The sequence below is a fragment of the Eleutherodactylus coqui genome, chromosome 4, assembly GCF_035609145.1.
Source record: "Eleutherodactylus coqui strain aEleCoq1 chromosome 4, aEleCoq1.hap1, whole genome shotgun sequence".
NCBI classification, from domain to species: domain Eukaryota; kingdom Metazoa; phylum Chordata; class Amphibia; order Anura; family Eleutherodactylidae; genus Eleutherodactylus; species Eleutherodactylus coqui.
Genome location: NC_089840.1, coordinates 193,273,036 through 193,401,102, shown reverse-complemented (window position 1 = coordinate 193,401,102; position 128,067 = coordinate 193,273,036). Strand labels below are relative to the sequence as shown.

Sequence of the window (128,067 nt, the reverse complement as noted above, 5' to 3'; positions counted from 1 at the left end):
TCCTTAAATACACCTCGGAATCTCCTTTTGCACAGAGTAAGGTAATATCTGCACTTGTAGATTGATATAACTCCCCCCACACTTTTCATAAAGCAAGATCTGAGATGAGTGTATTGTTTTGAAACATTTCAGACACGGAACTGTGTAATGTATGCTGCAGCTGCTGAATAACTGCTTTGCTTCGCAGTAAGAAAGTCTGGCACAAGAAAAGGAACAACTTATGTCTTTACTATTGTCAGGTGCCAACATCAGAACACCAGGATTGTACAATTATTATTTACTCCACTCTTTAGCTCCACTGATTGCAACATTGCTTACAAATAACATGCAAATAGGAAGATGGAACAATGTCTCTACAGCGCCACCTATTGGAAGGTAGCATTCCTGCAAGTCAACTTCAGGCCTTTTAACAAAGGCATGCAGATATGAAAAGATACCCTTCCTGGTCCACGTCTATAGGCCTCTCAATACCCAAGCCAGAAACCTACTGCACACTGATGAGGGGCAATCACCCCAAAACAGCTGTCTGTGTATGGTTGCCTTAAAGGGGTTGTCCCGCGAAAGCAAGTGGGGTTCAGCACTTCTGTATGGCCATATTAATGCACTTTGTAATGTACATTGTGCATTAATTATGAGCCATACAGAAGTTATTCACTTACCTGCTCTGTTGCTAGCGTCCCCGTCGCCATGGTGCCGTCTAATTTCAGCGTCTAATCGCCCGATTAGACGCGCTTGCGCAGTCCGGTCTTCTCCCTGGTGAATGGGGCCGCTCGTACCGGAGAGCTGGTCCTCGTAGCTCCGCCCCATCACGTGTGCCGATTCCAGCCAATCAGGAGGCTGGAATCGGCAATGGACCGCACAGAGCCCACGGTGCACCATTAGGAAACAGCAGAATTCTGGGTGTGAATGGTGAAGAAAACATATAAATCAATACATGTATTAAAAATACAAAAAGTATCTAAAAAGTAACTCTTCTTCCTATATAGATTTCTCTTGTATCTTGCATTGTTCATACAAGAAATCTAACGCTGGTCTGTACGACTAGTGGACATTAATATTTATTACGGACTGTCTTTATATATTTTTTAACTTTATTCCTTCCCCCTCCCGAAGTGGAGGTTTCGTTTTACTTATGATTAGGGTTAATGTGCCACCTACTGGCAGAAGTTTAAAAGTACAGCTCCGTGATAGCTATGGTTCACTAGAACACTGTTATGGTTGAAGCATATTAGGTAAGATTTACCAAGCAAAATACGCAAAAGCTCTGTTCTAATTTGCAACAGGAAGCTGGAGTACACGCCCGGCCCCAGATGTATTATGATGTTAGACACTTTTTGCGCCTTCGTTTTAAAAAAATATCTAGAAATGGGAACATGGCTAAAACGGAATTTTAAAATACTCCAGCTCTAATAGCATGCGCTACAATTTTGGCATAATATACCAGCCAGTGTTAGGCCGGCTTCACACGACTAGGTCGGATTCTGCATACAGGATCCCGTAGCGGATTCTGGCTGAGACTCCGACCGGCGACCCTGCGTACCCATCATTCCTGCATTGCGGATGACCGTGGCGGTTCACCTTCGATCATGCACAGTACACATTTTTTCCCCCAATATTTGTATTTCCTGCACTGTTGCTTAGTGATCACGTGGGTGCGTTTGGGCTGCAGGTCAGACGGCCTCCATTGCCTTCAATGGAGGCTGTCCACGCGGAGTCTGCAGCAAAATAGAGCATGCTGTGATTTTTCATCCGCTCGTAGAATATGCAATTTGTATCCGCAAGTGTGATTAAAAAAAAACAAAAAAACAAAAACAAAAGTACATACCTTTTAATGCAACAGTTTGCTGCAGATCCTCTGCACAGACGCGGTTCTGCAGTAGGAGTCTGGTTGGGTGCAGCCGGCCTGAGGTGGAGTAAAGAAAAGTGTCTAACCTATCAGGCTAACTTCACTCCATTGTTTTCAATCCAAGACCTTGCATCGTGTGCACCTAGTACATGGCGCTGCTGTCACATTGAAAACAATGTGGCTGTGATGCGAGAGCACACAGAAAGATAGAACGTGACGCGATTTGTTTCCTGCATAGCATCACATCACGGTGCCATACAGGAAAACATCGCTCATGTGTATGACCACATTCAAAAGAATGGGGTTCATATTTGTCCAAGATTTACGCATCTTACAGCACACAAATCTCACACGATTTTCTTGCCCATTTAAAGGCAGCCTCAAGCTTCATTCATATGAGCGCATATACGGCGCATTTTTATGGGCGACTGATATACACAACCATCTGAAGCACTGGTTTCCAATACATTCGTTCCCATGGGCGAATATATGGCGCGTAAATGAAAAATGGAAAATATGCAATATAAATATGAGCTGGCAATTATACGGTGGGCAAAAAGATAGTGCTGGTTCTATTTTTTAAGCGAGATACGATGGCGTCTCCCATAGACTCCTATGGGAGCTGAAAAAAAAAAAAAGAGGAGGAGGCAGTTTAGCAGCATACAACACTGAGAAAAGCTTACAGGTGGCGCTATATAGGCATTTTAAGGCATCCTGAGCATTTATGCCAAGTGAGGGTTTTCCAAGGTGCGAAGTATTTTTTTCACCAAAATGTCGCTCACGGTCATGTGAATGGATAAGAAAACACTAATCTCTGGCTGTGATCGTGGAAAATCGTCCCTTCATGCGAATTTACGGCGCAAACGAGAAAACGTAAAAAAGTATTTGGTCATGTGAAAGAGCCTTCAGGGTGAGAAATCTATCACGCAGCATGTATCATTGCGACAAATCTGCTGCATCTTCTGCCTGTTTGGAGTCCAATTTAACTCTTTCCAATCCACTGTCTGACGTCTTCCTACATTCTGATCGAAGCTTGTACAGCTCCAATGTCAGAAGACGTCCGGCAGGGTATTCTTTCTGTCTATTGCCAGCCACTCTGCTATTGAAGCCTCTCTGGCGCACACACACTGGCTTTAGCCAGCAGATGGCACCATTGTAGAACAGCAAAAAGAGAAAGCCTTTTAGGAAACCCGGAATCCAAAATTGGATTGGAAAGGGTTAAAGGCTGTAATAGTAAATCTCTCCCGTTGTGCCCTTTGCTGGCTTCTTATAAAGGGAGAGGTTTTTTTTGCTTAATCAAAGGAGGTAAATAAAATGCAGAGAAATGCTTTAGCAACATTAATGGTTTTCATTGCATTGTTGCTGAACCAATTATCTTCCTCCTATAATGGAGCACTGTATATCCATATAATACAAATTACCATTAGAACATGAAATCTAATAGAGAGGTAAGCCAAAGTGTGCTGTGAAGCTCTTGGGTCTCAGTGAAAGCACTTTACCCAATACCGACAGTGATTTCATACCTCTCTGCTACATTACGTATCTCCATGGAATCCCCAACACAGGAGTGAAACCCCGATTTATAGATTTCTTCACAAATGTTCTTAGTTGTGTGCCCATACGCCCACTTGTGATAGGTAACTGCATGGCTACCATGTAACAGCTTCTCTTTGCTTTTAATATTTGAATTCATCTCAAATACTGTGTGTCTTGTTGCATGGAGAGGAAAACTATGTAACAAACTTCTGCATAGCTTAAAAATAAGGTGGTGGTCTCGACCGTCTAGCAGCAGATGGACCTTAAATTTCACCCATGACTATAATGGGTAGTTTGATAAACCAAGTGTAACAGCTTTTTTTTACGAAGGCCTCATGCCCAAGGCCGTCGCGGATTTCTGCCACGGAAGTACCGTGGTCGTAAACAAAACTCGGGCCGCTGGTGATCACGGAAAAACGCATGTTTTTCCTTGGTCTCCATTAATACTAAGTTAAATGGGACCTCCCACGGCATAAATCCGCGGGAAATAGAAAATGCTGCGAGTTGTTTCCAGAAAGCGGTAAAATTCCGTGTGTCAGCATTGGCAGGTTAGGTTCAATGGAACCTAATTGCTGCGGGAACTGCGGTGAAAATCCAGTTGTGGGCATTAGCCTTAAATCTGTTAGGTTTACTTGCTGCAGGCCAATAACAATTGTGTGTGCATGGACCCCGACACAGGCAGAATCCCCACTAGTCTGAATTATGGACATCATGCCATGCGCTGCAGCATTGTCGCCTCCCATAGAAGCTGCAGCTCTAGTTCTCGTTTTCTCAAGGGGGCCTTCAGATTTCAACCAGCCCTAACTGACCAGTCACAAGTCTGAGGCAAATGTTTACAGGTTTTGCTGTCCGTCTGCCCCATTTCTCCCCCCCCCCTCTCAAATATATATTGAAGCCAGCCTGTCTAAGACACCTTTTATAACAAGGTGGGTTTAGATACAGAAGGTCAGTTCTATGCATGATAGTATGTATAACAGTCACCATATAATAGATACTAGTTCTACAGTGACAGAGATTACAGTGTAATTACCTCCAGTGAGCACAGGTGATGCAGTCTCAGATTGTAGTCACTTGCAGACTCTCTTCTCTATCCAGGCCCAGACCACCATGAAAACTTCTTCCAGACCATGACATCTCTACACACTCTCCCAATCCTGCTGCTTTCCTTTACCTAGTAACAATGGCCACTGTGTGCTCCTACAAATAATACCCCTCTGCACCCCCACAAAATAATACTATGACTGTGTCCCTTGAAGGTCATAGCTTCCACAAAACTCCAGAAAGCCATGAAAAACTTTAGGAGGCTGCTGCTTGACACAGAGCAGATGTGGAGAGGAGTTGGTCTAATCATGCTACAGTGCTGGATCAGGCAGCAGCAGGAGTTGATGTTTTTTAAAACGTGTCCAAGTACAATGTACTGCAAGTAACTTCTCTTCCTTTATTTAAGAAACACACTCCAATACCTTTGTCTTCTCTTCGAGACTCACATAGACTTGCACAATGTTCAACTTCTAACTCACACACATCACATGCTGTGGGATTGGAGTAGTCAGTGCAGCGCCAACGTGAGCTACACAGAGGGGACTAGAGCTTCTCAAATAGAGGAACTGGTAAAGAAAAGTTCTTGGAAGTACATTTCAATTACTCGGGGTCACAAGCAAGGGCAGGAAAAAACCCCACACCAGCAGAGGCAAGGATACGTTATTAACGGTGTTACTCCCTCGTCTATGCCCCTGCCTCTAGAAGAGAATATGGCTAGGGCCAAGTGGAACTTTTGTAGTGTTACTGATTGAATTGATGTATGGAGCCATAGTCTAAAATAATACATTGAACTGCATGCAGCCTTGTGGACTGTAGCGGTGATTTGATAGTTAGAAGCTTTTAGAAAGTGCAGTTACACTTTGACGTGTCAAAAGTTTTGATAGCTAAGGATCCGGCCGATGAGACTCCCACCACTTGCCAGAACAAGCTAGTATTTTGCCCCTTTTTTTTTCTTCAACTGTTGACCTGTTCTCTGACGAACAGGGGTCCCGAGCAGCAGCATCCCGCCCACTTTTAGTACAACAAGGCCGATGCCATCAGTGGACAGGGGAGAAAGTGGCAGCGCTGCACTTCTATTGCACTTCCTACTCCCCATTATTGATAGGACGTCCGAAAAAGGAAAACCCTTCTTTGTATATGGTTATCTGTTCACCAGCACCTTTCACGTGAGCTAGGCTGTCATGCAGTAAATTGGATTACTCCAACCTTTTAACATTGCAATTAGCTGATGGGACTTTTATTGCCGCAGTTTATAGAAACGTTACACACAACTGACCTGGGATTGCCTGCCGTCCACGTGAGGTTATGATGAAGAGTAGACGTTTCAGCAACGAGTTGAGAATGTAAATGGCGCTAGTAATCCAGTGACTGATGTTATTAGCAATCACCTTACAGCACATAGAGAGCAAGACCGTTTAATACGATTGCATATAAAAAACCTTTACACATGACACAAACTGGTCATACTGTATATGCTTTCTAGTGTTTGTGTAGACCTTGTGAGCTGTAGAGGCACATGGGCTGTGTGGGACCTGCCCTAGCACACAACCCATATAAAAGGCTGACGCTATAATCTTGTACAACCTCTTAATTACAAATATAAATAGTTTGGAATTAATGAATGTATGATGGACCAGCCCCAATACATATTGTAGGCTGCTTATCTATAAAAGACAACTCTTATAAACACTGTGGGCTAAAGGCCCATTTAGACGATGCCCGACACTCGCTCGCCCGCACCTCTCCATTGACTTAACATAGCAGACATTCAGTACTGAACGGCCGCTATGTTAAGTCAATGGAGAGCTGACCGATCAGCTCATCATCCATTTTTATGCTGCATATCCTGCAGCCTCCCCCGCTCCCTGCTGGCCACTCTGTGAGCGAGCCAGCGCTACTAGCGAGGACACACAGGAACGAGTGTCGGGCATAGTTTGTCCTGTCTAAATGGACCCTTAGATACAGCAGCTAATCTGTCTACCTCCCCGCCACCCTCCGGATGATATTCCGTGTGCGACATAATCGTTGCACTCAGCTGTGTGAACAGGCGTAGTTTCAGCATCAGTTCATGAGAGTTATGGCCGCGCTGTGGCTGTGCAACGGCCACAAATTTTCTCACCCGTGTGAAAGAGGCCTGAAACTCAAGCAGCAGCCTCCTAAAATTTTTCACGTTTGAGAGGCTGTAAGGGCATAATCCCTGAGCTGCAGCGACTCCATCATGACTGTGGTGTATGGATGCATTCACATTAACGTTAAATACACAAAACACATTTACCACAGAAACAACTTCTTTAATAGTCATAAGTTCTTTAATAGTTTTCAGACAAAAAAATGTACATATTTTCCGAGCTATAGAAAGAAATAAAAAACCAGGGCAGATTCGGATTAATAGAACTATTTTATATATTTATTTGAAAAATACTTACAAAAGCAAATGTTTTGACACTAAAATATTTAATTTATCCTCTAGCTGTTAACATCAGTGGGTTTAAGCATGCAGTGATAACAGTCATCTGTTATGAACTTGCTACAATTACTGGAGAGAAGGAAAAAGGGGTGGGCAGGGCATTCTTCAACAACCGTGGCGTTGCCCCCCCTCCTCTCCCACCTCCCTTACAGTAGTCAAGATTTGTGCTTAACTATCTGCATGGTTAATGCTGGGTTTGCTTTTCAACTAATACTTCCAGTCCCGACTGCACGCTGGTTTATTGTACAGAGCGCCACTGGAAGACCGACCGCCTGAGGCGAGGGTCTTCCGAATTTTCTTTTTTCTCCGCCAGTGGCTAACAGGTCCTCTTCTGGCAGCAAAAAGCTATTAAGGTAAAATTTAAAAGGAAGGACCAACTATACTATACACCCTGTAAAATTGCAGTGCATGGGTAACTTAAACGGATATGGTCCTTTGGTCGCATAGACGCCAAAAGGAATCCAACACATAACAAAAAACGGTTAGTTTATTCTAAGTATCACCACTGCAACATATAACTATTGCTAACTGAAGCAGGGTCTGAAAGAGCAAAGGCAATGGTTTTCCAAAATACTTAGGTTGTACTCCTTGACTGAGTAGTTGATAAACACCCTGTACACATTAAACGCTCTATTTTTAAGCATATTATTGCTAAACGAGCACCATACTGACAAAAGTAGGAAAATCAGCAAATTGTTCTCACGGTTTGGAGTGGAAGAATGATTTGTCAGCAATTCACACACCTGAAGGAGCTGTGAGCCTGTAGAGTATGGACGTCTTCTAGCTCCGATGTTATTTCATTGCAAAGCCCTCCTACACCAGTTGGGCAACCTAAAATAGTAATTACGATTCCAAATCTTGACCAAACATCTAGCACAAAAGGGACTTTCCACAGGCTTAAAGGTGTTAAGACAAGACTGGCAATCACACTACAAACAAATAACCTCTGCATTACAAGGCTTGGGTCAAAGGTGTAAGATGCAAATCTGGCAGCTTCTTCAAGCAGGCATTCTGGACAGCTATACAAATACGTTTACCTCCCGTTTCTAGGTAAGGCAGAAGTACCCCTCCAGCTGGTTGTACCGTACATGTCAGAGGCAGATGAATAGGTCCGATTTGGGGAAAATGCTGGATGTGGTCTCCAGCCCCCCATCTGAGGGGCAAAACTGTTCTGTCTCCAGTCTTCCTCAGGCGGGATGTCTACTCTCCTAGGACCCTGGACTCTAGGCTGTGGAGTAAAAGCTTTCGCCGACACATCTCCTCTACCCATGGAGGAACATGGCATACTTAAGGTGCAGTACTCTGTAGATGGTGAAGGTCTGCGATTCATCTTATAGGTCTCATAGCCCCGGTAATTTGATTCTTGTTGAAACAAACCATTTTGTATTCTTCTGCCCGGTGAGCTAGAATTTACCATGTTTTGGTCGGGGCTATTTGCCTGCACCGTTTGACTTGACCTCTGGTGGTAGATTGGAATATTATGTTCCACAGCTCCAGGTTGTTGCCAAGAGTCAGGCGAAGACCTCTGTGTCGAGTATAAATTGGGACCGATCTTGGATGCCCTTGGGAGAGTTCCATAGCTCACTGCCATATCTGAGCGTTCGGTAACCCTGATACTTTCACTCCGGTCAGGCAAAGCCAAAAGCTTTTGGACAGCTGGGTCTCCTTAAGTTAAAAGGGAGAGAACATGCAAACCATTATTTCTCTATGCTAAAGTACCGTACATTTTATCAATTTAATCAATATTGCATTAGTTCAATTAAAACATAGTACATCAATCACTAAGGCTCTAGATTCAAGCTTTAAAAGGGTATTCCAATCTCGGGAATCCTACATCAATGTGTTTGACGCTGTAAAACAATGCCCTCACCCAGGGACGTAACTGTAGAGGATGCGGTTGCATCCGGGCCCAGGAGCCTTAGGGGGCCCATAAGGCCTCCCTTCTCCATATAGGGAGCTTAGGGCTATGAATAAAGCATTATAGTCGGGGGGCCCAGAAGCTTCAAATTACGCCTCTGCCCTCACCCATAAGATGTTTATTTACAAAATGCTCTGTTCTCCACATATCAATTCCACTGTCCTCTGTTTACAGCTCGTTACCAGGGAAACAGACCACTGCTTCTATGGAAAGAACCAGCTGTGCAGGCAGCTCTTGCGCACTCTTATCTAAACCTGATGGCCGGGATCTCAGGAGAGCATGCGCGCCAGCTTTCAGCCTGGCCACCTGCTACCGTTTTGCTCTGCCACTTCTTTCCATAGAAGAGGTGGTGCCAACAAGCAGTAAACAACCAGAGGAATCAGTATCTGGAGAAAGGAGCACTTTGGAAATAAACATCTTATGGATGAGGGCATGGTTTTGGAATTTCGAACCCCCTGACATAGGATTTCTCGATATGGGAATACCCCTTTAAAGCTTAAGAGGTTATCCAGCATTTAATCCATCAGAAACCAATTTTTATTTGAGTTATTAGTAGCATATAATCGGAAAGTTACATAGTTTCTCCAGTCACTAACATCGCCACAAGACTGTGCCCTTGCTGTCTTTCTAGATCATTGATATTCCATATTCTGAACATGTGGTGGTTTCGCAGCATTCACTGCTTCAAGATGATGTGCAGCAGACTACAGGGAGGTGAAAAAGTTGAAGAGTGGCAGAGAAGTTTGCTACACTGCTGGACTACGGCACCACGTTGGAGCACAAGATGAGAACAACTGAGCAAAACAACTAAAATACAATATAGGAACAGCACTCAGGTGAACCTTCATAGTACAGAAAGAAGTATACACTGTGGGAAAAACACAAAACTTGCATAAAAAGGGGCATTCATCTGAAGCACATGGTCTATCCCAAGTGTAAGGGTTGACTGCTGCACCCTATATACGCCCCCTGTTGCCAGACAAGAGTCAGATTTCTTTAGGCTGCCTACCCAACGGCGATGATCCACGGGCGATAAATCGCCCACGGATCATGCTCTGCAAAGCTTTCCATAGCGTTGCTATGGAGAGCGCAGCACCGGCGTCCACGAGCAGAGAATCATAGCAATTCTCCGCTCACAAGATTTAAATCGCAGCATGCTGCAATTTAGATAGGCTCACCAGTGAGACCTGTCAGCTCTCCTCCCCCGCGGCAGAAGATTGCTAGCGATATTCCGCTCCCTTCAAACCAACGTAGTGGTCAGCTGCTGGAGCTTTCACCAAATAGGTTAACAATAGAAAAAAAAATGTATTTAAAAAAAAAGAGATCCTGCACGGACGGGAGCTCCCCATGACGTCTTTTTTTGGCAATTACAAAGCTCAAGTATTGGTCTTTGAGGGGTCTCCACGGAGGGGACCTCCTACACAAGTCAGTCACTTGTATTGAGATTCCTCTAAGTATTTTGTTCATTGCTCCCCCAAGAAGTGCAGGATCTATTTATAAGCATTTTACCAATATCCAACTGAAAAGGACTCAGAAGGGCTCAATAAGTATGTTTTCATGCAAACAGACTTTTTGGATAACCCCTTTAAAACTTGAAGTTAACATTTGAATAAAGTAAAAATGCAATAAATTACTGAAATATTGTATAATATATTAGTGTATAGAAGAGCAGAGATATATAAACTGCTACAAAAGTGAAAAAATCTGCAGGGGGGTACACATAACCCATATCATATGGCTCATTTTTAGAATGCTGTGCGTCAGAATACATGCTTATAATAGTGTCTTACTTAAAGAGACAGTCGCCTACTTTTAGCCCTATGAGCTAAGCATTATGGGCTAGAAGCAGGTGACCCACTGAGTCCGGGATGTAAGTGTTATACTTGGCTTCCCTGTCGTTCCCCGTGTCAGCACTGGAAGCTGCTGCTCAGTCTGCCCATTATAAAATCAGAATGGGAGGACTTCTTAGCAGCGCCGCTCAATGTAGTGCTAACACTGGGGAATTAGGACGGGAAAATGTGGGACGGGGAAGGGGGAGAGTATAACGTTTACATCCCCGGACTTAGTGTGTCATCTGCTTTTAGCCCATAAGCTTAACTTATTGGGCTTTAAAGACAGACTGCATTTGATACTTCATATTACAGCCACCAGGTGGCGCATATCTATTATTATATCTTCATAGAAGGGGAGCAGTTCTCGGTAGCTGTAGTATGGTTGCATAATATGCAATGTAGTTTGTAAAAAAAAAAAACAAACAAAAAAAAACAAACATAAAAGTAAAACATAAATGGGCTGCAGCACCGGGTAAGGATTTGCCCAGAGAGCACCAATCTTAAACCAAGCACCCTATAGGGAATAAAAATGTCATCTTTTTGTGGGGGTTACAGCTGTCAGTAGCTCACAGACAATACATTAATGGCACATACTAGTGACAAAATATTGCTTGAATCCCATTAGGGCTCAGGCTGCTAACTCCACATTGCAATTGGCCATTCATTAAGCAGTCAGTATGGTATAGATGGCTTTCTAATGGCAAGCAGAATTCTGATTGCAGCTCTGGATACGTATGGTGCAGAAGACATTTTACTTCCCTGGTACCGATCCCAAGTTGGAACAAAGTATGTACATAGTTACTAAAAGCATGCTGTATAGGAAATCTACTTGTTCCATTAGTACGGCTTCAACTTAAAGGGGTAATCCCAGCTCAGCCTTCCATGGCTAAGAAACTCGCAGTTATCTCTCAACCACCTTGCTGGGTGATACAGAAACATTGGAGGCGGCAGCCTTACGCCATTTCCCTAATGCTCACTGAACACAAGGCGTCTTAGCTGTTTCCGTAACACCCAGAGAGGAGTGGGGAAATAGTCAGGGTTTTCTCATCTTGCACGTGCGAAGCAGCCCTTTCAAACAGTTGATAGATGGGGCGCTGTGGGTCAGATAAGTTATATTAGCTGTTCTCTGCTTCTTGCCATGTTAGAATAAAGGAAGTGGTATATGGATGACAGTAACATGTCTACAGGGTCAGCCTACACAGGACTGGTTTATAATCTGCAACAATAGGGTAGGATTTATTTAAAAGAGTTGTCCAACTTCTAGCTGTTTAGCTGTAAAAAGCAGACATCTCCGTACATTGCATGGTGGCCCAGGTTGGTACTGCATTCCGAGTACTATTGAAGTGAATAGTACTCAGCCTGCAGTACCAACCCAAGCCACTATGCAATGTACGGAGCTGGATACTTCATGCGGCCAGAAGTGGTACAACCCTTTTAAATCAAAACCATTTGCAGAGTTGCGTCATTTTTTCTAGATACATGTACACAGCCTGAGAATTGTGGAGGCAGTATAGTGTTATCAAACCATCCAAGCATACTTCGTTATATACAAGGAAATTCAGAAAAAGCAGAACTAAAAACACAGCCAATTCAAGACAGCACAAAGGAAATAGGGGGATAAGAGAATGGCTTTCAATGAAGTCTACCAATAGCATACATGAGATAAATAAACCATGCAGGAGGGTTGTGTGCAGTTACCTGGTGGTCTGTGTGCCTCACCCACCATGCTGGGCGCCAGTACCTCATGAGATGGGTGTTGCATCTGGGATGGGTAGTGCTGGGGTTCATAGGATAAGACAGAAGGATTGTGGGTATAAGGGTAGGAGGAGGAGCTGTGAGAGCGATGACTGCTGTCCACAAGCGGTTTCCTCTCATTGGATGCCTCCTTTTAACAAATGAAACAGAAAAAAAATAAATACACCCAATAAACGAGATGGTTAATGTGAAACAGGATAACATTTCGTCAGAGAACAAATACTTGCTTGGGACAACATGTGGCTAAACATCAGGAACAAAAACTAGTACTAACTCATCCAAAGCCATCTTACAAGCAGGGGCAGACAACTTGCAGGCCATAAGACATGGCCACATTGGTCAGACACCCAGTACCGGGATGCAATGCAATTATATGGAACACTTAGCTAGATCAGCATTTGAGAAGTGATTATTTAGGAGGAGGCAATTATAAAAACATTTAGCGATTCAGAAACAAAAGCAAACTTATCACACTGAAAATATTACCTATCCACAGAATACATGAGAAATGTGTGATTGATGGGGTATGACTACACAACAGTGCCCCCCCGAGCCCCTCTAGTGAATGGAGCGGCAGGGCACATGCATGACCACCTTTTCATCCACTTCCATGAGAAGCTCAGCTGTCTCCATATACCGTGAAGGTAGCAGTGGTCACACATGTGCACCGCCACTAGGGGTACACCATTCTAGTGATCCCTGGGGGTCCCACAGTCGGGTCCCCAGCAATCATACATTTATCACCTATCCACAGGATAGGTAATAAGTGTTTTTTGGTAGACTAAAGCCTTTAAAACAGAGACTGTTGGGATATAAAAGGCAGAATTTCAACACCGCTTGTAATAGTCTCCCACAGCCGTGACGTAGCCCAATGTAGTACGGTGCGAAGTGGTTAGCATTGCTGCTTGCAGCTCGAATGTGATCATTAGCAACATAACATCTACAGAGGAGTTTTTAATGTTCTGCCTGTGTTTGTGGGTCTCCTCAAACATTCCAGACACACATAAAGGGTTAATTGGTGTCAAATGAAATTTGCGATTTTCAGATATTGGGTTGTGTGCCCCTTTGGAAACATGGGCTGATATGAATAAGGACAATCTCTGTACAGCACTGTGGAGTATGCTGGCTCTATAGAAGCAACAGGTAACAGTGTGCCAAGATGCAATAGTCATGATGTGACACGACAACGGGCAAACAGGTTTGGCAACAATGTCTAATATACAAAAGAAAGAAGCAGAAAAAAAAAATTGCCAAGTGTTTCAACTGAGCAAATAAGGAGAGGATAAGTGTCTGGTGGTAAGAGAAGCAGAAGAAATTAGTATCGCCATTAGTTCAATCCATGATTTTTACACGGCACCACATTTTAAGAGCTGTTTATGTACCGATGTCTGTAAACTGATGGGGAAATACTGCGCCTGATTCAATGTTGTCAAACACGTCAGTCAAGTTGTTACTACTTACAAAACTGTGAGAAGAGACCAGAGTTTCTTCTCTGCTAGAGATGACAGTCCCACTGAGGCTCCTTGCCAGCCGCCGGAAGTTCTCTGCACTGTACAGCTCATCGTCCTCAGACTCCCTGCTCTGGTCCCTGCCATGCATCACCTGCGGGTGCACACACAGGTTGGCTCATACAGCACCGGGCACCCCTTCCTAACCCAGCTAGTTCCCCTCATCTCTCAGAGTAGATCAGATATATACATACACACTGATAGGAGGACACCAGGGCCTACATTTGCTAAAAAGTAACTAATCTCCAACATCTGTTTTATTAATTAGTAAAAAGGTCAAAAAGGAAGAACGCGGGAACAAAAGGAAAATTTTGTCCCATCACATCCATGGAAAGTCCTGGTCTGTCTTTTTCTTTATATATTAGATATGAAACTTAGGTCAACAATCTTAAAAAAGTATTTGATCCCTTCCTGATTCGTTCTATTTTTGCACATTTGTCACACTTTAAAGAAGTTATCCAGGGTTAGAAATAGCGCCAGTACTGCAGCTCATCCTTATTCAAGTGAATGGGGATAACTGCAGTACCAGACACCATGGACAGACACGGCTGCATTTCTGGGACTTGAAGCCGCTCTCGTTCGCCGCATATACTGTACAATGCTTTGGAATACTTAGTGTTCCAACGCATTATTGCCTGACAATGTATCACTGACAGGCTATTTAGACATGCCTTTAAAATTAAGTCAATGCAACCCTTTATTAGAATTCTCCTAATTCAACGTTTATGGAAAATGAAGCAGCCTTAAAAAATGGCTAAAAAATAAAAACATCTAGTTCTGAATAGGAGCTAGTGAGACAAAACTAAAAAGGACGTTTTCAGTTTCTTCATTTTCCCCAGTAGATACATTGGGATAATCCAAGACTAAAACTTTCCAAAAGGCGGAAATAGCATATATTATATATATATATATATTTTTTTTTTTTTTTTTTTTTTTTTTTTACTATAGTATTGCATCACCAAGAATGTATATAAGCCTTCTTACTGAACGGTCTCTATTTCTACTGATTGCGCCTTAATGTGCTGCTTTAGAGCCCATCTGCTGTTATCCCATTGATTTACCTGGTCTTTGTGTAACGTGACTTTGTTGCCTTTAAGTCATTTAGTGTGACAAGCAAGCAATAACAGGGGCATCTGGAAGGCGGTAAACACTTTTTTTTCAGAGAACTGTATAAACTTTAATATATAAAGTAATCTTCTAGCTATCAGCTTGTATTATACGCAGTTACTTCGTAGCAAATGTGGTAGATCATGGAATGGAGGTTAGTATTTTATGCTAAGTACAAGAACAGATTTGTACAGTATAGAGAGGCAAATGTGTTCTCTGTACTCAATATACAAAGGAGTGCATGGAGAAGAAAAGCATCTGGAAGACAACCAGCAGTACATGTCATATCTATAGTTGACCTGATGTACTTACACCTGACTTACCAGACGTCTCATTGTCCACATCATACAATACTTATTGGAAGACGGTCTACGGTGTTGGTGCCCAAGTCCATGCACACACTGGGCAAGCCTGCTATTAATGTGGTCACTACAGTAACCCAGATTTTCATTGCATCAATTATGCTGACCAGTAGAATGATTGGTTGAACTAAACACAATAACCCGATGTTGTGCTTGCCTACAATATGGCTCTCATAAAGCCATTTTCCCCATAAACAAACAGTCTCAAAAAAGCTGAGCATGAACGTTTATTACAACAGGGAGAACGTAGTAAACCCTTGCCTGACCCCTCTAGCAGCACTTATCTCCATGGGGAGCCAGAAAAATATTGGGCATGCTCAAATCCATCATTATTTATTCCTTTTCAGTAGAAACCAGGGGACGGTTGAACTGTCCCCACACACATTAGATAGTGGCTCGTTATTGCTAACAATTATCTGATGTGTATGGTTGGCTTTAGCTTTGAATATGTTAAAAAAAATTAAATAAGGATATTTAAGGATAAGGAATTGGATAACTACACTCCAACACCCTGATATGCCTTATAGTAGCTGCTTGTATACGGGATCTGCACAAATTCACAGCAGCCCATCAATGGGCTAAGGAGCCAGAAGAAATGTAATAGAAGGCATCGCTCTCATTGGTTTCAATGGAAGTGAAGCAGACTTATTTCATTTCTGGAGCTAACCAGCGAGTTGAATGTCCAGCCCGCTGCACTGATCGGCTGACCGTCAGGGATCCCAAGCTGCGGACACCCACTGATCAACTATTCATGATCTATCCTGAAGATAGGTCATCACTAGTTAAAAGTCTTGGAATACCCCTTTAAACCCCTTGGATTTCATCTGCCCGATCCTTCTGATGCAGGAGACAATACCAGAGGTGTCTGCCAGCAGCATTCTCCTCTCACTACACGCAAAACACATGTACAGTTGAGTGTGCATGTGCATGGGGGGGAGGGGTGATTAATTGGTAGAGACAACCAACAGCTCTCACGTGTAGGGACAGCCTAACTTTAGACTACTATAAAAAGCATTCTATAAATCAAGCTGAAGGGCTCCGAAGAAACCAGAATTAATTGGATTGTGCAGTAAAGCTACATAGAATTATAAAGAAGGTAATTTTGAGTTTGAACATGTGACCTCTCTTATAACACCACTACTGAGCCCAACAATACTGGTGCAGTAAATCAGCACACGGAGGAGCAAATTTGCCATTTGTGCAATTTAATATATATATATATAAAAAAATTTTTAATGCAGCAAATGCCATGACCTGATCGCACTGTGCTAATAAGCCCAGTGAGGTGCCAGCCAAAAGCATGTAGGATCCCGCAGTGGAATCAGACTCTGTGCCCAGCCGGTATCCGTGCGTACCAGTCTTTTCTATACTGCAGATGGTCTGCACAGTGAGCCGTCAGACATGCACAGTACAGTTTTTTTGTTTTTAAACCCCTGCTTTTCAATAGCATTCTATGGAAGGCATTTGCTGCGGAATCCGGAGGTGGACGCCCGCTCTGGATTCTGCAATGCAAATATGCCCGTGAGCAGCCAGCCAAAAGCTCTAACAAGAATAAAATGTTCAGTGATGCTCAACACTTGGCAGCAGCGGATGTATCCAGCCACTGTAAGCCTAACATTAAAGAACTGGTTCCGGCCATCCAATAATCAAGCAATACCTTAGACACAGGTGAGTGTGTGGTTCCACAGAGACTGCGTTCTAGCTCAGCTGTTGGTGTTCTTGACAGACCTCTACCAGCAGCATGCTGCATTTTTCTTGTAGATGTATTGTCCCCAACTGTTGAGCAAAAAAGAAAATGAATACATTAATAAAAGCAAACTAGTCATGATCACACATACTTAGAGCACTAAATTGTGAATTCTGGTGTGTTTTCGAGGCCAAATATGCTTAAAATGTATTCTACTTCAATATCAAACTAATTTTCCTTTATAAGGCCACATATAACAATTTTGGTAAAATGCTCAGGAGGGTCAATTGACGCACACAAAACTCCTCACAATTGTTTTATGCCTTTCATAGATTAAAAAGACATTAATACTTACATGGTTTTCCGAATGTCTGTCTGGAGTTCTCAGATCTCCATTGCAGATTCCTGTTGCCTGGACAAGTCTGAAGGCTGGTGTTATATAAGGTATCCAACTCTGAAACACGCTCAGAATCCTGCTTCCACACCTGCCGCAGATCAATCGAGCTCTTTGACAAACCATACCTTACAGACTTCCTACTAGTTGAAAAACTTGGATGGGCATGGTGTTCCATATTAGCGTCATCCACTCGGGCATTATAATATCTGCTAACACTATCAACCCACTGGTTTGTGGGCACAGAGGCTGGCAAATGCACTGTGCTTCCAAATTTCACCTTTTTCTCAGCTTTGTAGTAATACTTGCCATGGTTAACACTGTCAGTCATGTCTCCCGGTAGCACTTCATTAAGAGACAGGGCACTATGGCCATTTAGATGGTTTATGCTGGATCCATTTATATTACATGAGCTATCCTCAGAATCTGGAGAGGTACTTGCTTGATCCGTATAGACAGATTTATTCTCTTGCATGAGCTGTGGACTAGATTCGGTTTCCAAAAGGTTCAATGAATCATGTATTTGCCCTCCTGGTGAAGACTTCTGTTCAGGGCTGTCTATTCCAGTAAAATTCACACCAAAACTGCTTCTCTTTGGTGAGCCCCCTTGTAGCCTCTGGAACTGTTCTGCGAGAGAACGCACCAACCCTTTAGTTTTAGGTGCCTCAACTTTGGTAGTCTCGAAGCTATTCAATTCGCATTGCTTATCTAGGAAGTTGTCCTGACCGTTTGCTTTTGTGGAGACGTTAGTTGGATGAACATTGAAACTATTTGTAACAGTTGGAGAGACTGGTGAGACCATGCCAGAGCCAACCTTCTCTTCACTGGTATGAACTTCTGTACTAACAGATTTGTTACAATGGCTAGGTTGGTGGTTCTTATCTGGAGACTGAGTTTGTCCTCGACGTGCCCAGGGAAATAACAAGGATGGTAAAGAACCAGATTTAATGCCATTGAGTTTCATCTTCCGCAGAGGACCATCTTTAGCTTCAGGTTCGTCAGTCGCCTTACCATTATTAGGGCTTCCATTGGCAGCTCGCTCACTTTTTGAGCTTTTGAGTTGTAGGTCTGGACTACAATCGTCCACTCTTAAAATTTTATCAACCGTGTTCTGTGTAGGAGTTGAGGCACTCTCTGGGGAATTAGGACCTGAAGGAGCACGGTAGTTAGAAAAGGTTTTGCTACATGGGCAATGTTCAGAAGCTGACAAGTTGGAAGACTCAGCAGACGATGGAAGCAACTCATGGCTAGAAGCAAACGGGTGTGGAAATGGAGTGGATGTGAAGTCCTCCTTTGTGGTGTTCTCTGCCATTACCTGATGGTTCACTGAAACTTTGTCCGAGATAGCCTGGTCACTGCAAGGAGGTGAGATATTATTTGCCATTTTATTTGAAAATAAATTAAAAAGGGAATCAAGACTAATTATGAAAAATATATATATTACAAACATCTACCAACTCTGCAAAAAATTCCAACTTTTGGAGCCTGAAAATTAGATTTGGTAGATCATTCAAGAATAAAATATGCGCACATTAAATTAACGCCACAGTTCGTATAGGTGCTAAAAAAGTTGGCAGGATGTAAGAAAAACGCCTGAAAAAATATATATTTTTCATATTTTAGACTGGTAAACCGTGCGTTTGACTGAAAGAGCCAAGTAGAACATGACAGAACATCACAGATGTGAAATTAGTTAAGCACTTACAAAATCAACAAATGCAGAGAACAGTAAAATGACTAAGCTGCAATGGAATTAATGCAGAAGAACAAATATGAACTTCTTCAATGTATTAGCTTGGAAGGATTGTGGTCTCTTTTAGCAATAATCACCCTCTATACATGAGCTTATTTCAGTACTTCTAAAGCTAATTAACACGGCTAACGAGATGGTTTAGTTCATGTACGGAGTTCTAGCTTGTGCTGCAAAGTATCACCTGTTTTTCTGTCCAACCAAAATGTTTCCATTCAAAGGATACTATATCTCCAGAACGAAATAAAGTACTCTGGATGAATAATGATCAGTGCGGCAGGAAGAAATTGAAACAGTCTTTATCGGTATATGCAAAAGGATTTTTAAGTGATATGTCTAACCTTCTCGACCAAATTTTTTTTCTTACTATCCCAGCACATCAAACATAGAAAAATTTGCACAGTTGCCTTTTTTTTCTATGATCTACAATTCCTATGTAAACTTATGTGCTTTCATGCCAAACCCTGTAAACTTTGATCCTGCAGCCATACTCTGTTCTGTCTGTCCTCTACTCATTGTTGACATACAAAAGTAGATTAGAAAGAAGCGGAGGACGAATGGAACAAAGAATGATTGCAAGATCACACTGCTTAAGGTTGGATAGGTCTGCACTTCAGATGTAGACTCAGAAGGGTAGGAATACTTTTCCCTTTGTAAAGTGGCCTCACCAGGTAGCCCCTTCCCCCACAGTCCACTGCCTTGATCTTCCCAATTTAAATCAGCAATTGCACATAAGGCTGAGTCCATACATAGCATATCCGCATTCAAGTGCGGTACAATTGAGGTGAATGAGGTTTCAAAAATCACCATCACATGAAATCGCGAGTAATCTGCAGAATTTTGCAGTGTATTTCCCCCCATTGTAAGGTCTCTGCAGAATTACAGACAAGTTGCACTGCAGATTATTTTTGTTGTGTGCTAACCCAGCCTATCTTAGTCATAAGAGGCTCATCTTTGGCGTATTGCCCCACTGCTTTTGAACTACACAGTTGACAGCAGGCAGTGAGACCCCCATCTTGATCAATATACAGTCAGCTTTTATTTTCTGTAGAGTACTCCTTTAAATGATTTCTAAGCCACGTTAAGAGCTCATGTTAACAATTCTCTAGTTCATTCCTAGTTAAGGAAGTTTCATGGCAGCTACCTTGTAGATTGGTTTATAGCTCCCCCCTGTGGAGAGGGGTAAGCTGGTGGCAGCAGTTGAGGAATTGTCGGCAGCAGCATGCGGTCCTGAAGAGTCCGTGCCTTTCGTAAACACATTTGCAACTTCTTATCTGCTAGGGTTCTGCAGTGTGTGCTAGATCTGGCATCATGCATGGCAAGTCTGAATTTAGCTAAAATGCAAAAGAAAACATAGCAGAAACAAATGCACGCACACAAACCAAAATAATAAAATAGGATGCCAAAAAGAGCATGACATGGAATCATGCAATACAGGGGGGAAACAAAACAGAATGCATCCTAAGAGTTATTAACAATGCACAAGTACTGTATGTAAGCAATGCACCCTGAGCATGTTAATTGAGCCAACAGAACTGATGTGGAAAGACTGGCAGCAGAAACAGGCTCATCTTTAACTACATACCTTCCAAAGCAATACTCTGCTCCATTTCCAAACATTCCTTACAATACGAATTACCTGAAGAGATATGTGTAGGATTAGTACTTATGGTTTGTTATCAATCTAGGATTGCACACCGTACAATCTGGACATGTAGTGGTAATGTGAGGAGCTGGAGCAGATCATTATCAGAGGGTGCAATCATGGAGAATTAGACAATTTTATTGGAATGCATAATGGAATCCGCTAACTTTGCTTATAGGGATTAGATTATGCATATTTAGTTTGGATTCTGTTGACTTTAATTAAGTGTGTTTATTAAGGTGGTCATACATATCAGACGAACATTGGTCGAACAGGCTGATGCATTGGGAAGGGGTGACCCGACTCTCCCAATGGCTAATGTATATTTCTAACAGTGGATGATTCCTCTATTGGCTATCTAACACATATGATAACCTTTATTGTGACTGCTTTAATGGCAAGTGTGATAACTGGAATATTTCGGGATTTTTATAAGGATAGTGACCTAAAAATATACACCTTAAAAAAAAAGACTGATTTAAGTATATTTCAATGAGAAAAGAACACATTTTTTGTGTCACAAATAGGATATACAGCATGTTGCATTTCTTGCGGAAAAGAAGGTTTAATAGAAAAAAATAAAATAAAAACATGATAAGATCCTGAAAAGGATCCTCAGGTGGTACTTCAGTTTTTTTTTCCATTTGTTACTGAATTATAAAATCACTTACTGGACTTTAACACAGTTCTGGGACATCTATTGTATGCGAGTCCTGATAGATTAAACACTATTTTCCAGAAGGAGGAAATACGTCTCATTGGACCACAGTACAGCAGCAACAATCTCCATTTATGAAGCTGGTCATACATACACAGAGAAAAATTTGTCCAAACCTGCCTACTGACTTCTGTGCATTGAGGCCTCTCGGGACTTCCAACAGCAGATGTCAAGGGAAAAATATCAGGCATGTTTGATTTCAACATGCCCAACTCCTTGTTCCTGTGGGAGTTAAGCTACCGAGTCTTTACAGCAGCGTATTCCCTACTCCCCAATGACATATACATGTATGTTCAAAAAGAACAGTGTTTCTATATGTTCTAGTAATCTAGAAGGATTGACAGAGGACATTGAGGTCATAGAGGAGTGCACACTTTGGATGAATTTGGCCAAGAGCCTTTATAATGCATACCCATCAACTGGGAAGATAGAATTAAAGGGACTGTTCTGCTGCATACTACACTCAGATGAAAGTCTTGTTCTACTTGTCAAGTGAAACATAATTGGAACCAAGAAGAGCACTGTTTCCACACTGCAAAGTCTCTTTTGTAGAAATGCGGGCAAAGCAACAAAAGGTGAAATAAAAGCAATGACGTATTTTTTTTTTATTTGAGTTAACAGCAAATTTGCAAGATTCTGTTGAAATAGAGAGACAAAAGTCACCTTCCACAGCCAATAGCTGAGCCACAAAATGTTAAGCATGCCATGTTAAACAATACAGAATTGAAAGCAGAGTTAAGCATTGGTTATGGGGTTACTTACAAATAGCTTCATTACACAGTGCCAAAGCTGTAGTGTAATCTCCTTTTTGCTCCATCCTCAGTGATTGCTCAAAGACAGAGTCTGCCTCCTGTATAGATCGCTCAAAGCTGTCATTCCTCCCTGTAATAGCCACACAATTCTACATTTTTTAATTGCTTCTTGTATATAAAAAACAAAAACAAAAAAAAATAACCTTACATCAAAAACTATATATTGGATCAGTTTCTTTACAGTTGCTATGGCAGCGTGGGGGCTTGGAAAAGCCACCCATACTGCCAAGTAAAACCAATGTTTTCAGAGGACCTTGTGCCAGTCACAATAGATTAAACCAGCTGCCAAGTAGCAGTGACACCCGTCATTGTGGTGTTAACATTTAGAAAACAAATGATTGCAGTGAATGTGGCTTAGAATGCCAAGAACATCCCCTGCCCGTATCTCAGAAGACCGGCTTCATCTAGGGCAAATAAACTTGAAGGGGGAACAAGGTTGTCATGTACCATATTTCAAGATGGAACAGTTTCCAAAAGCGGAATATTAAATGGGTGATGTGTGAGGTTTTCTATCATTGGTATTTTTTGTAGAAAGTGTTGTACACCGGCATATAACAAAATCAGACTTCTATCCTCATAATATTGGGTCTCTTGGCTAAGATCCACTACATATTTGCTGAGAATTAACATGTTCCGAATATATTTCACACAGTGGTGGAGAGTTAGTAAGCAAAATGTGTTAGCCTCCTGTTAGTAGGTTTCACTCATCCATTTACTTTAATTTTTTCTTTTTTTGCGGCGCTTGAGATTTTTTTTATAACTACTTTGATTGTATTGATAGAAAAAAAAGGGTGTTCGTTTGTGAAGTTGGTGTAGTGAAAGAAGAGACACTGATAATTCTCACAAACTGAGTCTTAAAATTTCGTTGTGCAATGCTGCCAAAAATACCAACACTGTGTCTTGTTTGAAAGCAGAGTCTTGGCTATCAAACAAGACCAAAACCACAGCTGTAGCCCCATTGTAGGCAAGAATACAGCAGGAGTAGGAGCTGCATGTACTAAGCTTACAGCTGTCACTTCAGGCCCTACAGTGTAGAGGGGGAGCTAGCGGGGATAAGCAGCGAGAGTAAGCGGTCAGTACCCAGTCTCCTCTGTAAAGATACTTTCACACAAGCAGATGGTCGCCTGAATAAAAGCTCAAAAGAGCAATAACAGGTGACTGTTGTCTCATGTAATCACAGGACTCGATTGGACAAGTCAGTGAGAAGTCGCTTGGTTTTTAGCTCACTTAGCGACTGTCGGCCCATTTAAATAGGCAGTCGTTCACCTATGAACAATTGTCTGTTTACTCTGAATGGAGGTGGGGAGGTTAAGCGCTCTGAGTGAACAAGACAAAATAAAAAAAATTCCACAACCACTCGGAAACAAATTCCTAAAAAGTGCAAAAGAAATATAGAAGTTTGAAAAAAAAAATACTGAAGTGTACCCTGGCTCTGTAGCTCATCTAAATCCAAGAACCGCCGAGGCCGTGGGTTGAACCCCATGGCTGCCTCAATCTCTTTTTCACGCTTCCAGCGTATCTCCTGCTCCCTCGCTCTTCTTGCAACTTCCTCTTGAAGTTCATCCAATTCACTCTTCAAGGGTCCTGGACTTTCTGCTGCTACAATTATAAGACAAAGGCTGAGCAACCACAGACCGGTCTACATCAATAAACACAGTTTTGTCATGTCAAACCTGGATTAATTGAAAATGAACCAGATAGGGCAAAAACTGAAATAGAGCGGCTTCACATAGGATAGACAGGAAGTCAGGCAGTGATGCAAGACTAGCTCACCAACATGAGAGGGATGGACCTTCACCCAGACACTGGAGGCCGAATCTGCCATATCTAACGCACTGCTGCTCTGAGACTTTGGGATGTTTCGCCAGGTAGGAGCTGGGGCCGTACCAGGACTTTTCCTTGAGTGATATTCCCTGAAAGAAAATCAGAATAACACCGTAAAATAAGACGATAGGAAGGTAATACTGTACTGCGCAAGCAGGTGTTGTCTACACATAGAGACATCATTTTGTGGCATACTAATGCGACGTGTCTGGGCGACCCCACGGGCATGCTCACAGGATTTTTTTTTGTGTGTGGCAGATCCAAGTCACTGTCTACCAATGTGGATCCGCCACAAAAATTTACGGCAGAAATATAAGACCGAGTGTTGGTGTTCTGCGCCATTGGAGGGGGGTGTGGAGGGATAACCCCATTGGGGGAGGGGGAAACCCAAGGCTAACTGAGAAACTATATTACATAGCGCACAGCTGCAGAGAGACACTGAAAATTAGGGGCACATACAAAAATATGGGCTTGGGGTGCACGGCCTGAGCATACATAAGGGGGAAAAAAAATGACAAAAAATGCTTTGCACAGTGACGAGTGTGTTAGCACTGGGAATCCCCTCATATAATCAGCTCATGCGGTGTATTTGTGCATTATAATTGCGGGTTTTATTTTGTACGTATGTGGTTGTTTAATGTTTTACCTTGAAACGTTCTACTATGTAACAGATCTGCTCAAGTAATAATCATAAAGACAGTATTTACCGAAAAGCACTGCAATTCTCTGATAAAGGCAAGTCCATGCTGATGGGACTATTGCTGTTCCGTTCACTACTTTCATAGCCAGACTCCATCCTCTGGATAAGACGGGGCTGCTGCTGATCCACCAGGTGAGGTGGGGTACCACGGCCGACACCCCAACTCCTATATTTCACGCACGGATGCTTCTCCTTTGTATCAGGAATGGCCGTTTCCCTCCGATCATTGACAGAAAGCTCCTTGGCTTTTATAAAAGAGATAAAAATTGGTTTCCTCGTGACATTTTACATTACTTTAATCATAGTTAACTCTATAAATCCTCTGGAGACGCGCTTTATGGTTATGAAGAGTCGTAAGTCTCTTGACTAACATGCATCTATAGGTCCATCTATAAAGCCAACTTGCAGCTTTACATGTGCGCTGGATAAATGGACGTAACATTACAAGGATGGGATGTCAGATCTCACAACCATTGATATGAAGGCAAGGGAAACCATGCCACAACAGTATAGCCATCAGGCAGCCTACTTGGTCTTTACCTAATCCAGGGCCATGATCTCTATGGAGATCCCAGCAAGCCCATCTCAGTAGTACTACTATTAAATAAGTGGAGTTTAACCCAACTGACATGACGCTGCAAGATGCAGTATTTATAGCCACTAATGCTGACACACATTTAAGCTAAATTGGACAAAAAAAACAAAAAACATGACAAGGCCTTCGGATACACACGGTAAAACCTAATCTTTATAGGAATACTAGAAGAGAGTCGGTCACCAATATGACAGAGCTAGGTAGGAGCCAATGTCAGATGTTTAATAGCACCACCATTTATAATTTTTCTCATCAGCACTGTGAAAAAATCCTTTATTCCCTTAGGCCTCATGTCCACGGGGGAAAATCAGGCCCGCTACGGACTCTCCATGGAGAATCCGTAGCGGGTCCCTCCTGCCCCGCGGACATGAGGGCTGAAAATAAGAATAAACTTACCTCTCGCCCGCTCCGAATCCTTCCTTCGCCACGGCGTCATCTTCTCTCTTCGGCCCGGTGGATGCGCAGGATGACATCGGTGACGTGCCCCGCGCATGCGCCGGCCCGAAGAAAAAAGATCCGTCCGCGACGGAGAGAAGATGGAGCCGCGGCGAAGGGAAGAACCGGAGCGGGTGAGTAAATTCCGATTTTTGTCTCCCGCGGATCCGGACGTCTTCCATAGGCTTCAATAGAAGCCTGCGGGAGCCGTCCCCGCGGGAGACCCGCACGAAAATGGAGCATGGTCCAGATTTTTTCATGCTCCATTTTAAAAAAAAAAAATCACTTTTATTGACCATCCGCGGGTATTTATCTACCCGCGGGTGGTCAATGCATCCCTATGGGGTGCGGATCCGCGGGCAGGAGAAGAGTTAAAATCCGCTGCGGATTTTAATTCTTCTTTTGCCCGTGGACATGAGGCCTTAAGGACAAGGGGGGGGTTCTAGTCCTAAAAGGACCAGACACCTTTTGGGGGGATTTTACAGCCCTAGCTTTTTTTCTTCAGCTACCAAAATTATTTTTGTTTATTTTTTCCCCCTGCAACATACAGGGCTATTTTAATTATATCTGTTTTTTCTCACTTTAATTTTTCCAGGGGTAAAAAGATTTAAAAAAATAAATAAATATTTACATTTATAGTTCATTTTTAAAATTTGTATATTTACACTTAACAGGATCGTGTTTCTTATTTTGCAGATGGTTTATTATATAATTTGAGTAGTTTTATGATTGCAGGGCCAACACTGCGATGGTTTTGGTTGGTGTCAGGTCATTTTCTCTATGTATTTTTATTTTATTTTTTTTAATTTTATTCTGCAATTTTTAAAAACTTTTGTACTTTTTTTTTCTTCAAATATCCATTTCCCATGACGTCATATGACCTCTGGGGTCATTCACATTGTCTTTTTTTTTAATGAATTTCACACTGTAGCTAGGGCATCTATAGGAGCCCCAGTTAAGGTCCTTTTATGTGCAATAATTATCGCTCAAAAATAGTCCAAATGGCCGAAAATGAGCGATACTTGTTACATGTAAACACAAGCATCGTGCGCTTTTCATTTGAAGGATGGATTTTGGTTCACTTAAAATCCATTGTTCAGCCACTGAAAGACTGAGCAAATGTATTCCATTCGAATGTATTTCGCTCATCTTTCAATAGACTGCAGGATGTTCTCCTCGCGGCATGTTTACACTAGCCGCAAGGAGAACAATAGAATGTCCTGGCTGCTGTTTACACATCTGGATGTGTGTTTAAACACAAGCTGGACTCTGCAAACTCCTCCTAGAGGTCTTTTTACATACAAATGATGATAAAGTGTTAATGGCCATTACCACTTTATGCAAATACATCACTAAATCTTTCAATCTTTCATTCGTTTGAAAGATTATCGTTGTGTGTAAAAGGGCCTTTACAGGGGAAAACATCCCCCTGTAGTGACAGTCACGAACAGAGCTGATCTGGATCTGAAAGGACCCTGCAGCTTTGACGTGCCAGGGAGCACGAAATCGGATGCAACTCACACAAGGAGATTGTCCATGTTAATACGGCCTACTGCTGATGGAGGAACAATGACAAGCAGTTATCTAAGTATAAGACGACGTAAAGCTAAGAGGACAATTGAGTGCAACTGGAGCAAAAAGACATCCCCTTACCAGAGTCTTCTGAGAAGGGGCTGAGTGGACTGTATCCTGTGTTTTTCCGCTTTTCAGTTCTGAAGATACTATCAACATTTAATGGCTCACGTGTTGGGCGCCAGGTAGGCCGATACCTGCCGGATAACCCACACTTCATCTCGTTGCTGTTATTTTCCATGTCCCAGTCCCGGGGTCTTACTGCCAAGCTTGAGGGTGGCTTGATCTCTGCCTGATCCACTGCGCTTCCAACATGATGTATGCTTGGCGTGGTTTGTGAGGCTTGTGATGGTCTACTGTGAATCATATTGCTAACAGTGGTTTTAAAGTCTCTCAACCTACTGGAACTGCTAGACAGCTTCAGACCCGCTCTTGGAGCTTGCTTCTCCTTTAATGTTTCACCTAATATACCGGACAAGCAATTGAAGAAAAAAGCCACAGATTAAAAAACAATTTGGCAAAACTAAGGAAAAAACTGATATCAAGCAGGACCACTGGTAAAAGTGTAGGTCAGACCTTCACTGTGATAACCTGAAGATTGGGACTCATCTCCTTTTCTCCGAGGTCGACTGGAACTTCGTTTTCGGTCAGTTAAGGGTCCCTTCCTTGAAAAAGGTCTCTGACTACACTCACTATCTGTCAGGTGTCCTGTATACAAGAAATTACACCATAAAACCCTATGAAATGAGGAAACTAAAACCTCAATATAATAATTCTTATCATGGAAACCACAAAATACCTAATGCGATATCACATGTTGGCTTTCTTCAGAGTAAATGAGGCATAAACTCTCACAAAACTGGGACTCAGGACAATATTATTATTAGCGGATCACTGAATAAGTTGGCGCACAATACAATAATGTTAGTAATAATCTTTTGGTTATGGCTCTATTGGTTACAAAAGGAGAAAGAATATGTACATTCATGCTAAATAAATTAAACCAATCAAGACACCTTTAACCCCTTTAAAGGGGTTTTCCAAGTTTTTTTTTGACTAGCCCAATTTAACCCTCATCCTGGCTCCAGGACATCTCCAAATAACACACCATACCCCAAATGTGCTGCTTCTCTGGGTTTCCACAGCATCAGTGGTGTCCCATAAACATGTCACTGTAGTCCCACCCATGTCTATGGGATGCCACTGTTGATTTGCCTAGTTTCGTGGTAGTCTTTGATCTGCAGTGACCGCACATACACAATCCTCTCTTCCAGCATCAGGACCGCGCATGCGTCATTGCCCGTCTCTCAGCTGCCAAAGGCTTTAGCTGACAGCGCTGGCACCGGTCGTCTCAGGTCTTGTCAGCTTCAAAGGAATTCTCCGCACTGGCAGTTCTACTAATCAATTCAATTGGTTATTGCATACCAGCAATACACAGGATGCACTGTAGTTGAAAAAGGCTTGTGTATTGATAATATGCAATAAAAAATTTAAGTCAGCAGTAAAACTGCCAGTGCCGAAAAAGCCTTTGAAAATTGTATTTGCCTGTCTGCAAGCCTGACAAGAAGAAGTCAGAAGAGCCTTCCACATTTCCCCTGAACCTTGATCTGTATCAGAACTGAAAGAAATATATAAAAAATCAGGACACTCATCATGGTGGAGATGGGATGTGTGTCTGTATTGTAGTTTAGACTTGAAGGTAGTTAGAGATGTGCGGCTGCGATCATCTGGCGGTTCTATTGTGTGAATGGAGCTCAGCGCAGGAGGTTATAAGCAGCAGACCTGGGAGCAGTGCCTGGGGAAGGGGCTGCACACAGCCTGCACAATGAACAGACAAGCCCCTCAGATCCACAGCATAAACAGTAACAAAGGGCCCTCCTAGGATCACAAGAGCCAGGATTGTTTTCTCCACTTCAATGGGCTGATCAGGTGTGCCCATGTTATTTTTTTTCCTGATCAGCTCAGAAAATCCCTTTAACTTACACGTATGTTGGATGCGCTAACGTCATGAGATCGCAGGTTCATACTTTATGGCAGACTGGGGACTTGAAAAGGCTACCCCAAAGACTGCTTTGTTTTTCTGCCTGTTAGGTCTATGGCAGGGCTAATAGACTGCCCGCAGAAATACAATCTACTGTAATACTGAACTACCGCTGTATATTGTATAGGAGATCAAACAAAAATCACAACCTCAAGTTCCCTATGGGAATTAAACAAAACAAAAATAGCACCAATAGAAACTACACGTCATCCTGCAAGAGACAAGCCTTCAAATAACACTAATCGATGAAAAAGTTAATATAAAAAAAGTTTTTAAAAGTTGTGCCGGAAAAAAAAAAAAGTAAAATATATATATTTTTACACACACACACAAATGTACATTTATTGATTTATCTATTTTGTTTTCAGCACTTTATATAGAACTACTGAAAAATGCAACTCATTTTTGAAAAAAAAAAACAAAAAAAAACGACAAGCCTTCATCCAGCTCTGCTGACAGAAAATAAAATAAAAAATTACACACACATTTTATAATTTTAATATATATATATATATATATATATATATATATTTATTTATTAATTAATTAAAAACATATACTTCTGCTTCTCATACACAGAACTGCTGTAGTTCTGTAGGACCTCGTAGTTAACATATGCAGGGAAGGCCTGAGCAGAAGGGTTGGCCCGACAGCACAAAGCAGTATTATGCAATCAGGCTCCCTAGTAAATGAATAGCTTTATACACTTCTAGATCCATTTGATTGACTTTAAGGGAAAGTGTTATTATAGACATCTTATTTTAACTATACCTGGTGGGCTTGAATGAAGAACGAACAGATTTTGAAACTAGATGTCCCAAGTAGCAGTTACCTGTATCTCTACTGCTCTGTGAGGCTGCATCGTTCTCCAGGTTGTAGATGACCGTGCCTTGGGAGTCCGAGGAGAAGTGGCTCACCACAGACTCATGATGTGAATGCTTGTAGTGATAGCTGTCCGTGGAGGAATCTGTCCTGGTGTCACTGGAGATGGACGGCTCCCGGCCTAAAAGGTACAATTTCACAAGTGTGACCAACCCGGCTTAAAGATAAGAAAGTAGTATAAAACAAAGACACAGTAATTTATCAATTCAAACCTCCTGCATATACTTTATTTAATCCTTATACAATAGTTAGTGCGCTATGTTTAGGACATACACACACAAAAAAAAAAAAAAAAAAAAAAGAATAGCCAAATTCTAGATTACAAAGTGTGAAATAATTACCAGAGTCTTCACTATCATAGCATGTTCTGCTATACTGCCGAATATCCATCTGAGACAAGACATCTGGAACAGATACCGGAGTACCTCTGGGATCAGCATACAAGAGTAGTAATGGCTGATAGTGCCCCTTTATGCATTTTGTTACTACATCTTTCCATTTTGGGCCAATCTAGAATAAAAGAAAAATATACATAACCTTCGAGAGATGGATACACATGTTTCTTCTTGTCATTGTCACATGATTGTACTTTTCTGAAAAGTTGCACTATGGCAAAAACAGACAAAGTCACCGACTTTCATACTTAGAGGTGGAAGACAGAACAGCATATTTCATTTTACAATGCACTTGTGTTAGCAGAGGAAAAGTTATGTAAGCCAGTGCAATAATGGGGGTGTTGTGAAGAATACCCACTGAAAGACCTTTGGTGAAAACATTCCTCAGCAGAAATGGTCACAAAGCAAAGTAAGAACATTTTAAAGTCTGTGAATCATTTTCCATCTAAACATATAATTACAGGATGCTTCTACACATAGGGGAAGCGGAATGTATAATTTGCTGAAAAATTGTTCAATAGAGTTAAGACTTTAAAGCGCCTTATCCTTCGCAGTCAATTATCAGAGTAAGAACACCACCCGTATCCAAAAACTCAAACACGAAAGGCATTTGAAGCACAAATCCTTACATGATCGGTTTCTGGTCAATCATGGTGATCCTTGCACCAACTGCAGCCACACTGCATCCAATGTTATATGCATATTATGCAACATGCTATTTAAGCATGGATCATGGATATAGCAATTCCCAAAATAACTGGCAACTCTGAACTCAGAAGTGCAAAACCAATATGACTTGCATGAACATAAAATAGTGTATACTGCCAAACACAAATACGGTTTGCTGTGAATCATGTTACGACAGATGCGTGTACAGATCCAAGAACTTGTTTAAAAAAGGCCCAAAGTGGACATGATGGAATCGATATTTCAGATTTGAAATCTGCAGCAGTTTAATTAGACTCCTGAAGAATCAGAACTTTAAAGACCTGCTTAGGGCGATTTTACATCGGTGTCGGAACCATGTAGCTACAAGCAGTGCTTTTTTTCTGCCCCAGCTGGGTTGAATGCGGGCAGACCCCATTATAGTCAATGGGTCCTCCCAGTGCTTATGGTTCAGTCCAGAGACAGAGCCCTTCGGCTGTGGGGATTCCACTTCTCTGCTCCACGAATGGAGCAGGAAAGCAGAATCTAAAGTACAAGTGTGAAACCACCCTTATTTTTAGGCAAATTATTTGGATTACCTCTTTTACATGAGCATCATCAAAATACATCCACTTGCGTATTTTGGTTTGAAAGAAGAAGGTGGAGTAATGCTTGCCATAGTAACATATCATCCCAACCAAATAGAGCTCGGAGTGCTTCGCTCGGTCGTCTGTAACCCTATAAAATAACTGAGAAGAAAATGTCCTTTAAGCAGATTAATCTAAACGCCCGGGTTAATACAAAAGCCCAAGGTGGACTACAATAGAATATTATTCATTTATAATGGCATTAGAAACATAAATCATGACAGCAATTTCCATAACTACATAAAATGTCACTTCCTAACGCCATGAACATTTGGTTATGGCAAAGAGCAAATTACTAAAGCAAGGCTGTATGCAACAAGGACATTAAATGGAACAGCGATTGTGATTAGTGACTTGGATGATGCATATACTACCATTATTGGACACCACTTAATATTAGTCTATTATTGGACACTACTTGAACGCTAAAAAGGCCAAAATATGAGGCATATAGCGACAGGATACTTACATCTCCGAGCTTCAGGCAAGTTCCAAGACTGTGAATAACATCCTCAGCCAGATCCGAGTGATCGGAGTCCCAAACCAGTCCTATCGTTATTATCTGTGGGGCGTTCATAAGCACTCGACGGATGCGAATTTTCTCACCACAATTGCTCTGCAAATGCAATGGAGTTTATATTGCACTACAATAGGGTACAGAGCCTAAAAGTTACAGTATACAATACAAACAGAGAAAGAAAAAGGGCATTTGCAATTGCATAAGGTTTGAAAAATTAGAAGGAAAAAAAAACAAAAAAACACCACTTAATATTGAGTACTCACAGGACAGTTCCTCAAGTCTCCCATAGTACTAGCCTTTTGCAGCAATTCTCCAAACATATCAGGGGTTGGTTTTTCTCTCCTTTCCAACATACATATTGCCTGGTTGCTACGGTGTAAGCAGAACAGTAGAGGGATTAGAGCATGGACCGATATTCTACTACTAAAGCGCACTGTCAATTCTCTAAAGTAGTACGACATAACGTAAGGCCTGCAGCTACTTGTTCAGGGCTTCTATCACAAATTACTGCAGGTTATTCAGAATAATGTTTAAAACTACTCAAAAGATTCTTACATATATCTAGTCATCAGCTACCGGTGAAAATTATGCGGGTTCCAATCAATCAGTTCACACCAGATAAAAATATACCACAGTCTTGGAATCTATAACAGACCGATGCAAAAAAGTATGCATAGACCTAAACCACAAAGTTAGCTGTTCAGCACCATATTTACTTAAAGGGGTTTTCCCCATTAACCCCTTCATGACATGGCCTATTTTGGGCTTAAGGACGCAACAATTTTTGGCGGATTTTCTTCTCCGTTTATCAAAAGTCATAACTTTTTTATTTTTCCGTCGACGCAGCCATATAACGGCTTGTTTTTTGCGTGGCAAACTGTAGTTTTTATCGGTGCCACTTTTGGGGTACATAGACTATATTGTAAAATTTTTTAATTTTTTTTTTTATGATAGCAGGGAGAGAAAACGCATCAATTCTGCCATAGATTTTTTTATTTCTTTTTTACAGCGTTAATCATGCAGCATAAATGAGACATTCCATTTTTTCTGCGGGTCGGTACGGTTACAATGATACCAAAATTCTTACCTTTTTTTTAGGTTTTCCCACTTTTCTGCAATAAAACCCCTTTTTTTTGGAAATCTTTTTTCTATTCTAAATTGCTGCATTCAAAGTCCTGTAACTTTTTTATTTTTTGATGTACGGAGCTCTATGAGGGCTTATTTTTTGCGAGACGAGCTGTAGTTTTTACTGGTACCATTTTGGGGTACATATGGCTTTTTTGATCGCTTTTATTGCGTTTTTAGTGAGGCAAAATGCTAAAAATTAGCATTTTGCCTCCGTTTTTTAGCGTTTTTTCCCGTGCACAGTCAAAAGCATGTGCAACTTATTGTACGCGTCGTTACGAACGCGACAATACCAAATATGTGGGGTTTTATTTTTTTTTTACCTTTTTTTAGGCTAATCTGAGAAAAAGCATAAAAAAAATGGGTTTTTTACTCTTTTTTTACATTTTTTTTCATTCATTTTTTTAACCTTAGTTTTTTTTACACTATTTGAGTCCCTCTGAGGGACTTTAACCACTGCCCTGATAATCGCTGTCATAAGGCATGGCAGAGCTACTGCTCTGCCATGCCTTATCGCTTATACAGCGATCCCAGGCACTGGTAACACAGGACGCCAGTGTCTGGCGTCCTGTTACCATGGCGACAGGCCGGGCTCTCACGATGTTATCGCAATGAACGGCCGCAGACACAGAGGGAGTGCGCTCCCTCTGTGAACTCTTTCCCTGCCACGATCTACTTAGATCGCGGCAGGGAAGGGGTTAACAGCGGGCGGTGCATCTCCGATGCCCCCCAGCTGTTGCAGCGGGACGCCGGCTGTGACTGACAGCCGGCTCTCGCTGCGGGATAGCGCGGGATCATATGTGATCCCGCGCTATCTCCAGGACGTAAGTTTACGTCCAGTTGCGGGAAGCACCAGGCTGCCAGGACGTAAACTTACGCCCTGCAGCGGGAAGGGGTTAATATAGATTCCCTTAATAAAACTCTTATGTACAACGTAACAACTTTCTAATGCACACCTTTAACAAAAAAAAAGGCAGCAAGGGGTCAGAAGCGGGAAGTAGCAAGTGTATCAAATGTTTGTGCTGCTTTACAGGTCAAAGTATGCACACCAGCTTCCTCTTTTCGTAGTCGAAGCAGCGCAATTATTTTCGATGGAGCCCACAGAAGTGTATGGATGCACATTGCTCAGACGGGAGACAGAGGAAGCAAATGCGCATACTCTATCTTTGAAACAGGACGAAGCGGTTCTACGCCCGCTACTCCCTGCTTCTGACCCTGGAGAGAAGGTAATTGCACAGAGCTCAGGAATGTTGCATAATTTGTTAAAGCTGTACAATAGAAAGTTAAGTTTCTACACGGGAGTTTTATTATGAGAATTTAGGTAAATGGGGTATTCGTGTATCTTGACGCCACCAGGAAGCTAGGGGTTTGACAGGAAGAACACCCCTCTCACACCCCTAACTGCTGATAGGGCCAAGGCTGGCAGGTCCTAGCTGCACACAGTGGTTACATTACTGCGTTGTCTGCAGGCTTACGCTCAGGGTAACGTGTTATTAGCCTTACATTATTACCTGTAAATGCTGCCATGTTACCGCTGTAACATGGCAGCATTAACATGTAATAATGTAAGTCTAATAACACGTTAGCCTGACCCTAAGGTCCCCCGCTCACATTTGCCGGCCTCAGCACTTGTGCTCCGCTGCGTGGATCATCAGCTCGGTGTCGGACGCTCGCAGCTGCGGCGCTCATGGTTACTGCACTGCCATCGTGACTGTGAGGTCCCTGGACGCCCCTTCCCCGCTGAGATGTCGCTTCTTCTCCAGCGCCGCGACAGTGAGATGTGTGCCAGCCGCTTCCCCACTGACAGCTGCCGGGCTGAGTGGTTATGCTACGCCACTGGGAAAAGCCGCATCAGGTGTGTGTGTGGGGAAGGGGAAGCCGGCGGCGTGTGCTCCTGCACCGGGCGGCCGCCCGATAACACTGTCTCCCCCCAGCCATATCGCCTCCTTGCTGCTGGCGGTATGTGTAACTAACTTTGGTTGTGGGTGGGGGTGCCTGTTGTGCAGTGCTGCCGGCTGTAGTGCCCTTCCAGGACCTATGTGGCAGGCTGCTGTGCAGCCAATCAGGTACAGGGGGTATAAACCCCCTGTCAATCTTGAGTCCATCAGGACTTTTTGGTGGAGTCAAGATACACTAATACCGGTTAATGGTAATCTCCTTAAAAAATTAACAACAGGAAAATAAGTCCTCAATAAATTTAAAATGACAGGATCAATAGCGATCATTTGAGCAACATTACAAATGGTAATGATAGTTCCTTATCTGCCATCATGTTAACACCGTAGGTCATAGTGCAATGTCTGCATTTGGGGCTCCCCTCTGAGTCAGAGCAGACATGGTCTGGCTAACTGGGCCCACCAACCGCTATGAAAGGCTACTCTTTTGCTTCCCAAGCAACAGCCGATCACCTGAGATCCGATACACCAGGACAAGCTTTCTCATTCACTGAAAAAGCTTTTGGCTTTTTCAGTGAATGTGTTTGTTTTTTTTTTCTTTTTCCTCACCTCTGTGATTTTATGTAATTTATCGTGAGTTAGCGTAGGTACTGGCGGAAGCGGTGTGACCTCGACGCGGTCCGTCAGCCTATGCGTTTTGGCCAAAATGCAGTACTAACACCCGCATTTTATCAGTATGCATTAGTACTTTTGTATGTAGTTTGCTAGTTGGTGGGGGAGCCCAAGATGTCAGCCAGTGTGGCCCACCTTGGAGATACAGGGCAACCCGCTGTCATATCAGCCAGGGTTGATATCCTGTATGGTGGGTCACCACCTATCTATGGCTGACATCTTTGGTATCGTTCACATGTGCAGGCTTTTAGTATATGCAGTCACTCCTCCCCATTCTGGGCTGGGCTGAGTGGGTGATTGCATATTAGCTTGCCAGGAACAAGTTGCTCCTCCACACATTATTGTCTGGCTGACTACATATCCTCAGGGCTTAAGGCCATTGCGCCTGCCCTACGGCGATTGTGCCGGTGGCGATTGTGCCTGCCTTATGGCGATCGTGCCTATGGCGACCGTGTCTGCTTTGCAGACCTTCAGGTATTTTTGGCTTTTTCAGTGAATAGGACAAGCTTTCTATTTAACACCACACTCAGCACATACGTAGACGCAGGAGATTTCCCTGTCTGCACATGCACCGAAAGCACTCCATTACTGTTTAGTACCCATGCAGATGGAGCAGGCAGAGACCGCCAATAAAGCGGGGGCGGGGGTAAATCATGTGTGGCATCCTATGGAATAGGAAAATATGGCTCTACAGCGTTTACATATTCCATACTTGGTCAACAGGGGCCTTCTACTGAGCAGATGGGTAATGTATGAGGACACTTACAGACTCGCGTGTCACAATACAGTGTACATGCAGTTAGGAGTCTATCAAATTCATAGGCAAGAGTTCACCCCCCCCCCCCTTGTCCCAATGCTACGCTCAACAGTGATTGATAGACATATGGCAGCTGTCATTCACCAGGGAGGGTAGAAAGAAGGGAAAATGCCCCTGTAATGAAAACAGCGGACTCCTAACTCGGTGCCCACTGTATTCTATTACAGCTGTGCTTAGCCAAAACCATACAATATTTGCATCCATTTGGAAGGAAGTGTGAGATAACTTAGAAGGCCATCCATCAATATGCAAATAGGAAAATTGAGCGATATCTCTGCAGCGCCACCTATTGAAAGGCAGCATTCCTACAAGTCAGGGTTAGGCTGGCTGTCCACGGGTAAAGTGTCATTGTGAGATCTGCAGCGATAAATCACATGCGGAGCTCACATGACACGCCTTCCATAGGATAGCCTACTGCAGACGAGCGGAAATTCTTACAGTGATTCACCGCTATTATTACTATAGGTTCATCGCAGAGACCTTTTAGTGCTCCCCTCTCAGGGCAGTATATCGCTAACGATATTCCTTCGCGGCCGTGGACAAGTCTTGTAACAATGACTGGCAATTGTAAGCCAAAACAAAAAAAAAAAAACACAGAAGACCGATGGCAAAAAAAGACGACGTGGTCCATCTAGTCTGCTCTAATATTTGCATTAGTCAGCTGACTGTCTAATTTAAGAGATAGCAGGTTGTGTGGAAATGCAATAAATAATTTCCCCTTACCAGAGAGCAGTAGTAGAGATATAATGCACCATCTGAATGAAGGGCAGAGGGTCTGATGTGGCACCACAGCTGGTACAGACACACTGAAAAAACAGATTATATAGATTTTTAATACCATAAACAGATAACACAAGTAGGTGCAGACGACACCCCAGACAAGCAGATAGAGCTATGACAAAATCAGTTTTAAATGGATAGTAGCCAACCCCAATGTACACCACTGACTTTAATGGTGGTAGCAGTTCTGGTATTGCATGACAAAAATGGCATTGTACACTGTGCTATTCTTGCTTCCAATGATACCAACTATGACAAGAATTAGAGGTTCGTAATACTACTAGAGATGAGCGAGCATACTCGCTAAGGGCAATTACTCGAGCGAGCATTGCCCTTAGCGAGTACCTGCCCGCTCGGAAGAAAAGGTTCGGCTGCCGGCGCGGGGGAGCGGTGAGTTGCGGGAGTGAGCAGGAGGGAGCGGGGGAGAGAGAGATCTCCCCTCGGTTCCCCCACCCCCACGGCACCCGAATATTTACTTCCGAGCGGGCAATGCTCGCTCGAGTAATTGCCCTTAGCAAGTATGCTCACTCATCTCTAAATACTACCCATAAAACCATAAGGTATTAAAAAGGATGATGCTGTGTCACTTACTTTGAAGTACATAACACAACACTGTCATTTTTAATACCTTATGGTTTTATTATGAACCTCTAATTGTCTTATGAGTGCAAGGTTTTTTTACATGCAGTTTTCTCCTTTTACACCAAAACAAATTTGGAGCTTTTTGGATCTTCTTTGCGGATCTCCACAATCTCTTCCCCCTGGATGCCCCACCTGGCATAGGAGGATTATATCAAGCAAGCTATGGTTCTGATTATATCACGCAAGGTGTGACAGCGGGCCCCTCCCCTTTGGGTCCAGGTCTTCACACCAGATGAGGCCAGCTACACATTTTTATTTTCAGTCTTTTATCTTGCACGATTCCCTGAGGAGCGGCTTGTTTTACTTTTATTACAAAATATGAGGAAACAGAATAAATGTAGACATTAACAGAATTCTCAACATGTTCAGTAAAAGGCAAATACAGGGTCTAGTCACCCGCTAATATTCAGAGTGACCACCGTGTGCCGCATGGACAGCAGCTAGACTGGCTGGGGGTGACTCCATAAAGGTGCTGGTAGGTGGTCTCGGGTATCAGGAACCATGCTGACAGCAGTACATCCCACAGCTGCTGGAGGGTACATGGGGGAGGACCCATAGAGCAAAACATAATGATCAAGGTGCCTAATTGGATTTAAGTCTGGGTAATTAAGGTGCCAGGGGAGTACATGGAAGTCTTAGTCATGCTCTTCCAACCACTGTTGGACATTTCTGGCCATGTGACATGTCGCATTGTCTTGCCGGGAGATCCCATCTGCCCCAAGGAAGACAAATAGCATGAAAGGGTGGATGTGATCTGCAAGAATAGATTCATAACCAAAATCGATTGAGTGCCATTCACATAGATGAACACCATAAAACAATTTCTCAGATCACCGGATTGTGTTCTTCCAGTTATGGTTGCAGGGTGTTTGTTCTGAGGTTTTCTATCTAAAACTCCAACGTCCATCCACTAGATGAAGCAGAAAAGGAGATTGGCAAAGGCAAATATCAGTGGTCCAATTCTGAACCTGCAGTCCAATTTGAAGCATTTTCTTCTGTTGCACTTTTGTTAGCAGTGACCATCCGTCTACTTCGGAGCCCAATACACAGTAGGGTTGTTTTCGTTTTAGACACACGTCTGGTACCTCCTTGGTTCATTTTCACAGTGAGCGTCTCCAATGTGGCGTATCGGTTGGCCCTTGACCACCTTTGTAGCTCTCACATCAACGGCACACCGTGCTCCACAGCTTCCATATCGGTTATTACCAATGGTGCCATTTGTCCACTTACAATATACTTTCCCCAGAGCAGCATGCAAACAATTTACCAACTGCGCCGTTTCAGAAATACCTCCACTCTTGGGCCCATCTGTATCATCTATTTTGCAACTCTGATAAAATTGCCCTTTTCACTCATGACAACAAGGATTGATGTGCGAGTCGAAGGTGGCCATAATAATGTGACTCGGCTGTATAGAACACAGAAATCAAAAACTTCTGGAGACTTAAATGCTGGGAAGTATCCTCTTCACAACAGGTACCCTACAGAAATCTGTATCCAATATGGGAAAACCAAGGTTAGGTCATAGAAGAGAGCAGTGGCCCGAAAGCCTTCTCGCCCATCCTCCATATACATGGAGTGAGAGGCAGCAGGCTGCAGAGTGGGGTGCAAGTAGAGACTCCTTGGAGCTCCTAAGAGCAGCAAGCTCTACAAGCCAACAAAAACAGCCAAAACAGCCGACTAAATTACTTTTCAACATAGGCGTTTAATAAGCATGCCATACCTCCACTCGTATTTACCAACCTTTATGTGATTCAAGCTAAAAACGGCAGACAACTGAGCTGAAGCGAAGAATGAAGTCACAATCAACTAAAATACCTGTTCAAACAGGGTCATTGCAAATTTCTGATGAGAAATACAGTGCTGGGCAGTGCAGATATCTTCTTTGGATTCATCTGCGATGTGAATGTGAAGCCGAATCAGAAGATTCTCCTGCAAAATATAATAAAATATTTCTAACATGTAGAGTAGATTCTGGAGAGAAAGCAGGTTACAGCAATACTACTGGGAAAGTGTTACTCCAAAAAGGAAGGATCGGCTGAAAAACCATACAGACCAAATCACTTCTATGTGGACTCATCTGTTATTACACATGCTAATTACAACAAAAAGAAATAAGTATTCTATTAAAGTTTCCTCCCATTTGTTCTGGTGGTACATAATGCCTATATAGGAAGCAAGGCAAAGAAAGTTAGGGCTAATTCACATCAACTTTTTGATTTCCTTCTTGAACTGATCAGTTTGAATTCAGTTTTGCCATCAGTTTTTTTTTTAAGAAGTGGAAACCACAGCTTGCACTTTTATCTATTTTTAATGCATCTGGTAAACTTAGAAGAAAAAAAAAAGAAAAAAGTTTCTATCGGTTTGTGTACATCTGTTGCTATAGGATCGGTTTTCTATTGCTTTGTCTTTCTAACCTTTTGCACATGCTCATTTAAAAAGACGGATTCAGACATCAAAATTGAACACCCCCAGAGGGGTGCGCTGCATGTGTGTGAGATTTCAGCACCAGCAGTGTAGACATCCATAAACGGGATATAAATATGTTATACAAGGCATCTTAAAAAAAGGATTTAACTTACAAAACACTCCGCTGCATCATCCATAATGCCCAGCTGGAAACGTTGTTCATCTTGAAAAGTCTTGGCAAGGGCACTGCGGAGGGCATCTGATGGCAACACCTTCTCGCTGCTACACTGAAATTGGTTGAATATCCCCTGTGTAGACAGGTTTGCATCCATAAATACATTGCATTGCGACATTCCAACCATAAATCAAACAAAAAAAGTACAAAAACGAGCTAATCAGCTTATAACAATTACGTTAGACAACTCAAGAAAGTTGTGCCAAGTTCACACAGGATGTTTGCAGAGTGTTCTATACACACCATTGGGCCAATGGAATTGCATTGCCTTATTACCTTTATACCATTTCTTCTCTCTTTTCATTATAAGCATCATGTAAGCTGAATTCAGACCGCAGCAACGGATTTCATTAAATTCAGCTTAGATGAGTGTTAGGGCGCAGTCACACGGGCGGATTTGGGCTGCATATTATGTGCGTATTTTATGCGCAGGTAATAAACTGCATTGGGGAATGCAGACCTACATATATATTTATACACACCAACTCACACGTGAAAAGCATGCATGTCCTATTCTGCACCAAAATAGCCCCTGCAAGACAATGGGAGCAGTAAAAAGTTTGTAAATGTGCATGATACAAACTCAAATTTACAGAGGAATGAGGGAGAAAACTGCTTCACCGCCCGGCTTTTTTTTTTTTTAAATTTGTGTACGTAAATACGCAGTGATCAATGCATATTTACATGTCTGTGTGAATGAGCCCTTCAAGAGAAGATAAGAGCTGCTGGAGACTGCCAGACAGCCCATCTGGTGGGATGAATAGTGAACACTAATTGAGCAGCTTGCAATGTACTGCAATACGAGCAAACTGCAGAAGCCAAAACACATCACATTTTTTTTTCAAATAAAAAATAAAATATACCCTATTTCCCCAAATGTAAGCCCTACTCCAATTTATTGGGATTTTTGAAGAGGCTTGAAACATAAGCCTTACCTTGAAAATAAGACCTATCTGCATTACATTAAAAAAAAAAAAAGGATTACCCAGCAGGCTCGGTCAAGGTCCCTCCCAGTGTTCTACAGAGCCCCGACATGCTTCTTGCATTCCTCGGCCGCCCACAGAAGATCACTTTCTGGTTACAGGATTCATAAATCCCACCTCCAGGAAGCGATGGCTCCAATTGGATGAGCAGCGCTCGAGAACCAATCAATGCAGCACTCGAACAAATGCTATGGCTGTAATTGGTTCATTGAGCGCTGCATTGATTGGTTCTTTGACCGCTGCTCAGCCAATCCAGCTACCGCGTTGTGGAGAAAATAAAAATACCCTCCAAAAAAAAGGATACATTTCCATAGCATTTTTTTTTTATTTATGGGATAGAAAAGCAAAATACAGAAACCAAAGGAAGGTCAAATGTGGTGCAGTGTGCAGTTGTGAACTATGTTTCACCAGTTATAGACGATGAGAACATCAAGCAATACGGGTGAATACAGTTTATTGTATTAAAACATATGCTTATGGATGGTAAGATCCTAATGTGGATACAAGTGGTTTTGCCTGATGGGGCCATCCAGAGCATTACCATCGATTGTGAACTTCAAACTTTGTGGAACTCAAATTGGTCTTTCAACTTCTCCCAGCAAAAAAAGTGGTGGGGAGCGCGATTATGCATAAGACCACCTTACCCAAAACATTACACCCTCATACAATCGTCACATGAAGCAAGCCTGGACAAAGCCATAAGTGGATTGAAGAACAATGGAAATATAAAAACAGAGGTATAAAAACTTCCTTCTGGATCCATTTCTGCCGTTTGATCGGAAACTTCAATTCCTAAAATCTGTGTGTGAGAAGCCCCCCTTAGACAAATCCGAGAGGCTGCTTGGCATAAATGTGTGTACGTGTGAAGTAATCCGAGCGGGCACAGCCCTCACCTCTTCACCAACCACAAGCATTCATTTAGAAAATGAGTGGATACAAGGCACACATTCCTGCAGATCTTAAGGAAGACGCCGGGATTAGTCTGACGCCACTTTTTAATTAAACACACAGCAAAAAGGTTAAATGAAAGATTTTCCCACATAAGGCTTGTGGCTCATGTTCACTTCTGAACTTTGTGAAAACATAGGGGGTTCATGAAATACTGTACAATTACAAGTTAGTCACAAGCCCAAGAAGCTCAACACGTACCAATACTTACCGGTGTAACCGTTATATCAACAGCCACAACCAACGGTACCATTCTTGGTAATGGAGGACCCAGAATTTGAGGGCAATTGAAACTTCCCCTGGGCAATGATATGGCGCTAGATCACTTGTGTTTGAGGGGAAAGAGAAGGACATAGAATGGAAGTGCCAGAATCGCCCAATATAGTCGTCCTAAGCATGTGCCAAACTGCGGCTCGGCGCTCAACATCTACAAGGACTTCGTAGGTAGGACGACATTCCACTTTCTGTCCACAGACATTCCACGCCTGGTTAAGGCAAGAGCTACATGGCAACTTGTGGCCGTGCGGCATAAGATTGCAATATGTGCTGCCAACGTCACAACTAGGGATAGTGAACATGGTAGTTTTGTGACCCACAAATTGCCAAGACAACCCGCTGGCTTCTAGTATCGTCATATTCTCTATAACCAGTTACGAGGTTAGCAAGACAACATGGCAATCTTACGTTGCGCAGCCTCAAGTCGCTGTGCAGCCCTGGCCGAAATGGAAACCGCTTCCAACCAATTTATTAATGAATTGCTGGAGGTCATTTTTTTTTTTTTTTTTTTTAACACTGTCGGGTTATATAGATATTTATGAAACTGTCTAAACAAAAAAAGTCTTGGTTGCCCATGGCAACCAATCACAAAGCAGTTTTCAGTTTGTATTCTACTTTTGAAAAATGAACGCTACGCTGTGATTGGTTGCTATGGGCAACAATGTTTTTTGTTTCTTGTTTTGTTTGTTTTTTAAAAGCTTTTCATAAATATGCCCAGATTATATCATTTTCATAATTCTGTGCCAAAATGCACGTGGAAGCCACCTCCCATTGATTTCCAACTTACCTTAATCTGTATTACCAGTCACATATATATGCAAAATTTTCCTCCACAAATTTGAGTGCAGGAAACATCAACCAGCGGTCATGACCACCAAACAAGGTATGTTGAGTCACAGATTGAATATCCTTAAATGTAACTAGGTAGAACAGCGGTAAGCATGGTATGCATCTTCCTCTTTGTCAATAAGACAACCCCTATGTCTTGTATCCACTAAACACTGTCCATATGTCCGATTAGGGGTATATTGGACATCACAGAAAGTGGTTCCCATAGTCACGACCTTCCTGTATAAGCCCCAATGTACACTTAACAGGGCTAGCCCATCCATATAGATTATATGATCAGCCAGAAGGTGATAAATGAGTGGAACAAGTTGCCACAGGAGGCAGTGAGCTCTCCTTTAATGGAAGTGTTTAAACAAAGGCTGGACAAATATCTGTCTGGGATGATTAAGTGAATCCTGCATTGAGCAGGGGGTTGGACCAGATAACCCTGTGCCCAAGAGGCTCAGGAGCAACTCACATCAGACACCTGTGCATGCGCATCCAATCCATGCGCTACCCGCACACTGACATTTGCATGTCCTGATTCTTGTCAGAGATTTGAACAAGTCTGTTTAAAAAACAAAAACAAACGCTAGCGTGTTGTAGGTCTTATTAACTTGCAAGAGCTCCAATATAAAATATTCACAAGAATCTGCATCCTGTAATTTTCATTGGGAGCCAAAATAAAAAAGTTGACGTGTCCGTTCTTGCCACAGTCCTCCAGTAGATGTGCGCACACAGATTTTCCATATTGAATGGGGCCCAAACCCATGTGTGAATGCAAATGATCCTTAGACCTCTGCTTCACGTGTGCGGTGGCATTTTCTCCCCCCCCCCCCCCCCCCAATGGAACATGCCTGTGAGAACTTCTGGTAATTGCATGCATTATAACAACATATCTGGAGTGCGCGTCTTTAAATCTATAAGCAGTTAAGAAGAACCGTGAGAAGTATAATTACGATGTAGCAGCTGAACAAGTCACAGTGCAATTATCCTTAATTCTCATAAATCTTTTTTATACATAGTTACATTCCAGCAGCCAGCCTGGGCACATTTTCAGCATAGTGCCTTCATTAGCGTGCCATTTATATATACACTGCTGTGTACTTTCCATGAGTCAGGCAGGTATAGCTTTTACCAACATTCAGGTCATGACCATAACCCTCATCATTATTCACCCTCGCACCAGAGACTCCCTTTTTTTCCAGGTCACCTAATATCTGATAAGAATTCCAAGATACGGTTAAACCCTTCTGCAATAACCCGTTAATGTCTATATTACATGACGATTAATTCCAGTGGCAATCTGACTGAAAGAAGTAGGTCAGCGCAGCACAATGAATTATTTGTATTAAAAACACAGTCCATCTATTTGCAAAGAAAGCACTTAGCAAGCAATCATCAGATCAATGCTGACGACTGTTCTTCCCACCCCTTCCTCCGTAGAGGGAGAACTTGTGTACAAGTGATCTGCTCTGTAGCCTACCGACACATCCCTAGGTCACTGGCCTAATGCATTGTGCCACAATGGCTGGTGGAGGACAGACCTATGAGGATTGTAGACTTGTATTCCCCAGAAAGCCACGAGGTTCATCCAGCCCCGTAGTACCATTATCAAGTCTGCATTTAGTTTTCCAAAGGAGAGATGGAAATTGTGCCTTTTGCGTCACTGTTTACATCTTAGAAAACAATCTGTACAATAATATAGTGTAGGTTTTGTTTTTTTTTACAATATTTAGCCCCTTAACACCACAAGGAGTACAGGGTTAATATCGCGAGCCGATCCTGCTCCATACAAGGAGGAGGGGCCGGTTGTCAGGGATAGACACCTGCCTGCAATAGTCACTATAAGAGCTAACTTACAGGTTGTCTGTCGAAAATGCAGTAAAATGAAATACTAATGCGTTTCTCTGAAAATAAGCCCTAGCCAGATTTTCATGGAGGATTAAAATATGAGCACTACCCCCAAAATAAGCCCTAGTAATGCTACTTTTTTTTTTTAAAGGAATACATTACCTAGCAGGTTCGGTCCAGGTCCCACCCGCTCTTCTTCACAGCTCCGGCGCATGCTTCCTGCAGTCCTCGGTGTTCGTACAACATCACTTTCCAATTACGGGATTCATAAATTCCGCCTCAAGGAAGCAATGGCTGTTGATTGGTTCATCGACCGCTGCTCAGCCAATCAATGCAGTACTGAATGAACCAATGCCATGCCGGTGATTAGTTCTTCCAGCGCTGCATTGATTGGTTCATCGACCGCTGCTCAGCCAAACAATGCAGCGTTGGATGAACCAATGCGATGGCTGCGATTTGTTTCATAAGTCTGTATTTTCACACTCTCGCATCGCTCAAAAATCACGTAATGTTATCGCAAGTGTGAAGGCGCCCCAAGTTGTCACAAGCAATATTCTCCCTTATGCTTTGTATTGTCAGTGGTCTTCAAGTATATTACACAGAGCTACAGTCCAAGATACAATCCTAATCGGATGTCCTCGTAGTTCGGACTATACAGTCCCTAAATAATCACCTCAACAAAATATTGAAATAGATACATTAATGATTATTTCCTCATCCACATTATCACTATTTTTACTTTTTCATTAGCCTTGCCTCCTTTCTTTTTTGTCCCTTATGCTTTGATCTAAATGTGTTGTCTCATTTATGCAGAAATACATTTATTTACTGCTTATTTTAATTATTCCCCCTCTCCGATTTGCCCCCATGGGGATAGCACCCCTTGGTCTCACTGACCAATGCTTGTGGCTATTGTTGGATAGATTTTTTTTCCCCCATTCCAAAACTTCACACTAATGGTATATTCTAGTTTGGTGCACGTTAATAACCAATAATCATCATGTGCCCCCATCCCTCTCATAAGACCAATATTTAACCCCCGTGCGTCTCCTCATGAAGTTAATTGATCATTTAACCCCTTGAGTGGCGGGTTTCCTACCACCCTGTCGTGCCCACCAGGGCAGGTTTTTTAAAATGGTCTAATCATTGAATTTCAACTAATTTTGCAGTTGCGTCTCAAGAGCCATAACTTTTTCATTTTTCCATTGACATGGTCATATAAGGGCTTGTTTTTTGCAGGACAAGTTGTGATTTTTTAAACAGGGGGGAGGAAAAAAAAGAAATGGGGAAAAAAGAAAAAAAAGGGGCCATGTCATTAAGGGGTTAAATAATGTATTAAAGGCGTTGTCTCGCGAAAGCAAGTGGGGTTCAGCACTTCTGTATGGCCATATTAATGCACTTTGTAATATACATTGTGCATTAGAGGGGTTGTCCCGCACCGAAACGGGTTTTCTTTTTTCAATAGCCCCCCCCTTCGGCGCGAGACAAACCCGATGCAGGGGTTTAAGAAAAAAACCGGATAGTACTTACCCGAATCCCCGCGCTCCGGTGACTTCTTACTTACCTTGCGAAGATGGCCGCCGGGATCTTCACCCACGGTGGACCGCAGGCCTTCTCCCATGGTGCACCGTGGGCTCTGTGCGTTCCATTGCCGATTCCAGCCTCCCGATTGGCTGGAATCGGCACACGTGACGGGGCGGAGCTACGAGGAGCAGCTCTCCGGCACGAGCGGCCCCATTCAGATGGGAGAAGACCGGACTGCGCAAGCGTGTCTAATCGGGCGATTAGACGCTGAAATTAGACGGCTCGATGGAGACGGGGACGCCAGCAACGGAGCAGGTAAGTGAATAACTTCTGTATGGCTCATATTTAATGCACGATGTATATTACAAAGTGCATTAATATGGCCATACAGAAGTGCTGAACCCCACTTGCTTTCGCGGGACAACCCCTTTAAATATGAGCCATACAGAAGTTATTCACTTACCTTCCCTGCGCTGGCGTCCCCGTCTCCATAGCTCCGTCTAACTTCAGCGTCTAATCGCCTGATTAGACGCGCTTGCGCAGAAGGGTCTTCTGCCTTCGGGTCTGTCCGGCAGCAGCGGCATTCTGGCTCTGCCCCCTTCTGCGCGTCATCGCGTAGCTCCGCCCCATCACGTGTGCCGATTCCAGCCTCCTGATTGGCTGGAATCGGCACACGTGACGGGGCGGAGCTATGGGATGATGCGCAGGGAAGTAAGTGAATAACTTCTGTATGGCTCATATTTAATGCACGATGTACATTACAAAGTGCATTAATATGGCCATACAGAAGTGCTGAACCCCTCTTGCTTTCGCGAGACAACCCCTTTAACTTCCTTCTCTGGGTCATTACGACGCATGGATACCACATGTGTGATTGTATTTTTGATTTTTTACAAAGTAAAGGGAGACAAGTGTTTTTATAATTTTTTAAATAATTTTTTTACTTTTTTAATTTTTTTTCTTTTTGTCCCTTTAGGGGACTTCCACAGGGACCCATCAGGACCCCCTGATCACATTCCGGGGGTCCGATGGTGACAGCCCTTTACATGCTGCAGTGACAGCCCTTTACATGCTGCAGTCACATAGACTGCCGCATGTAAAGGGTTAACACAGCAGAGATCAGAGGTTTTCTCTGATCTCTGCTGTAAGAGCAGGTACCTAGCTGTCCTCTCACAGCCAAGCACCAAGCTCTCCCTGCCACAGAGACCATCGGCTTGCTTCTGACAAGCCGATGGTCTTTATGGCAACCTATAAACAAAGCAGGACTCTAAAGCAGGAGATTGCCGACATATCTGCAATATTTTCTGCTGGTTTTTCAAAGCCCTTGCTTTGTTCTCTGTGGGTCTGTGCAGGCAGAGCACACTGTCACAGCTTGTGGCATTGTGCTCTGCAGCTCTCATAGTGATACATAGCCCGGAAATCTTCCGGGCTATATCACTATCGGCAGTGGAGCTCGTCCCGGAAAATTTCCGGGCGTGCCACTCAAGGGGTTAAGATATCATTACAGGCTATTTTTTCTATTCCTTTCTATTAACCTCTGAGTGAATATTAACTGTACTTCTTTTGTATCACTTTTCTTCAGTAGAGTTTGATGTTTCCTGTCCGCTTTAGGCTTGCCACATTTATTGTTTTCCGTGTAATCATCTATATTTTATATTAATTGTACTTCTAGCTGACCGGATGTAAAGTTAATATTAGGAATTGCATCATTTTTCGCGTTAGACCGGCTTTGGCTGCTACTTTCTTCTGTTGATGCTGTACAGTAATATTGTTCTCCAGCTTTATTTTATATTTCAAATTCGCCTGCTATTTAACCCAATGCTGGCTTTTCTTCAGTCCACCATTTTTTCCTTGCGATCAGCCATATGATCATCCGCCCGCTCTTTTTATGCTCCTTTTTGGTACTTCATTTTATCTATTTATTTTTCACTCTTACATTCTTATTTAATAATGTAAATGAAAATACGCACCTGCGAAAGAACACATTGAAATCAATGGTCTCTATTCTGCGCATTTACGCTGGTGTGAATGAGCCTTGCACTTTACAGTCTTTGGTTTACCACTCTTGATGTAATTTATATACAATCTAACCCCGTGTTTATATACCTGCATCGGCTGCTTTGTCCATCAGAAGAGATGGGAGATTGTTCTGTTTATTGTATACCACGTCACATGACCGTTGTCACGTGATCCGTGGCGCTACCCGCCTGCCATTGACGTGGATCATGAACATTCTTGTTGTCTTGAAGTGCTGTCTAATAGATGAAGGTGCCTATTTGGCACAGATACGCATTGCCTTTTCTCAAAGATGTGCATCTTTCTTAACACGGTCCTCCTCACAGCGCGCCTGGATTTTATAAGGATGTTGTCCGGCAGCTAAAAATGGTTTATCATGTATAGGAGAATTGCTGTAAAATAAAGCCATATTCCTCTCTTTCACCCCCCTTGCTAATCCGGTTAGAGCGGTCTCCACTCTCTTCCATGCAGCGTGATCACATGCCATCCAAACACGTGCTTGCTGTGGCCAATCAGTGGTCTCAGCAGTACCAACGGCCCCAGTGGTCGGAAGGGATTGGCTGCCAGGAGGCCAGCAGACATCAGTGGGAGTGAAAGAAGAGTCGCATCATTTTTATTTTACGGCATCCCCTTGCTTTATTAAAAAGGATTAATAAAAGCCGCTAGAAAACCCTTTTAACGGGCATTTTATTCTAGGGATTGTCACTATAAAACATGGAAATGCCATGATCAATCCTAGCGCTGAGGGCTTACACATCGTGGTTGGATTCTTCTCCAATCATAATTAAAGATAAGCGAACGTACTCGTTTCGAGTAATTACTCGATCAAGCATCGCTATTTTCGAGTACTTGACTACTCGGGTGCAAAGATTCGGGGGGCGCCGGGATGGCGTGGTGGAGCGGGGGGGTAGCAGTGGGGAACGGGGGGGGGGGGTCTCTCTCTCTCTAACACTCCCCCCCACTCCCCTTTGCAACCCCCCGCTCACCCACAGCGCCCCCCGAATCTTTTCACCCGAGTAGAGAAGTACTCGAAAATCGCTGCGCTCGGGCGAAAAAGGGGCGTGGCCGAGTACGTTCGCTCATCTCTAATCATAATCATTCCAGCCATTACACTTCCTGGGTAATGCCTGGCTTAGACAACAATTCTCGCTCAAAAGTCGCTCAAAAAAGACATCTTTTGAGCAATAATCGTTGTGTGGATTTAGAGGGCAAGGTGATCACCTTGTGCTCAGAGTGGGGGGATGCAGAAGACAAGCGGGGCCACTTGTGTTCTGTATACTCCTGCTGTGTTCACAGAGCACACAGTTGGTGTACGAGAATCGAGAATTGTTGGGTCCAACTGGTCGGATATCGCGCAGTTTTCGTTAACGAGTCGTTCATCGTTGTCTTTCAGCAAGCTGAAAGAGAACGATGCGCCTTATCAGTGCCGCGTGCCGAGTTCTCAGTGGGATACCGCTGATACTCTTGTTTCAGCTGGTAATCCACTCGAAGAACACAGCCGGAGTATGAAGACAGACAGTGGTCCAGCCGTCTTCTGTATACCGTGCTCGGAGTGCTCAGCTGTATACTAACTGCACACTCCGTGAACACAGCAGGAGTGTGCAGAAGACAGCGGTCCAGCTGTGTTCTGCATACCCCACTCGGAGCGCTCAGCTGTTTACCAGCTGTGCGCTCTGTGAACACAGCAGGATTATGGAGATAGCGGTGAAGCTTGTCTTCTGCATACAGCGTGAGCCTTCGTTTACATACTTATGAAAAGTGAACGATCAAAACTGTCACAAACTGCCGTTGGAGCGAATTTTTGGCGATCATCATGTCGTGTAAATGCGCACAATGATTATTGCTCAAAAGAGGTCTTTTGAGCGAGAGCCGTTGTGTCTAAATGGGCCTTTAGCGCTGGCCTATCTGCATACTATTAAACCTAGACATCAAGGATGCAAAAAGAATCATCAAATGTTTTTCACTCGCTATCAGTAACCAGAGAAATCCCAATAAGGCTGAGTGTCCACGGGAGGAATGGAATATCACAAGCAATATTCCGCCGTGGGGGAGCACTAATGTCACCGCGATGTTCCACAGTGAACCTTTCTCAATGATAGGTTCATTGCTGAGAATCGCAGCAAGCCGCGATTGTGTGACGCAAACGATTTTCCACTCTTGTACAGTGGGCTGTGCTTTTCTTAATTATCCTATTGAAAGCGTGTCGTGCGTGCGATTTATCGCCGCGGCTCACACTATGACAAATCGCCCGTGGATACTCGCCCTTAGTCATGTACTTACATGACTTGTTTGGCCAACTCTGAACAATCCCATGCTGGCCGACCGAGCTCATTATTTACCTAGACTCTTCTCTAGATTTGCAGAGGAGACATGCCAAAAGAAACTCCAAACCCTTAGATTCTTCCTCTGAAATACCTTAACCCCTTAGGCCTAAAAAACATGTACTGCCTTCAGCTGCGGGGTTTGTGTGGTGCAGGAGTGATTACTGATCCTGCTTCATACACGGCAGATGTTGGCCATCTCAGAATGCCTGTCAGAATATAGTGTAAAGCAATACTATGGTATTACATTAGACTGCATGAGAGATCAAATGATCACAAATTCAAGCCCCTTCGTGTACAAAGTGAGAAGAAATGTTTAACATTTAAAAATAAGAGGGAACTAAAAGTTTAAACACAAAAAACAAGCTTTTTCCATAGTTAACCCCTTAGTGACCACGCCTGTTTGTGCCTTAGTGACAGAGCCAGATTTTGGAAATCTGACATGTGTCACTTTAACATAGAATAACTTTTGCATATCCAAGTGATTCTGACATTGTTGTTAGCCACATATTGTACTTCACTTAGGAGGTAAAAATAGACCAATAGAATTTGTGTAGATTTATTAAAAGTGCCAAAATAGGGAAAATTTTGAAGAAAAAATTTTTTTTTGATATTTTCAATTGCAATATCTCAAATATGTGCAAACATACTGCCCAAATTTTTGATAAGATATATATTTTCATCTGTTTAAAGTTTTTCCAATGTGCTTCCAAAGTAAGGCCTCACGTCCACGGGGAAAATCAGGCCCGCTATGGATTCTCCATGGAGAATCCGTAGCGGGTCCCTCCTGCCCCGCGGACATGAGGGCTGAAAATAAGAATAAACTCACCTGCTGCAGACCGTGCAGGTCTTCCCTTCTTCGTGGCCGGATCTTCTTTCTCCGGCCCGGTGGATGTGCTCAACAAGCTGGCTGCGTGCCGTGCGCATGCGCCGGGCACATCCGCTGGGCCGAAGAAAGAAGTTTCCGGCCGCGAAGAAAGGAAGACCTGCATCGCCCGGAGCAGGAGAGTTTAATTCAGGCGCAGGTCTCCTGCGGATCCGGACGGCTTCCATAGAAGCCTGCGGAAGCCGTCCCCGCGGGAGATCCACATGAAAATGGAGCATGTCCGGATATTTTCCTGCACGCGGGACCCACGCCTGCAGGGAAAAATGACATTCGCAGGTATTTAACTACCTGCGGGTGTCTAATGCATCCCTATGGGGCGCGGATCCGCGTTCAGGAAAAACGCTGCGGATTTAAAATCTTAATTTGCCCGTGGACATGAGGCCTTAAGCAGTTTTTTTAACCATCTAGGAGACGTACAAATTTAACATTATCAACATTTTGAGGAACACTTTGTTTTCCTGCACCAAGCCAAGATTGCAAAGGCTCATAGGTGTCAGAATGATAGATACCCCCACAAATGATCCCATTCTAAAAACTACACCCCTTAATGTATTCACTGAGGGGGTGACAGGTGTATTTTGACACCACAGTTTCTTTTCAGGAGTTAATGCAATTTAAAGGAGAAAAAATACAATTTCATATTTTTGGAGATCTGTCATTTAAAAGACAGTTTTCTTTTTTCTATTGTGCACATAAAAAGGGTATTTGTACCCCAAAATGGATACCCCTGTTTGTCCTGTGTTCAGAAACCATTCTGGCCCTAATCTTATGGCCGTATGCACAACGGGGCCCAAACCGAAAGGAGCAGCCGGTGGCTTTCAGAACAGTGATTTAGCTTGAAGGGGATTTAGGCCCCATAGCCCACTTGTAGAGCCCCTGAGCGGCCAAAACAATATAGAACCCCCACAAATGAACCCATTTTGAAAGCTAGACCCCTAACGAATTCATCTAGGGGTGTACTGTGTATTTTGACCCCACCGTTTTTGAATGAATCTAAGCAAAGCAGAATGTTACGATTTTCATTTTTTTAGGGCAATTATGTCATTTTAAAAAAACAGGTTTTTTGGACAGCACACAAATGAATGAAGACTTACACCCCAAAATGGACACCCCCATCTGTCCTGTGTCCAAAGACATACCCATTGGTGTCCTAATGACATGTCCGTATGCACAACTAGGCCCAAGCCGAGAGGAGCATTACACTTCAACTGTTTTTAACTTTTACGTGATCCAACGGATAATGGCAATCACGTGACCGGGGACCACTCATAGTGGCCCTTGGACACCTTTAGTATCCAGGAGATTTTAAAATTCCCCGGCTTCTCCCCAGCCGAAGTTGAGGAAAAGTCCGCTGATAAAGATCCTATCAGGGGACATTGCCGGAGGCCTTAGGCAAGTAATTTCACCTCCTCTCACGGAGCGGATCTGTGACAGGAGTTGAAACTAACCATTTTTTACTTTTAACTGATTGCTATTCCATTGGATAGTGGGCAATCACATGACCAGGGACTGCGTGTACAGCGGCCCCCAGTGAGATCTCCAGGCTCTCTGCTACGTTCGGTAGCCAGGAGCAGGGAGATTTTGAATTACCCGGGCAATCTGCGGCTTTTGCGCATGAGAGGAGCTGAAGGTTAACTTTATTTAACTAACACTTTTAGGCGATTGCCGTTATCCAGTGGATAGTGGCGATTATGTAACCAGGGGGTCGCTCCCCGCAGCCCTTCCCCCATGATAGCTCTAGGTTGTCTACCTCCGGTAGCTGACAGCATGGAGCTGTCATGTCCACATCCCGCAGGGCTTTAATCCTCAGAGCGAGCCTTTTTATGGCCCTGAGGATTAAAGCTCAGCAAGCTAGGACATAAAAAGGCAATGACGCCATCACCAAGGGGTTAAAACAAAAACACACAAACACATTTGAGTGTTATGTACCCCAAAATTGTACCAATAGTAACCACAGGTCGCCACACAAACCCCCCACCCCCTCAAAAACAGCCAAACAGCACCATCTATAGAAAGATAAAATAGTTATAGCAGTCAGCAGACGGCGACAGAAAATATGTACATATAGATTTATCTATAGATTTTTTAAAGATCTTTTATTTTTTAAAAACCATAGAGAGGGGAAAAAAAACAACAACATTTCGTATTGTTGTATTTGTACTGGCCTGTAGAATAAAAGTGATGTCATTTTTACTGCATTGTGTACTCTGTAAAAACAATATACCCCCGAAATGATGGCAAAAATTGTTCTCTTTTTCACTCCACTTAGAAATGTTTAAAAGTTTTTTAGAACATTATATGCTGCATTAAAAAGCACAGCTGAAAAATGCAAGTCGTACCACGAAAAACCTTTCAGACAGCGACGTCTCAAGGCTCCCTAGAAATAACTTACCTTGAGTGCACAGAATATGCAGGAGTCGCCCATACACTTGTGTGTAGTTAACTGGCGGAAGCTCCGGCGGAAAATATCCAGGTGCCACAAAACCTGTAAAGAAAGAGGACACGGTCAGGCGACTGTAACAGAGGGCAAGGCCATCTCAGCAGCCTTATACAGGGTCACAACAACAGTTTACAAGTACGCCAAACATATCAGGGGTGAAAGATTCGCATTAGATCAGGTATCCAAGTAATATGCAGTGCCCTAAATATTGGGGCTGCTCTGTTGAACAATTCTTCTAGATCCTTGACATCCTTTCTAGTACATAATCCCTACATGACGCTTACAGAATTTTCTTGTCAAATCGCCTAGATGGGCGCTGAGCTCCCTGAAATTTGTGTCCAATCTAGCTAGATACAGCGTTCTTGTAGACTCCATGGAAATTTCCAACATTCAATCCCAACAAGTGGGTCACGTGGACATCCTGTGCCAGACACCCAGCCTTGGATGTAGATACTCCTGGAGGACCTCTTACAGACCCTACATAAATGGCTTCCCCAGATTCCCCTATTATTTTTAGCGTGCGTTCACAAGGATATAAAAATCAGACAGAAAACAGAGGCTAAACCTTGGATTTCTACTGCAGATTGAGGTTTGAAGATGCTGCAGATCTGCATGGGGGTTAGTCTGATTTATTGGGGCTAATGAGCGTTGTAGACATGCAAAGGGTGAAGTTGTGGATGGAGTATACCTCCTTCCCAGGCTTTTAGTCTGGACAGGGTGGCACTCCAGTCCACAGCTTCACCCTAGTTCTCTGGAAGCTCAGCTGTTGGCCCTGACCTCATTACTGGAGCATAAAAGACTGCAGCTCCAGGGAGTCAGGGCCTGGCAGCCTGAGGACAGAAACCTCTGTACATGGGGTATGGTGACTGCCTTTATGCTTGTGTGGACTGGACCACCCTGCGCGGTGCTTATGCTACGGTGAAGGACCACTGTTTGTTGCTTGCTGTGCTGGAAAAATAAAAGTTTGCTGTGATTTCATCGTTTGGTTTGGAGTCCAGTGTGTCGCTGCCGCCCCTCCCCAGGAGGACTGTTACAGCGTGTAGTAAGCATGATGAGGAATTTGTGTCGAGGAGTGAAGTTACACTTTTTCTGTGATGACGATTTGAAGCCTCACAGAATATGAATTAGCAGCGAAAGTCAACGTGAAATCCACTTTAGGTTTCTACCTGCCACTTTGTCAACTTGATTCGAATTATAGCTTACATGCGGATTTTAAATGTGGATTTGCTGCAAATTTCACCCTTTACAAAAACTGCAGAATCTGCAGCATTTCTGCTGCAAATCCATACCCAAATCTGCATGCAAGACATACGATGTTATTAGTGTAAGAGTATACCACACGTGGATTCACCCCAGTATGCTCAGACTCTCCTCTATGTTGCTACAAATATATTTCATTTCCACCACATCTACTACTGGCTGCAGTTCTGTTCCCTGCAGTATCCCTCGCTCCTGGCCAGGGGCAAGCAGAAGTGCCACTGCCTCTGTATCTAGGAAACTTCTAAGTACCAATATTATGGCTGGCTGCACACGCCCGGGTTGGATCTCTGATGCAGGACCCCGCACCTGCGCCTGACTGGTGACCGCACCTAGCTGTCTTTTTGTTCTCTTCTGTACTGCGGATGGTCCGCGCAGCTCGCGTTGGATATGCGCAGTACAGAGGTTTGTCTTTTTTTTTTTTTAACTCCTGCTTTTACCGTGTCATGGAATCCACGCTCTTTCCAAAATGTCAATTGCAGAAGGCCAACGGGTTGGACGGCTTCCATTGACTTCATTGAATGCTGTCCGTGTGGAGCCCGCACAAAAAATGAAGCATGCTATGATTTTTCCGCGTGTGAGCGGACATGCGGATTCTGCATTGGTGCGGAATGACATGGATCATCCGCGCGGGAGACTATCACGGATTCCGCAATTCAAACCTGGTCATGTGCGGCCTACGTTATAGATACTCTAAGATGCTCCATGATCTCACGAACGCATTTTCCAGTATCGTACCTCAGGTTGTACCTCCTGGTAGTCTGTGCAATAGTGCAGCAGCGCGTGGTTGTCGTGTGCATAGCCCTCCACAGCGGATTGGTAGCAGAGTCTGCCAACACATCCAAGACCTGCTGAAATCAATGTCTAATGCCTAACTGCAGTTTAATGAAACCCAGCACACCAGGTCTAATGTACAGAACCAACTCTACGGTACATAGTAAATGGATCCAGCATTACCTATGCTTTAACAAGTCGTATGTGACAATATGTCCACAACCCAAAGCCATGGCTGCAATTCCACGAAAACTGACAAAGACGTCATGTAACTACACTGTGGGGCTGTAATGGGGTAGCTTACTGTTGCCCCATTAGTGTTGTATGTGGGTTAACCTTATTACCTTTTTCTATTTGTTCAGCTCTGTCCTAACAGTTAAACATAAAAAAATAAAAAAAAATTTTTTTATATTATAATAATAATAATAATAATAATAATAATAATAATAATAGTGTGGGACAGCACCTGACAGACCCCACTGACCATGCCTCATGCCTTTGCACAGAGGTGAACAGTCTTAGACCAGCCGCACATGACCGGGTAAGATTCCATATGCAGGTGCCTGCAGCGGAATCTGACCCTGTGCCCGGCCAGCATGTGCGCGTACCTGTCATTTCTTCTTCTGTTCTGTACTGCAGATGGTGCGCACGGCTCGCCATCAGACACACGCAGTACAGATTTTTTTTAAATCCCTGCTTTTCCCAGGTAATCGCCTAGTGAGGACGCAGAATCCGCGATCTTTGCGCAACGTCAATTGCAGAAGGGCGGAAGCCGTCCGCACGGAATCCACTTAAAAATAGAGCATGATCACATGGGAGGGCACAGAGCTTGTGATTAATAGCACTTAGATAAACATCAGGGAGGGAGGGATGAGCAAAACAGTAGATTAGTCAAGTGACAAGGAATGTGAAAGTTTACATTGCTGTTAGGGTGTCGATAACAGGCCAACCTGTCACCTCCATTGTGGGTTTCGCATTTCTCACAATCTCCAAACATACAAGATATGAAAGTTATCATACTTAAAGGCCATTTTAAGTCCCAACGTAATAAAAGAATTTGGGAATATAAGTTTATAACCATCTTTGATACTATCAGAATTTGTACAAACCTCAGAGCGTTTTTTTTTCCCCCCTCTTTTTCACACAAGTGGAGATTGTGAGAAATAAGAAACCCCCGGCAGAGGCAACAGGTTGGCCTCATATTGACCCCCTAAACAGCAATGTAGAGATTATAAACTGTCACATTCCTTGTCACTCTACTATTTACCGTTTTGCTCATTCCTCCGACATTTATCTAGTGCAAACTAATTTCACCATGTCTGTACCCCCCATTTGATCATGTGTATATTGGATAGCATACAGTTTAACTCACTATGGGTAACATCACTGCAGCTTAGTCTTCACACATGAGGTCAAGAAGAGACATACAGGAGATGCCTTACATGCGTTTTCAGACGGCCGAGAAAATTGTGCGAGATTTGTGCGTTGCGAGATGCACGAATATGAATCCCAAAGCAGTCATAGGTACTGTTGTATCTGGTCTTCACCACAAGTATGGGTGGAGATGTAGTGAATGCTGTATCTGCCCAGAGTACAATCACAAGATGCTGATTGGCTGCCTGGAAAAAGGTCCTAGCAGCGTGGGGGATGTACTTATGGCTGGAATGGAGGGTTAAGGTTAGTTTCAGTGTTAAGTCAGATATCATGCTCGCCAACCTGCGATGTCCCCACGGATGAGAGGTTGCTATATACCAAAACCATCTTGCATCACTTCAGGGGAAGTAGCGATCCACTGCCGTGGCTGTTAGCAGTGTCTCCCATTGCTTTCAATAGGGAGACCTCGCATCACACTCGATTAGTTCCTCGAATCGCACGGTGATGCAGGAAAAAAAAAATGAACATCTAAAATTGCACATGTGAAAATGGCCTTAGCCTAAGGGCTCCTTCACACTGGCAAGAAAATCATATGATTTTCTCGCGATGTGAGAGCGAGTAAAGACACATTATTATGAAGCCAATGATTTTCAATGGTTTTATTCTGATTTGCGTTGTTTTCATTCCTGCGATGCTGCGCGTCTTTTCTTTTTGCAATATCTCCCATTGTCTTCAATGGGATGGGTGGCAGCAGTGCTGCATTGAACACAATGGGGGAACATTGTGATCCCCTGCTACGGCTGTGACAGCTGCGGCAGGGGATTCCTTCAGTCCTGCAGGGATGTGAAGCGGTCACATCCAGGAGTTTTCACTGGGGCTGGCAGCAGTAGCATCGGCCCCTTTGAAAACAATGGGAGAATAATCGGGATACCCTACTGTGACAGGATGAAGGGAGTTCCCCGCAGGGATGCGAGGCCGTTTCCATGTGAAAATGCCCAGGGGATTTCAGAGGGACTGCGAGGGCGATATCAGGCCATGAAATCACAGCCAGATATCGCTCTCGCCAGTGTGCAGGACGACTAAGACTTTTTTGCGGTTTGAAAACAAGCAGATACATAGAATAACCCCATAAAAAGATCAAAAATTACTCAAAGACCACAAAGGATTTAAAATGCAAAAACTTTCAACATCCAACATCCTATTGTAATTGGACAATAAAGAAATGAGGTTTTGTTTCGTCAGAAAGTGATACATTTTAAACAAAGCATAGTGAATTAGATAAGAGGGGCCAGTAACATTACAATAGGTGGACCACTGCAAATATTGTATTTGGAAGGAGCCTACACGGACTATGCAGCACTCCCAGGACAGCATATTCCCACGAGCTGGAACAATATTGTCTTATTGCAGGGAGTGGATTGAGAACAGCTTGTCTCCAAGAAGCTCGCCTTTCTCCAAGGTTACCCTGCAAGGAGGGAAATATTTGAGTGACTAGCTGATCCTCTTGTCCAACCCACTAAAGCTCAAAGCTATGCAAATAGAAACATCATGAAGATCATAATAATGTCTTCGTCATTCTACCATGAAGGGAACGCCCCATTCGATGGCTTGAAGGGAAATATCTTCGGTTATTAACATAGTAGTGACATTAAGTAGCATACATACTGTAACCTTGGCACAGCCCGGTAACTTAAGATTCCTTGACAGTGAGTCAAGTGCTTGACACCCATCTTTAAAGAACATACAAGCTGATGCCGATCCGATATTCACATGAACAGATTCTGCTTAGAAGTTGCAGTTTCCGATGCTAAAAGATACTTTTAACGAACAACCTATATTTTACATCTGTAACGAGCCGAGACGGACTGTAGTGACACGTCATAAAGGGCGCTACATCCGCAACCAGTTCTATCCTTGGCAAAATGAGAAGATGGAAAAAATGGAGGAGAGGTATAAAAGGAAGCCACTCCTCGTCAGACGGGTCCGTCCGTGTTGGAGACTATTCAGTTCAGACACCCTTTGGGGTTTTAAAATTGTGCCGCACTGAAAAGGGTTAGAAAGTTGGAAGCAGGAAAAGTAGGCAAATGTAACAATCTGAGAGACCTAGTGAAGAGCCAAACTGTAATGACTACACAACGGGGTCAGAGGCTCTCGATAAAAGCAGATCTCGTGACGTCCAAGGAAGGACACTCCATGAATTGGCATTAGAGGCACGAGCATTGATGGACGTGGGTAGTGAAGGCAAGTCTGTCTGGTCCGATCCAACAAAAGAGATAATGTAGCAAAAACTGCTGGCTATGACAATAGAAAGGTGTGAGGACAAAATAGTGCATGGCTGCTAGTTGAATATGGAGTGGCATAGCTGATCAGTATCTATGCTGACCCTTGTCCATCTATGGGTACATGTGACTTACAGCTGAAAGAGAATAGAAGGTGGTGGCCTGGTCTGAAGAATCACATTTACATCATATGGATGGCTGGGTGTGTGTTAATCACTTAGCTAGGGAGGAGATAGCACCAGGATTATGGTTAATGGGTTTATAAAAACCATATATAATGTAGCAATGTCTGTGTTGGGTGAGGACACAGTCGCTCACATAGTCCATATAAAGTTCATCCAGCTTTATTTTATTCCAGCAACAGAAGACGAGTGGAGAAACTGCCACTTGTAGCACAAACCGTGCAATAAACAGGAACAAAACACCTGCCCGGCTGGACACCAACTAAACAGTGCTCTGCTCACGTAGCAATAACATGCAGTGTTTGGCCCCCTGCAGACAGGCGGAAATTCCACGGCAGGATTTTCCACAGAATTTCCACCCATGCCCGCTGCCATGGGATTGCATTAGAAAATGCAATTCTATGAACACAACCGCGATTTGTCCGCGTGAAAACACACGCAGAAAACATTTCGCAGCATGTTCTATTCAGTAGTGATGGGCCGGCTCCACTCTGCACATGCTCTGGCTGGCAGGCAGCCGGCTCATAGCAGAGATGGAAGATGCCAGAAGCGGGTGAGCCACAGGTCTCTGCAGGGGCACGGGTCCACATCCCGCTGCGAGAATTCTCTCAGCGGGATTCGACCCAGCCGTCTGCAGGTGGCCTTTCTCAGCAAACAATCGGAAGTTCACACTGGACGTGGGTATTATTGTATCTTGTCACCACCAGGAAGCTAGGGGTTTGACAGGGGCTTCGATGAAGGAACGCCCCTGTCACACCCCTAGCTGCTGATTGGGTGACTTCAGTAAGGTCCTTGAAGGTCCTAGCAGCAGCGTCGGTAGTGATTTTTTGCTGCCGTGGATGCTTAGGATTAGGGGTTAGTTTTCCAGTTAGGCTTACATTATTAGCTGTAAATGCTGAAGCCTTTACAGCTAATAATGTAACTTGTGCTCACGCCCAGGCTCTGACCGAGACTGCCCAGGTTTATAGATGTTTATGTCCCAGTAACTAGCTCAGTGGAGACAGCCGAGCTGTCCAAATGCAGAGTAGTCTCTCATGGAAAAAGGTATACAGGTAAGCAATTTGGTTGTTTTCTACAATGACGTCACAAACTCAGCGATTTCAGGTGGAGGAGGTTCTCCCTGGTTATGCAGTGACCACTGAAGGGCACGTTTGACATGAAAGTTTAAAATGAATGGATAAACCATAAAAGAGAATCTACAGAGTCTAATTCACAAGACTGAGTGTCCCTTTGGCCTCCATTAGGCCAGTAGAACTCCGTATTCCATACAGAGGCATCCAGGAAACAATAAATAATGCATGGTATACTTCATTTTAACAATGGTATACCATATGTGACATGTAGCACTGTATACAGTGCCACTCAGCGATGAAATATATCTGATGCTTCCTGACTCAGATCCTCAACAAATACTACAAATGAAGTGAAAAAATAGCCACATGTCCAATGGGGAAAGGTGAAGGCCCTGCCCATCTGTATATTACATTGGATAAACTAATGGCGTAAAGTGTACACACGTACACACACACACACACACGTACACACACACGTACACACACACACACACACACACGTACACACACACACACACACACACACACACACACGTACACACACACACACACACACACACACACACACACACACACACACACACACTTTCTCTAAGGCTTCTTTCCCACGAGCGTATACGTCCGGCTGATATACGCTGTGATCGGATGCATTAGATTCCAATGCATCAGATCACATGGGCGTATTCCTCAAACGTAAAAGCACCCGGCCAGCCCAATATAGTGCCGTGCATTTTTACGTCGTGCCCAAAATATAGTCCCGGAATACATCGGCCGCTGCATGGGCTCCTATGGCAGCAGCCGCAGGTGGGAGGGAGTTTAGCAGCGTGACTGCTAAACTCCCTCTCTGATCTCCTCCCCCCGTGCAGGCTCACTTCCTCTTCTCCACTGGCTTTCTGCCATGGGAGAGGGCAGAACTAAGCGCCGGCCCAACCCACCTCCTCCCATTGCTGGCTGTGGACAAGGGGTGGGACATGGGTAGAGCCAAGCTCCCACTCCTTGTCCATAGCCATCAACAGGAGGAGGTGGGACAGGACAGCGCTTAGTTCCGCCCCCGCCCATTGCAAAGAACGAGGGGGGAGGGGAAGAATGGCAAGCCTGGGAGGGAAAAGGGGCGACGGCATGGTAGTCTCAGCGCATATGCGTTGGGACCCATGGCTTCTGAACAGGCGCACAAACGTTTGATCTGTGCACCCGTTCACTATTTTTATATCCCCCAACTATAGCGTATATCGGCTACGCTCGTGGGAGAGAAGCCTAGCGGTTATTTGAGGCAGCTTGGGAAAAAGAGGTGCAGTTTTTGGAGCCAAAGCCAAAGTGGATCTAGCGGGAAGGAGAAGCATACGTGTCTTTCATTAATATTCCCCTTATCTTTTGAATCTACTTTTCACTTCAGCTCCAAAAAAAAAAAAAAAAAGAAAGAGCCCACACGTTAATAACACTGCAACTTCATTGGAAAAAAAAAAAAAAAAAAGTGCACAAAACTACTCTTAAAAGTATAATGACTAGAAAGGAGATCCAACAATAAAATAAAAATAGTTAAAAATAGCATGAAATCCATTGGGAGGTTTTGGTTTGTTTTTTTCACCATAAATTTTACATTGTAAAGCTTTTGTTTGATTTTACAATAAGGCTAATCTCGGGATTAGTCAGCCATGTGGACGAGATTTCTCAGAAATCTCGTCCACACGGGACGGCCAATCCGCTGCGGTAAGACCGGCTGAAACCGCGGCTGGGGCCGCCGCAGTTTCAAAAGATGCAGCATGTCTATTTATTGTTTACTTTCATCGCGGCCGCGCTCTCCTCTATGGGAGCACCGGCCGCAACGGAAAAGCGAGTGGCCGGGCCGCTTCAAAGCCGCCGCGGCTTTTTCCGCGACGGTTCTCCCGGCGGAAATCTCGCGGTTTTTGCTGCAGCCAAACCGTGGGATTTCCGTCGGGAATACGCCCACTGTGAACCCAGCCTAAAAGCTGATCATTTAGGAGCAGCAGGTTACGCAGCTTCACATCCCCGGGATCATCCAACTATGGGGATCCTCACCAGCAAGACACAGATTGTCTTTTAAAACTGGCCTTAACACCAGAGACGGTTCCAAATTTTCTCTTCACATCCAACAGAAGGATTCCATAAATCTGCCATTGTTCCGTCCCGAGAAAGATCTGTTGGCCACTTTCATTTAAGGCATCTTTCGAGCAAGCAAATATCATTTTTTGATCCCTGCTATGACAAGTGGCAGCTCTTTAAACCCAAATAAGCCCTCACAATGTGAGACAGTGGAGAATGTTGATGACGGACGCCTCTTTATTAAAAGCTGTACAAGTTAAGTAGCTTTTTCTCATCCTCAATACAGCACCTACTGGCTGACATGTGGGGAGCGTACCCTCAAGAGAGATCATTCCAATAACTGACCATTATTGGCTAGCTCTCTACCCATATGCTCAGCACTGTACCCTCCACTCCCGACTTATTCCTCTCTACTAATATGACCCAGCTATGCATCTTCTATTCCCTACTGACTTTACCTATATATGCCAAGTCACCATGTCTGCTAATCCCTACTAACAACATACTCAGCACTGTATCTGCTACTGACCCCACTTTACACAAATTCAGAACAGTACCCATTAGACCCTACTTGCCCTCTTCTACCAATATAGCCAGTACTCTATCCACTTCTCTCCATCTGTATACTCATCATCTGCCCCTCAGTGCTGACCCACCCATATGCTCAGCACTGTACCCACTACTCCATACGACTCCCTTTTACGTTCAGCACTTCACCTGCTACTTCCAACCCACTTTCCTCTTCTGATTTTCCCCAACACTGGGAAGTAGCATTATACACTCCATATTTCGCTACGCTCAGTATCAGTACTCCTGCCCCTTATAGGCCAACCCGCGAGATGCCCAGCTTTGAACCAGCATCTCCATCTGCCTACTAACCTGAACCCGACCTACTCCGCCCTTCCCAACTCATTCATGTCCGTTCTCTGCTCGGATCCACCTCACTCTTGTCCCCTTTCTCATCCAGTTGTGTAATACCTGGACTGTGGTTATATGGAAGAAACATTGTGGCCATCACCAGAATTGTTTGGAGGTGTTTGATGACATGTGTGCGACTATGATAGTTAAAAGGACAATTATACGGAATAACCCAGAGGTCCATCACTGGTGTATTAGGTGCCAAGAATCATCGGCAATTATGAGCTTTACAGCATTACTGAATGCTTACGGTATTACACCTTAAAACCGCACACACGTTTCCTTATTACGTGCCAGTCATTACAGTGTTACCATAGTGCCCAAATGCCTTTGAGACTCAAAACCTCCAAGACCATGAACTAAAACAGATATACAATTAGTGTACAGAAGATGCACTTCTCTAAACCCAGTTTTACATGTGACTGGGAAGCTATAGATGTGGCACTTGGAGTGCTTCTCAGCATTCTGGAGTCAAGCACCCACAAAGCCTCGATCTTACACTGGGCGGCCCAGTAGGCGGCACACAGCAGGTCTCTCCTAGACACATGTGAAGAGCTGTAGAAAGATAAGACTGGAGGATAGGCGCAACTCTCCAAAAAAGATGGTGTGACGATAGGATGTAAATAAAAAAAGAACAGTGTAGGATACGCGTTTCGGGGAGAACCCCTTCTTCAGTCAAGCTGGGTGGCACATCACACATTCTCATTCTCCACTTCTCCTGTTGTCTCCAGCACTTTTGGGTCCCTATCCCTTAGTCCCAGAAGTGAGGTCTCACCCTGAGTGACTGAAGAAAAGGTTCTCCACGAAACGCGTAACCTATGCTGTTTTTTTTTAATATACTGAAAAGAGAAGTTAAATAATACATCCTACCATCTTTTTTTAAAGATTTGCACCTATCCACCAGTCTTTTCTTTCTGTAGTTCTTCACACATCTGCTGTGCCCACCTTGGTTGGCAGCACCTCCACAGTTCATTAACTCTTCACAGCCCTTCCTAACGCTTTTTTGGTCTCTAGACACTTCATCTAGGACCAAGCCTCCGATGCCATGGGGCTTGTTCCACCCCTCTTTCTAATTCTCCTAGACACGTGGCATTCTTTTAAAGTTACTAATTGCAATCATTCTTTATCTTCACCACCCAGAGTACTTCCAGGACGTTCATCTGGCCTCCATATTGTATTTCACTTTGTCAGGCACAAATTATAGTACTTCATGTCAAGCACTCTTTCCCCTAGTCCGCTAACGACTTTTCAAAAATCAAGCATACCATCCATAAGGCTCCATACGGCTTACAGAGGTCACTCTTACACAGGCATCTATTAAAATACTGCCATTTAACTGCGGAGTGTTCAAACGTGTTTAACGCACCACATCATTACAATGAGTTCAGCGGTGCATTAAAAAGCACTAAAACGCACGAAAATAGAGCAGACGACGTTAGAAGACAAAAAAAAAAAAAAAAAGCAGCTTTTTAAGCACTCGTCTGCGAAGCTCCATTGAGATCAATGAAGGTGTTTTACAGCGTTTAGCACGGTGTTATAACTGCTGTAAAAAGCGTTGTGTGAGAGGGTGACAAAAAAAAAAAAAATGATGTTTGAAAGTAACTGCGACAGGATAAAAATCTCAAAGTTGAAGACAATCTTTTTGGAATCCTCCTGCTATAAATTCACACGTCTCCAGTCAAGTCTTCTTTCATTTTTGGTAGCCTTTTAAGCCACCTGGATTATTGCTACACATTTGCTACGCTTAAAAGCGGTCTTTGCCCAGACACTGCAACATGTACCAGTATCAGCATACAAGGTCAGACGGGCCGGCTCTGTGGCACGTGCGGTTGGCTGAAAAATCCAACCAATCAGGGCATCTCACTGGTAAAACCCCTGCCTTCCTGAAGTGCATGCTGTCTAATAGCGCCTCTCTACAGCATAGTGTGGTACTACATGTACTTCTTTTAAGAATGGAAACCACCTGAGCACTGCAGCCAGATATCACAGCGGTCAGGTGCAGATCTTCTGGCATCATGGTTCCCGGCATATGAGCGGTGATGCCAGAATGGCACCAGACTGCTGTAGCCCCTCATTGGCTGCAGTGGTCAGGTGGTTTCGGTTCCTTAAAGGGGTTGTCCCGCGCCGAAACGTTTTTTTTTTTTTTTTCAACCCCCCACCCCCCCCACCCCCCGCCCCCGTTCGGCGCGAGACAACCCCGATGCAGGGGTTAAAAAAAGAACACCGGACAGCGCTTACCTGAATCCCCGCGCTCCGGTGACTTCTTACTTACCTGCTGAAGATGGCCGCCGGCATCTTCTCCCTCGGTGGACCGCAGGGCTTCTGTGCGGTCCATTGCCGATTCCAGCCTCCTGATTGGCTGGAATCGGCACGTGACGGGGCGGAGCTACATGGAGCCCCATTGAGAAAAGGAGAAGACCCGGACTGCGCAAGCGCGTCTAATTTGGCCATTAGACGGTGAAAATTAGACGGCAACCATTTAGACGAGGACGCTAGCAACGGAACAGGTAAGTGAATAACTTTTGATAACTTCTGTATGGCTCATAATTAATGCACAATGTACATTACAAAGTGCATTAATATGGCCATACAGAAGTGTATAGACCCACTTGCTTTCGCGGGACAACCGCTTTAAAAAACAGACACTGGGAGGACCATGGGGCTGAAATTGCTGGGGGGAAAGGATGAGTAACTTACAACTGTTTTTAAAACACATTTATAGACAACCCCTTTAAGGCAATATACTAGGTGTACATTCATCTTCATAAGCAAGCAGAATGGATAATTGCTCATAGTATTCAAAACATACAACTTAAGAGGTGTAAAACAAGGCAATAATGAAATTAAAGTTGCATAAATCACCTGCACACAAATATTCAGACCAAAAACCAGCAAAATGTCAGACAATACTAAACCAAAAGTTAGCAGAAGACTGAATAGTCTAATAACCATACCCCTTACTCACCCTGCCCCATTGGGACATTTACTGACTCTTTATCCTCATAGGGACATCCTAGAGTCGCCTATTTAGGGACATTACTTCAGGGTTGTCTTTATCAGGGCGGTAATGCTGCTTTTTGTCTTATAGGACGGTACTAGATAGTAGGAAACAACAGGTAAGGGTCTCCTCTTCCCTTGTTCTGTTTTTATACCAGCAAGTTCCACGATTGGAGCCATGAGACAGGATACAATGCACAACAGATGAATGAAGCCTATCCAGATAGCATCTTGATTGGCCGAGTTTATATATTCTTTTGCTTTATTCAACATTTTGGCTGGATTGTTATGTAGAAGTTCATTACAGTTGTTAGGTTATTCAGTCATCTGTAACCTGTGGTCTGATATCGTCCGGGTGTTTGGCTGGTGAGTACTTATGGGGTCAAGTGACTTACTGAATTGTAGTGGTAGACTTAAGTTAATCAGCTTACTAAAAAGGTATATTTTAATACCATAACCTAATCCCCCATTCTGTCAGCTTATGTGTACTTTGGTGGTGATGATAGTTTGGGGATAGCTTATCTAGACCCCCCCCCCCCCCCTCCATAATGAATATATTACAGTATATAGATATAATCAGTGCTTCTCTTCACTAGATTAGGGACAAACAAAATATCTGAGTCAACATTGAAGAATGCAATAAGGTAGCACATAAATCCATAGCACAGTGTTTTCTTTTCATCACATTGGTAAGTGCTTGTTCACATCCACATTTTGAGCTTCGCTCTCCAGCTCCGGTGAGGGAGCAGGCAAACTTAATCGACAGGCTAAACGATCAATCCTACAATGGAACTCCAGCTTTCTGGCATCTTACAGGACTGAATAGTGCTGCGTTCAGTCAGATTTCCTCTTGTATTCTAACAGAATTTAGTGATTTAGGCTCTGAATTAAACCTCTGCCCGCTGTAAACAAGCGTTTGCTGGTATTACATGCCCACAATCTCATATACAACCCCGAAGTCGTGGAAACAATTTAAACAGACCATAAAAGCAGTAAGTAATTCGCCATGACCAGAGTAGAAAAGAGAAGTGTTCTCAATCTACGACTTGCATCTCTTACCTGCAGTGCACTGTTGAGGAAGCAGCTATTTTGTCCCGGTTCATTAATCAGGCCCTTGCTTGGAGCAATAGATATGGAATTGCGCGGTGTAAACATCTCCTGTACACCTCCTCGACCCGTAGAAAAATAATTTCTCTTCCAAGACATCATTGAGTCCAGTGCAAAAATAAAGGTAAATAAATAAGGGCAGACAGGGGTTCCACTTACTATCACAGACCCGAAATCCTCTTGCTGGGATCAATGGTCTAAAACAGGTAAACAGGAGTAAAAACAGAGAAATGTTCTATCCATAAGAAAGCGCACAGTATACAGGCGACGCCGGGGTTCAAAGATGGTGCCAAAAATCAAGGAAAAACCTTGTTCCACATAAACCACTTAATAAAAGGAAATCCTTCGGGGAAAAACAATAGGAAATAAAACTCAAGCTTTTCTATTAGTTGTCCAAAGGTAAGCCTTTACGGACATCCAGCAGAGTCCAGTGCAGAAAATAGATGTGTCTTTATTCCCTCCAGTTCTCTGTAAAGGTTGAAGCAGTGCAGAAACATAGAAAAGAAAAAAAAAAAAAGTTTAGATGGGCGAAAACAAAACAAAAAAAAAAAGTTTGAAGCAACTCCTACTGGCACACAGCACTAAATCTTCACATGACTAGGTGCCCCCCTGTGAAGTACAAGGGGGAGTAGCAGGCGACTCACAACTACAGCAGGTTGCAGCAGGAGACTGAAGGAATCTTGTTTGTTTTGCTTCTCCTTTCCACTTTCAAGACACTCCTAATAAAAGCTTTTAGAAATTCAAGATGTAGGAGATGTTCATCCCAGCCCTAGCTCCTTTATAAGTGGAAATCCCAAGCAGCTGAGAGCTTTATATGAGAGAGGGAAAAAAATGCAAAGGGTTGCGTCATTTAATTACTGTGCTGCATTGTTTTGTGGTGTGCTGCCAAGTCTGGCAAACCTCACCTCCCACAGTAAGGAGGACAGGGAAGTAGATGGGATTAGAGAATATCTGGAATGGTTGGGACGGGGCTAGATACCATCCTCAGCTTTAATTTCACTAAAGCCAATGGAATCAGAACTTTCATTCTTCCTTCAGGTAATCCACAACAGCGATCACTTGACTGAAGTGGATGGTGGCTCCAATGTGACCCGGTCCTGAAAGCTCTCCATGATTCTCAAGGTTCCTTCCCACTGGTAATCTCATGCCCTTAAAAGCACAGATTTGATGTCCATACGGCCAGTTGATTCATGGACAAAGTAATTTCACAAGCTTTGAGCCTCGCACAGAGCATCTTCCAAATATCAGGCACCTAGAAAAGAAAAAAAAGTTCATTTTGACGATGTAACAATTATTAAACACATTTGGACAAGTCAGAAACAGTCAGACTACACCCTGTTATATAACCGGTAGTCCGGCTCACAAATCCATTCTCTCTTTCACAATAGAGGAAACATGCAATTACTGAAAAAGCAGAAAGTTGTAAAATAGGACTCCACCCGAAAATAAAAGCAAACATTCCCTCGTTAATCTCTCCTTGGATTGCCCATGGTGCCACACAAATAACAGATTCGCCTCAGTTACCAGCTCCTGCACTATAAAGCATCCAGGTGGCCCATGCCTGGTAAAGGGTGGGTAAAGCAGCTACATCAGCACTAGAAAAGTAATAATTGGTGGTTCAAGCCCTGGGACTCCCAGGAATAACAAGCTACCCGTCAATGGGTCCCTACGTGTACATCCCGAGCCGGTGTTAGGAGTCTTCAACACATATGCCAAATGTAATGATAAAATAGAATATTAACTCAGCCCAAGGCCAGACTCACACAAGCGTATTCCAGGCACATACATCTGGAATTAGGACAACCACGGGTCTACTGACCCAGACTCCGAGCATAAAAGAAGGAGGAGCAGAGTTTGGGTCAGGAGACTTGTGACCATAAATATGCTTGTAATACATCCGTGTGAAACTGGCTAAAGGCTAATTTCATACTTGTGTGATTAAGTCAGGAATGGAACAAGCAAAAAAGGAAAGACTTATAAAAAGGTGAGGGTCACAACTCCCAACAGCAGTGTTTACACACTAAACCAGAATACTGCCCATTAGCCAGTGTCTGTAGGGGACATATGGATGCCCGTGTGCCCATGTATTCTGTGCCCATGTGCCCAGGTATTCTGTGCCTCCCAAGATTTTTAAGAGATAATTTGTAGACAACAGGAGCGGAGCAAGAAAATTCCTGCCTGTTCTGCTTATAAACATCAACCTATACAACAAGATCCAGCAGATCCGCAGACATCCAGGAGGGGACGAGGAGAGGCGCCTCAGTCTAGTAAACTGAAATTTGGGAAAATACTGGGGACTAACAAAAAAAAATAAATAAAATTTCTTCCAGAATCCAATCAGAATAATCCCAGGATCACCGACCCTTCTGAAGTAATCAGTGATAAAACATATAATATTGTATCACTAAAGAAAGACATCCAGGCCCCTCTAATAATCTTTTATCGAATTCGCCATCACCACGTCCACAGGCAGAGAATTCCATAGTCTCACTGCTCTTAGGGCTCATGTCCACGGGCAAAATGACATTTAAAATCCGCAGCGGATCTCCCGCGCGCGGATCCGCACCCCATAGGGATGCATTGACCACCCGCGGGTACATAAATACCCGCGGATCGTCAATAAAAGTGATTTAAAAAAAAATGGAGCATGAAAAAATCTGGACCATGCTCCATTTTCATGCGGGTCTCCCGCGGGCTTCTATTGAAGCCTATGGAAGCCGTCCGGATCCGCGGGAGACCTAAAATAGGAATTTAAAGCATTTACTCACCCGCAGCGGGCCGCGAAGCTCTGCTCTTCCTCACGGCTGCATCTCCCTTGCTTCGGCTCGGCGGATGTGCCCGGCGCATGCGCGCGGCACGTCGACGACGTGCCGGCGATGTGCCGCCGGCGTCAGGAATTCATCCGCCGGCCGAAAATGAAGATCCGGCCGTGAGGAACAGCTGATCTTCGCCGTCCGCTACGGAAAGGTAAATGCTTTTAAATTGCTATTTTCAGCGCTCATGTCCGCGGGGCAGGAGGGACCCGCTGCAGATTCTACATGTAGAATCTGCAGCGGATCTGATTTTCCCCGTGGACATGAGGCCTTACAGTAAAGAACCCCCTTCTATGTCAGTGTAGAAACCTTCTTTCCTCAGGCGTAGAAGGCGCCCCCTGGTTACAGTCCTGGGTATACATAGATGATGGGAGAGATCTCTATATTGTCCCCTGATATATCTATACATAGTTATTAAGACATCTAAGGGGCGACCTTTTCCTAAACCAAATAACCCCTATTTTGATGACTTCTCTGGGTATTGTAGTTCGCCCATTCCATTCATTACTTTAGTTACCCACTCAAGCTCTATGTCCTTCTTGAGTACCGGTGCCCAAAACTGTCCCCAATATTTCATGTGTTGTCTGACCAGCGACTTGTAAAGGGGAAGAACAATGTTCACATCATGCGCCCCTAGACCTCTTATGATGAACCCCATGATCCCATTTGCCTTGGCAGCAGCTGCCTGACACTGGTTGCTCCAGTTAAGCTTACAGCTAATTAAACCCCACAAGTCCTTTCCCATGTCAGTGTTTCCTATTAGTGTGTAATGGTGACATGTATTTCCTCTGCCCATGTACATTTATCAGTGTTAAACCTCATTTGCCACTTTTCTGCCCCCAACGTATCCAGATCCATTTGAAACCATATAAAAGGTCTATGTCATGCAGATGTGGCTCTTGATTTCAAGGGCCACATCCAGAACCAAAATACTGCAAGGCAACAAAGCTAAACACTATGCTGCCCATTTCCATTAGCGAAAGTAGAGGCAATCTATCACATGTAGGCCTCGCTATTCCTACTGTAAAATAAGGCCATAGGAGTTGCAGATCAGGGTACATGGAGCGTTTACATATCCTTGTTCGTACAATGGAAGGCATACAAATGGTCTACCTCTACTCCCTGCGCTCATGGGCAAGTATACAAACAAGAAGAGACAAGCAGAGGCAATTTGTGGCCTATAAAATGACTACAAGTGTTGCCAACTGGCCTATATATTAGGAAGCGGCTTTACCGCCCTTAACTCTGTCCCTCCCAAAACACATGGCTTGCATGAGATTTTTTACATGACACTGGAAGCCCGGCATTACTGAAGGTGCACCTACCTTTTCAGATGAGTTATCATAAGCTGTCTTGTGTACACATGAGGAACAACATTATTTCTGGTCATTACGGGACCTGCAGTCATGTGTCGTGAGCATATGGGGAGGAACTGAATATGGACCATGCACCACAGTCGTGGCCTACAAACTCCCAAAAGTTTCAAATTTCGCCCCTTTTCACCACTTTACACAAAAGCGGGCTGGGCTTGGAGGATAGGGCCAGCAAATTTACACCAAAAGATGTAGTAGATTTTAATCCAGATCTGACCTGCTCATAGATAGGACCCTCCTGGCTAAAGCTGTGACAAATTCATTAAGGGTCCTGTGCTTCTTAGTGTGGTGCCCGCTGGAGTAGGATGCGGCATATGAAGCACCGGCCTTACTGTAGGTTACACGGGACGACTATCGCGTCTGTGCTTTCACACAAGAATGACAGTGAATGGAGGCAAAGCGCGTCGACATCTCATCTGGCTGCCCACCTGCCTCCAGTCACTGTGAACAGGCAGTCAAAGACCAACAACTGCCTGTTTACACGGAGATGAAGCCTAATGACTAGCAACCAACGAGCGATTTCTTGTTCAGCACCCTGTCGGGTCCCTCATAGAACAACTCCGAAGATAACGGGTTTGAGCGATTTTTCAGTCGTCAGTTGGCCAGTGTAAAAGTACCCTTAGAGAATACATAAAATAAAGGGAAGCGAGAAAGGGAATTGTTATTTGTATAGCGCCAACTTATTCCACAGCGCTTTCAGCTAAATTATTTATTACCCCCCAATAAGTGAGGTACTCATTTTGTCAACCTTGATCCGGCTACCTGAACCATGCAGAGATTGAACCTGTAACCTTCAGGTTGTGAGCGAGAGCTTAGGACTGCATATTGCTGCCTCAGCACTCTGCGCCACAAGGCCCCATAAAGACTTCCGGTATTATATTATACTGCACTATAAATGAATTTCAAAACATACACATCCAGAGAGCCGCTTCAGTGCAATATGCCAAGATAATCCAAACACTCTTCCAATCATCTACACATCCCAAATCCCCCCCCCCCCCAGTATAAGTATGCAGTGCTACAACTTGGTGTACACATCCAGAGCCTTCCACTGCATTATAATCACAATCGGTGCAACCCCACAATCTTACGAACGGTTTGCAGGCGCCACCCCAAATTACAAACTTGGGCTAGGCACCACCCCATGACATGATCTGGCCAACCAGGCACATTCCCTTTACCCAATTACATGACGTGTGGCCAAGCATAACACCCCCCCCCCCCCCCCAATCATGTGAATTGTGGCCTAGCACTCCTCCCTCCATAGTCTCGGACTGTTCCTGCTGTACATTCCACAACCCAGTTATCCATAGTCTTACACATTACCTCCCCTTCACCCTTTAACATTGTGGATAGGTCACGGGTTCCGTGTCATTGCCTAGTGACCACAGGGGAAAAATAAAAATCAGTACTGCGCATGTACGACGGCAGCGCGCCGCAACCATCCGCAGTACAGAAAGAGAAAATTCAGGTACACAGGGTCGCCGGCTGCAGTCAGAGCCGAAGTCCGCTGCGGGAACCCACATGCGGAATCCAGCTTTGCCGTGTGCAGGCGGCCTAAAGTTTTTTCTCAATAAACTGTACTGTCCCTTTAATCTTAAAGAATTCCTACATACCATCTACAGTGACAGCGCAACGTAAACCCAAGAGGGAATTACTCCACAAATATTCCGAGAAGGAGAATGCCCTGTTTTTACATCAACAAACTTTGAGAACACCAAACAGCAGGTGCCGAGCCTCCGAGGACAAAGAGCCCGTTGTACGCCTGGTGCCGCGTGGAGCATGGTACGACTACACAGCCCAGAGCCCACTGCTTCCTGCACTGCTGGCCACTATATCAGGCCAATAAGACTGAACATACAGACCATCTACTGCATGGGGGATTTAAGAACAATAAAAAAATTATAATGTAATCTCTGCGCACAAAGACAGAGCAGAGAATGCGGACCGTGCCAGCAATCACTTCCTTGTAACTTACCAACCTCCCCCAAGAGAAGCCGCGATTACATAAGGTCTTGTGTAACACCACTTACCGGCTACAGTCCACTTGTACAAATATTCTTCTAGGTTATTTTCTTTCATGGAGCTAAAAATAATTGTCACTCGAATGAAGTTTTTTTTTTTAAGACTTAATTCGACTGATGATTAAAGGGGTTCTGACACGAATAAGGTTTTTATGCTTTAGCAGCCATTGTTCCCTGGTCTGCCTAATGGACACAAGGAACCCACGACTTTTGGCGTGTTAAAGCATAAAAACCTAATGCTTACCTTTTTGTTGTGTTGTTGTTGTTCAGCGGGGGTTATCTCCCAGCAGACTACTTCTTTTGCCGACGAGCCAGGAAGGGCCACCCCCCTCCGGGATTGCACGCATGCGCAGAAGACAGGTTCCCTCTGATAGGAGTGAGGACGGGCCGCCTCTCCACTGCGCACGCGCAGAACTCACAGTTCAGCCAGGACGGATGGGCCGCTCACAGCAAGGTGACGTGGTGCTCATCTGTTCACCTCGGAAGGGGCTCACGGACAGAGCAGAGCAGGAAGCCGTCATTTTGACCACTCCAGCTCCGCTTCAAGAAGCAAAAGAAAAAAAAAACGCCGGATGGAGGGGACATGCCTGACGATCGGTCCTGGCCAGGCAAGGTAAGTAAATTTTTTTTTTTGTCATGCCAGAACCCCTTTAAGTCCCCCCCCCCCCCCCCCCCCCCTTGTAATAGACGTGCCAAAGTTTTGATTAGTCAGGATCCAGGTGCCGAGACCCCCACTGATCGTTAGAATAAAGTGCTCAACCAAGCATGATTTCTGCAGGCTAGTTGAAGGTGGGCTTCAAAGAAAGCAGCAGCAACCTGTTCCTCCCATTTGCCACCCTAAACAAAAACAGACTGTTCCCTACAACTTCCAGCATACAGTTTGTATACCGGCCAGCGCTGCAGCTCTGCCCCCAGCTCACAGGTCCTACAACTTATTAGCACCAACCTCCCACTCAGAGTGCCAGAGAAAGACAGTATTCAGCGGTCAGCGGGGGTCTCAGAACCTGGACTGCTAAACTCCCTCCCTCTGTTCTCCAACCTATGTGCAAGGGGCAGGACGTGGGCAGAGCTAAGCGCCCACCCTCTTCCAACTCCTTGTCTACAGCCATTAATGAGAGGAGGCGGGGCGGACCGGCGCTTAGCTCCCTCCCATTGCACAGAACGAGTGGGAGGAACAGAGGTGAGCTTACGATGGGGAGGGAAGGAAAATGGCCTGGTGAGCCCGGCACACCTGCGCTGGGCTCACTAGGCCATCTGAACAGGCGCACAAACATTTGATTTGTACGTCCATTCACCAGATTCTCCTCTCCCAACGTAGCGTATATCGTCCGGCCATGAAAACGGCGGCCAATATGCGTTTGTGGGAATAAAGCCTTAAACGGTGCTTTTCTAGGCACAAAATGGAAATTCTGAAGTCTAGGAGATACAGTTAAGTAACGGCAACCTGTTCTTTTATCTGCCACTCGCGACCTTCTTAGTCCCGCTGTGTTTACATGCATCACATCCACATTAAACAGACTGTTACCTACAACTCCCAGCATGCACAGGACTTGGCTCCCTGCCAGCACTGTAGCTCCGCCCATAACTCACAGGTCCTACAACTTACCGGCACCAACCTCCCTCTTACTGAGAGAGCCAGGGAAAACCTGCTGAGGCAGACAGGAGCTGCTGACACTCTGCACATGAGCAATACAGCGCAGTGCTCCCTACCCCATCCTACACTGCTCACAGGAGGTTGGCGACTATGGACTAAAATAATGGTGCTTTTAGGGCAGTGACAAAGCCGGGTAATGTATTCTAACACAGGCAAAATCATGTTGTAGGGACAGTGTACAGCAAGAGTGAGCAGTAGATACGATTTCTGTAATTGAAATAAAGTACATAGTGACTATTAGCTTGCAGGCAGCGTCTATACAAATCCCTCCTCCCCTCTGCTCTCTATACATTTTAATAAGCACAAAGGCTCACCCCCCTCCCTCACACCTGTCCTAACCTTGCCAGATCTCCTATCAGTTAAGAGAGATACACACACACACACACACACACACACACACACACACACACTTTATTTTTCCCAGCGATGCATTCAAACACAGCTGTTATTTCCCATCCCCAGAGCTTGGTTCCTTGGTTCTAATGTGACAAACTGAAGATTTATTTGCTATAACCTTGGGAGTACATGCGTTTTTTTCCCTTTTAAATATGTCCTCTATTGCACTTTTTTGGGAGGTGTTGGGAGTGTTCTCCTATCCTGGACCCAAACTCTCAGTTACAGCGTTGATCTGACAGGGATTGTGTGGGCACAACTCCTGTATCCACATGGCCATTGTGATGTACTATTACATCTCATGATGTAAGAGTATATAATAAGGTGGAAAGTGGTTTACATCATTACAGACTCAAAATACTAGAAATCCATGGTAGGATACATAACTGTACAGGGTTTTAATTCACAAAGTAGTAATCTTGGATATGTGCATTATAACTGATCCACAGCCATATTACACCTCTCCAAGACAAGACTAAGGACCAGCATTCATTCATTATTATAGAACTAAGAGGTATGAACAGAAACACCAAACAAGAATATCACATCACATGATATCACTGTATGCCACAATAAAGAACTAGATTTAGGGATGTTGATCCATACTCGTTTCTTGGATTTGTGGCTTTTGGCTGGGTGGGGCAGACCTGCAGACCGGGGATCTGATCCTCTGTATGGAGCCATACTAGGTCCTCCATAGAGGTAGGGCCTTAGCACTCGGCCATCTCCACAGCCCGTGATGGTCACACATGGAAGTTATACATCCATCCTATAGGTTTTAAATACTTTTTATGATGGAATAGAACAACAAGAGGAAGAGGAAGAGAATTCATAAACAACTGAATGACAAGGAACAAGCCACATGTTATAGCTCAAGAAGAACAAAATGTTAATGCAAGATCACACACACGCACACACCTTACATTGTTCTCCAAAACCCCATTAACATCAGTAGAAACTACCGCCAGTTAAGAAACTGGGAAATATATATATTAAATGTTCATTCAAACTTTTGCAACATATACAAATGCCATTAAAAGCAAAAAAAAGGATGCGATACTGACCAGGAAAGATCAAAAGGGAATAGATATGGACAAAGGAAAGGAAAATGGGGAGGGACATGGTAGGAGCAGTTAAAAAAAAGAATGGAAAAAAAAAAAAAAAGTTAAAATAACTCCCGGTATCCTGGCAGGGTATCTAAAGGGGAATGACAAACTGAGACATGGCGACGCTTGGAAATGAATGGACATGCCATCAGAAGAGTATGTCACCCCTAGTTTGGCGTATATGGATAGGAATAATTTTTTTGGCATCCCAACCATGCCCCCCATATGTAATACCACCTATCCCAAGCCACAGGGGTAGGGGATATTAACCCTTTGCAATCCAATTTTGGATTCAAGGTTTCCTAGGGGGCTTTCTCTTTCTGCCATTATACAATGGCACCATCTGCTGGCTAGAGCTAGTATTGCGGTATGGGACATGCTGTGGAGGCCCCCGACAACAGAGCGGCCAGTAATATACAGTAAGAATACCCTGCCGGACGTCTTCCAACATCGGAGCTGTACAGCCTTCAATTAGAATGTCTTCAGACGTCAGACAGTGGATTGGAAAAGGTAAAGTCTTCCATTCTGTCGGAAATGGCGATTTCTGCAAACCAGAGCCCCTTATGACGGCGGGTTATCGCTCTTTGCCCAATGAGGGAGAACATTGTTGGCTGCCGGGATCAGATAACTTGCTGGAGAGTTTTAATATCGATAGTAACCAACAAGGACCATAAACAGAAGATATTTGGGATGTTGATCCCAGTCATCCCTGCTGTGAACCTATGAACCAGCGGGCAGCTCCATCAGATCTGCATCATCATCCCCTTCTCCACCCCCCAGGAACCAGCCATGAAGCAAGGCGGGTACCCCGTACCAGTGTGGGATCGTTATACAAGGAGGAAGAAACCAGAAAATACTTTACATGCAAAAAACAGAGTAAGAAGGATGAGATGAGGACAATACACTGGATTAATTGCTGCAACGTACACAATTATGTACAGGCCATCTCCAAGAACACTTCTCCTCAGTTTCATGACAGGATGCCAAAGGACAGGCCGAAAATAGCTGAAAATCCCACCAACCTGTTCTATTACATAAGACGTTACAGATCCGTCTGCGGGATGTGCAGCGTTATAAATAACTAATGAAATGATGTAAGACTGACAACGAAGGAAAACAAACACGGGGAGTCTGAGCGGTCGTCATCGAGGATTTCACAATATGGGAACCTGCCGCTGCTGGGAAGTCTAATCATAAGTCTATCAGTCCTCACAGCTCTGCAGCCACGAAGGCCGGGTATACAGAGCAGCACTAAGTGGCCACTAATCCAAATAGTACGTGCACTTAAAGGGCTTTTCTGGTATGATCTAGAGATTAGTTGTACAATGACACAACTTTTATAGGTACTTTGTGTACCAATTCCTGTATTTAACAGCAGCACCTGCCTTCGGCATATTGAAGTGTTAATAAAAGGGTTCTACAAGCCTTTTACTACAGATGATCCATCCTCAGAATAGGTCATCAATAGCTGGTCACCATTCGGAAACCTACTGATCGCCAGGCCAGCTGTCAGTGTAGACAGCACTGTCAACATTGCAGTGGTCTGGGTGGGTACTGCATTCACAATCCAGTTCAATGGAAGCTGTCTGTGTGCAATTCTAACCCTGACCACTGCAACACAGACAGAGCTATCTGCTTTCCGCACAGACGGCGGCCTGATGAATAGTCAGCAAAGATCCTGAGCAGTAGATCCTCGCTAATCAACTACTAATGATCCATCTTGAGGGCAAGTGATCAATAGAAGAAGTCTGACAAGCCCTTTAATATGCAGAGGCTAAAGGAGCCGACTGATCCTGCTGACAGATTCCTCCACAGCTTTAATTTCATAGTATTTACACGACTTGAAAATTTTTTTTTTGTAACCACCCAACATCTGTCTTAGGACAGCTTTATGTGGACCAGTCATACGGACGTGTTACAGAGGATATTGCAATGTTAGGTTATCAGTATTTGGTCTCTACGGGTCACCAACCTTAGGGCTTATTTAGACGACCGTATATCGGCTGGGCGGCTGGGTTTTCACGCCGAGCCGATATACGGTGTCCCTGTCTCCGGGGGGGGGGAGAATGGTAGAGTCAAGAGCAGGAACTGAGCTCCTGCCCCTATTTGCCGTTACTTAGCTCTGCCCCCATCTCACCCACTCCTATTGCAAATAGTGGAGAGGGGGCGGGAGCTCAGTTCCTGCTCCTGGCTCTTCCAGCCTCCTCCCCCTGCAGACAAGGACACCGTATATCGGCTCGGCGTGAAAACCGAGCCGATATACGGTCGTCTGAAATAGCCCTTAGGCTGGCTTATCCCAAACATGCAGATTGGCGCAATCTTCATATCGATTGTGCCCATAACAGCCAAACTGCTTTTAGTAGCAAAGCTACTACCCTGTTTCCCTGGAAATGAGACATACCCTGAAAATAAGACATAGCATGATTTTCCAGAATTTTTGATGCAAACTGATTTTTCAGGCTTTTTGAGGATGCTTGAAATATAAGCCCTACTCCAAAATTAAGCCCTGTTAATTAATTAAAAAAGTAAATTTAAATAGTATCCAGGCAGCTATACATGTAAAAAAGTTAAACCTTTTTGAACAAAAATTAATAAGACGCTGTCTTATTTTCGGGGAAACACGGTAGTAGTTACACAACTGCTTTCAGATGAAATTCGTTTCAAAATCCCGCCGATCTGCAACCCAGCCGTATTCATGCATTTGTTAATCAGACAGACACATGAATATCATTGAAGCTGCATGTAACATACGTGTTATTCTGAGAGGGACAGCTGTCATCAGTTATCGCGTTCTAAGGCTGCCTTCACACTGACAAGAAAACCGTGTGACTTTTGTGCAATGCAAGCAAACGCAGAATTGTGAAACCCATGCTTTTCAAGGACTTCCTCTCCATCTGCGATGATTTCCTGCCATGTTGCGAGATTTTGAAAAAAAAAAAAAAAAAAAAAATCGCAGTCTGCCCCATTTTTCTGCACCTTGCTATTTTTTCTCGGCCAGGTTTCCTTATTGAGTCTCCAATTTATTACATCGCAACACACGAACGTGCGATGTTTTTAACATTAGCACCGCCTGTTGTAGTTTATCGCGTGAGAAAATGGCAGGCGACAGCAATCTGATGCGAGATTATTTTTCACCGACGCTCAAATATCGCATGAGCAAATAAGCAATATCTCGCTCGCCAGTGTGAATGAGCCCTGATCTGTTTGCTGCAGATCACCACCAAGGTGTGAATGGACCTTACGGAGGGTCTGTAGTGTTCTAGGACTAGTATCAGAAACAAGGCCAGGGAAGGCCTTCAGCAACAGAAGGCGGTGAAGAACAGACCTACAGAGTATTAGAAAGCTGTACAATTACCCATTATAAAAGAATTAGTTATAGCAAACCCAAAAGCACTGAGGGGTCTCAGCTGTGGGCTACAGGCGGGGATATATGCTGTATGAGGAGAGCGCTCTGCAGAGATGCACAGGAAGACTAAAGCCATTTGTTCCAGCTTCCTCCTAATCACTAATCCCTCACCCACTCCCAACCTGTTCCTGCTTCTTCCCCCTCCACCTCACTACATAAGGAGGCTTTTCCTGGCATTTCGGATTAGTACTGGCGCTACTCCCTTGTTTACAAGACGGCTGTACTCCTTTGTTTCTACCTTTTTGTGATACATTGCTTTGCTTCTGTTTACAATGTAATAAAAGGGTAAATTTACAGGAGACCCCCCAAATGTAGTGTTGGGTCTACATCTGCGCTGGAGGGTTTTTGCGGGGTCTGGGGCACAAGCCCGTCTGAAGATCCCAGATGAAATAGTGCAGCATCCAGGAAAATGCTGTTATATCCCATTGTAGTCAGTGGGGTCCGTTGGATGTCCCTTGGTTCCGTCACGGGACGGGTCTGATCAGGCAGGGATTAGATTTTACTAAACCTACAAGTCAGGTTTCACATGGCGGAGAATCTTGTGCAAGATTTATGCGTAGTGGGACATACAAATATGAACCGCATGCTTTTGAATGGGGCCATACACAAGAGATTTTTTTTCCCCCTCATCGCTGCGATTTTTATCCTGCATCGCACATGTCCCATCTCTGGGCGCTCGCATAGCCCATGGCTTTCAGTGGGGCCGGAAAAGCATTGCCCACGAGTGCGATGTGAGGTTACCCACTGAAAACAATGGCCGTCAGCCGCACCGCAGGATCGCTACTTCCCTGCAGTGATGAAAAGCATTTTTTGATACAAGAACGCCTCACATTCGCGGGGTGGGAAAAAAAAAAAAAAAAGATCATTTGCCAGAGCAATATGAGGCAGAGTTTCATGGCCGAATATCGTGCTTGCCCATGTGAAATTACCCTACCAGAGCAGTTCAGTCAGAGATCACTCTTGCCAACGTGCTTCCAATAGACTTCAAGTGGAAAGAGGGGGCCCTGCACACAGGAGCAGTAGTCGGGCCGGAGCCCACCAGAGCGCTCTTCTGGCCACCCACCTACCTCTATTCACTTTGAACACGTCGTTCAAAGATGAACAGCTGCCTGTTTGTACTTAACAAGAAGTCGCTCGCTACCCTTCAGTGAGCTAGAACAGACTAAGGAACAATTTATCATCCTTTACCCTTTTGGGGCCCACATTTACAGGGCAGCTCCTGGTTAAACATTGAGAGTTTGAGCACTTTTTCAGCCAATAGTTGGGACACCACACACACACACACACACACACACACACACACACACTTTAGACAAAGGGTGTCGTCACGCTTGCGATCGCAATATCGCTGCTTTTCTTTTTTACGCGAATGTCAATGGGACTTTGCGATTTTTGTGCAATGCGTTTTTAAAATTATAAAGCACAGACTTGATTTTTGTGCGATGCATTTAACATTATACAGTCCTGTTGACATTCGCGTAAAAAAAAAAAAAAATGTAGAAGGGCTCATTCACACAGCGGTATGCATAAAACGCACGACGCATGACAGCGTATCTCACACTCGCTCTCCTGTTTTGTTTCCCCGCTCTGTCTCTTAGCAGCGCTGCGCATTAAACGCCACACATATGCAATTTATCGCGTATGTACAGCATTTTATATGCACCCATAGAGAATAGGGCTCTAATCGCACATAATATGCAGTAAAATAGAACATGCTGCGTTTTTCCTTTACAACACACGTATGATACACAATGAAAGACGTGGGTGTGAGTAACAGTGAAAAATCAATGGACTTGAATCACTGCGATGCACCGCGTGTACATCACGCACGTAGTACACAATTCAAATATGTTGTGTAAATGAGCCCTAAGGCTACCGTCACACGGGTGAGACCGATATTGGGCCGAGAAACCTGGCTCTATATCGCACTTGTCAACGTGCATTTTACCTGCGGATTCAAGGTGTTTTTAATGCAAAAACACCTCGAATCACTTCTCTGAAATTCCAATCCTCCGACGATTGATTCACGCACATCCGAGGAAATGGTTCCCAGTGGAATCAATGGGAAATCACCACATCCCACTTGCATGCACATTGTATGAGATGCGATGCGTTCGGCCCATTGAAAATAATGGGCGATGCAGTCTGAAAAGAATAAGATATGCAGCGCTATTTTTCCCACGCAGTGTCGTTGCGGTGGTTAGAAAATTAAAAATTAAAAACATCTGCTCACTTGTACGACTCCATTCAGTAGAGATCATAGTCGTGCATCTCGCAACGCACAAGACTCACATTAGATTGACGCTCGTGTGAATGTAGCCCAACTGAGGCTTCTTACACAAATGTCCCCTTTCCCAGCATCTATAATATGACAGCACCCGCCCGCTCTCCTGGCAGGTCCAGGTCACTACCCCTTTTCTTAGAACTCAGCGTCATGCCATCACTGTGTTACACAGACTGGAAATATATGAACCCCTTGGCACACACCCTGGTGATTGGTTCACAGTTGTCCGTTTATTCATACATTGCCAGGTGGACTAAGACTATGCTCCAGAACGGTTATTGGACACAGATCATTCTTAAGGGTACGTCCACGAGGTAGAATTAGGTGCGGATTGGGTGACAAATTTTGGGGCCGTCAGCAGATTAAATTCAAGGGGTTAAATCTGCTGCAGATCCGCACCAGCAGCCACGTCAAACTGCACCGATTTTGAAGCGGATTTGCTGCAGAACGCCTGCCGTGGACAATCCGCAGCATATTGCATCCTGGGTGGACGCACGCAAAGAACAGGCATGTCAGGAGAGCGGACAAGTCCTCGATAATTAATACAAACAAGAAACTAAAGTCACCACTCCCTAATAACTTCAATTAGTCATTCCCAAAGGATTGGAATTTCCTCAAATCAGTGGAATTTCTCAAACACTCCTGTGGCTGAACTCACAGCATATTTGGCAGTGCAGATCTAGAAAACTTTAAAAAAAAACAAAAACAAAAAAACAAAAAAAAACTCACAGCCAAGTATTATACACCGTGTTTAGAGACTTCTGTAGGGAATGCATCCCTTAGGCCTCATGTCCATGGCATAATTTTAATTTAAAATCCACAGCCCCATAGGTCATTGGTCACCCGCAGGTAGTTAAATACCTGCGGATGTAATTTTTCCCTGCAGGCGCGGGTCCCGCGTGCGGGAAAAAAAACGCGACATGCTCCATTTTAGTGCGGGTCTCCCGCGGGGACAGCTCCCGCAGGCTTCTATTGAAGCCTATGGAAGCCGTCTGGATCCGCGGAACACCCGTACCAGAATTAAACTCACCTGCTCTGAGCCCATCCGCCGGGCCGAAGAAAGAAGATCCGTCCGCGAAGGAAGGAAGATCCGCAGCGTCCGAAGAGGCGAGTTTATTCTTATTTCTATGCCTCATGTCCGCGGGGCAGGAGGGACCCGCTACGGATTCTCCATGAAGAATCCGCGGCGGGCCTAATTTTCCCTGTGGACATGAGGCCTCAGGCTATATTCACCCGCGATGTGTGTGTTGACAGACACAAATATGAACCCCATTCTTTTGAATGGAGTCATACACATGGGCGATGTTCTCCCTCGCAGCAATGCTGTGAGGTTAAATAATCACTTGTCCTATTTTTTTCACGTCCCTCGGAACGCATCAATGGGACAGTTAAACACAATGCATGCCCTGCAACCTGCTTCCCATTGAAATCAATGGGAAACACTTGCCAATCCTCAGCCACATCGGAGGATCACTAAAAGTAGTGCAATTATAAAAATCCCAAATATTATGGTTCTCTGCTCCATCACCCTCCATGTTTATCATGCATTTCATTCAGTCACTCCATTACATTTTTATATGGCCATTCTATTAGAGTTTAATAACTATCCCTGATTATATTATGTTCTGGATATTTACTGTTTACAAGTACAGTACAGAAGGAAATCTATTGATTGAAGTTTATTGTTACATTATATGTAAATATCGCTAATGATTTGCTTTATATACTCGTATTTATGCTTCATTTTACGTAATGTTTCCCAACTATAGTTTATGGTTAACCCAAGAGCTAACCCGCTAATTTTTGTTTTCATCACTGACATTACTATAAGGAAATATTATGTATAATTTCTTTTACCGATACTATCTAGTAGCATTATTCAAAGGGTTAAAACCTATTAGTTCATTATTGATTATATTTCGGTCTCTTGTCCTTCCTACCGTCTACTTTTCATTTGTTTTATTAGGGTTTATTTTCAGCCTATCCTGCGCCCCTGAAATGCGTTATTTGTGCTGACTATCATCAGAGAAGAAATTGGGTATCACATGGGTTGCGGCCACGATCCATCATCATTTTCTCCTTTTTACAATTAAGCATTTCTTTGCCCCGCTACCCATGGTGCCGGTAATTGGGACTGGCTACTAACTATTCTGAATATGAGGATCACATCCCCAATAGGAGTCGCTCCACCTTCTCTACTCTTGCATTCAAATGAATAGATTTCCTATTTGTGCCAGTGTTGTGCACATCACACAAAATGCGCGCAAAAATATCGTCCGTGTGAATATGCCGTTCTAACGGAATGAGGCAAACGAATTCCCATCTATCAAACAGCCCCCCTGTATACCTCTATCCATCAGACCCTCGCCTTACCTGCACATCTACAGCTGCCAGAACAAGTCAGACGGCGTGTTTTGGGTGAAAGTTTACGAGATGCACCCGGGGCTCCGCTCATCAGATTGCCTTTATTGATTGCGCCAACTGACACAGAACTCAGCAATCAATAACCAGGACCACAATTGTATGAGCGGACCAGAAACCGCCCATTCTTTACATAACATTGTGTCATAGCACCTAGCAGCGTACAGATGTCACTTACATGTGGGGGCATTCACATACATCACCTAGGAAAGAAACACACAAAGTTTCCCCGGATGGGCTGCATATCATCTGGCAGAACACATATCACAGGCAGCACACTAGCTTATCAAGGCTGAAGCAAATTCTTTGTTTTCATGACAACTTACGGCCATTCCCAAATCTCTGGCTTCTGACTGGTCGGCGCAGCTTCCATAAAGATTATTCTGCTAGGGAGAAGGCGGCTAAATAAAGCCAGCACGGAGCGGTGGCCCAGGACTGCAGTCCCCCAGGCGGAGGCAACTGACAGCTATGCTAATGATAACGCTGATATCCCACGAGCTGACAGACACACAAACCAGCTCCTCCGTGCTGGCTGCAACGAGACCGACGCGCTTTACACACCTGTGCCTTTTATTTCCTGCAGGCTCCGATAGCTTAGCGTGCAATTTAGCTGGAACTGCACAAGGTGGGGGGGAGAGAGGGAAGCAAAATTGCATGCATCTGCAATTTTGCAAGCAATCACTAGATACAAGCTTTCCTATAGGTGGGAGTCGGATACTATAAATACACAGATGGATACATCCATGTTCAGAGATTAATGTATCCCAATTGATTTCCCCCTTTTGTGATGTAGAATACAGTGCAGCACCCTCCACGGGAATCTCTATTCAAAGTATTATCAGCATCACACCGAGCAATAGCCGTTATTACCTAAAATAGTCAGCCAATGGAAGGCGTCCTCTTCCTCCCCTCCCTCCTCTCGTATTAACCATCGCCGTCCTGATCGTGGCAGCTTTACACAGCAGCGTATTAGCAGCACTCATGCAGGCAAGTTAAGAGACATAGTGCCGCCTTTTCCTTTGCAGTAAGTGGGTCACCAAATGGGAATATTGGAGAGGGCCTGGGATCACGTGACGGCGTCGCACAGGCCTCGCCACAACATGCTCCACCAGGCAGGCCTGCAACATCTCACAGCATGGATTGTAGCTTAGTGAGGTTTCCTTAGGCAAGAAGAGAAGGATTTGGGAATCTTCTTTAAATTGCACTGTGCAGGACAAGCACGTCTATAGGAATCTGTACATAGCACCAACATAGTCTGCAGCACTGTACAGATGGGGAGGCATATACAATGGATCTCACCCGGTGTTATTACATTGGTCTAGCAAGTCAAATAGGAGGGATTGATTCAAATGACTGAAAACAAACATACAACTAGGACATATCTGAGGTTATATTCTGACTGCACATCTCTATATTAGACCGGTGGCACCGCTGTGTTTTGCTGCGCGCACGCACGTGTTGCTGTCTGACCACGGCTCTAGACCTCCAAGCATCAGAATCTATGATGTTCGAAATCCGGAGCGATCTGGTAGCGGTCAGGCCAATGAACATGTCCGTATTACAGACACAAGAGCGCGCCCGTGTGATGGTAGGTCACCAGGCAAAGCGCAATGTCAAGTGGATATGTTGCCTGCACACAGTAAGGGGTGACAGCGATAGCGCCGCTACAAAAATCACAGCGTTATCGTAGTTTTGTTACCGCGATTTTGTAGAGACCGCTATGAGTTTACTTGTGGAAAAAAATCATGCATCACATCGTTGCTGCCTGCAATAAATTTACGTGATTTTATCGCGAGAAGGTTAAGGCCCCCTGTCCACGGGCGATGCGGTATCCCGGGGCAAATCTCCGACGCCCGGAAGCAGAAGCTGTCAGATGGATCTTCGCTGTCCGCCTATCTGACAGATAGGCTGGCCTCGAAGAATCGGGGCGATTCGCAGCATGCTGCAAATTGCCGGCCGTGAGCAGAGAATCGCAATGATTCTCCGCTTGTGGACAAGGGGGCTGCACTTTCCATAGCAACATTATGGAAAGCTTCAGACCGCGTGAGTTGCCCGCGATTTACCGCCAGCGAATCATCAACCGTGGACGGAGGGCCTAAGGCAGTCAACAAAAGAAAAAAAAAAGGGACTACTACCCAAAAGGCTCAGTCCAGGACCTCCCGCTGCTCTCCGGAGATCTGCCAGGCGCCCTGCAGTCCTCGTTTGCCCACAGAAGATGACTTTCTGGTTGCAGGATTCATAAATCTCGCCTCCAGGAAGTGATGGCTCCGACTGGTTCATCCAGTGCTGCTCAGCCAATCAATTCAGCACTTGATGAACCAATCAGAGCCATTACTTCCTGAAGACAGGGTTTATGAATCCCGCAACCAAAAACTGATCCTCTGTGGGTGAACAAGGACTGCAGGACGCCCAGGCAGAGCTCCAGAGAGCAGTGGGAGGTCCCAGACTGAGCCTTTTAGGTAAGTATTCCAGTTTTGGTTTTTTTGGCAGTGCAGCTAGGGCTTAGTTTCGGTGATCTGACTTATTTTCTGATGATCAAGTTGCATCGCACGAAAACCGCGCCTTTGTGCATTGCAACAAAAATGAAGGCTCCATAGGTAAAACATGGGCTACAAAAAAAAAAAATTGTGTTTTTTTTCCCCCCCTTGCAACATAGAGAAAACAGCGGGAATATGAAGGAACCCATTGGAAAGCATGGGATTTACAAACATGCATTTTCTCGCGCTGCAGCAAAAATTATGCGAGGGAATGAGATGAAGAACCAAAGATAGTTCTCTAGGATTTGATTTAGACAGGGTAAGGCTCTGTGCAGTATGTTTCCAGATGAATAGCTCCAACATATGCCACTGGATAGCCATTCTCCCCTAAAAGTACCACTTACATAGACAAAATACAGCAGCGGAGTGCCCATGGCTCCACAATAAGTACCATCATATAGGGGTAGAGTTAATAGCTTTACAATGTGCATAGACCCTCAGGCTGGGTCCACACAGGACTGATGCCCAGTGGCATGTCCACAGAAGGCATTCCACTTTACTGCTACTGTACATACTGCGGAATTTCCATATGGAGGGTTCTCATGAAAATTCTGCCCCATGAGAACTCCACCTTAGACTTGGGCATGCAGCTGTATATTCAGCGCCAATGACTGGATCATGCCTCATTCATGGAGCCATAATACAGTCATGTATGAGGAAACCTCCAGCTAAGGGCTCATGTACAAGTCAAATTCCAGTGGCAAGAAGTTTTCTAATATAGCTTTGTGTGTATGAAGCCTGTTCATGGTGGATTGTGTTTTGTTTATACACTTTGAATCCAATGGGAGAACTGGCAGCGAGGGAAATAGACAAAATGCATTCATGCTTTTTCCATAGGCTGATATGAGGGCGGCCTCAGACCCATAACGTTATTTTTTCCGTCAAAGCAGCTCTATGGAGGTCTTGTTGTTTTGCAAGGTGGTTTGTTTTGAGAAACATGAGTTTTGGATTGTTTTTATTGTTGTTTTTATTATGTTTCTGGGAGGCAAATAAAGGGAAAAAAATAGCAATTCTGACATTACTATTGCTTTAAATTATGTTTACAGCATTCACCATGTGAGATAAATAAAATATTTTTATTCTCTGGGTCGTTATGAATGTAGTAATAGCCATTATATGTTGTTTTTTTTTTTAAATCTTTTTTTTGGTATTTTATACATTTAAAACAACTTTTTGTAGGGAAAGAACCGCATATTTTATTTTTCGCAGTTTTGTTCATCACGACAACTGCACTGCCTTTATCGGCCGGCCGTATGGTTAAATTGGAGTCCTCACTCAACAATTAGTGCCTCCCTTTCAGCTCTAGGCATGTTATTTCTAAATTTAAGCCTATGATCGAAATGTCTTTTTGTTTGACGGGGTCCTTTCCAGACAGAGATGCGGCACGGCTATGGGGACCAACGTGGCCCCCACCTATGCCGGCCTCTACATGAATATGATGAAAGAGTCGTACATTTGTACCTCCCCAGCCTGGATCGAGGTCCAGGTCTGGAGGAGGTACATAGACGACATCTTTTTCATTTGGTGTAGGAGTGAGCTTGAGTTACTTGAATTCCATCAGGAAATCAACCAAATTACTCCAGAACTCAAGTTCACTATGACATTCCCCTTGTCCGATTCAATTTTTGGATGTCCTGATTTCTGTCTCTGACGGCCAGCTTAAGACCGACCTCTTTGTGAAACCAACAGATCGGAACAACCTGTTGGATCTCCAAAGTTATAATCCCCCACAAATGATCTGCTCACTACCCTGGAGCCAGCTGCTTAGGGTGCGGCGGATTGTTGACTGGCCCCAATTTGATACCCAGGTTGAATCTATGTGCCTCAAGTTTCTTAAAAGAGGGTATCCAACAGACTTGCTCAATGATTTATCTACAAAGATCTTATCTACTCCACCTGAATTGTCACTCGTGCACAAAACTAACTCCAAAGTGACCAATCGAGTACCATTTGTTTCCACTTTCTGTCCAACTAGTGGTCGGGTCTCCAGCGGTCCGATCACATGTATGTAATTGGGTGGGGGGGGGGGGGGGGTTTCTATGTGGGTCTTTCATTGGTTTGTATGCCTTATAACTAATGAGTCTGCTGTCTTCGGCATTAAGCTTGAAAAAGGCTGTTCCATCAGCCGAAATGTTGCTGTTCTACCATTTTTTTACCTGGATGTCTCAATAAAGCGAAGTATGTTTTACACTCTAAGAAGAAAGATGTGAACAACTTTTTTCCTTTATTCATTTTTCTGTGCCGCGTCGCACTAATTTATGGACTGTATTGTTTGAGCCCATTGAAGTCTGGACTCAGCTGAAGCGTGCACTGCGACTTACTTTTCGCACCCCCACTAAGCAGTGGTGGTTATTTAGGAGTGCTGCTGTGCTTTCATTAACTTTTTATCCCTTTAATTGGAGATTAATCAGTGTAGGATCTGGTCTTTATAAAACACTCAGCATTTGGTAAATATTACACTTTCCTATATATAGCAAGAGACTCACTCCATAAGAAACACACACCTTGCGGTAGAAGGGTTTTTTTTTTTGTTTGTTTGTTTTTTTAACAATGCAAGTCAAAATTCGGCTTATGCCACTATGCCTCTATGCTGCCATGCATTGGAGGCTTCAACAGCACATTATATAGGGCCCTTATGTCAGGAATATGAAACATGGCTGGAGCTTAGGCTTACAGGCCCTTGGTTGGGAAGCAGCTTGCTGCAGCAGAAATCACACCTACTCCAATGGAAACGAAGCAATACCATCTTGCCACTTTCTAACATTTCAACCAAAAAAAAAAAAAAACATGAAGATGGAGGAACCCTATTTTTCTTCTCACAGCTCGACAAACATGCATGTGTCGCCCCCCCAATTTTTCAGTGTAGTGTCCCTTTAAGGCGTTACACCAACCATGCTCTATTTTTACATCTTCATACAGTCTACATAAATTAATTATGTCAAAACATGTTCCATTCACCCACGCCAGATAAAATATCCTGTAGGCTTACGAGACTGAGGTTAGACATCAAACCTATAGCGCTTACTTGGAAGTGATCCAATAGGCACATCACACTTCCATCTGGAAGGCCTCCTACACACCATCTATACTGTGCACCGCCAAAGCCTTGTTTATCAATGGAGACCCAGAATGGGTGCTTCCACTACTTCTAGGGTCCGCCATGTAATGCACTGCTGTATAAACCACTTTCTTCAGAAACGTTCCTCTGAATATACCGAGTTTTATAGCGATCAGAAGTGGCCGGTCACTTACCACAAGAAAGACACTTTTTTTCAATAGTGATTTACTTAGGCCGAGTTCAGTTCTGCGCTGGAAGCTCCGTTGGGAAGTTACACTGCAGATTTGGGCCAAAATACTGGAAAGTCGTAGTGCTGCAGCGCCTTTCCTTGTGGTAAAATGCCAGGCAGCTGAGCGGAAACCGAACAAACCCCATTATAGTTAATGGGTTCTGTTCCGTCATCAGGCAGATCCATCCGACCAGGCGATTTCCCTTTCCTGTTCCCTGAATGGAAGGGGGGGGGGGGGGTGTCAACTCCCATCATGCCCGTCGGAAAATACGAGGGAAAAAAAAAAAATGATTAGGCAAGTTGTTCTTGGGGAAATAAGTTGCCGCAATAGAGGTTTTGTGTAAAGCCACCCAAGCTAACGCCCCTATGTAGCGTAAAAGGTTGTGGAATGTCCTGACATCCCGTACCATAACCACAACGGAAAACCTGTCGAAGCCGCCTGCGCACCGTTGGTGCAGATTTAGAGGCGGCTTTTGTTGCAGATCAATTGAAAGGAAGAAATCTGGTGCAACAAAACGCACACCGAGGCCGTCGTGGTTATGGTGCCAAATGTCTGTTGTGGACATCCCACATTTTCCGCTCTGTACGCAGCTAGCCTTTAGTTCAGGTTTTCTTCCAGTTCAACTTCCCCAAGTAAAGTGACTTTCAGCATACAAATCTGGCGCTAGATCCTCGGCCCGGTGACACCGGCCTAAGGGAAGGCATTTCTTCCCCTGGTAAAGGTGCGTTTACACGGAACGATTACCATTCGGAATCCGGCGATCCAGAGAGAGAATCTGATCGATCAGAGTTAATGTATGCAGCAACTCAGACGAACAAAAAAAAAATAAAAATCTTTTACCTGTCATTCGTTTTTTTGCATGCAGAAAACCAAACGCCGTACCGTTCCGTGTAAACAGGCAGTCGTCACGTATGAACAACTGGCTGCTTGCTTTGACGGGCGGACTGGGCCGATCCCCGGCCGCTCCACCTCAAGTCACTCAGCGATGTGTGCAAGCACAGGAGCGATCATCACCGGGGCGGCCTGCGGGCATCTGCTGCCCGATAGATAGTCCCGTGTAACAGCAGCCCCAGAGAGGACATGATATTCCCGTTACACAACAGCCTACCATGGCTTCCTCCTAAAATAGAGCTCATCTGTGTCTTCTGGATCTTTCTTGTGTGTTTAGTCTGGAAGATAAATTTAGCTGATTAGAACATATGGTAACTTTTCATGGTTGGAATCCAGTTTTGGAATCTACATTGTTCATCTGTTTCTGCGAATTTATTTCTATCGTTATTACACAAATATTAAAATCCGTACAAAATCCCAAAGAGCGATTCCTTAGCGCAGTCCACCATGATGAGTGATCATCTGCAGTATCCGCAGACATCTGCTGCAACATAAACATAGACATACACTGGCAAACTAAACCCGAGCGTCCCGCTGCCAGGACTGCCAAATGTTGTGTGGAGTGTTAGGAGGGATAGGAGAACGTCTAGTTTGGAGGACAGAATCATGGAAGCGAGCACAATAATTAGGGATAGGTGGCCCTAGTCACATTCTGAAGGCTCCATCAAGGCATTAGTAATGTGTTCCTAGAGAGCTGACAACTATTACACTACAAGTCCCTTACATCCCAGCTAGCCAGTCTCTGCTCACTATTACTACTTGGGCTCTACAAAAATTGGGCCTCGCAGAAGCCACATGGAAGGTCACTCAGATACCTGCTGGTGCGGAGTGTCGCCCCCTGTAGTCCGGCCTGTGCTGCTAACCCCTGTCCTCACAGCCATGACTGAGAAGAGGTTGGTTTAGCTAGTGGACGGTGTCAGACAGCCCCCTCATTCACATCGCTGGCGCACACAGAGGGGCACTAATTTCTCCGGCACTTAAAGAGGCAGTCACCATATTTTTGCACCCCTCAGAGTAGCCCAGGGGTCACTCATAGCCATATTACACACAATTTTTTATTTTTTTTTAAATTTGTCCATTGATATCAATTGGGCATGCATAAATATGCAGGAAGCCTGTGTATTCATGGATGCAATCAAGGGGATTTTGTGCGGTTTTTCTTTTTTGTAAACCCGCATTAATGCATTATGTATTTCTGCGTATAAAAAAAAGCTGCATGAAATCCCATTGATTTGCTTCGTAAATACGCAGGGAGATCAGCGCATTTCAGTCCATTATTACGCTGTGTATAGAGAGCCGCCAATGATTGGCTGGAGGGTGAGGTGTGCGGCGTTAGGTTACACATCATCAATATGCAGGACTACTTCTGTGTCTGGCTGCTACTAACAACATGCAGGTTTCTCCTAAACTACTGCACAGATTTACAAAGCAGACATAGATCACTGTGACAGGTACTGCCTTTGGCTGGGTGCACACGAATGGGTCAGAATCCGCAGCGGAAATGTATTGCAGATGGACAGCGTATTGTCCGCACAGAAAAAAGATGGCAGGCAGGGAGTGACGGCCTGAAGTAAGAGCCTATCCCTCAGGGGAGATCGATCGCTCTCATATTCCAGCTTTTCTCTGGGCTGCAGGTTGCACGCATCCAGGGACCTCAAGGTAGGCCGTCTGCGTGGGATCCGCATTAAGATACAACATGCAAGTAAGAAGAAGTCAGAAGCATATGCCTTTCAACGGCCACGTTTTACAGCGGAGGGCGATCGCAGCGTCCGCACTTCAAATCCCGTTCCAATGTCATTTTCTGCTTGCGAGTTTTTTGTGCAGATCTGCATGGAAAACCGCATGCATCGCGATCTTCTGCAACCAATAACTTACCGCGACGTATCGCAGGGCTTCCATTGTGGATACCGCATGCGTAATCCGACCCATTTGTGAGTTTGGCCATATTGTGACCTTGATGAGTGCGGCAAAAAATATGGTGGCAGCGGCTCTTTAAGACCAGGTCAGCATAAGTATAGACCGCCCGGTACCAGACGGCAGGGGCTAAAACTGGGCAATCCACGCAGTTTGGCGTATGATAGTAAGCTTCATTATTTTACATTCACACGACAGAACATTATTTTTGGCGCCAGACGACCCCTTTCACATCATTACTGCCAATAGACGAGACCCACCCAGCATCCAACCAGCGATAGCTACAGTTTAGGCCAGTAATATGGCACCCGCTTATATAGCGCAGCTTCATACTAACTGGCATGAAACCAAGTGGCCGCCTCCAACCTGCGAACGTCATGCGAGAGCGGCCGTCAAATATGGTGACCGCGCCGACACATCCCACATCGCCAAGCGCTCCTTTAGCATTCAGATAGTCGCACAAAACAAGTCGCTGAAACGTAAACAGTGGTTTGAGTGTTAGTCGCACGCCGAGACGGTGTTGGCAGGAAGGGATCTCCGAGCGAATTCTTTGGAAGGTCCTTCAAATACAAATGGCTGCGTCTCTACATCGGCCAGCGACTACTTTTTAGGTGAACTAAAACAAAGCGACTAGTGAGCCAGTGATCACGCATCGTCCCATCGGTGGTGGCGTTCACGACTGTTGCTCGCATCTGTCTTTTGCGCGATTATTCAGAAGACGATCATACCGTGTAAAGCCATTCTACGGAAAATCGTGGAATATACTGCCCATGGATGTAAATGCCATCACTGCATGACTATTGGCAGCGCCCACTCTGCCAGCGAAGAGCGGGTCACGGGAACCCAACAGTCACCGAGGACCGCCCAAAAGTGAGCACCAAGAGGGCCCAAGCTGTCCGCGCACTAGTAGGTGTAGCGGCCTTCAAATACAGATTGGAGGCGGATGCGAAGTCTGTTCCGCACGAGCGTGGGGTCACTATATATTATAAATGCAGCTTTTGCGCCGTTAATATGTAGTACCAGCCTCCCATGTTGCCACTCAGACGAGCTGCACAAAATAAACGTAATGTTTTATCTTCGTGCGAACGTACACGTGGTTGGCGGGATGCAGCAGGTACACGTCACGGCGTACTCGCTCCATGTGCGCGGCCCGCAGCTAATAACGGTTGTGTGATCCCGACCTAAAAAAGGGAAGGAATCTATGGCTGCCTTTACCGTATACACCAGAGCTTTCCTGATATATACGGTAAACGCACTGCAGGTGCAGCGTGATGGCGGCCTACGGGCCAATTCACACCAACGCATTAGAGCGGCGTAGTGCAGACGCAAAATTTTTGTGTGCAATATGCAGAAAACGGAACCCATTTATTTCACATGAGCGTATTTTGTGTAATTCCCTATGCACACGCACAAAAATAATAATATGCATGTTCTATTTTCGTGCGTTCTGCGCACAAACAGCGCTCGTTAACTGTACTGCCCCTTGAGATCAATGAGCGCGCTCACACGGTTTCTTCTTCCTGCACAACTATGCATGCGAAGACTACAGTATGGCTGACTGCGCGGTCGGTGACTATGCCGCGTGTTCGAGGGCTGACATACGCTGCTGCTGCTGCCTTTTGGTTTTCGACTTATCAAAAGTTCTCCCTTTTTTTGGTGCGTATTTACAACGTAAAAATAAAATAATTTGCACAAAACCCCATAAATTATGTACATATCGCGCAGCGAATAAGCGAGTGTCCTGCGCATTGATCTCTTATTACGGCGGCGTGAAACATCGGCAGCTGTATTCACTGCGTCTACAGAAGAGCCCTAAGAGGCGACATAATATACAGCTTGCCACCCAGCTTTCCCAGAGTCCAGAATGGAAGCCCCTGCACATTACAGCAAAGCATCCCATGACCCAGCCAGTCTCACATTCAGGGATCTAGGAGAGTCGGGTGGCCGGTCATTCCCAAGCAACAGCCATCACTCTACTTTCCCAGAGCCCTGACTGTCACAGCTGACACAGTGACGCGTTCCGGATCACATTTTAGGCAAAATTACACTACAAAAATGTGCATTTCTATATAAAGCCATGGATTGTGCCCCTGTAGACAGGCCAGGGGAGCTGCTGTGGTACTACAAGCCCCAGCATGCTCAGCCATCAGCCCCACGGCTGCAGTGCTGGGCCTGCAGGGCCTTCCATGTTGGCAGAGCTCTCCCATCAGTCTCCCCAGCACCGCCTAGTAACATGGCTATATATATGTCAGTAGTGACCAGGGGCACCGCTTGGCATCTCCATGGCGAGGGCGCTAGGCCCGGCTGCAGGGCGGTGTGTCACCTTCACGAGGACGGGCGGGCACTCACCGGCGGCGCTCCGGCTGGATGCTGCAGTGAGGTAGACCTGGCGGAGGCTCCGTCCCTTCCTGCCGTCTTTCCCTCCCGGGAAGGTCTGCTTACAGAGATGACATCATCCCTCCTTCAGACACCTGATTGTCAGGATGGCGCCCCTCCTCTCACGCAGGTCATTGTGCTTCTTAAAGGGGTTGCGGCTCCGTGTGGCCGTCCTCCTCTACCGCAGCCGTGTGGAGCGCGAGCGGGAGAGAGGGAGGGGGACGCCGTGCGGGGCGCGTAGTGCCAGAGTACCGTGTGGTGCCGTATGCTGCTATGTAGTACTGTGTGGTACTATGTGGTGCTGTAGTACTGTGTGGTACTATGTGGTGCTGTAGTACTGTGTGGTACTATGTGGTGCTGTAGTACTATGTGGTGCTGTGGTGCTGTAGTACTGTGTGGTACTATGTGGTGCTGTAGTACTGTGTGGTTCTGCAGTATTATGTGGTACTATATGCTCCTGTGTGGTGCTGTATGCTGCTATGTAATGCTGTGGTACTGTGTGGTACTATGTGGTGCTGTAGTACTGTGTGGTACTATGTGGTGCTGTAGTACTGTGTGGTGCTGTAGTACTGTGTGGTACTATGTGGTGCTGTAGTACTGTGTGGTTCTGCAGTATTATGTGGTACTATATGCTCCTGTGTGGTGCTGTATGCTGCTATGTAATGCTGTGGTACTGTGTGGGGCTATGTAAAACTGTGGTGCTGTGGGACTGTGTAGTGCTCCAGTACTGTGTAGGGCTATGTAGTACTGTGTAGTACTATGTGGTGCTGTAGTACTGAGTGGTACTCTGGGCTGTGTAGTGCTGCAGTACTGTGTGGTACTATGTGGCGCTCTAGTACTGTATGGGGCTATGTAGTACTATGAGGTGCTATAGTACTGTGGTGCTGCGGTATTGTGTGGCACTGTGTAGTGCTCTAGTATTGTGTGGCACTATGTCGTACTCTGAGACTGTATGGGGCTGTGTAGTTCTGTGTGGGGCTATGTAGTAGTGTATGGTACTGTAGTACTGTGTGGTGCTGTAAGCTGCTATGTAGTGCTGAAGTACTGTGGCTCTGTATGCGGCTCTGTAGTGCTGTGGTGCTGTAGTACTATGTGGTGCTATAGTACTTGGTGGTACTCTGGGACTGTGGTACTGTGTAGTGCTGTAGTACTGTGTAGTGCTCTAGTATTGTGTGGTACTATGTAGTACTGTGTGGGGCGATGTAGTACTATGTGGTACTGTGTGTGTGTAGTACTATGTGGTGCTGTAGTACTGTGTAGCAGTGTGTAGTACTGGCTGGTACTCTGTGGGACTCTGTAGTACTGTGTATTACGCTATGGGACTGTGCAGTACTGTGTGTGGCACTGTAGTACTGTGTGGTACTCTGTGGGATTGTGTAGTGCTGTAGTATTGTGGTACTATGTGGCGCTCTAGTACTGTGTGGGGCTATGTAGTACTATTAGGTGCTATAGTACTGTGGTATTGTGTGGGGCTATGTAGTAGTGTGTGATGCTGTAGTACTGTGTAGCAGTGTGCAGTACTGTGTGGGGCTATGTAGTACTAATGTGGGGCTATGTAGTACTAATGTGGCGCTATGTAGTACTATGTGGCACTGGGTGGTGCTGTAGTACAGTGTGGTGCTCTAGTACTGTGGTACTATATGGGTAGGTGTGGGGCTATGTGGTGCTGTAGTACTGTGTGGCACTGTGTAGTTTTGTGTGGTGCTGTAGTACTGTGTGGGGCTATGTAGTAGTGTGTAGTACTGTGTGGTACTGTAGTTCTGGTGGTGCTGTAGTACTGTGTGGGCTATGTTGTAGTGTGTGGTGCCGTAGAACTGTGTGGTACTATGTAGTACTGTGTGGCACTGTGTAGTGCTGTAGTACAGTGTGGTATTATGTGGTGCTCTAGTACTACGTAGTACTCTGTGGTACTGTGTGATGCTGCAGTACTGTGTGTCTATGTAGTAGTGTGTGGTACTCTGTGGTTCTGCAGTATCGTGTGGTGCTGTAGTACTGTGTGGTTCATTGGTACAGTGTAGTACTGTGTGGTGCTCTGTTGTACTGTGTGGTGCTGTAAGCTGCTATGTAGTGCTGTAGTACTGTGTGGTGCTGTATACTGCTATGTAGTGCTGTAGTACTGTGTAGTACTATATGGTGCTGTAGTACTGCGTGGGACTGTGTGGTACTGTGTAGTCCTGTAGTACGGTGGTATTGTGTGGTACTATGTAGTACTGTGTGGGGCTATGTAGTACTATGTGGTAGTGTTTGGTGCTGTAGTACTGTGTGGTACTCTGGGACTGTGTAGTGCTGTAATACTGTGTGGTACTATGTGGCGCTCTAGTACTGTGTAGTAATATGAGGTGCTGTGGTACTGTGTGGGGCTATGTAGTACTGTGTGGTACTCTGGGACTGTGTAGTGCTGTAATACTGTGTGGTACTATGTGGCGCTCTAGTACTGTGTAGTAATATGAGGTGCTGTGGCACTGTGGCACTGTGTAGTACTGTGTGGTACTCTGGGACTGTGTAGTGCTGTAGTACTGTGGTACTCTGGGACTATGTAGTGCTGTAGTACTGTGTGGTACTATGTGGCACTATGTGGCGCTGTAGTACTGTGTGTAGTACTGTGTAGTGCTATAGTGCTGTGGCACTGTGTGGTGCTGTATAATGCTATGTGGTGCTGCATGCTGCTGTGTAGTACTGTGTGGGGCTATGTAGTACTATGTGATGCTGTAAGCTGCTATGTAGTACTGTGTGGTGCTGTATTACTGTGTAGTACTATATGGTGCTGTAGTACTATGTAGTGCTGTAGTACTGGATGGTACTCTGTGGGACTGTGTGGTACTGTGCAGTGCTGTAGTACTCTGTGGGACTGTGTAGTGCTCTAGTATTATGTGGTACTGTGTGGGGCTATGTAGTACTGTGTGGGGCTATGTAGTAGTGTATGGTACTGTGAGGTGCTGTAAGCTGCTATGTAGTGCTGAAGTACTGTGGCTCTGTATGCGGCTCTGTAGTGCTGTGGTGCTGTAGTACTATGTGGTGCTATAGTACTTGGTGGTACTCTGGGACTGTGGTACTGTGTAGTGCTGTAGTACTGTGTAGTGCTCTAGTATTGTGTGGTACTATGTAGTACTGTGTGGGGCGATGTAGTACTATGTGGTACTGTGTGTGTGTAGTACTATGTGGTGCTGTAGTACTGTGTAGCAGTGTGTAGTACTGGCTGGTACTCTGTGGGACTCTGTAGTACTGTGTATTACGCTATGGGACTGTGCAGTACTGTGTGTGGCACTGTAGTACTGTGTGGTACTCTGTGGGATTGTGTAGTGCTGTAGTATTGTGGTACTATGTGGCGCTCTAGTACTGTGTGGGGCTATGTAGTACTATTAGGTGCTATAGTACTGTGGTATTGTGTGGGGCTATGTAGTAGTGTGTGATGCTGTAGTACTGTGTAGCAGTGTGCAGTACTGTGTGGGGCTATGTAGTACTAATGTGGGGCTATGTAGTACTAATGTGGCGCTATGTAGTACTATGTGGCACTGGGTGGTGCTGTAGTACAGTGTGGTGCTCTAGTACTGTGGTACTATATGGGTAGGTGTGGGGCTATGTGGTGCTGTAGTACTGTGTGGCACTGTGTAGTTTTGTGTGGTGCTGTAGTACTGTGTGGGGCTATGTAGTAGTGTGTAGTACTGTGTGGTACTGTAGTTCTGGTGGTGCTGTAGTACTGTGTGGGCTATGTTGTAGTGTGTGGTGCCGTAGAACTGTGTGGTACTATGTAGTACTGTGTGGCACTGTGTAGTGCTGTAGTACAGTGTGGTATTATGTGGTGCTCTAGTACTACGTAGTACTCTGTGGTACTGTGTGATGCTGCAGTACTGTGTGTCTATGTAGTAGTGTGTGGTACTCTGTGGTTCTGCAGTATCGTGTGGTGCTGTAGTACTGTGTGGTTCATTGGTACAGTGTAGTACTGTGTGGTGCTCTGTTGTACTGTGTGGTGCTGTAAGCTGCTATGTAGTGCTGTAGTACTGTGTGGTGCTGTATACTGCTATGTAGTGCTGTAGTACTGTGTAGTACTATATGGTGCTGTAGTACTGCGTGGGACTGTGTGGTACTGTGTAGTCCTGTAGTACGGTGGTATTGTGTGGTACTATGTAGTACTGTGTGGGGCTATGTAGTACTATGTGGTAGTGTTTGGTGCTGTAGTACTGTGTGGTACTCTGGGACTGTGTAGTGCTGTAATACTGTGTGGTACTATGTGGCGCTCTAGTACTGTGTAGTAATATGAGGTGCTGTGGTACTCTGTGGGGCTATGTAGTACTGTGTGGTACTCTGGGACTGTGTAGTGCTGTAATACTGTGTGGTACTATGTGGCGCTCTAGTACTGTGTAGTAATATGAGGTGCTGTGGCACTGTGGCACTGTGTAGTACTGTGTGGTACTCTGGGACTGTGTAGTGCTGTAGTACTGTGGTACTCTGGGACTATGTAGTGCTGTAGTACTGTGTGGTACTATGTGGCACTATGTGGCGCTGTAGTACTGTGTGTAGTACTGTGTAGTGCTATAGTGCTGTGGCACTGTGTGGTGCTGTATAATGCTATGTGGTGCTGCATGCTGCTGTGTAGTACTGTGTGGGGCTATGTAGTACTATGTGATGCTGTAAGCTGCTATGTAGTACTGTGTGGTGCTGTATTACTGTGTAGTACTATATGGTGCTGTAGTACTATGTAGTGCTGTAGTACTGGATGGTACTCTGTGGGACTGTGTGGTACTGTGCAGTGCTGTAGTACTCTGTGGGACTGTGTAGTGCTCTAGTATTATGTGGTACTGTGTGGGGCTATGTAGTACTGTGTGGGGCTATGTAGTAGTGTATGGTACTGTGAGGTGCTGTAAGCTGCTATGTAGTGCTGAAGTACTGTGTGGCTCTGTATGCGGCTCTGTAGTGCTGTGTTACTGTGTGGTACTCTGGGACTGTGTGGTACTGTGTAGTGCTCTAGTATTGTGTGGTACTATGTTGTACTGTGTGGGGCTATGTAGTACTATGTGGTAGTGTTTGGTGCTGCAGTACTGTGTGGTACTCTGGGACTGTGTAGTGCTGTAATACTGTGTGGTACTATGTGGCGCTCTAGTACTGTGTAGTAATATGAGGTGCTGTGGTACTGTGTGGGGCTATGTGGTACTCTGGGACTGTGTAGTGCTGTAGTACTGTGTGGTACTATGTGGCGCTCTAGTACTGTGTAGTACTACTCTGTGGGGCTATGTGGTACTATGTGGCAGTGGGTGGTGCTGTAGTACAGTGTGGTGCTCTAGTACTGTGGTACTATATGGTACTGTGTGGGGCTATGTAGGGCTATGTAGTACTATGTGGCACTGGATGGTGCTCTAGTACAGTGTGGTGCTCTTGTACTGTGGTACTATATGGTACTGTGTGCGGCTATGTGGTGCTGTATGGTGCATTGAAATTCGTGTGTCTTGCAACAAATCTCGTGCCAGTGTTTTGCCCCTGTGAATCCGGCTTAGTCTCCCTTATTATAACAATACCGCCTCGCATCCCTACGGGGCAGTAGCGATCCTAGAGTTTCTCCCATTGTTGTTCGGCACGCGGTGCGATGCTGCTGAGAACAATGGCAATACGACGGGACAGCTGGCTTCAAGTTAGGACATGCCGCGATATGTTTCCTGCGTCACAATTGCGTAGTGTAGCACACAAATCTTGATTTTCAAATCCGCAGCACGTGCGTCCGTCATGGAGGGGTGGGGGGCTTTTCCTCAGACTTTCTTCATTGCCCTGCAATCTGCAGCTTAATCCGCACCAGAATCCACAATGGAGTCATGCGCCGACTTCGGTGTGGATTTTGGATACAGATTTAGCGCTCTTTTACACATCCGAGTTTGCACCGTTTTTGCACACGCAAAATCCGTGTGCACTGAACACAGATCAGAACGCATTGCTGTTCTCCTAAGCATGTCCTATGTGCGCATTACATACATGCGTTAAAAAATTGGACCTGTTCAATTTTCCTGCTTTTTCCATAGAAGTCTATGGCAGGTGCGCAAATGCGAAAGGAGAAGAGTGTGACACTGCGCAAAGCACAGGAAAAGACAGCTGGCCCTCATTAGGCTTTAATAGCCAATTAATTTCACAGAAAGGGTGTGTCGCGCTCACGTGTGAACTGTCCTTACATGCACAAATACAGTAATATGCACTGACGTGTGCACAACAAGCTGATGACGTGGCTCTTCAGACATTGTTCCTGCGCAGGCCGAGCATACGCCTTCAAAGGATTGGTTTTGGTCTTATTTGACTTCTATCTGCAGTTTCCTCTGCAGCTCTCCTGAAATGCACCATAAAAGCTGGATTATTTACGAGGACCCGATCCTGCGACTCCTGGACCGTAGGGGTGGCGTCCTGTAAACCCAGACAGGCTCCACACCAGGTGAGGCCCGTGTTTGAGTACCTACTAATTTATGCAGTACCAAGATTATATATATTACACTAATGTAATTGGTAATCATATACTTTCTTAATTATCCTTGAATTCTCCTCTTTTGAGCGCAGATACAATACTATAAAGCCATATGAAGGAGATTTTTTTTTTTAAAATCCTTTAACCCTTTGCAATTCAATTTTAGATCCAGGGTTTCCTAGGGGGGTTTTCTTTCTGCAATTATACAATAGCGCCATCTACTGGCTAGAGCCAGTACTGCGGTATGAGACATGCTGTAATATACAGTAAGAATATCCTTCCGGACGTCTTCTGACATCGCAGCTGTGCAGCCTTCAATCAGAATGTCTTTAGATGTCAGACAGTGGATTGGAAAGGGTTAAGACTCCTTCACACTGGCGATCGCAATATCGCTGCAAGAAAATCTGGGCAAAATTGCATTTGTGTTCAGGCGATTTTTTTTGAGCACCAACGATGCTTTTTCCTGAAAATAATCTCGCATCGCTGCCGTCCGCGATTTTATCACGTGAAAGACAATAGGAGTTTCTAATGTGAAAAATGCATCGCTCGAAAATCGCAAGTTTTTGCGATGCGATAAAATGAAGGCTCCATAGGCAAACATGAGGAAAACAAAATGCGGAAAGATAGGACATCCTGCGATTTACAGATCTCGCAACATCGCATGAGTGACAGCATTTCAAATGTAAGTAAAACCATTGAAAATCATTGCTTTCATAATCTGCACGTTTACTCTCATTGCGCAATTTTATTGCAAGATTGAAGGCGCCCATAGGGCACGGCGCAGAAGTCTCGCACAAATATGAAGTGCATTCTTTTGAATGGGTGGATTCACATTAGCAATGTTTTGCAGCATGCTACCGCAATGTGATGCTACGAAGGAAAAAAAATTGCAGCATGTCTTAACTTTCTGCAATATTGCCCGTTCTCAGTGAGAGGGTGGCAGCAGCGCCCGCCCCATTGAAAACAAGGGGAAAACTCCGCGGAGGGGATTCCTTCATCTCCACAGTGATGCGAGGCTGTTTTCGCGTAAAAATGTCTCGCATCCACAGGTTTCACATGGATGGTGCCGGCGATATCGGGCCGTGAATCACCAGTGTGAAGTTAGACTTAGGGGCTCACAATATCGCCGCGAGAAAACCACGGGAAAATCACAATTTTGCTCATGAGATGTTTGAGCGTCAGCAATGCTTTTTCTTGCCACAACATCACTTAGTAGTACTAACTACATCCGGAACAGATTGGGCAGTGCCTATCTTCCTCCTATTTTTTTTTCAAACTTCTGCACTGTGGTGCAGACTGAACAGCCTGCGAAGAAAAAAAAGAAACCTTGATCATGCGCAACTCTGCTCCGTCCTGGCGTACGTAGTGTCACATATGGCCATCCAAAACCGCCCTTAGCCTACATTCACATGGGCAAGCATGATATCGGGCCGTGCTTGTCACCGTGCGTTTTACCCGCAAATGCGAAGGTTTTTTTTATGCAAAAACGCCTCTGATCACTTCTGTGAAATTCTGATCCTCACGCACATGTTACGCACGTGTTTCAAAACGCGATAGAGGATCGGAAGTGTTTCCTATTGATCTCAATGGGAAACCTCACACTTGTGTGCACATGGTACGGCATGTGATGTCTTTAAGGTCCCATTGAAAACAATCAACGATGCGTTTCGAGGAATGCAATAATATGGGACATTATATAGGTTTTTTTTTTTAAACCTCGTAGCATTACTGTGAGGGAAAACCTCACTCGTGTGTTTGACTTCATTCAAAAGAATGGAGCTCATATTCTCACGAGTTTCCCACTCAAGCTCATGTAGCCTCAGGGGGATAAAGTCACGCATGCTTTGTGCGTTGCAAGGCGCAGAAAGCATGCACAAAAATAGAGCGCATTCTTTTCAACGGGTCTACTTACATGGGCGATTCTTCTCTCACTGATGCTTTGACATGAGATAATTGCAGCATGTTCTGTTCCTATCAAGTCGCACAAGGGAATAGGACATGCAGATGTGCGGTCTCCTGCACAGATGGAGAATGCCGGGTACGACTCGCGCTCGCTTGTGTGAATGCGCCCTAACATGGAAAATACCACAACAAAACAACAGCGTTTTTGAAAAACACAATGGCGCTTATGTATGAATGTGTTTTCGGCAGCTTTGTGACAAACTACGCCAGAATTAGGGCGCACGGAGTTTTAGACTAATTTTACTAAAAAGAAGAAAAAAGATTCAGCAAGCTCGCCAATTTTGAAGCATTGCTACAAGCAAGTGTCAATAAAAACTGGCGCTAATAAAACCTAATGAAAGTTAGTGTAAATAAAGAAGCATTTGGTCCACTCGCTTTAGGCACAAATCCAACTACGTGGATTTTTGTTTTTTACACTTTGCTGCCATCTTTTGTTTTATTGTTATTTTGGCTATTGGCTACTTATTTTATATTAGTAGATAATGCAGAATACATTTTTTTTTTTAGCAAAACATATTTCCTAATGCAAACTTGTGCAATATTGGCGCACATAGTAGCGGCATGAGGAAATTGGTGCATTTGTAGTGCAAAAAAAAAAAAAAAACATGTATAGGGTGTTCTCTTAGTGTTTTTGCCCCCACTGTATCTGTTAAAATTTAGAATTTAATTTGTGATGCAAAACATATTTCAGAATACAAATTGGTACATTCTTGGCGCATGCTGCACTGCAATGCGAAAATGTGCATATTTTTGGCACATCTTACCTATTTGGTGCAGCCTAATTTGTGCCAAATTTACAAATCCGTGTGCCACTATTTTAAATTTGGCACAATTTAAGACTGGTGAGTTCTTAAAAGAATTGGCACAATATACACCAATATTCATAAGTAAGGGCAATTGGGGGTTACATACTACAACAACTGAAAACTGTTTATTAGGCCTGCACTGCACTCATCATGTTTTTTTTAAGCACCTTTGGACAGTTTTTCTGACTTGTCTGAAAAAAGGCATGGTCTAAATAGTGCCAAAAATTGTGATGAATTGGGACAAAATGTTGGTGCAATTTTCAGCATTAACTAATGGTACATTTAAACCTAATGATTATTGGTCACAATTCATTCAAATGAATGAATGTGAGCGTTAATCGTTCAGTGTGAATGTGAAAAAATATCTCGCTTGTCATTCGCAGTTGTTTTTAAGCTGACTTTTTAGTTAGCTTAAAAAAACCTTGTTGGACTCGCTGGCTTCACATCCTGTGTAAATGCTCGGCGTTTCCCATAGGAGGTGAGGTGCTGTGCGAGAAGCGGACAAGAGGCCCGTGAGCCGGCAGCAAAACTCTCAGTTTGAATGCGCTGCAGGAGTGCTGACTACCTTTAGTGGTGACCTCAACACTCGTGCAAGTGTTTTAATTCAGTTTTTTTGCTCCAAAAATGGAACAGAGAAACGGAATTGTGAATGAAGCCCTAAACGCACATGTGCATGGGCTGTAATATAGAGACGCCATGTATGTGTAGTACCCCAGAGTTTGGTACGCCATCACTTTTATGGCCACTTTCTATAATTAGGTGTATATACCTTTAAATGGTTTATAATGTGTTAAATTTGTGTGCTCCTGCAACGAAACCCTGCATGATTCAGGTAAATCACCTGGATTGCCTAGTTAGCCAACTAGTTATTAGGGGCCCTGGGATTGGAGGTTAAGCCCATCACACAGGCTGGGTGAGAGTGACAATATAAAAGGAGGAGTGGGGGAGTTAAGTTGGTGTTGGAGTCTGAGGAAAAAGACGTAACCTGTGGGAAGGTGAAACATCAAGTGTGAATACCAAAGCCAAATTATGTTTGTTGGACAGAGAGTCAGCAGCAGAGAGAGAGAAGTTCAGGCAGAAGAAACAGCAGCAAAAAGCTAGTGGGAATAACCAATAAAGGAGCAAGTAAATCCGAATAGTCAAGGCAAGAGAAATGAAGATGGAGTGTAAAGTCAGGAGAACAAGAAACAGAAATTCAACCCTAAATTCTCAAAACTAAGAAAAGTGTTTCTCTATCTCAGTTGTCATCATCAGCTCAAGTAAATATAATTCAAGTAAAGAGCTCTCTCTCTCTCTCCCTCTCTTCCTGCTAATAAAGTGTTTTACCATCTAATCCTGCTTCCTAGAGTTCCTTCCCTCCATCCACAACATGTGCACTGAGGTACCACACTACACTCGCCAGGGGCTAGGACTACTGCCCCAATTTTTGTTTAGTTCTCCACTTTTTGTAAATTATTATGTGTTCAAAATGGGTCCCTACTCCTATATGGACTGGCATCACAACAAATTAACATCTTACCCTACCTGACTCTGTGGGAGAACCCTATTGTGAATTACCACTCTTCCCTACCGGACTCTGTAGGTAGCATCTTAAATAAGAACTGCCATTTACCACTGTGCAGCACTGCGCCAGACCAGGTTTTCCATCAGAGAGAAGCCGCCATGCCACTGTGTCTACCATCATTTCGCTGCCCCCTTCCTCGGTCTGGCCAGCTGTGAATGTAGTGCCTATGGTTCTGTAGTACACCGAGACTCCATATCCATTCATGCAGACTGTGTGTATGACACATTAACCATTTAGTAACAAGTAAAGTTTACTTTTCTTTAAGGGCTTCTTCACATGACCGTATTCACGCATTTTTTTATGCACGGGGAATAGAACCCATTAATATCAATGGATACGCAAGGGGATGCGTGAAACACTGTCCAAAGCCACAGGGAAAAGAACATATCTGGACCTCATTAGTATGCAAAAAGTACAGTACTATGTGCAGACACGCACGCAAATCAACCTCCTTCATAGCGCAAATAGGTTGCGTTTGAGGCGAGCTTTTCTCCACATACGCTTGTTTGAAGCTGCCCTAAATCACATGTTGCTCATACACCTTCAACATATACAGTCTTTCATATGTTTCTGACATGCATTATGTGGTTAAAGGTGCATTCACATGGGGCTGTTTGGATGCGGTAAAAAATGCACCAAAAGCACCTCAGAAAAAGCATCTGCATTTTAGCTCTGAGCTTCCCTCATTTGCAGCCAAAAAAAAAAGTTCCAACACTGCAAAACCCTGACAGTAACGCACACATTCTTTTCTCCAGTGCGTTTATTGATGCAGTTTTTACCGCATTCCAACCGTACTCTGTGTTAATTCATCCTAAAAGTATGTGGACACCCCTACTCAGACTCAGACTAGAGGTGTTTCGGGTTGCACTGTTGCAAAGAGGTGCACACAGTCATGCAGGTAGGGGTCTCATTGAAATCAACACGAGCCATGCCTGCAGTTACAACACCTGCCAATACACAGAGGTCATCGTGGAGACTTCCGCTGCTTCATCTCCGACCTCTGTGTATTTGCGGCGCTGACCGTATGTACCAGCTTAGCTGATTGCTCGGAGTCCCAAGCAATGGACAACAGTCAATCAACTATTGATGACCTATCCTGAGGGTGGGTCATCAATATTATTCTCCCTGGAAAAAAACCCTTAATAGTAGTATGGGTCTTACTGAAAACTCAGTGACAGTAAATGTGGCACTGTCACCGGATGTCACTATTGCCACAAGTCAGTTTGTGAAATGTTTTATCTGCTGGATCTGTTTTGGTCACTTTTCAGTTGAAGCAACCAAGAACAACATCAGTTCATCCATGAAGTGATAGAGCTACAGAATGGATCCGCCAGGTACTGAAGCGCATGGCACAATAAAAAAAATTGATCTTCCTTATTGCCCCACTGACTACAGGGTTCCAAACTAAATCTGAAAAATCTCGTGCACGTAGTGTGGGAAAACATTTACATAAAATCTGCAACAGAAGTGACAGGGGCGGTAGATTTTAAATCCACAGAATGTTCATTTATGCTGTGGATTTTTAACGCAGATTACACCTCTTCACACAAGGGGGTGATAGCCGTACAAACATTTGCAGAGACTTTTCTATTGTGGAAAATCTGCTATATGTAAATGTAGCCACCTCTACATATTTTCAGCAGAGCATGGACAGCAAACGCCAATAAGTGGACTTCCGTTTCCAGTAGAGGTGGGGTTTCATGGTGGTAGAGCCAAATTATAATGGGAAACCCTCCTACGGGCCCACCTTCCCCCGCACTTTTTAAAGTCTACAGCGGTCCCCAGTATAATAGTGACAGCCCCCCTTATTGGCCCCTAGTAGCAATAGTGACACCCTACAGTGGCCCCAGTAGCAATAGTGACACCCCACAGCGGCCCTCAGTAGCAATAGTGACACCCCACAGCGGCCCTCAGTAGCAATAGTGACACCCCACAGCGGCCCTCAGTAGCAATAGTGATACCCCACAGCGGCCCTCAGTAGCAATAGTGATACCCCACAGCGGCCCTCAGTAGCAATAGTGATACCCCACAGCTGCCCTAGTAGTAATAGTGACACCCCACAGTGGCCGCCAGCAGTAATAGTTACACCCCACAGCAGCCCCCAGTGTAATAATGAAACCTCACAGCTGCCCTCAGTGTAATAGTGACACCCACAGCGGCCCCCAGTAGCAATAGTGACACCCACAGTGGCCCCCAGTAGCAATAGTGACAGCCCACAGCGGCCCCCAGTAGCAGAAGTGACACCCCACAGCGGCCCCCAGTATAATAGTGTCACCTCACAGCAGCCAAAAGTGTAGTAGGGACACCCCACTGCGGCCCCAGTGTAATAGTGACACCCTACAGCAATCCCCAGTGTAATAGTGACACTCCACATTGGCCTAAGTGTTACAGTGATACCCCACAGCAGCCCCAGTGTAATAGTGACACCCGACAGCGACCCCAGTGTAATAGTGACACCCGACAGCGACCCCAGTGTAAAAGTGACACCCCATAGCGACCCTCACTATAATAGTGACACCCCACAGCAGCCCCCAGTGTAATAGTGACACCCCACTGTGGCCCCCCAGTGTTATAGTGACACCCCACAGTGGTCCCCCATCACCCCCCCGAGACCCACATACTTACCCCCTCCTCCTTGTGGAAGCTCCTCTGCTCGGCGATGCACACTGTGATGTCAGTGTGTTGCCGGACACCTCCTTCACTACTCTCGCGGAACCAAGTAGAGACATCAGCGCAGGGGGAGGAGGATGCTGGCTGCACACTGACATCACAGTGTGCGTCGGGATCAGCGCCACTAGCAGCGCAGCTGAGTGAATGCCGGCAGTGGAGCCGTGGCCCCTGCCAGTAGTTATTAACGTGGTGAGTGGCCAACGGCAGAGCATGCCAGCAGGGAGGCCTCTGTGTGCCGCCTCTGGCGCACGTGCCATAGGTTCACCACCACTGCACTAAGCCATGGCTTTTGTGTCCTCTTACAGTAATAGTATGTCGCTAAATAATAGTCAGTTACCAGCTGCAAATAGTGAGATTGATTACAGCACAGTTGGGGCTCCCACACACTTGCGTTTGCGTTTTTTGTTAACGCGATTGTCAATGGGACTTTCTAATGTTAAAAACGCAAGGCAACTTGCTTTTTTGGTGCATTGCGATGCGTTGCGTTTTTAACATTAGAAAGTCCCATTAACAATCACGTTAACAAAAAACGCAAGTGTGTGGGAGTCCTTACCACCAGTGATCATAGGTGACATCATCTCTGATTGGTGTTATTCTCTTTCCCTTTTCTTCTCCATCCATGCCCAGACCACCACAATCCCTCCTCCTGCCCACAACTTATCTCTGCAGCATTTATACACAGATCTTTCGCTCCTTACTCTTCAATCACCCTCCCTACATTTTTTTTTAAACCTCTACCCAATTTGTAGTGTCTCAGATACTAATTAGGCCTTATACAGTAAATGCTGCTTTCAGTGCTGAACACAGTAAAAGTGCCCTCTTTTCTGCCGCATCAGTAATAATGCTAACTCTTCTGCCCCATAATAAAAAAATGCCACTTTTGTGCTTCATAAGTAATAATGCCCACTTTCTGCCCTCATAATTGATAATGTCGCCATTTCTGCCCCCTGTGATTAATATTGCCCCTCTTCTGCTCCCGTAATAAATAATGCCTCTCTTTTTGCCACCATAATAGATAAGGCCACCACTTCTGCCCATGTGGCTAAACTGCCCCTGAAAGTAATAGTGTCACCTTTTCTGTCCCCATTGTTAATAAACCATGTGATGAAATAAATCACAGTTTTCTTCACAATTTTCTTCTCCTGGGATCCTTGGAAAATACCTCTCTGGACATCCATAAAATTGTACATGATGGTGGTATATTATGGGCCCACGGAGTTCTGTGGGTGCCATAGGTTGAGTTTGGTTGGTTTCACATCTGCATCAGGGGTTCTGCTTTCCTGCTCTGGGGAGAAGAGACTCCCCTGGCTGGACCGTTCCGTCTTATGACAGAACTGAACAGCCCCGAACGGACTCCATTGCTTATAATATGGTTCATTCGTTTTCTGCTCAGCTGCCTGGCATTTTAGCGGAAGATAAAGCGCTACATGTAGCGCTTCTTCGTCTGGCATCTATTGTATGTGTGTTTGTCTGTAGCTGGGAGTAATATATGTATATATATATATTACACATACATCAGTTATACAAATAGTGTTGTCATTGAACAAACACAAAGTTTTGAACAAAGAACACGCAGAGCAGCATTGAGGAGTTATCAGCGAGTCCTACCCATGCCATGTCCTCCCCTCCTCCTCCAGTTTCTGGTGAGAAAACAAGCTCAATTGTTACATGTGTTGTAGCGAAACTGCACATTGCCATGAACTAGATTCACAATGGATACAAACCAGGCATTTTACTTATTATTCTATTATGTCGTTTCTGAAGGCAGAGCAGTTCAGGCAGCAGCACAAAAGTGCTTAGATTTCTATTATCTATTGATTTTTTTAGTTTTACTACGCATGCATTAATGCTCTTGCTAACTGCCCAATGACTGCAAACATCAGGTTTCCTTATTACTCTCCAGGCCACTCTCAAACAACCGTATGTAAAAACGCAGCATTTTTTTATGCAGCACTTCCTGCGTGCAGAGCTGCGTTTTTATGCGTTTTCTGCTTATTTGCCTTTGTTTTTACTGCGGGTTTTTGCACAGTAAAAATGCAAGCCAGCTGATGACGTCACAACTTTCCCCCCCTCCTGGTGGCATAACAACCCGCGTATAAAAAATGCAGTATATGCAATTGCGTATTTACAATGTTTTTTTACGCACCTCATTCATTTCAGTGGGCGATTTATGCATGAAATATGCACTAAAACACCCAAAACGGATTTGCTGCGTGTTATTTTGCGCACACAAAATACACGGCGTATAACGCTAGTGTGAGAGGCTTTATCGAAATACATGCAGGTTTAGTGCTGCATATTTTGCGCGCAAAATACATGCGTAATCTGCACAAAAAATGCTTATGTAAAAGTGGCCTCAATGCCTGCTAAACATTCACAAATGGCATTTATACAAAACGTTGTACGGCATTTTCAGGCCTTTTTGCTGCTTTTTTTGTATGTTGGAAATATGAAATGTGAGACCTGTTTCACACGGCCGAGAATATCGCGCGAGTTTGGTACGTGACGAGACTCCTAAAACACACAAATATGAACCGCATTTCTTTTGAATAGACTCGTATACATGAGCGATGCAGTGTGGGAAAAAAATCGTGGCATGTCCTATCTTTTTGCGTTCATAGGAACGCATCGCCTATTGTGTTCAATGGGACAGTAAACCACATCGTCCGGCATGCCATGTACACACAAATGTGATGTGAGGTTTGGGAAACACTTGCCAATCCTCTAATTCACCTGAAAGCCGCACCGGAGGATTGCTACTTCACAGAAGTGATAAGAGGAGTTTTTGCCAGAAAAACACCTTGCATCAGCATTAAAATGCACATTGGCGAGCACGATAGTGTTTAGGTAGCCTAAGCTACACAAAAGTCTTGGGTACCACTTGGGGTTTTCATTTTTTGTGGGTCAAGTTTGATGACAAAGTAATGTCACACCATTTACTTGGCTGTAGAGACTTGTCTAAGGCCGGGCTCACACGACCGTACACCGCGTTTTACAAAAACTAAGAATAGGCAGATGTGCCCAACTGTGTGCCGTACAGCTGCTTCCACTGAACATGGCTGACCACACCATTAGAGGAAAAGGAGGAAAAAAGACATTATCACAACTGCAATCAAAAAACGGTAAGGCGCTTTTACACAGAGACGTGTCGGGTGTAAGATGCCCAGCAGGTCTCCCCAGTGATATCACAGAGGAATGCTTAATCCCCTAGTGAATGGAGGTGCAGTGGGCCAGGGATCATTCTAGCCCACCCGCCCCCTCTCATAGTAAAGAGGTAGTCATTTTCAGTCTTAAAGGGGTTGTCCCGCGCCGAAACGGGTTTTTTTTTTTTTTTAACACCCCCCCCCCCCCCGTTCGGCGCGAGACAACCCCGATGCAGGGGTTAAAAAAACAACCCGCACAGCGCTTACCTGAATCCCGGCGGTCCGGCGTCTTCATACTTACCTGCTGAAGATGGCCGCCGGGATCCTCTGTCTCCGTGGACCGCAGGGCTTCTGTGCGGTCCATTGCCGATTCCAGCCTCCTGATTGGCTGGAATCGGCACGTGACGGGGCGGAGCTACACGGAGATGGCATTCTACACGAGCGGCCCCATAGAAGACTGCAGAAGACCCGGACTGCGCAAGCGCAGCTAATTTGGCCATCGGAGGGCGAAAATTAGTCGGGAACGAGGACGCCAGCAACGGAGCAGGTAAGTATAAAACTTTTTATAACTTCTGTATGGCTCATAATTAATGCACAATGTACATTACAAAGTGCATTATTATGGCCATACAGAAGTGTATAGACCCACTTGCTGCCGCGGGACAACCCCTTTAATTCAGTTTCTCTCCTCCAACAATGGAGCAGAGAGTCAGAAACCCTGAACTGACCCTAAGGCAGGTGTGACAGCAGCCTAATATTTACTTTAGGTCAATAATTGTTAACATGTATTATGTTTTTGCCTACATTAGGCTATCTTCACATGCTAAGGGTCCATTCCCACAGAATTTTTTTGTTTCGATCCTGGTGTCCCATCTCAAATGTGGAAAGTGGCATTGAAAAGGACCTCTGGGACAGATCCTTAGGATTTAAAGGGGTTGTCCCGCGCCGAAACGGTTTTTTTTTTTTTTCAATAGCCCCCCCGTTCGGCGCGAGACAAACCCAATGCAGGCATAAAAAAAACAAACCGTCCAGTACTTACCCGAATCCCCGCGCTCCGGCGACTTCTGACTTACCTTGTGAAGATGGTCGCCGGGATCTTCACCCTCGGTGGACCGCAGGTCTTCTGTGCGGTCCATTGCCGATTCCAGCCTCCTGATTGGCTGGAATCGGCACACGTGACGGGGCGGAGCTATGAGGAGCCGCTCTCCGGCACGAGCGGCCCCATTCAGAAGGGAGAAGACCGGACTGCGCAAGCGCGTCTAATCGGGCGATTAGATGCTGAAGATTAGACGGCACCATGGAGACGAGGACGCTAGCAACGGAACAGGTAAGTGAATAACTTCTGTATGGCTCATATTTAATGCACAATGTACATTACAAAGTGCATTAATATGGCCATACAGAAGTGTATACCCCAACTTTGTTTCGCGGGACAACCCCTTTAACATGTGAAACAGACACAACTGTAGTTTCTGTTTCACATGTTTTCCTAAAATACTGAAAACTAACAGAAATCTAGTAAAATGGAAACTAAAAGGTCTCCATAGCTAGCATAAAATCTCAAAGAAAATAGTGCAGCAAGCTGCGCTACTTCATCTGGGAAAATGCCAAGCAATATTAGACCAGTCCTATTATAGTCAATTGGGGGGTCCATCATATTTTGGATCCTGAACTTCTGGCACCTTAAGGATGGAGCTGAACAACGGAAATAAAAACGCAGATGTGAAAAGGACCTTAATTCTATTTGTTTGGGACTCAGAGCCTGGGGCAGACATTACAACTGCCACTATTGAATGGTAACTGGATAGTGCTGCCTATTTCTACTAAATGTCTTTTAACAGCCAAGAAAAAGAACTTTAAATACTTCCTTGCAACGTCCACCGCATGCAGGAAATCTCACATCCCAGCACTGTCCATGAAACAATGGCAAACCCAACAAAAGGCTTCAGCCATTGACATAGTTGTGCCATTCATATGTACATTTGTTTCAGAACACTACCAAGTAGAGTTGGCCATACATATTAGACAAAAGTCAGCAAAGTATCTCCTGTGGGTTTTTCGAGTCTCCTATGACAACAGTTTAGGGAAAGAAGGATTCTTGATTGAATATTGACTTCAGCATGCCCAATTCTTTGTTCCCTGTGGGAGGTATTGCGCTGCCAGAGGGGCTCACCAGCAGCTTATTCACCTATCCCCATTGAAGAAAACATGCTGAGCTTGCATGTTTATGGTGGAGTCTGGAGAGACTCTTTTAGGCTGCATTCACACTACCGTTAGGGCTGTCGGTTATAATTCCATCTCTCTGTTTAGTCTTTGGAGCAAAGAAAGAGAATTAAAGCGAAAATCAACTGATTCATTTTTCCCCATGGATTTCAATATGTTTTAATAAAAAAAGAAAAGCTTCAGTTTGCTTTAATTCTGTTTGTTTCCCCTTTTTTAACCTGAACAAATAGTGCAGTCTGCAGTGCTATTAGCTTTTGTTTTCTAACTAACCAATCGGATTGGATGCAAACTGAAAACTTTCCGTTTGCCTTTGATTCCAATGTTTTTGTTTTTTTCCAATGTGGAAAACAGGATCAGTTTATTTCCTTTTAAATCCAGTTTCTCTGCTCCAAAAAAAAAAACAGGGAGATAAAATTATAACCTACAACCCTAACGGAAGTGCACATTTTTTTGCGTATTGTGCGCAAATACGCCCGTGTGAAGCTGCCATTAGATGTGCTGAGAAAACTCATTTGTGATTGAAGATCCGTTTACACCAATTGATTTATCATTTGTTTGAATGATGTCCAAGTTCTCTCGGGCAGCCTGTGTAAACAGCAGATACCTCATTGCTTCATTCAAACAAGAAATAGTTCAGTCGTTCAAATTCGCTGTATAAGTGAATGAGAATGACTGACTGAATGATCAGTATTTAAACCGAACAATTAGGGAATGCACCAACGATGATTTTTATGCCTGCCAGAAATGAACGATTCATTGTTCACTGTTCGATCGTTGGCTGCGGTTTACACTCTACGATCATGGCTCATTTTCACTGGTTTAAACAATTTTTTGTGTGTAATCGTTCTGTATAAAAGGGCCTTAAGATTTTGGGTTGGTTAAAGACATCAGTGCAGTAATCCCAAAGCAGTCATCAGTCATAGCTGACAACAGGGAACAATAGATTGTATATATAAAATATATTTTATGGTAAGTGTGTCTTTAACCCCTTAGTGACCAAGCCTGTCTGCGCCTTAGTGACCAGGCCAAATTTTGGAAATCTGACATGTGTCACTTTAACATAGAATAACTCTGTAGAGGTTTTGCATATCCAAGTGATTCTGACATTGTTTTTTCACCACATACTGTACTTCATTTAGGTGGGGAAAATAGACTGATAGAATTTGTTTATATTTATTAGAAGTGCCAAGATTGGGAATATTTTTTAAAAATTGGCACTTTTCCCATTTTCAATTGCAATATCTCAAATATGTGCAAACATACTGTACAAATTTTTGCTAAGATATATATTTCCATCCGTTTACTCTATTCTGGACGTACATTTGAAAAACGTTTGTGTTTTTTAACCATTTAGAAGACGTACAACTTTAACACTGATTATCAACATTTTGTTTTCCTGCACCAAGCCAAGATTGCAAAGGCTCATAGGTGTCAGAATGATAGATACTCCCACAAATGATCCCATTCTAAAAAGTACACCCCTAATGTATGCAATTTAGGGGAGAAAAAGTACAATGTCATATTTTTGCAAATATGTCATTTAAAGGCAGATTTTCTTTTTTCTGTAGTGCACATGAAAATGAGGATTTACACCCCAAAATGGATACCCCTGTTTGTCCTGTATTCAGAAACATACACATTGTGGCCCTAATGTTATGTCCATGTGCACAACAGGGCCCAAAATAAAAGGAGCAGCTGGTGGCTTTCAGAACAGAAATTTAGCTTGAAGGTGATTTAGGCCCCATTGCACACTTGTAGAGCCCTTGAGCGTCTAAAACAATGGAGAACCCCCACAAGTGACCCCATTTTGAAAACTAGACCCCTTAACGAATTAATCGTTTTAATGCGTGTTTTTACCCCACAGTTTTTGAAGTAATCTAAGCAAAGCAGAAGGTAAAAAATTACGATTTTCTTTTTTTTGCTATTGTGTGATTTTAAAAACAGTTTCAGCACACATATGAATGAAGACTTTCACCTCATAATAGATACCCCCGTTTGTGCCGTGTTCAGAAACATACCCATTGTAGCCCCAATCTGCTTACAGAACACATGGCAAGGCCTATAATGGAGGGAACGCCCTTTGGATTTCAAATGAATAAATTCCAGGCCCATTGCTCACTTATGCAAATTAAAAAAAATTGACTCCCTAAAAAGAATCCACCCCTCCCACCTTTTTGGTATTAACTTTTTTTAAACTTTCACGTAATCGCTGTTATTTCACGGATAATGGCAATCACCTGACTGAGGACTGCACACCTCGGCCCCCAGTGGTAGCTCTATGCTGTCGGCTACCTCTGGCAGCCGATGGCAGGGAGCTGTCACACTCCACAACCCCAGAGCTTTATTCTGCAGGGCCAATATGTTTCCACAGCCCTGTAGAATAAAACCCAGAAACCCAGGACGTGAAAAAACATATGGGTGGTCACTAAGGGGTTAAAGAGGAGCTGTTACCACGTCTGAGATGTCTCTCTCTATAAATATTTTCCCCATGAAATAACAATTCTGGAGCAATTGGATCTTTGAACTCCCTGTTGTACTATTATGAATACATTGACAACTGAGTGTGTGCCTACATTGCCTAACACAGTCCATCCAGGGCTGACAGAGTCATAGCCCTGTAACAAGATGGCGGTAACATCCAGTTGTCAATTTATTCATAAGTATTCAGGAAGAATAACAGCGGAACAATCCACAGGTGTGAAAAATATAAATTTTTAATTTATGGGAAATGAAACCCTTAATGCTCCAGGACATACTTTTACATCATGGCGTCTGTTCCCCAGTTCCGCAGCACATACCGTTCATAACATGCTATGTTTTCCACATCAATTGCGATTTTCTGCTCAAAGAGGAAAAAACAATCGCAGCATGCTCTATTTTCGTGCAGTATTCGGACGGACGGCTTCCATTGAAATCAGGGGAAGCCGTCCAACACGCGGCCCTTCCGCATTTAATATTGCGTAAAGGTTGCGGGACCCGCATCATACTCTAGTGACTGCACGGAAAAATCTGTACTGTGCATGTCCGACGGCTCTCTGGCCGGACCATACGCAGTACAGGACAATTCAAGAAATGACAGGTACTTGGGGTCACCGGCCGGGCACAGAGTCGGATTCCAGAATCCGACCTGGTCATGTGCAGCCGGCCTCAGTTTTAAGCTTCTAGTTGGACTCGTAAATAAGCAGAGAGCAAAATCCATTTTAGCTAAAATACTTTTGATTTTGGTATGTTATCTTGTATTTTATAGCTCCTGAACAATTACTGATGGCACTGACAAATGATTGATATCACTGCCTTATCCCAACATACCCTTTCCCACGGTCTATATGTAACCCCCTCCCTGCAACCTCCTTGATCCTCAGCTGACTTTAAACATTCCTTCTTAATCTTATTTGTAGCACAAATAGCAGGGAAGATAGGAGGTAGAAGAGGTAAAATGCAGGTATGCTTAAAAGCTGATTCTTTGGTACAAAACCATACAAATGACCAAGGTAGGGTTAATATTTCCAAAATGATCAGAGCTTATGAAATAATCAGTAATTCAGTTTGGAGAATTCAAATCCAAGTAGTGGGATGAATATACAGTTGGTACTGTTATATCTTGACGCCACCAGAAGCTAGGGGCTGACCCGACGTTGCTGGGGTTTATGCCCCCCTGTCAAGCCCCTATCTTCCGATTGGCTGTTTGCTATCAGCAGCGGCTTCCCTGCAGTGTCCCTCCGGTGATGTCCCCACAGTCAGTATCTTAAGGGCCAGCGTTTGTGAGGCCACCCTGGCATGGTCCCCGCTGTCAGTGTCGGCCCCACCTTGTGTGTGGCCTCCGCGCTGTCACTGTCGGGCCCGACTCTCAGCCCCACTGTCCCCGGCATCAGTGTGGCCTCCGCACTGTCACTGTCGGGCCTGCCGTCTGTGGGGGCTCCCTGCCATGTTCCCCGCTGTCACTGTCAGCCCCGGTGTCCCTGGTCTCGGGCTCCCCCTTCGTCCTCCGTGCAGCCACTGTATCTTGCGCAGCGGGTGAACAAAGTCGGTGAACGGAGCACTGAGGAAGCAGAGGCACTGGATGGGGAGACTGAAAGCTGCAGCGTCTGCATTGATTTTTGTCTGAGCTAGAGGGTTTGGATTAGTGTTCCTGTTAGGCTTACATTATTAGCTGTAAGTGCTTCCATGTTAGAGCTGTATAATACATGGAAGCATTTAGAGCTAATAATGTAAGCCTCACAGTAAAACAAACCCTAACCCTAACCCTCCAGCCCAGGCAAAAATCGATACAGACGCTGCTAGCACAATTGGGATCTAGGGGTGTGACAGGAGCATTCCTCCATGCAAGCCCTGTCAAACCCCTAGCTCCGGTGGCGTCAAGATTACAGCAGTACCATTAATATGACTCCTGAAACAATACCTGGGCTCCCTGAGATAGTTTCCAACACACACAAGAATATAGAGAAGCCCTGGAATCCACATAGGATGAAAGTAATAAGTGAGATGTCAAGACAAGAACAGGATATTTTCCCCTGTAACTGAGGCTGCTATGGATGTGGCTCCTATGGATGCCCCAGCTACAGTGGAAAAAGTGTGAAATTGAAAAAAAACAACAAAAAAAGACATATATGTATAAAAGAAAATGACCCAAAGCTGACGCCGACCAAAACAGTCGCCATATGTATCCTATAATCTGAAAACATACATATTGTATATCAAATTTTAGCGTAAATATTATAAAAAAAACCAAAAAACTGTAAATGTTAAAAAAAAAAAAATTCTTTTAACTTTTTACTCCCAATAAAACTAAAAAAACTGGGAAAAAAGTCAGTGAAAGAGATATAAATAAAAAATAGCCCTATAGGTCACAGAAAAATATAATTTTGGTAGATAAAGGAACAAAATAGGGTAGTAAAACCACCACTTGGGTAAAATCCCAAAAAGGTGTCTGGTCCTTTAGGTACAAAACAGCCTGGTCCTTAAAGGGTTAAATAAAGAATTTATTTAAAAAAACAAAGGTGAAACAGGTGACTGAACTACAGCATCGAGATCGTACTTGCAGTGGAAAGTAAAACCCTGTACTGCTGTTACGTCTCGCTGCCTTTTCCTGAGCCGGCGCATTTAAAACGTATCTGTATTATTTTCTGAATATCCTAACAGGAAAGTAACATTGTAAGCGTGTTACAGGGATAGTGATGCTGCAGCTCAGTCATGGTCACTTTCTCTGCAAGCGTGCATTATAATTGCCATTCCTCATGAAACCCTGCTTTCAATTCCCAGTCATGGTTACAAGGCTTGTATAAAGAGTCTAACATTGATTTGCAGGAATGCTGCCTTTCAATATGTGGCGCTGCAGAGGTATTGTTTCATCTGCCTTATTTGCATATTACCCAGAGGAGTATGAATGGCCTTATAAATCTCCTCACTCACTTTCTACATGCTCTCACTAAGGAGAAAAGATAGCGTTTCTGACTCGTGAAACCCCCTAACCCTCTCACACAACAGAAACTGCTTGAATGAGGTTGTTGGACTTTATTAGTTAGGTCAGCTTCACACTAGTACAATCGTATTTGCAAGCGCCTTAGCGTAGCATTTTTGCGAAACGAACAATGCTTTTTTCCACTTGCAGCAATGTATTTTACTCTACCTTTTCCACCCGCAGGGCATGTTCATTTGCATGCGGCAAACTAGATGCACTGATTAAAATGGCTAATGAGTTTCAGATTGGTTCTTTTTCCTGCACAGTTACGCAGTGTTTCATGCATGTCTTTGTGTATTGCGCTCACATTTGCTCATCTCCCATTGACTTTCATGGTGTCTGGCGCAGAAAAATAGAACATATTATATATCTTTTTTATGTGACTGAAATGCTATGCAGAATTCGGAAATGCGAACGAATCCATTGAAATTATCAGTTTCTATCCTGTGCGTAAATACACACGCAAATACGTCTATATGAAGCCAGCTTGTCCACCTAATACGCAGTGATAAAACCCATTGATTTCAACGGGTTAGTTCACATGAGAGTATATTTTCATGCGATATTACATCAGTTGGTATGACGTGCTGCAGCAGGCCTTTGAAGTGAATGGGCCTGCGTAAATAAGCACAAAACATGTGTATTCCCTACATATTTGCACAGCAATATGGTTTATTTGCGCACACAAAAACCCGCAAAAGCAGACATAATATGCGAATAAGCGTATTTATGTGACCAGATTGCACCTCTTAGTGGTTACATTTTTCACCACAGAAGCTGCAGTTGGTTTGCAGGAAACAGGAGCATAAATTAAACTATATTGCTAAATGCTAGATTTTATGTCTGCTGTATAAATAACCAGTTTAATAAATAGTATCACTTTAAGGGGGGAAGTTCACACGGAGCGGAATTCCAGTGGAATTTTTGTGCAGAACCTCCGCATTTACAGTAGCACCAAAGTGGACGATATTTTGAAAATCTAATCCACAAGCTGTGGAAATAACCCGCACAAAACCCGTGTGGAAATTGACTTGCGGCGCGGAATTCAAATCCGCGGTATGCCAATGTTCGCGTCGTCTCTACTGCGGAATTCACCCCCTCTCAATGAGGCGATGACACCCGCACCAAGTGCGAGTTTGTAGGCAGGCATTCCACGGCTGATCTGCAACGGAAGGCCTGCTGCGGACACTCCGCTGGAAGCAGCCCCGTGTGGCCAGCCTACAGCTTCTACCGCGTCTTTATGAATAAATTATCTCATCAATTTGCTTTTTGATAACTGCTGATGTAACAGACTGAAATGTAAAGAATTTGGGAATTTCACAAGGAGGCAGAAACAGGAAGTTCTGTAAGAATTACTTCCTGGATTATCAATGAAAAGATTAAAAATCCTGCTGTAAATCTCAGAACTATTGTGATAATAACTGCCACAAGGCTCCTTGTCATCCTGTCTCAAATAGGACAATGGCAGTCTTAGACAATACTAACTGCTATTGTAAAGAAACGGATGGCAATGACTCAATTCTCCCAGACTAAACGTAAACAAAAGAGTAAACTGAGAGGCTCAGAATGGTATTTAGTCCGGAATTTATGAATGAACATAAGTTAAGGAACACAAAGGCAGCCATGCGCCTACAGACGAGAGTGGCATTCAGGCGGCCGCGCGCCTGCGGGCGGAAGGGGCATTCAGGCGGCCGTGCGCCTGCGCGGGCAGAAGGGGCATTCAGGCAGCCACGTGCCTATGGGGCGGAAGGGGCATTCAAGCGGCCACGCGCCTACGGGGCGGAAGGGCTATTCAGGCCGCCAGACGCCTATGGGGCGGAAGGGGCATTCAGGTGGCCGCGCTCCAAGGGGCGGAAGGGGCATTTAGGCGACCATGCGCCAAGGGGCGGAAGAGGCATTCAGGCGGCCACACGCCTATGGGGCGGCAGGGGCATTCAGGCGGCCTCACGCCTACGGGGCGGCAGGGGCATTCAGGCGGCCTCACACCTATGGGGCAGCAGGGGCATTCAGGCAGCCGCACGCCTATGGGGCGGCAGGGGCATTCAGGCAGCCGCGCACCAAGGGGCGGCAGGGGCATTCACGCAGCCGCACGCCTATGGGGCGGCAGGGGCATTCGGGCGGCAGGGGCATTTAGGCGGCCGTGTGACAAGGGTGGATGGAAGGGGCATTCAGGCGCCTATGGATGTAAGGTAAACAATAACATTCAACATGCATTACAATTTGGATCCAGGCAAACACCAACAGAACATAGAGCTAGACTCAAACATTAACATGCAGAATACACCCATCTGACACAACATAGAGCTACACTCGCACACTAAGCTAGATCCAGACAGAGAGCTGCACAGCACGCATCCTCACACCAACAACTATACTACAGAATGACACACAACCAGGAATGGGTGTGACTGGATTAAATAAACTCACACAATGGCTGATTGGCCAAACAGGGAACACACCTCCCTGTCAACCAATCAGATCTATACACTATAGGATATGTTACAGCAGAGTGTAGAGGAAGGCCCCAGTGAGGTATTTCCAACAGACAATATTACAGGGACCTTTTGCAGTGACAGGTAAGAAGCAACAGCATAGCTGAAGCTATAGAGCAGGCTGGGGTTATAACACCACCTTGGTTCCACTACCTGTAACAGTGGCCTCCCCTGATTTGGTGGTACTGTGGTAATACTTTCCAAGGTAATTGCTACACTACAGGCAACAATACTACAAGCACATTGGCAACACAGCAGATATAATCTGGCTCCTGAATTGCATCAATCTGAATGGTACAATACCTATGTGATTCAGTAGGTATGTCTGTATGCAGGGTACTATTGTATTAGGTATCCAACAGAATAATGGGTGGAGACCTTGAGTGACAGCTAAGGGCTAGGTAACGTCCCCAAAGGTCCTGATTGGCTGGCTACTGCAAGGTCCTAGTAGTGTGGGGATTGAATTATGCCTGGGATGTAGGGTTAGGCCTCCTTCCCACGAACGGATTTCCGCCGCGTAATTCGCGGCGAAAATCCGCTGCGTTGCACGCAGCTATTAGGTTCTATTGAACCTAATAGCTCCATGCTCACGATGCGTAATTCCACCGCGGAATTACGCACCGCGATTTCTCCCGTCCTCACCCGCAGCATGCTCTATTTTCTGCGGGTGAGGACGGGCTGTACGCACTGACGGCTTCCATTGCAGTCAATGGAAGCCGTCCATTCACGCTATCTCCCGCTGTAACCAGCGGGAGATAGCGTGAAAAAACGCTTTCCCGCCCACCGCCGAGCGTCATATGACGCCAAATGACGCGGTCCGGCCGCGTCACGTGACACGGCTGGTGACGCGAGAGCGGTGGGCGGTGACGAGCGGTGACGCGGCGGTGGTGGGCGGGGAAGCGATTTCACGCTATCTCCCGCAGGTAAGTATAGGGGCTCTGGGGGGCGCCGTGACGGGCTTCACAGCGGAATATTACGCTGCGGAGCCCGTCACGCTCGTGGGAAGGAGGCCTTAGGGTTAGTTTCAGTTTAAGGCTTACATTATTTTTTGCAAATCGGGAGATGTGACAGCGGGGCTGCTGAAACATATAAGCATTTACAGCAAATAAAGTAAGCCTTACACTGAAAGCAACCCTAACCCTCCATCCCAACAACAAATCATCCCCCACACTGCGAGCAGATAGATGGCAGTCTAACAGCTTTTACACCCCACCTCACCCCGGCCGGCTTGTACTTGTGCCATGTATAGAGCGTCCCTTGCTTCAGCTGCTATGAGCACCGCAGGACAACCCCCTGCCCCCCGTCATAAAGCTTTTACTGGGGTTGCGGCCCTCCATGCACACAGCAGCATACCAGATGCCGACGGCAGGAGGCCCGGGAAATTTTTTAACTCCCTGCTCCCGGCTAGTATGAGTAGTTGAGAACAGGGAGCTGTTACTGGAAGCTGCTGTATGCGGTTCCCAGTCACATGATTGCTGCTATCCAATGGATAACAGCGATCATGTAAAAGTAAAAGAAAGTTTGTTTCATCTCCCCTCACGGATCATATCCGGGATAGGAGATGAAATGACATACCTAAGGCCCCTGGATTTATTTGCAGATCTTACCCTTGCTTCTCCGCAAGCTCCCATCGTCAAAATGGCAGACACATGCGCAAAAGCCACGGATTGCCAGGGTAATTTAAAATCTTCCCACTCCTGGCTACCAAACATAGCCAAGTGCCAGGAGATTTCATTGTCACCACTAGTGTCTTGTCATAAGCTCTTCCCACATTGTCACCACTAGTGTCTTGCTATATGCTCCTCCCACATTGTAATGACTAGTGTCTTGTCATATACTCCTCCCACATTGTCACCACTAGTGTCTTGTCATATGCTCCTCCCACATTGTCACCACTAGTGTCTTGTCATATACTCCTCCCACATTGTCACCACTAGTGTCTTGTCATATACTCCTCCCACATTGTCACCACTAGTGTCTTGTCATAAGCTCCTCCCACATGGTCACCACTAGTGTCTTGTCATATGCTCTTCCCACATTGTCACCACTAGTGTCTTGTCATAAGCTCCTCCCACATGGTCACCACTAGTGTCTTGTCATATGCTCCTCCCACATTGTCACCACTAGTGTCTTGTCATAAGCTCCTCCCACATTGCAACCACTAGTGTCTTGTCATAAGCTCCTCCCTCATTGTCACCACTAGTGTCTTGTCATAAGCTCCTCCCACATTGCAACCACTAGTGTCTTGTCATTTTGCTCTTCCCACATTGCCACCACTAGTGTCTTGTCATATCCTCCTCCCACATTGTCACCACTAGTGTCTTGTCATAAGCTCCTCCCACATTGCAACCACTAGTGTCATGTCATAAGCTCCTCCCACATTGTCACCACTAGTGTCTTGTCATATCCTCCTCCCACATTGTCACCACTAGGGTCTTGTCATATCCTCCTCCCACATTGTCACCACTAGTGTCTTGTCATATACTCTTCCGACATTGTCACCACTAGTGTCTTGTTATATGCTCCTCCCACATTGCCACCACTAGTGTCTTGTCATTTTGCTCCTCCCACATTGCAACCACTAGTGTCATATGCTCATCCTCACTTCCGTGGCACATAAGAAATTTTTTTGTATATGTACTATAGCTTCACGTTCCAGAGTAAGCCAAATGCATCTCAGTAATGTCACAGCTGCATCCCAGGAGTATCTGGCCTAATATCCTGCTGTTAATGAGATTACATTTTTAGCACCTCATCCACCACTATAACTAGGAGCTGTGATGTTTTGCTTTAATTTGTGCCATCATTCCTGTCATTATCTCCAGCATCATGTAAGCAGTTGCAATGGATTACGCTCTCTGATTTGTAATTACGGCGTATGAACAACATGCTGTTTATAAATAGAAAATGGATTGTAAAAGCTCTCGCTTATTTTAAGATCATGTGAAATTGGTGAACTTTAATTACAACAGAAGTCGACGAAAATCCATCAACTGTTTAATAAAAAACAAAATAGCAAATGGCTCTCAAAAAGAACTTTTTTCGTAATTGAAGTGGAATTCAAAGGATTTGGCAGTGCAGACTGTCACATTGCCAGGACATTGTCGCTGTCGTTATGAAACACCATCGTGTAATGTTTTTTTTAATTTTTTATTTTGCATGCCGTGCGAGTTTGCTCGTGTAAACATGTGGCGCACGCTGCTCCTTCTTTATGGAGCAATAAAATGTGTGTGTACGTTTATTAAAATGGTAGACATATTACACAGAAGAATCATTCGTGTGACGAGTAAGACTCACGCTGGCCAGGACACCTGATTTCTATAAAATGCTATAAAGTGTTCATTAATAATCATATTCGTCATCTTGTATGCAGTGCTTTCCTCTATCCAAATCAGTGACCATATAGATGTATAACTCTGTCACTGTATGGCAGTATTATTCTGTCTTACTGTTGCTATTACACCACTTTAACATAGGAGTATTTTAATCAGTTTTTAACAACAGTATTTGGAAGCCAAAACCAGGA

General features: G+C 44.5%; 1 protein-coding gene and 1 long non-coding RNA gene across 7 annotated transcripts; one reads left to right on the top strand and one right to left on the bottom strand.

Annotated features, from left to right (window-relative positions):
* Window positions 1-6,812: 6,812 nt before the first annotated feature.
* On the bottom strand, window positions 6,813-97,924 carry USP54 (ubiquitin specific peptidase 54). 6 transcript variants are annotated; one of them, XM_066600502.1, is made up of 24 exons: window positions 97,761-97,913; window positions 69,260-70,559; window positions 55,238-55,330; window positions 41,148-41,282; window positions 40,384-40,497; window positions 37,867-37,949; window positions 32,898-33,003; window positions 32,584-32,730; window positions 32,067-32,216; window positions 30,769-30,937; window positions 30,378-30,548; window positions 28,081-28,212; window positions 27,586-27,966; window positions 24,910-25,147; window positions 24,152-24,291; window positions 23,804-23,977; window positions 22,329-22,448; window positions 20,789-20,842; window positions 20,348-20,537; window positions 17,415-18,808; window positions 17,030-17,148; window positions 13,857-13,997; window positions 12,339-12,525; window positions 6,813-8,555 (listed from the first exon to the last, which is right to left on the bottom strand). In XM_066600502.1, exons 2-24 carry the CDS (start codon window positions 69,407-69,409, stop codon window positions 7,924-7,926), a joined length of 5,220 nt encoding a protein of 1,739 aa, XP_066456599.1. In that variant the 5' UTR covers window positions 69,410-70,559; window positions 97,761-97,913; the 3' UTR covers window positions 6,813-7,923. The 6 variants fall into 6 exon arrangements, with proteins under 6 accessions (XP_066456599.1, XP_066456600.1, XP_066456602.1 ...); XM_066600503.1 differs by having other exon boundaries at window positions 23,804-23,974; XM_066600505.1 differs by lacking the exon at window positions 13,857-13,997.
* On the top strand, window positions 97,838-108,252 carry LOC136625912 (uncharacterized). The gene is made up of 3 exons (XR_010792595.1): window positions 97,838-97,917; window positions 104,075-104,193; window positions 108,036-108,252. It is a non-coding gene; the product is annotated as an uncharacterized lncRNA (long non-coding RNA).
* The last annotated feature ends 19,815 nt before the right edge of the window (window positions 108,253-128,067 follow it).

Bases quoted from the DNA above. Each gene is read 5' to 3' on its own strand.
- USP54 (XM_066600502.1), bottom strand. From the start codon at position 69,409: ATGATGTCTTGGAAGAGAAATTATTTTTCTACGGGTCGAGGAGGTGTA. The intron at 32,731-32,897 runs GTGAGTACTCAA...TTGCATTTGCAG, and splicing joins GAGACTTGAGGAACTGTCCT to AGCAATTGTGGTGAGAAAAT. The intron at 30,938-32,066 runs GTAATCCAAATA...CTTTTATTCTAG, and splicing joins ATGATGCTCATGTAAAAGAG to ATTGGCCCAAAATGGAAAGA.